Source organism: Vidua chalybeata, chromosome 1 (assembly GCF_026979565.1).
Source record: "Vidua chalybeata isolate OUT-0048 chromosome 1, bVidCha1 merged haplotype, whole genome shotgun sequence".
NCBI lineage: Eukaryota > Metazoa > Chordata > Aves > Passeriformes > Viduidae > Vidua > Vidua chalybeata.
In genome coordinates this window covers 121622466-121738240 of record NC_071530.1, presented here as the reverse complement: position 1 = coordinate 121738240, position 115775 = coordinate 121622466, and the positions used below count along the sequence as shown (strand labels likewise).

The 115775-nt window shown below is 38.4% G+C and overlaps 1 protein-coding gene across 3 annotated transcripts; it reads left to right on the top strand.

The window, feature by feature from the left end:
• Window positions 1–12285: 12285 nt before the first annotated feature.
• Window positions 12286–94904, top strand: JPH1 (junctophilin 1). 3 transcript variants are annotated; one of them, XM_053951776.1, is made up of 6 exons: window positions 12286–12731; window positions 19056–19812; window positions 66986–67104; window positions 83963–84624; window positions 92055–92150; window positions 94007–94904. In XM_053951776.1, exons 1-5 carry the CDS (start codon window positions 12353–12355, stop codon window positions 92133–92135), a joined length of 1998 nt encoding a protein of 665 aa, XP_053807751.1. In that variant the 5' UTR covers window positions 12286–12352; the 3' UTR covers window positions 92136–92150; window positions 94007–94904. The 3 variants fall into 3 exon arrangements, with proteins under 3 accessions (XP_053807751.1, XP_053807758.1, XP_053807742.1); XM_053951783.1 differs by having other exon boundaries at window positions 92705–94904; XM_053951767.1 differs by having other exon boundaries at window positions 92316–94904.
• The last annotated feature ends 20871 nt before the right edge of the window (window positions 94905–115775 follow it).

Here is a 115775-nt window from a genome sequence, read left to right as displayed (position 1 = left end):
GGAGGAAGACACAGTGCCTTAATTCTTCTAGCGTCCTGTCAAATCCATGAGGCAGAACATAAAGGCAGAAGTTGACCTGTGTGTTACAGTCCTCGGAGCAAAACACTAACATTATAAAAGCACAGAAGTTATATTAACTTGAGTCAGATATGAACAGAGCTTTGGGACAAGGCAGTAAGAATATTCATTTGGCTCAGCAGGATAATCTATCTTTTCAAGATGAAGAAATTGACAGGGTTTAATTCTTGGCCTTGAATAATTAAAATTTCCCCTCTAACATGCTAGATAGGCCACTGCCACAGACCTTCAGAACTATCTTACTTCATTTCAATATATTGTACAAAGTGAGAAATAACTGAAACTTGAAAAAAAATTTTAATTTCAGCTTCTCTCTGATTTCACTTTACAATATATTTTAATTCTAGTTTTGACATTGTGTGTGACCCAAGACAGTTGAACAAATTGCTATTTTTCAGTTCATGTTTCCTCCTCTACAAAAGCTTCATGCTTTAGCAGTTCTAAGTCACTGGAAAACATAAACTAACATGAAACAGCAGTCTTAAGAAGTACAGGATTCGTATATCGGAGCAGTGTTTTCATACTGTGATTAAATTTGTATTCCCCCTAAACTGCGTTTTGTTTGAACTCCATGCCTTGTGATCCCGTTTCCTCCCATTTTCTTGATGTCAGCTACTTCAGTGCTGGCAGAAGATCCCTCTGAACTGCAGCTGCATTTGTAAATGTTTCATCAAAGGCCTGAAGGTCTGGTAAGCAGCAGACCCGGTAGGTGCTACGAATGTGATCTGGGTCTATCTCGGGGAGGAACAGCATGACCGTATTTACTGCTGCTGCTATTCTGGGGGCTGGATGACGTGCTTCTCCCCTCTGCCTGAGCAACACTTGCCCATTCGTCTTTCAACACTCACTCCCAGCATGACAGGATGAAATAAAACAAAATTTACTGGTAGCAAGCATACTTGCATATTGAAGACTTCCATTCTAACAACTTCATGCATGCACACATAGTCTTATTTCAATAATCATGTTAAAGATTTTGTACTCTAGGTAGATATGATTTTAGGTTCCATTTAAAAAAAATAAAACCATAAGAAGATAAAGAAAAGTATTACCTCATAAAATAATTCAAATTATTATGGGGGCACAACCTTATTTGTCCCCATAAATGAACTCTTAACTCAGGATGGTGGTAACACAGTAGCTCCAGCTCTGCACAACACTTCCAAGTGTGGACAGCAGCTGTACAAAAACTGTGAAAGTAGGGGGGGAAATACTGTATTTTTTAAAGCAATTGTGCACGTAGGATCACCTTTTCCAAAATCAGGCAAGTAGTTTACAAACTGAAACTCATTCAATCGCCAGCTAAATGAGCCAGGCACTTCCAGTCATTGATTAAACCCAACCTATCTATGCTAGACTTTGTAAGAGAAAGGAGTAAAAGATTTAAAAAACCCAAACAAATGAAAAACCCAACAAAATTTCTGATTAAAATAACATGCACAATTTTCACACTTCAAAGGTTATCATTTTGCCAATATATTTTTTTTTTTTAATCTAGAAACATGCCACTGACACCAAATAGCACAGAAAAGATCACTTTTTTTTTTTTTTTTTTTTTGTCTCTTAAACCTATACAAATAATTTTCAGCACTAGAACTGGAGAATCACAAAGGTGCACAATGCCAGATTCGTTCCCTTTCTGGTTACGGAAATTTAAGGTAAGAACATCCTGACATCATAAATTTTCAAAATTGGCTGATATTTTTTTAATATTTAATTTGGCCCGATTTTGGAAATATGCAACTAGCTGGTAAAAATAAAATCTGATTTAAAGTTTCATTAGACAAAAACTGCAGTCTCAAACTTACATAAAACTATATCCCTTTACAGATGAAGACAAAACTGCAACCCCCAGCTTCTAACTTTAGCATGTTGTATCACAGAAATAGTTCTCCAGCTCTATTAATTTTTTCTTTTCATGGCAGAACTTCTTATAAGCAAAAACAGCAGCTAGATATCTGTGGGTGAATGAATAAATTTTTTGCAATGTTATCACATGAAATAAGGGAATTTCAATATCAATTTTACTGCTCAAATTGGCTGAAAAAAAAAATTTGTACCTTACATAATCAAATGCTTTGTACCTAACATAACCAAATACCATGCAGGTTATTGACAAATTTTTAAATAAGCAGTCTAAAACAGAAATTAAAGTGTTCTCCACAAAGGACTTAATAGCACAGGTGATTTTAGGCATACCTACAAGTGAACGATTTACTGATGAATACAGGCCTAACTAAACACAAATTATTGTTCTGTAATTCAATTACATTTATTATGCATTCAGACATAAGAGAACATCATATAATTGTTTTTCAAATACACTTATTAGGAAGACATACGTTCCATGATTAGCACAGACACTGTCAGAGAAGAGATATTTTCATATTCTGCAGAAATCTTAGATTAAATTCCACCATTACATACTTAATACAAAGTATAGGTGATTTACAAAAAGTAATGTTCAACTAATTATCAATGAATGGATAATTTTTCATAAAGGTCCTTTTGAACAAGATCATAAATTTCTACATAAAACGATGTTATTTACTATGACAACTGCAGTTTCAAAAGGATGATACTTTGATAAAAAGCACTACAAAACCTGGTTTAGACTATACATCTAGAGAAAAAAAAGAAAGAAAACATTACTTTTAAACAAAACTCAAGGCTTAACACTCTCCAAATCATACAGTTTGTTTTTAGGAAAAAAATACTGCAAATACTAATTTATCCAATGTCTAGCTTGTACTTGCTAGAAACACATAACACAGATATACCTAACTTATTCACATGCAGAGCTGCAAACACAAATTCATGTGAATTCACCATAACAAGAGCATAAAAATTGTTCTGCATCTGCACAACACAGGTTGTTGGTTGCATTGTTGGTTGTGTCTTCCAAAGTGCAGAATCTAATCTTTAAGTGAAATTTCAGTGGACAAGTACAAAACCATTTTGCAGCAATGTGGTACTACAGTAAGTGCATTTTGCTGAGAAAGCCAGTTTTCAAGATGCAGTGGGGGCTGATACTGTAATCCACACAGGGAACAGGTTTTTTTATCATATAAAAACATCATGACTTTACGTTACGAGAACAGAAATGGCCAACAGAAGAGAAGCAAATGAAGAATAAATGAAATCTCATACCAGCTGGGAGGTTTAATTCATTGGTTAGGCTGATTATGATGCACTAACCCTTGCTATATTCTTTTATATAAACTTAAATATCAAAATACATTAAGGTATTTGACTTGCATGTTAGCTGTGGTGAGAAAAATTTTCTCCCCTGGGACAAATATTCCTGAAGAAGCAGAAGAGACTTATCAACACGGTGCACTTCTCAACTCAGGCATAAAAACATCTGTTTGTCTTTTACTGTTTTATCAAAAATCAGTTAGAGTAATCCACATTATCCTCACCAAAGTTTAAGCAGATTGAGGGAGTGCCTTTCTATTAATGGTCTTTGCAGCACAGCCTGCTTAGCCCTATGGTAATGTCCTCCAAAGCTCAATTCCTCTATTGCAGACTTTGTTAATGGAAACATATCTCAAAAGTGACTATACTGTGCCCAAAATATTCATATTACATTCAGTATCAAACAGCAAAACCCTCAGCTTTTGCACCTCTGGTAGCACTTGTCTTGTCTTCTCCATCATAAACTAAAAAAAAAACCCAAACAAACAACAAACACCAACAAACCCGAAACACTGTCATATTTAGAATGACAATGACTTTCAATTAATTTCACAAATGGATTCACTCAGAAGAATGAATTATCTGAAGTATAAGAAGCAACAACACTAATTCATTGGTGAAATGCAACAGTTGTTTGTTCTGATCCAGTACAGCAAAACAGGAGTGTGACATTAGTCAAAGCCTTCAAAATGTCCTTTAAAATTAGAAATATCATATCTAATTGCTATTTTAACATTAATTTATCACCACTCATTAGAAAAAAATTAATTTTTATAAGAAAAACACCAAAAAAATTCACAAGACATCCCATGTTAAGACAAAATTAGGTATGAGTGCAGACAGACATATGGCCTCATCCCTATTTCTGATAAAATCTGCCTGATAAAATCAAGGCAGATCATAAGGAATTGCAAACTCTAGGGAGTAGCTGAAGAACTGTGGTTCCTACAGAAGCTGGGATGGGTGCCTTCTTTGAGGTTAACTCACCATTGCAAAGGTCCCATGGTGTGACCTGCAGAGCCCTGGTCTCCTTCACTGGAGTCACATGAGACGGAAACACTGCAGAGCTGTCTGTTTAATGAAGGAATTCTCTTTACCAGAGCTCTGTGAAGGTCTGTAATCACTGGTGATGAAAATGCTAACTAATAAAGGAGGATTTTCAATTAATAAGTGGCCTAAAACATGGCAAAAAGCCTAGATTTTTGGGAAGATATAAGTGGTATATAACTCTCAATAGAGGTATTCAAAAAAATAGCATGATGGTGAGCAGGAAGGCCACTGAACTTTTTTCCCCTAAGGTATTAAAGCAGTATGTATGAAAATTATTTAGTTCACAAGACAATTTACATGAAAATTACCAGGGAAATTAAGATCTCAAAAGAATGTTATTCCTACAACTTAAAAATAGCAAAGCCACGAAGTACACATCCAGGCAGAAGAGAGATGCTCTGCACATCTCTAACAAATAAATATTAAACAACCTCAATTCATAAATGATGTAAGAGTTAATACAAATCCTCCAAACAAATAGAAAAGCTTCAATCAGGTTTTGGTCCTCCTCAGGCACCTTGAAAATCTGTAGGACATGGCAGTGTAGGACTCAAGAGCTTTAGGTGCTGCTGCTAGATCGTCAAAGCACAGAACAGGGTGAACATGGGGGACTTCAACAACCAAGGGACCTGTTGGGAAGGTACTACAGGATCATTACAGTACAAAATCATAGAATGGTTTGGGTTGGAAGGGTCCTTAAAAGACCATCCACTTCCAACTTCTACCATGGGCAGGGGCACCTTCCCCTAGACCAGGTTGCTCAGAGCCACTTCCACCTGGCCTTGAACATTTCTCAGGATGGGGAGTCCACAGCTCTTCTGGGCAACCTGTTACAGTGCCTCACCAAGCTCACAGTAAAGAATTTCTTCCTATATCTGTCTTAAACCTATGGTCTTTTAGTTTGAAGCCATTCCCCCTTGTCCTGTCACTACATACTCTTTTAGATAGTCTCCATGTTTCTTGTAGCCTTCCCTCAGGTACTGGAAGGCCATTGCACAGGGAAAAGTTTTGTTATTGAGCAGATATGTGACTACATCAAATCTGGAATATCTCTTTTCTAATCAACAGCGGGCAAACTGACTGAAAGTGCAAGACTGAGGGCAACTTGGGTGAAAGATTATGGAGAAGATCTTATTTGTGATTCTTAGAAAAAGAGAATGGAATTACAAACAAACAAGGTGAACAGTAAAGCTGCCAGCTTTTCTGTATGCTTTCAATTGCATTAGGGCAATTGTTTGCATAGATGTTCTGCAAACAGAGCAACGGATTCAGCTTTAAGAGCAAAATAAAAATAAATCTTTTTGCTGGATTATTTTTAAGCTGGATTGGTTTCCTGATCCAAATCACAGCTCACTGAAGAAACAGTTGTGCTGGCAGCACAGAGGGTTGAGGCATGAGAATATTTCAAGCCAGTGTCTGCCAAGACTGCCCTGTGAAACACACAAACTTAAGATTTGGCTTCTACTAGGTTTTATTTTATTATAAAGTCCAAAGAGAGAAATCTGTGAATATAATGTGAAAATAATGTGAAGGGCATAAACAGAAACTACCTCGATGAAAAGAGAAAACAAGATGAGTATCATGAGATAAACTTAACTAAATTGAGAGCTCTTCAAGGATCCTAAAACACTAGAAGGAAGCATACACAAGTAAAAAGTAGGTCAGATTAGTAAAGGATGGGTTTTAGGGAAAAGTGCAAGTATGTAGAGGTAAAATCAGACAGGCCAAATCACAGAATGAGTCTTAGTTAGGAACAGAAAAGGAAACTGAGACAGCCCTGGAGGAGGAGGACAGAGAAGGGAAGGACTGTGCCCAGTGGGGAGAAAAAGCTTTCAGCCACACCAGTGAGATAAACCAAAGTGCTAAAAGCTTTTCTGTTTCAGCCTTCACTAAAAGAGATAGTATGTATTTTGACTTCAGCAAAGCTGCTGATATTTGTTAAACATGATTTAAGTAAAACTGTAAGAGTCTACACATGGTTTATAGTTACTAAGTAATGGTTATTAATTATTAAGTCCCAAGCCTGAAGGATGTATTTGTACCAAATGCTTTAATATTCACTACTTTCATTAATAACTTTGATAGTGGAAGAGTTCAGTTATTGCACATGGAAATGTGCAAACTGTTAAAAACCTGTGAGGAACTGCAATGTGGAATTAAAACTGAAAATTAACTTAACTTGGGAGCTCAAAGGGGAATCTCAAAGGGGAAAAAAAGAGTGTGCTAGTGAAAGCCTGCTAAGTGAAAATCAACTTCACTAATAGAAAGTGGGAAGCAACTAGTTAAACAGTATTCCATGGGAAAGGATTAGGACAACAGCAAATCACAAACTGAAGATGCATTTTTACACATCATCTTGTTGTGTGGAGGAGAACAGAATCATCATACTGCCAATTCCTGGCACCAGTGTAAAAAGAATAATGCCATTTGGGAGTCACAGAGAATTATGCTACTTTAACATGACACAATATTAGCCAAATAGTGTGGTTTGTATTTGAAATCAGACTTTAACAACTAATAACGTAACATAATTAGATAAAGTGCAGACAACAGCAACTGGGACAATCATGAGGTCTACAAGAAAATAATGCATGACAAAGCCTCCTTAGGCTAAAGATAAATGCTTAAGCAAGACTAGACAAGCCATCTTCGGAAGTGGGAATTTGCTCCAAAGAGGAAATCCATAAACCTTTCCCATCTTCCCCAAGGAAACAAGACTTGAACTACAGAAGTTGCACAATTCCTATCACCACTTAGGAAAAATTTACATGGGATAAATCTGATTTTCTAAGTCTCTTCCTATACTAATAACCTATATAATCTGAATGTTAATTTAGGGTAATCACTGGTATGACACTTTTCCTCATATCAAATGCTATAAAATAAAATACATAAGGAGTTAGGGATTTTTTTCTTTATAAATTGATTAAGGTATAGTGATTCACTCATTTTTGTTCTGTAGATATATATAAAAAAAACCCAAATCAACCAACAGCACAACTCAAAATGTTGACAAGATCCAGGAACAATATATAATATTTTTCCACTATAATAAAATATTGTAGTATCTTTATACTTAAAAAAATAATTTCAACACACTGTACCTTATTTGTATAGAGAATTCTGTTACTGTTAAAATCACTTCAAAGACAAAGGTGTTCAACATAAATGCTGCATTTGCTTAAAAAATAAACTGCACTTTTATTTCAAATCTAATTCAGTTGCTTGGAACAATGCTGAAAATAGAAGTCTGGGTACAGAACATACTCATCCTGTTTTCAAGTTAGAAGAGGATCTGTATTTTTGTTTTTTACAAGCTTTATCAGCACTTTTGCAAAGAAAATAATAACTGTATTCACTGAGTAAGCACAATATCTCTGGAATTAAATATACTGTCTTACTGGCTAAGTCCCAGCTTCAACTGCAGGTAGAACTGACATTGATACACCTAGGAGAGCAGATTCATAACACAGTGTTGCTCAAATATTATAGCAGATTTTTTGAAAAGAAAAATCCGCTAGAATTACTGGTTCAGTATTTACACTAACTCACATGAATTTACAGTGTATAAGAAAAAAGTGTTATGTTCCTGTTCTAGAAGTCACACAAAATTATTTGTGGTGAAGTCATACAGAACTATGTTTAAAAACTTTAACATAGACTACAGACACAAAACTTGGAATAAAAGTTGAGGCTGTTCCTACAGATCCAGAAAAGATCTACTTGCCTTTGAAATTTCTACACTATGAGTTTTGTACTACCATTACTTCTGTATTCTTGCCTCCCACACAGCCGTTCTGTGTGCGAACTCCTCCAATACAAAGTGTGAGGCGTGGAGCTCATCAGTGAAACATCCTGCCTCCATTCTGCAAAGCACTTGAGAACAGACTTCAGAGCTTTGCTTTATTTGAGCACAGATATCTTGCAGATGTTTAATTTAAAGCTCATGTGTAGTCCCACTGAAGTAAATGGGATTACTAAAGTACTTAAAGTAATTCCCTGCTGAATCAGGCTTTTAAGAGTAAGAATAAATGTGCCGAGTTTTTATTCATGCATCAGATATCTATAGACTAATAGTTTAAACTCAGCAGTTTTGTATCCAGTTAATATTAAATGTCTGGAGTTAGTGTATCTTCATCTGCTGCACCTACCATCCCTACAGCAAGGACCTTTTTAAATATAACCCTGCAGCACAGTTTTTGCATACATACTGTGTTATGAGGTACTCATGTTTTGCATGCATATAGAGTCATCAGACCTAGTGCTGTGATGACTTTTTTGTAAATAATTAATAAACTGCACCTAGCCCTTGTATTTTTTTGAGAGTTACATGCATGAAAGCTTTCAGAAAAGAACTCTTGTAATGTAGATTAAAAAATTAGTGGAATTAATTCCATTTACTTTGGACAAAAGATAAACTCATTCATATACCTGTAACTGCTTACTTCCTGCATCTATGGAGTTGTAGAATAATTTTAAATTTAATTCTGGGAAGAAGGAAAGGAAACAAAATCTGTGGATCTAAGGTATTTAACATATACATGCTAAAGGTTAAATATGAGCATTACTTACACTGTGGCCAGAAGCAAATATGATGTGGCTTGAACTGAAGTTGAGACCTGTCAATGCAAAATCTGTTAGCAAAAAAAGAAAACCCAACCAAAAAACCAAATAATAAATCTACAACTTCATCAGCAATGACACACCTGTTGCTTCTTATATATCGAGACCTGGCTAAGTGATGCTGGGAGTTCTCTGCAAAGCACTTCTATTCTCACATCTATTAAAATTTATCCCCGACTGAAAATATAATAAGGGAAGACTGGCAGTGATGAATTTATCTTGTCATCAAGCATCAAGTTCATTTAAATTGATTACCTCATTTAAATAAGTACACCTGGAAATATCAACCGCATGCAAAATGACCACTGATTTTAGCACAATGTGCAGGTCACTAAAAAAGGACCCACTGACATACATGTGATAACAAAGGAAAAATAATTTGATTCCTTCCTGACATTTTCACTGTTCATCTCTGGCCCACCTGATCTTGCTGGTTCAGCTAATCTAGTATTAAAAACTGGAAAATTTAAATCAAGGGGGCAAAACAAAGGACTAATAGGCAGATGCCTATTTAATTTTTGCAACATGGTACAACATCTTCTACTGTACAGACATAAGAACTTAAGGCAGCCCTGATTAGCTATAGGTTTGGGATACCTTAAGAGACAGAACATCAACAGCTTTAGGGATAAACAATTCATCAGTACAGTAACACATCAGGGGTGCAATTACCAAGTTTTTACAACAGCAAATCCAGTCATTCACCAATACCGAGGCAAAAGTGATACCCAGCTTGGCAAAGGGCTTGCACAACTGTGATTATTGTCTAGGCCATTGGGCAGAGGGACACAGCTGGTCCTTCAAAGAAACAGCTCAAATCCACAGAGGAGCTGGGCGAATCTCCCATTCCCTCACCAGAGCACCTCTTCCACTGCCGAGGCACAGCAGCACTGTCTGGATTTGCTAATCCGTTTCCACACCCCACCTCTGCTCCCCTCTGTGCTGGTTGTGTTCTGGCTGTGCACAGGGCACAGAATTGTTGTTCAAGGCAATTCTGACTTTACACCTCGTTTCTGCACACAGCACCCAGAAACACCGCGCAAAGCAACAGTAGCCCCATAACAGACATACCCAATGGTCAGCAGCTCCAGTTCAATTGTGACAACTTCAAAAAAGTCTGCTCATATAATAACATGCAGTTATGAATAGGCAACATAAATGCTTAGAAAATTTTACACCTGTATCACTTATTATGCATGCTGACTTCCAACAGGGGGTTCCCCAAATCATATAAAGTGTTTCAATCTTCCATAATTCTGTTCAAACATTACAGGACTTTATCTTCTGTCAGAAGAAAGAAAACAGAAAATAAATTGAGCGAAAATAGTAAACTCCTCAAAGCACATGTGTCGTCACCACTACTGTTTCCAATCTTTTTCTTGAGGAAGAAATGCAAGACATGTAGGGCATAAAACTCAGTAAGCTCAAGCAATACTCAGAGAATACTGCACTGTACCTTCTTCAGCAATCCCACCCACTGCAACATTTTCAGACTTCCCCTCCATTCCCAGTAACAGCTTTCCAAAAATACCATATTGCAGTGAAGGCCTCAGTCCTTAACTTCAGCACACTGTGTAGCCTTGTCCAATGATACATGGAAGACTGCATGTCTGTGTTACAGAAACAACCTTTTTGTCTAGTTTTCTACACTCCAAAACTATGGAACAAAATTTTCTGGGCTCAAAGGGGCATTGAAAACTTCCCCATCTTCTTGTGAAAAGGCACAAGTCTTTGACTGTGTCTTTTGCTCTTTGTATGTATGTGTCCAAATGTGAGCACTGCCTTCTATCTCCACATGTTCAAGCAGAACTAGAAATCCTCTTACAGCACAGAAAGAAAGCTTTGAAGCACACACTTCTTATGATGACAGGAGACAGCAGTATCAGTTATGGTGCCCAACTCTCCCCTAGAAAGAGCAGAAATATTTTGGCACTAAACTGTGTAAACCTGGCATAAAAATGTACACAGAAGAGTGTGTTGTGAAGCACAAAGTTTGAAAATTTATTCAAGTAATATGGGTATGTTTAGTATGTGCAATACTTTAATTTCATTTAGGTTTAAGTCAAAACTTCTTACATATGGGCTGAATTTGGTATATTTCTGAAGCTCGACTGTTTCAATTTTTAATGTCTTGAATTCAAATCTTCCACTTGCAATTATATTTCTAACTACTAACATAGCCATTGTTATTTCTCTGCTTTTCCAAATAATCTGTGACCAGATAGTACTATGACCCATGAGTAACAAATATGATTCATGCTTCTAACAAAATCCCCATTGAAAAAGGTTTTCTTTCATATTTTTTTTTCCAGTCCTGATCTGTAACTGTGAAAGAATAGAAAGCCAGGATACCGTGACAGCAGCTTTCAGTCCCTTCCCCGCTATTCTCTCTGCAGTTTCTATGCTTATGTGTTTCTCCTGTCATTTGCCCTTACAATTTTTTATCTGATTATCAAATATCTGGCAAAGAAGCACTTGGCAGGATTTAGAGCTCTTCAGTCGCCTGATGATCACGGAGCTGATGGCATAATGGGAGGCTCCTAATGAAGTTCTCAGCCGTGCTGTCCCTGAAAAGCTTCAATACCACTCACGTTCATTTTGTCCCGTATTTCTCCACCCGTGGAACTTGGTGGGCTTCACACATGATTTGGAAAAGGGACAAAACACAACTCGGTTGCGCTCTTCATGCACAATTTCAGCTTGAACCTCGTCTTCAAGCTCAGGGCAAGTAAGAAAAAAAAAAAAACAAAAAAAAAAAAAAACAAAACAAAGAATCACAAGTAGCACTCGGAAGCCCTCTCTTTTTGCCTACTTGTTGCAGGCGCTAGCAGGTGTAGCAGCAACCTGCCCGGGAACCCGAGGGGCGGGCAGCGCCGAGGCGGGGCAGGGCACGGAACCACCTCCGCCCCCCGGGCATCGCGGGGGCCCCGGCCCGGCCTGCGCGCTCCCGGTTCGCCCCGCCCCGGGCCGCGCTCGCCCCCGACCAGCGGGGGGCACCTTTTCCCGGGAGCAGAAAGCACACGGACACCGCCCCGGGAGCGAGCGGGCGAAGGCGGCTGTTCCCGGGGGACGAGTCCGCCCAGGCGCGGCGGCCGCGGGCGCCGCCCCAGGAGCGCGCACCTGCCCCGCGGCAGCGGCGCGGCCACACCGGGGGCGGACCCGGGCGGGAGCGGAGGGGCGGGCGGGGAGGAGCGGGGGGCGGGCGCCGCTCGCCGCCGAGGGGCTGCGGCTGGGCTGGGCGCGGGCGGCCGGCCGGCGGAGCGCTCGCAGTCGCGGGGAACGCCGGGGCTGTCGGTCGGGCGGCGGGCGGGAAGGGAAGGCGAGGCAAGGCAGGCGGAGCAGGGAAGGGAGCGGAAGGCGGGCGGGAGGCGGCGGCGGCGCCGCGCTCGCCCCGCTGCCCTGGATGACGGGCGGCCGGTTCGACTTCGACGATGGCGGCACCTACTGCGGCGGCTGGGAGGACGGGAAAGCCCACGGGCACGGCATTTGCACCGGCCCCAAGGGGCAGGGCGAGTATGCCGGCTCCTGGTCCCACGGCTTCGAGGTGGCGGGCGGCTACACCTGGCCCAGCGGCAACACATACCTGGGCTACTGGGCGCAGGGCAAGCGCCACGGGCTGGGCGTGGAGACGAAGGGCAGGTGGATGTACCGCGGCGAGTGGTCTCACGGTTTCAAGGGGCGCTACGGGGTGCGGCAGAGCCTCAGCACGCCGGCCCGCTACGAGGGCACCTGGAGCAACGGGCTGCAGGACGGATACGGCGTGGAGACCTACGGGGACGGAGGTGGGCGCCGGCGGGGGGCGCCCCGCGCGCGGCGGCGCCGGGGGGCGGGAGGGAATAGGGGTGGGGGGGGCGCGCGCCTGCGTGGGCGCGCCGTGGGAAGGGCCCCTCCGTCAGCCCCGCGCTCTCACCGCCGCCCTCGCACCGGCGTCGCTTCTCCGGCCCGTGCCCGCGGCCGTGCGCCTTTCCCGGCGCCGTTCGCTCGGCGCACCCGAGGCCCCGCTGGCGGCCGGGGAGCGCCACAGGTGCCTGGCGCCCGCCCCGCCCCACTCTGTGTGGAGCCGGCTGCGCTCCGAGCGCGCTGAGCTGTCCGGGCTCAGCGCTTTCTCCCGGCCAGCTGGTAGAAATCCGCATTACGGCCGCTGCAGACGGCTTTCCTTTCTCCCCGCCGAGGCGGCTCACGGGCTCCCTGCCCGAGGTAGCGATGGCCGGGTGGCCGTGCCTGGCTCGGGGAGCGCAGGCACCGCGAGCCCCGGCACCTCGTCCGCTGCGCACCGCGTTCGTGCGGGAACGGCGAGAACTTGTTATAATGGAGCCCTTGTGTCGCGCTGATGTGCGGGCTTTGTGCGCTCGATGCGCTCGGCTTGTAATCAGGAGGCTGGAGCTAATGGAGTGGGGACGCAGCTTGCGTAAAATCAATGAAACTTGGGTCCACCCTCATACAATAACTCCTGTTTTTACCAAAATACGGGGTAGTTTCAAGCATTCTGTTCAAAGCACGAGGTGTGCAGTGCAGTCGCACAGACGTTCATTTCACACCCTTCCCCACGACAAAGCCAGTGTCCCAGGGCTGAGCCCGCGGTGGGCGTGCGGGGCGGCCATCCGCCCTCTGCTGAAGTCGGCAGCGGTCAAGTCAGGGTTCAATGAGGTTAGCGAGCACTGGAGCTTACTTGAGTCCTCACTTACAGTTCTTGTAGCTCTGTCACTTCATGCTCTGCACGATAAATAAGCTTGATACTCTTTAATTCAGCCTTTGCTGGTGTATTGTCATTGGCCTCGCTGGAAGTGCCACCTGCAACTTCTGCAGAGTTGCTCCTCAGCTAGGGACAAGGGAGCAGGTTTGGTCTGCTGTAACAGGAAGAAAAACGGGTCTCAGTTTTAGGACTAGAGAGTTGCTGAGATTTTTTTTTTACAGAAATGCTGCTTGCTTCAGCGTTCAGAAACATGTTCAGTTAACAGGCAAGTAATAGAATTTACCGAAATCTGAGGTACTGTTCACGTGATGTGACTAAAGGACTAACCCATGTAGCAGCTCTCAACTGATGCTTTTGCTGGTTTCTTCAAGGAATTTTGTCACATCATCTCTGGTCAAACTTTCAGGTGAATGGGTATTTTTATATTAGGCAGAAAATTAGATGTTTGCAGTTGGGCTCCTATTTTTTCTTTTCCAAAATAGAAAATGTAGCAAGTTGGTAAGATTCAGTTCTTTCAGGCAAGGAAATGTGCAGTGGGTTTTGTACCTTTCTGTCCCCTTGTTTAGAGATATTTGTAGCTGTCCAAAAATTTTTTCCTGGTGTGGAAAGTTCTGATATTCAAAGGCAGCTATGTTTGTGGATCAATAAAAATAAAACAAAATTTTAAAAAGGACACCACCAAAATCAAAGTATGGAAGAGATCAGAATTTCAATGTCACTTTCATCACACAATGCACTTTTCAATTTTTATTATATTTATTTTGGCTAATTACAAGCAGTGGCTTTTTTTTCCTCTCCCTTCCCTTCTAGAAAAGTAAATTGCCATTTCAGTAAATCTTCTAGAAATCATTTTCTCAAAATGAAGTTGTTTTAATCCTTTTTTCTTTAGGCTTCTTATGGCTTTTTAAAAAAATCTTCATATAGTGCTGTTTATTGGAGGTAAATTCTCTCAGTATTTAGACTTACGAAGAACAACATATGTCCTTAGAACAACATATGAAGGATCCAGTTCACTCCCTTAGCTGAAATCTGTTGTCATTGCTCCAGTCTTTTGCATGTTGCAGCTCATACGAACAGAGGGTGTGAAGTCCCATTGATTTTAATGAAAGTACTCATGAATGAAGCAGAGCAGTACGTCATAGATGTTTGCAGATGTGCTTTTGTTTCCATGCTCTGGGAACAATAGATGTATTTGCACACCAGAACAACATTTGAAATGGGTTTATAAGGAAACCAGATTTACACATGTATCTTTAACATAATTTAAAACAGTTGCAAGAAAACTCTCTGTTCATGAATACCAAAGAATACCAATGTAGAGAAATAACTCATTAGACTATGCCAACTGCCAGTTTATTTTCAAACTCACTATAATGCTAGCTTTATAATGCTAGCTCTTTGCAGCTAGCTTTTTGTTTGGTTGCTTTTTTTTAGTATATCCCCATACATTGCTTTAAAGTGCACTGGTGGTATTATGAGATATCATTGAAGGAAAAGGAAAATAAGCATTGACAGTGTTCCTCTGTTTTGCACACAACATTTTTCATGACATGAGTAATATATGTCATGCTGTGTTTAGATGCTTAAAATTGTCACTCAGTCAAATCTCTGAGGAAAACACTGTGGCTTATAAACCATGATACTTCATTCATTGCATGTGATTACATTGGGCTTTCAAGTGGCCCATCTATCTGTCCCCTGCAGCAATCCTGATTTTTGTGCCTCCCTTAAACTTCCTAGGTTTTGTTAATCTGTGTGAAGATGCAAAGCCTACCAGAGGAGTGACTATGGCCTAATTTGAAACTTCAGTATGTCTAAATTGGTTATGTATGGTCCTTCCAACAACAGCAAAAACCAATTGCATGTTGTCATTCCACAGAGGGAGATCGGCAAAAAAGCACCCTGAAGCAAAGGTCACATATGTTCATTGATTTCTGAGATGTCTCCTTTCTCGGTCTACGCTTACTTAACATTTGAGTGAAAAAAAGTGTGCAAAAGTCTTAATGCAACAACAACTTTTTTAAACTATAGAATATCTAAGTAAAGGATATGAGCAAGTGGAGTAGTTAAGTGTGTCCTTGGCCTCTCAGTTTTTTTCACAGTGTAGTTTTAAATTTTAGCTGCAAGTGGGCAATGACATTTACAGCTGTAAGATGCACCAAGGGTGTTTTAGAAGGGATGGCACACTGTAACTAAGGAAACAGATTATGAAATTATATCTTAGAACAACTTGCCAACAAAAAGAAGAGGAAAAAAATTACGCTTTCTAATAGCTCTGAAGCTTAAAATATGAACACCTTTTCAAGAGAACCAATTAAACACCAGATGGATGGTCAGCAGTTGTGGCTGTATGTTTCTTCAGTTACAAAGGATAGCAAGCCTAGCTTTTGAAAAATTAGTCCTAAACAATGTTACTATTTTATGGTAAATATAATTTTAAATTATGTTGGTAATTACAGTGTTAATTAAAATTGTGATAATTGACCTTTAGAGGAACTGCTTTGAACAACTATCCTATAAGGTGAGACAGAATATGGTGTGTTTGTTGATGTATCATTCATATTTATCTCTATCTAGAAAGACAGGTAAATACTGCATGTTTTCATCTTCATATATGGGAAAAGCTTTTTCGTTGTGTCTTATACATTATTATATTTAATTATATTGCAATATACCTTGTCTTGCTTGTTTAAAGATTTCTAAAATTTATAGAAGAAGGTGATGCAGTTAAAGTCTGATATAGTCAGTCAAATTACTGTACAAGGTTCTTGTATCTACATTCTGGACACTGCTCTCCATATGTCATTGAAATACTTTTCCTTTAAAATGTGAGTTGAAAAACCAAGGAAAACTAGTTGGCTTTTTAGTATTAGTATCAGAAGCCTTTCCATTGACAGATCTGTAATAGAATGATAAGTGTTACCTGCTACACTGCATAAAACTCAGCCTAAATATCTCATACATTTTTAAGACAAAATGAGTATGAATCTTCCATTTTCCTTTTTACTATTTTCTCTTTAGAAGAATCTGGCATGGGTTTTATTTCCCCCCAAAAAAGGAAAATTCGACTAGTGGATAGCAGCATATTAATTGTTCCTGTTTTAATGCCCTTAAGGGCAGCAGCAAACACTTCCCTTCTTTCTAGAGTAGTGAAAAATACAAGTATTTAATTAATTAATTAATTTTTGAGCTTTCCATTAAACATATATTTATTAATTAAAATATTAGTAAGAAAAAGAGGCTGACCTTTTATACTTCTTTAAAATTCTGTACTGAAATAGTTGATTGTGCTTAAAGTCTGATGTTGTAAGCAGCATGGAGAGCAATAATTATGAGATGCTCCTCTAATGTAATATTGCAGTATAATTAAAATTAAACTTAGATTTATTATTTCAAAATTAACTAGTGCAGAACAATAAAGGGGTTATAATATGTAGCAATAAGTGTATGCAGCCAGATTCTTAGTTCCAGTAAGCCATTACAGATCCTAGAAATAATTAGGGACAAAATGAAGTAATTTGTGCTCATAAAATATTAATGTATTTCCAGGAATTTTCTGTTTATTAAAACAAAAAAAATTAGATTGTGGCTGTATATTTGCAGTATTTACAGAACATATCATACCAGTGCTTTGTGCTCATGTTTCTATTTGTTCTTCCCCATATGCTGAGTTTTTTTAAATAATCATGTTCCTAGATTCAGCACCCTTACAACCACTGCAGTAGTAGGTATCCAGGATACAGAGGATGAGAAAGAAACTAAGAAAGTTATTTGTTTGTTTCAGCAGCCATCTGTTAAAAACCTTCCACTTGGTAGAATTTTCAACCAACATGAAATAGTTACGTTTTGGAACCTTTCTAGTATTATATAATAGCAAAAACAGACTTAGGAAATTTAATTTTGTGTTAACACTGAAATACAAGTTAGCAGAAGAGGTAAAGAGTAAGTCAGTACTTGATAAATGTGGACACGTACACAACCAAACCAGTATGTATATATAGAAGAGATTGAACCTCAAAGCAAAGGAATCTTGGATCTACATCTTTAACTGCAGGTACTTCACAAATATTTTCACAAAAATGTTATCAATCACTGAATTTGACATTTGATATTTAGTTCTCTGAATAGTTAATAGGTGCTCCAATTGAAGTAGATCAAAATTTTTAAAAAAATTAGTTGCTTATTCATCCCTCTGTAAAAATATTCAAAGTAGCTTTAAAAAAAAAAAAAACAGCACTAGGTGGGTGAGCAACTTCATTTTAAGGTGCTTAAAGTAGTTTAGTGGGAATTAGAGTGAAATTACATCACAAAATAAGTTATCTTCTGCTTGCTAGTTACCGTATCCGTGCAACCTTCCTTTGGAGCCTCTGTTAGAAATGGCCTTCAGAGAGCAGACACTGGCAAGTGTCAAAATGAAAATGCCTTTCAAGAATACAAGAAGAAAAATTGCTGTAGTAATCTGATAAAGGTGGGGTTTGGCTCCAGTGCAACTTTGCATGGCCATCCATGACTTTTCATATTGCATACCATATTCCCTCCTTATATTGCTGTTTAAAACTTTTTACAAGAGTAGTTACAATTAACTGTTTGCTAGAATGTTGTGCAGTGTTTTGTTATGCCTTGCCTTTCTTACATACTGCAGAACAAATGAAAGGCAAAAAAAGGGCTAAAGAATTCATGCTTTTGATCCTTCTGTCAGAGAGCATAAGACAGAATGCAGTGCATGTTTATGTACTGGGGATACCAGAAAGTGTTGGTATGAAAGAGCTCATAAAGAAAAAGGGGTCCTAAGGTTTTGTTCATTCATTCAAATCCGCACAAAAATTTTAAAAGATTTAATTTTACAATGGAGGTTTATGACAGTGGATCCAAAAGGCCATCTGAAAACAATCTGTCAAATAGCTCCTGACAAGGCGAGGTCTGTAGTCACCTTAAACCCACAATAATAGAGTGGTTACTTCTCCTACTTGCTCTTGCTGTGGGCAGCTGGGCACAAGAGCTGTAAGTGTCCTGCTTTCTCCCTTCTCTCCAGCCCTCTCTCCCTCCTCAGCTGACTACATATAATGTGTGTCTGTTTCTGCTGGCCACCTCCTATCAGTCCACCTTAAAAAAATGTTGAGAGAGTCCTGCTTTAGAAATTTCTCCCAATTTTTTTTTCTCCTGGACAGATCCATTAAAAAAACACTTATGGTTATTGTTACTGTGTTACTTGCCGAAATAAATCAGCTGTGAAAGTGAAGGATTTGCTTTAAAATAATTTTAAGTAAAACAAGTAACAAAAGTAGGTTGTCTGTGTCCTGTGCATCTCTTCTTACCAAAATCAGAGCTGGCAATGTAGTGTTTCTTGTAGCATATTGGATGGAGAGAGCTAGTTAAACAGCTTCCTAAATTTAACTTCTTGTTACTTTAAAAGGTACCTACCAGGGGCAATGGACAGGAGGGATGAGACATGGATATGGTGTACGTCAGAGTGTACCCTATGGCATGGCCACTGTGATCCGTTCACCTCTCCGAACATCTCTGGCGTCACTTCGAAGTGAGCAGAGCAATGGCACTGTTCTGCATGATGTCACTTCTGACAGTCCAGCTGGAACAAGAGGAGGATTTGTGCTCAATTTTCACAGTGATCCAGAAGCCATGGGCATTAAGAAAAAAGGAGGCTTATTCAGAAGAGGATCCCTTCTTGGTAGTATAAAACTTAGAAAATCGGAGTCTAGGTCATCGATATCTAGCAAACGGAGCTCTGTAAGGAGCGATGCTGCTATGAGCAGGATTAGTTCTAGTGACGCCAACTCTACGATTAGTTTTGGAGATGGTGACTGTGATTATAGCCCTCTGGAAGACCATGTTGATGCTACCACTACAGAAGCCTATATGGGTGAATGGAAGAACGACAAGCGCAGCGGTTTTGGTATCAGTGAGCGTTCAAATGGTATGAAATACGAAGGAGAGTGGCTGAATAACAGGAGGCATGGATATGGATGTACCATGTTTCCAGATGGCACCAAAGAAGAGGGAAAGTACAAAAATAACATTTTGGTCCGTGGAATAAGAAAGCAACTTATACCAATACGAAACACAAAAACTAGAGAAAAGGTGGATAGAGCAATAGAGGGTGCACAGCGAGCAGCTGCCATGGCAAGAACCAAAGTGGAAATTGCAACCTCAAGGTAAGTTATCAAATGGAAGGTTGTAAACCTTTGTGTTAGTGAGCACTTGCTGACCTTTCAGTTTCATGTGTGTAGCTCTGTTGACTTTAGTGGCATTACGCATGTGAAACTTAGAAATTCAACTCATTTGAGTAAAGAGTTTGTGTTTGTTCCATAATATATTGTAAAAGCAAATTTCCATTCTTGTTATGTCTGCTTTCTCTCAAGAACTGCTGCATTATGCCTTAAAATCTGTTTGGAAAATAAAACTGGTGAGGAAAGTAGTGAATTATTTGGGGGAAATGAGGTAAAGTTTGAATATTTTCCCATAAGCATGCTCCAGTTATGTTTATTTTATTGCCAGGTTTTTTGGTAGCATCTGAAACTCACTGAAGTTGCCCATTTGACAGTAGGCATCTTAAGATGTGTCTCTTTTTCTGAGAAATTGTGGTAGGAGCAGCATAAGAATAATGGTTGAGGATGTTGTGCTTAGAGGCTGTTGATGTGGTTGCCAAGGCAGTATCTGCTGAAAGAGTTCTTTATGAGGACTCTTCCATTTTGGAGCATGCTTCTCCTCAACTCATCTGATCGTACAACCACCACATCAAATAGTGGAGGTCAGCTTCTCCCTGTGCCTCTGACAAATGTTTGAGATGGGAGAAGTGTATGGGTATTGGTAGTGGAGATAGTGGAGGAAAGTGTCGTTTTCACTTTGAACTGCTAACCAACAACCAAGCAAAGTTGCTTGAAATGGAATTATTGCAAATTAAATAAGTACAGACAATTTTAATTGGTTTTGTTGTTAAGTTTGAGAGCTCTTTAAAAAGCTGTTTCATTTTTATTGCCTTCCAGTAAGTTGCTGTGGCAGTTTCTCTATTGATGGCTTTAGTGTGTTTCCTCAGGCAGACTTTTCTTGAAATATGCTTTGAATAAAAAAAAAAAAGAATCTAGAATGTGCATGAAAGAAAATCTTCATGCTATTTTAGAAAGAGGATGTCACATTACTCTTCGAGCTGAACAACTGCTTCCTAATTTAGTGTGGTCACTAGTGTGTCCCCAGTGACTACCCTTTTCCTGACTGTCATAAGAAATACAGAAAATACAAAAAACTGCTTAAGTGGGAGAGCTTGAATATATGAAATGCTCACAGCAAGAAGTAGTCGAGACACTAAGATGAAGAATGTAAGATACTGTTAAAGGACCTTTCTGAGAACTGGTCATGTAAATAACTAAAGGGTTACTTGGTTACTTTTATAATTATATGTAAGGCATTATATGACAGCATACCATATTAGTAAAGCAGATCAGTAATACCTAATTTTAAGAAAGTACTGGATCCCATTCATGTTCTGTCAGTACATAGTAAGCCCTAGTTTTAAGAAAAACCTAGGTGGGATGTATGGAAAGGGGGAGTCACCCCTTTGAGTCTGTGTAAAGCTATTAAAAAGCTGTTGTCTGAGACCATTACATTCCAAGGCACGGTGTATGCACTTCCTCTTCAAGAAGTGTCTCTGAAGTGTTTTGTTTGCTTTTCCTTCCCTTTGATTTTTAGGTGGAGGACAGAGTTCAAATTGCTTCTTTTGGAGCAATTCATCAAAACAATGTTGATTTATTGAAAATATGTTTTTGAAAGTTGTAGTGCAGCTGTGACCAGGGACAATCTCTCCCTTTGGTTTCTCAGCTAAAAATCTCTCTGAAATACTCCCATGACTACCAGGATAGACAGCAAGATCACAGATTCAGGTGTTCTCTCTTTTTAGTAGCCACTGTACCAACTGTGCTGACACTGATTCAAAGGCCAAGAGACCTGACACCAAGCTGGGCAACATCAGGCATGAAGGTAATATTCACTTCTGAGGGCATGTTGGACTCCCCTAGCAAGAATGGCAAGACCTTTCCTATCTCGCAAATTTTCAGAGTTGTTTTGAGCATCTACCAGTAGGAGCAAGGCCACGGCCGCTGGTGAACTAAAGAACTGTCTTTCCCAAACTGTCTTTACCAAGTTTTTACCAAACTGATATATTAATAATACAGTCATTCTTTGGACCGTAGCATTCTTGCAATGTTTTCCTAGATGCACATGAGGATGGTGGTCTTGTCTGTCTCCCAGCAATTACCACTGCACAAAAAAAGTCTAGGAGAAGTGCCTTCTATAATTTCTCTAATGTGTAATACATACAAAGGTGGTTCCACCCATATGGCATAACCTCACTGCACAGTGGCCTTCTGTGTTTCAGACTGGACAGATGTCACCAGCACTGTGTGCTTGCTGTAGGTTCCCATACCCTTAGTTGAAGAGCTAACTAGAAAGACCTTTTCTCACCCCAAAAACCATCAAACCAAAAAGCTAGAAATCCTTACTCTCATCCAGATACCTTCCTTTTCAGTGCAGCTTGGAGTTGTATGCTATTCTTCTGCGTTTTTTATTCCCAAAATATTTGCTCAGCCAAATGGAAACAGACCATAGTCCTCTTCATAGCTCCCTGCTGGTCATGACAGGCTAGGCTAGTACTTTGACCTGTGACAGATGTCCACACAGGCTTCAACGACACCAACCACTGTTTTACTTTATATTCCCAATGTCTTTTTATGTCTAAAAGTCATCTTTAGTAATCTGTGTAATCTTCCTTTGTCTAAAGTGACAGTTTTGTACACAGACAAAAATATAAAAGTTGGCATAAGTAGTGCTTCTCTGAACCTGAATTTACATTGGCTCTCCTGACTTAACTTTTGGGTTTTTGAGGTATTTGTACTGAGGTGTTTTGAAAATTACAGCAGCATTTTTTCAAAAGATAGCAGATTACAACATTGTGCGATGTATATAAAAAACTGCTGTATCAGGGAAATAATTACTAGCTTCTGCTACACAGATGTGTATTCAAAACAGATTAGAAATCAGCAATGAATAATTTTTTTTTTAAATTACAGTGCAGCTTAATAGATTTGATTGTGTATTAGTTTTACCAGCTGTATTGAAGAAAAAATGTTTTGGCATAAATATAAAAATCACAGAATTTGAGAAACTTCAAAAGTATGCTCATTACTTTCCCTTTTCAAAACTTTCAAGGTGCCTTTTAAAAAATATCATTATTAGGGAGAGTAATTAATTCAAATCCATCTTTAATGCATTGTACTAAAAGCAGTCAGGTTTATATGCCTTATTTGCGGTCTTCCTGTCTAAGAGGAGAAGCTGCTTTCCAGAAATGTTTGATTATTCTCTATACATGTGAAGTGCTTTAAATGCTGGAAGATGTACTTTTGGAAGAGATTAAAAAGCTCCATGTGTTGACTCAACAAGAGTCAAGTGGAAACTCATTTTGAGGATATCATGTAATTCTCACTGTAGGGATTTTGAACTTCCTTTTCATCACTGTCATGTGTCTCATTCAAAGGAGATATCCCTCTGCAGTTCAATATAAACAGGAATTACATTAGGGCACTTCTTTCATAGTATGAAAATTACTTAAGTTCTCATTATACTGTATTATATTAACTTGGCCTTCATCAATACTTATGTACAGTATGAAACTGTATTGTTTCTGGAATTCGTTTTCAGAGTTTGAACATAAATTTACCTTATAATACTCAGTGTCATAGCGTGTTCTTAAAACACATCATCCTGTAAGTGAACATGAAGCATTGGAAGCAAAAGGAATGATGTTTGTTTACTAACAGCCCTTCATGTTCCATATTCTTTCAGAAAAGTGAATTGAGCATTCAGAGCCAGGCCTTTTTCTTTTCTTTCAAATGTTTTCTAGCTCATTCTCCCCTTAAATGTATTTTTCTTTAAGTGTGAACTCTCTGAGGAAAAGCAAACTTTGCAAGGACACAGAGGGACATGATAAAAATACAGTCAGGGTAAGAAATATGAACCAGAAGATAGTGCATGAAGGAAAAGGGAGAAAGAAATCAAAAGATAAAAATATTTCCTTGTTGATACTTTCCTTACATTTCATTGATCTTTCAGATCATAAAAGAAACAGATTCAAGAATTTAAACTTCTTGTTTATTCTCCTTTTTCACACAAGCTAAATACTTACAATTACTTCAAAGTTTTTAGTGAGTTTTAAGTGAAGTGTATGTATTGTCATAATATGCCATGAGAACTTGTGACCACCTTAAAAGCAATATTGTAATGGGTTCTCATTACATGAGCACCTGAGATTTGGTGAAGCATAATGGTTCCTTTGTGTTAGGCACTGCACAAACAAATTATGCTGTCTGGAGACCTTGCAGTCTGGGAAAATGGCAGTGCCCAACAGATGAAAAGAAGCTGGCAAAAGACTGGATTGCGAGAACAAGATAACAGTAAAATCAGTATCTTGCTACTAATAATATGGAGCAGTTCCTCCTTGTTAATTAGCTGTCTGTGTCAGACAGCAGTGACTAGCAAGCCTCTAGTCACTCTAGTGCTCCTTTTAAGTGGAGCACTGAAGGGGGATTAACTGCAGTGATTTCTTTTTCAGAGCAGCTTTTTTTGACAGCTCAATTTTATTTTTAACATGTTTGTGTCCAAGTCCACAGATGCTAGAGCTAAATTTCAGCTTTTATTTTTTTAATAGTAACTACTGAAACTGGGGTTGTGATCCTGTCTCACAAGCAGGCTGCTTTGTTCTGCGTAGCTCCCAAGGAGTCTTAAGTTGTTAGACGTGGGTGCAGGAGGAAGGTACAGCAGGATTGACTTGGTAGTGGAGACCCAGAATAACAATTTTGTTTAGGTGTGAACCCACCTTCACAACATGGACTTTCTTGGGTCCCTGCTTTCCTTTGTAGTCATCATGGCCTGGAACCAGCAGCTGACTTGGGTAATGTCCAGTGCTGAGGATGAGTCAGAGAACTCCAGGTTACTCTGAGTCCTGGCCTGGTGCTGCCTTAGCCTAGGCTTGGGCACTTGGCATTGGCTTCAAGTTGCTGGGCAGCACCTCTGGCTCAGCTGTCCACCCCAGAGCACCCCTGTCCACAGTACAGCAGTTACTTAAGAACCCACTGCTTTTATTTTTCATAACTTTGATTCAGAGTAAGCTTCAGTATGCTGTGCTGCATGGGGGGGTCATGTGGAGTGTGTTGAAGTCTCAGGAAACAGTACTAGGTGGTTTATTAGGCAGGTCCTTTGTTGTGTTCGTTGCCTTGTGTGACCAGTGTGCTCAGCTTGACCTGAACAAACTGTGATTTCTAGGGAGAGCTGAAATTACACGCGTGTGATAGTACAGTTTGTGTCCACACTAGAAGGCAGCTGCCCATCATTCCAAACAGCATTGAATTATTTGTGGCACACACAGCTTTCCATGATGGATTTAGCTGACTCTACCACTCTCACTTTACTCAAGAAACTAAACTGGACACTTGCAAGCCTGGTGCCTCACGCCTTGGAGATGCTTTACTTATTATAGCTGAAATATGAACATTGTGTTTAGGAATAGGATCCAGCAAATACCAAAGGTATTTATATAAGACTGCTTGCTTCAGTACAAAAAGCTGCCTAAGGTTCAAAATGAAATCACTTTTAATCAATTTGCTACATAGTTTGTTTGAAGATAACAAATGAAATGCTGTGGTAAAACTTAAAATAGGTCTTGAGCTACTATAGATAGTAATTTTAAAGTTAATTCTGTATTCTTTATAGAAAACCAAATGTTCTTTGATTCCTGTGGGAGTAACACCACTAACTTCATTGGGGCACATACTCCCTCAGATTTCACAAACAATTTATTGGTAAAAGAATATAATCTTGGACTACTCCTCAGTTATTTGCTGGGTAATTCATAATACACCTGTGTGAAACATACAAATCGTATAAACATCACTACAGAGATTTTGTTTTTTACTTTCTTAGTATTTAATGCACCAAGATTGCATGGCTGAAAATATGCAAAATTAGTCCTCTACCATCTCTCAGCTTGAAATTTTAAAAAGCCTCTAATATTTCGTTTTTTATCAAATTACCTATATCCAAATATACCTGCCTACAACATTAATAGGGATTTAAGGTTTTTTTTAAAGCAGTTCTGGTGTGTATCCAGTCTTATCTTGTGTCTGTATTAGACACAGAATTGTTACTTGAGAGTTGCTTTTCTAAATTGTTTAAAATCAGGAGATTGCTAGTACAAGATTGGAAATATTCAGTGTTTTCAGAACATAAATGAAACAATACTGCACCACTGTTTTTAAAATAACCTTCTAAGAAAGCCTTTTTTTTTTTCTGTACAAACATTCTTGAAATATTTCTTTATTCAGGTGATAAGGGTTTTTTCCCCCAGTTTCCAGAATTCTTAATTCAGAAGCAGAGAGGATTTTTGCAGTAGTAGCCCAGCAGATGCACATGATAACATTAAGGCTTTTTTTTTTTTTTTTAATGATACTGGGATACACAAAGAGACTAGTATTTTTTGTAGCCACAGAAGATGAGTTGTTAGGTAGTTTCTCCCCTTAGTTTTTATACAGCATGTCAGTTTTGATCTGTATTACAGCAGTTGTTCCAAAGCTAAGCTGCAAATAGCATGTGTCTCTACTGACTTGCTGGAGAGTTTCTGTGATGGGAATAAATACCCATTTAAAAACCAAAATCTGGATCGTTGGTACTGGTTAGTCATGTATGAACTGTAGAGTTAAGTCATTAGGTTTATGTTATTGATTGCTATAAAAATACTCTCAAAACCAAAAAGATATTTTGTATTTCTGCTATATCCAGTACAGTTGCATACATAGGTCTAGTGGTACTGGTTGGAGCTCGAGTAATTTACTTGATGTTTTGCTCAAAGACTAAATCAACTCATATAGAACATTCCCAGCTTATTTCTTCCAAGAGATAAGAAAACTTGCTATCATCTAACTGTAACATTGTCAAAAAGTATTCTGTAGAGTAGCATGTTTCGTACTGAACAGCTACAGCAGAAAAATACTCATTAAAATGATTAATTCATGCCCCCTACATTGATCTAATTCTGTATTTCCCAAATAACAATTGATTCATTTTCTCAAAACCGGTGTAGTTCAATGAGTAGTACTGTTTGTTTGAATACTAATGGATCAGTGATACATATTGTGACTTCTCTTCACATTTCTGGTGATTAATACATTTTTCGGCTTTATGTAACAGATTTCAGTACATACTCGCGTACACTGACCTGCATTCTTTTGCCTGTCTCACTGTGGTCTTCTTCTTTCAGTGCTCCTCTGTTTGCACTTTGTTTTTCTGCTTTTTTTGTTCTTCTTCAGTTCTTTGCTCTCGTTGTCTGTGGAGGTAGAGGCACAATCTCTTTGTGGCTAGGGTCCAGGAATAAATTTCTCCACTGAAGTTTGCCTCTCTCAAACCCATGTAAGCGTTTAACATCTGAAACAACTTATTGATTATTCCTGTTGTCCTCTCAAGATTTAGTATTCCCAGATCTGCTGAATAGAGGTAGTCTCCCAAGAGCTCATTCCCAAGGTCACCTTAAAGCTACTTATAAATAAAGTTAGGGTTGTTCTGCTTGACACATCACTCTTACACTTAAATTGAACTTCATTCACCATTAAGAGTGATCAGTGCGTTTTGTGCAGCCCTTCATTGTAGTTGTACCTCAGACTTCTCTGATGCTGCCATTTACAAATTCAGTCACTTTACTGTTCAAGCTTTTCCTTGGCATTTAAGAATGATGTGGGTTCTCAACCCTGAGCCCACAGTATCCAGCATTAAACCACAGCTGAGAGAACCAGTCATTTAGTCTGTCCTATTATGTTCTGTTTCTGAATTAAATTTTTATTCATTTAAGCACTTCTTCTTTCTCTTTTTTTTTATCTTTATTTCTAGACTTTTTTGGTGAGGAATGCTATACTTCGGTTCTACTACATTAAAAGTAGGGATTGATGAGAAATGATGGTATTACTGTTTTGCATTTAAAAGCCAGAAATTTCCTTCGAGTATCTGATTAAATGAAATCGGTTAAATGTGAATTTTCAGCTCTTTTGTTCTAGGGGGTTAAGAAGACAGGTTTCCACATCTCTTTTCTCTTACCACTCTGAATAAGGTGGGTAAGGCTTACCTTACTGCTATAATGCAGTATCTCCAATTCCTGCTTGCCTCAGATGTTACTGGCATATATAAGAAGAGGCAGAGGTCATTTTGCTACTGCTTTAGCTTTCCTTTCTGGCTTTGGAGTGAATAATTTCGAAGATATTTCTTCTCTGAATTTTTGGACTACTTAATAAATAAAGGTATTGGATCATGACACTCTTAGTTTTGCAAAAAACTTGAAGTCCAAACATGGAAACAAGCAAGACTCAAAAGATTGTCACTGTTGAGGTGGCCTGTGGGCAGATACTAGCATGCATCACAGCCCTAGTGTGTTCTTATCTGGGGGCAGGATTTCATACCTGTTGCTGATTAAAAACTTGATTTCCAAAGGGAAAAGAAAGAAGACCAAGAAATCTGGATGATCACTAAACTGAAGTGACTTCCTAGGATCTGGCTGTGTCTGTGTGCACACGTGTGCATGTGTTCTGCCCAAGTTCATGTTTTAAACTCCTTCATTTTCAGGAATTCGTGATGTCAGTTGTATAAGCATCTTAGGAATATCCTAAAAACAAAGGATATAATGCCAAGCACTAAGATACAAAACATATTTCACGAAAAATGAGGGAACCATCTCTAAAGGTACTTAAAAGACATGTAGATGTGGTACTTAGGGACTTGGTTTAGTGGTGGACTTGGCAGGTGGATTAACTTTGTACTTGATGGTCTTAAAGGTGTTTTGCCACCTAAACAATTCTGTGGTTCTGTGAGCAAAAGTTAAGACTGTAACCAGACAGGTGCCAGTTGTCAGAATGCTTTGTGAAGATGCAGTGGTGAACCACATTAAGCATATGGGTGTCTCTTTCCCATATGTCTGTGTTGGGAGTCCTGTCTCTACCTTAATGTGTCTTGATGAAGGACGTATTTTCAGTTTTACTGAAAATCCAATTATTTTTCATGTTTTAAATGTTTCTAAATTTGTTACCATTCACAAGATCATTTTCTGCTTCAGAGAAGAGTTCAGTTCTGGAAATCGCAGATTAGCAATAAAGGTGGGAATGGCATAATTTCCATAAAAATTAACAGAACAGCTAAGTTGGTGACTTATTGTGATACTCAGAAATGTTTCATTTGTACACATCTGTTGAAGTATTAGTCAGTGGTTTCTGGTGAAGAGGCTTTCTCTTTCTTCCAGGGGTGACTAGATTCCTTGTGCAAAACTTAATCCATCTAATGCTGCCCAGCATTCACATTTTCTTAAAGGGTATAGGTATAAATATTGTTTTATATTCTCAGTGGATAATGAAATACGAGAAAAATATCATAATGATATGTTACAATCCCGAGCACTGTTTGATAGTATATGCCATATCAGTGAGGAGTGTTGTTTTATTTCCTAATTCAGAGTTTATACCTGTTCCAGAAATTGATTTTAAGACAGAAATGGGACAGATAAAAATTAGTGTATATTTTGTATGCTTAAAGTTTAGACCATCTGCAAGAGATGTAGTTGTATTACTTGCTCATAATTGAGCTTTATACAACTACTTGTTATCAGGAAAAGGCACTAAACATTTTCACCTTGAAGTCTGTGTCTGTGACATGCACAGATATGATGCATTTCTGATGGAAAAATGGTTGATGGAGCTCTGAGAGTGAACCTTTTTTAGCAGAAGGATTAAAGTACATAGCATTTAGCTTTTAGCTCTGCTGGGTTGGTGAGCAAAAAATGCAGAAAGCAATTAGTCAAAATTAGAGTTCTGAATAAATTTACCAAGGAGTTTGGGCTAAATTTGATTTAATATTCTCTTCAAATTTAAGTTGATCAGGATATGCTTTAAATGGCTTTTAACAGTTCACTGGTTAGTTCCATCTTTGTAATGTAACAGATACTTGATTTGAATTCACTTGCTCCTTACACTTGTGATTAGATTATTATAAATGTGATCATGAAGTCTGTGTACAGTTGTGAGTTACCTGCTGAGAGATGACATGCTGCATAACATGATGAACTTTGGTTGCAGACCTCCATGGTGAGTGAGCAGCATGAAGGAGCTGGTGTCTCTTTGAGAAAGGTAGACCTCTTTCTCTTTGAGAAAGGTAGACCTACAGATAGACCATCAGAGGTCTCACGCACTTGTTTGAACACCTAGATTTTTGTTGTTTCCAGCAAGGATGAAGCCAGACTGGAATCTTTTCACTACAGAATACTGTTAAATTTTGGACCATTACTAAAAGTCCTCAGAAATGTTGAATTGTGTCCTGGTATTTGACTAGGGGTTGCACAAGGCTTGGGTCTGTGAAATGCGTGAGTTCATTTCCTCATAATGAAAGTTCTCCCATTTATTTGCTATTTCACAACATATTTAATCAGCTCTTTGTAATAATGAAGGCATTTTTGGCTGATGGTTCAAAGAACATACTGACTGGGTCTTCATAGGTCAATCTGAGAAAACTCAGCTTAAACTATTTTCAGAAGCCCTGCCTGCTTGTTCAAGGTCCCTGAAAATTTAAGAAACGCTGTTCTGCTTTTAGTGTATCTAATGTGATACTTAAAAAGATACTTTTCTTTGAAAAATATGACTAATTTCCCTGGAATTTGCTGGTACATGAAAATGTGGTTTTGGGCAGATGTATAACCTAACACTGCTTAATCCATTCAAGAAAATACTTCTGGTTTTGCAGAAGAAATTCATTTTGCAGAATTAGGGTGACAGTCTCCTCTTGGATTTTCTGCTTTTATATGCTCACCATTAAACTTAAAACCATTTCCTATCTCTCTGACTCTGAAACCATTTATTGTATTTTCATTAGTGAAACTAATTCACACCTTTGCATCTTTTTTTCTGTTATTTGACACTGAGTTGTCTCATTTTGCAAGTAGAAGTTTCAAGGGAGGCAGAAATTCAGCCTGCTGAGGTGCAAGTCAGCTGAGGAAACATTTTGTGCACAACTTTGATGCGTTCATCTATTAATAAATGAAACTTTAAAGTAGATTGAGAACTTTTAGCATTACGTCCACTGTAGTTTGTTTCAGATTTCACTAAGGAGTGGTTTAACTCATCTTTTTTCAAGAATATTTGCTGTTTATAAAAATACTTCTGTTATCCTTTGGTGGTCCTATTCCCATACTTTCAGATTAAATATGCTTTGTTCCTCTCAAAATTAATATGAAATAGAATGTAAGGGGAAATAGTTTCTTTACTGTTGTTTCTGAAAAAAATACTCTTTCAGAAAAAGTAGAACTTGCTTCAGGTTTCCCAGATAGCATAAACTATCACTGTGCAACTCAGAAATTGCCTACACACTTAATTCTCTATTTATTTGATTCTCTTGAGGTGTCACCAGCTTGTTTTGCATTATGAGATTCCTATTTGAAGTGTTTCTGTGAAAGTTTTCCTTCTTTGTTTTGGTTCTTCTCTTCAATTACTTGTGTGTAAGTGTCACCCATTCCCAATCCCTGATTAACCTTCCTTAGGAATGGATGCTGTTAAAAATAATTTGAGATAATTTTTTATTTTCTAGAAGATGTAAATTCTTTGTCAATATCCTCATGTTTTGACCCTGTTATTGCTATCAGTGTAATGCATTTTCTTCTCTTGGAAAGAAATGCATTAGATGGATTAGCAAAGCACTAAAAATATCTTTGCTTAACCACCAAATTATATAACCATCCGATTTCTGTTGTCTGCTGGTCTCATACTGTGGTACATTTTAGAAATCTACATTTTATAATCTACATCAAGTGAAAAAAGTTTTTGATTAACATCAGATCTTTCATAGTATCAAATAGAACCGTTTTTTTTTAAGACATCATTCTTTATTCAAAAAGGAGGCTTTACTGAAAGCTTTTGATAACTCTGCTCACTTCAAAATTTGACAATGATGCTACTTTTATACCATATATTTCTTCTATTTTTTGATCACTCTGGGGTGGTATGTCTGATATTTACTTTGGGTCTGTTGCTTGTTTTGGCAGAGAGGTATTTTTAAATGAATAGTATTTAGATCAGATATCCTGCTGAGGGCCATGGTAGTCTGAAATAGTATGAGTAGCTTTTCTGGAAATTTCTTCATGTATGCAAGAGAAGATTTGATCACCATGACCTGGTTTAAAACTAATGTCACATTTTTCTGCACTTGCTGTATCATGTGTAATAAAGGGTTGTCCACAGCTGATCTATCTCAGAGACCCCTGTAAGGAGAGAACAAAACTGAAATTATTAATCTTCCCTTACATTAATTAAATTTTTGTAATATTTACAGTATTTTCCTCTAAATTTACTGTGGAGATCTAAAATTATTTATCTTTTAGTTTGCTATTGCAATATTTGATTGTACAAGTAGGACTAGTAGTAAGGTGATGCTGTAACTCAGTTTGCAGCAGTGAGTGAAGAAAAAAGAGGCTCAATTTAAACATGGAGATAACTGACTGAAATGCTCATCATAAATGTTTGTGATGAGATAACTTTGTTTGATGGCAGTATTTTATTTTCCTGTGTCCAGAAGATCACGTTGTAGTACTCCCTGCAAAAGGGCTGAAAGGTTTTGTTCCTTGTGAATGTGACGAGTCTGTCTTGACCTTCTCTTGTCAAGACCTTCTCCTAAGGTCAACCAAGTGTCACCTTAGTCTGCAGTTACATCCTTTCCTGCTGTTTGTTTTTCTATTGTGTAGCTTTAATTGAAAAGAAAAAAACTTGAATTCATGAAAAAAGGAAATGATGCCATCAGAGCAATCACTTTGCATCTAAGGGAAAAGACCTGACATATAATCAGCTGGCTAAAGGGCATGAGAATATCCTGAAAGGTAATTGGGCACCTTTTGTTGAAATATTCTGATATATCCCATTAACTTGTTCAGTGTTGCTCAGAAACAATTTCTATAGACAGAGTACATTGCAGGGCCTTTGCTCAGTTCCAAAAGCTGCAGTTATCAGTGTACAGCCTCATCTTAAAGCTGGTACTGTTCATGTACTGCTTCTGAAAGAGTATGTACACAACGGGTTTAAACTTCTCATGACCTGTTTTTTGTGCTCTCACCCATGATGTTCTTTACAAGTGAGTGGGAGAAATGTATGGCTTTTTCAGATCCTTATCTGAATGGCTTCATACCTGCAGTAATTTTTTCTTGTAGAGTATGAGTAGAGACCTGAAGATGGTACCAGTTGTTTCTGATGGGACAACTTAATATTGCACTTCTATTTGGTTTTAGTCCATTCGGTCTGGATTATTTGTCTCCGCATGTTCCATTTCATCTTTTAAGTTTCATAGACTCTAGGGCCTTTTCTTCATCCGTGTTTTAAATCACTGAAATGGTGGAACTTAGTCTTCTTGTGATCATGCAATTATTAGCAAAATATATTCACTAATAATAAGAGGAGTGGTGAAAAGATGATTTCCTATAGAGGTTTTTTGGAAGGCTGTTGTTCTGTTTTAGTTCAGTAATACCATCTTTATAAGTGTTCTGCTGGTAAGAATAAACAAGTCTGTTGGGGATTTTTTTCTCCTGCTTTTCCCCACGACTTACCAGGAAATAAATTACAGATTTCTAGTCATCAAGTCTCTAGTTTCTTCTCAAAAGGAGATAATTAACCATGGCCCATGGATGTTGTGATGTATGCAATTGCTTCTAGCCTCTAGAGAGAATGGTATGGAGGCTTTGTTTTTGTCTCTTCTGTCTTTCTGCTGCTGAAATATGCCAAATATTTATGCCAAAGAAAATGGGCACACATTTCATAACAAAAACCCCCAACATAGAGAAAAGCATTATGTTGAATCTAGTGAATAAAGCAGGGGCTTCAAGAGTGAGCATATTACAGTTACAGCCCTACATTCTTCAGTAGCAAGAACAAGGAAAGATTGGCATGATTCACATTATGGTATTTCAGAGTGAAAGCAGGAGGGTTTTAATAGGGGGGATCCTTGCATGCATAAGAGTGTATTTGTAACATTAATATGAGAAAATTATTTTCTTATTAAATTGATTTGAAATAGACAACAAGAAGGGCAATAATATTGTGGGATTTTAATATGAAAAAGGCAAATACTTTCATATTATAATTTGAAATAGCCTAGCCTTTCATAACCCTGAAGGGTATTTTAAAGTGTACTGTATTAATCCTAGAGGCTAGTTATGAAATAAAGTTCTAGTGAGACTATAGTAGTAATGTAAGGTGTTTGGTTTTTATTGCACCTGTCATTCTGAAGGAATGAGGTGATGTTTCATGCTCTGAGCAGCAACCCCTCATAGCTGTTACTTGGCAAATTCTGAAATGAAAAGAAGCTGGGAGTATGTGTGTTGCTGCTCAGTAGATAAAGGGAGAAAATTGGTCAAGACTTGAAAACATTCATCTTACTACTAAAATAGTTCTGTGATGTTACTTTCTTTAGGAGCAGAGACAACATCCCTTTCTAATCAAAGAGCAGACAAATGGCTTATAGTCCATTTGCTTTGGACTGTACTTACTCCTGTTGCTTTGGAGGATAAAAGGGTGAGTTGATCATGACATAGGCCTCTGGTGAAATACGAAACGTTGACCATGCTGACATAACAGCAGAACTCCCACTGCTTCCAGTGATAGCAGGATATCACTGATGGAACAGTGCTCTTTGTGAGCTGCATGTTTTGTGGGAGTCTCAGGCAGTTGAAAGGCCAAAGTCAAGATACTAGAAGTTCCCAGCTGGATCAGGAAGGGATAATCAAATACAGAGACAGTTCAGTTACCACTGAAGAAAACTTTTAGGTTCTCAGTATGCTGTCCACTTCTCCTAATTTCCAGAAGAACTAAAATTCAATTATTTTATGAATTCCAGAGGAACTAATGGTACCTTCTGAAATTGAGTCTTTCCCTTTGCAAATAATGAAGTTTCTGTAATGAATCCATATGTCACAGACATTCTGTCTGCTGTTACTCATGCTGAATGCTACACTGTTCTGCATACTTCCTCAAAACCTGAGATTTGAGTATGGTACAGCTCAATATGAATAGGGGTGACAGAATTTATTCTACAAAGACATGTCAACTCACTTGCTGAGGAAATCCATATTTCTGGAATTTAGGTGAGGGTTTGCTCTGAAAAGTAACTGGGTATATAGCTTTGTGCTTTGTTGCTCTACTAGTGAATCTGATTTCTGCATTTACATACATGTAAATTAGATTGTAAACATACATGTAAACCAGATTACATAGTTTGCAGTGGAAATAGCTGATTATAGAAGTTACTGCTTCTCTATTCTTTTTGCAGTACAACTTCTTCTGTGTTGCAAAGATGTGTACTAGCTAACCAGGTAAAAGCCTCTTATGTGAGTGAGTTTTAACAGAGTTTTAATCATGATTTGTTTTCCTCAGCTTTACTTGTTCAGCCCCTTTTCTGGAGGGTCATCTAGGAAATAGTGCCAAACTTTCCCTGGCTAGATGCATGTGTCATTTACCTAGTGGCAGGGAAAGCTAGGTGGGTTATTGCATGTGCAGTGCATCAGAGGCTTCCAAGGAGAAGAGGGTGTTGAAGCCATTCAGACAGCTGGCTCCCGGCTGTGCTTTTCCCCAGAGGATCTTTAGAAGCGGGTGTGGAATGTGCTGTGAAATTCTGGTAGAGTCAGCCAGACAGCCCTGTGGTAGAGGCAGCAGCTCTGGGAAGGATAATGATCAGGAATGGGCTGCTATTACTTCCAGAGTAATTTAGTTGGAAATCCACCTGTGCTGCTCCTCCCCGGTTATTTGTCCAGTCAAAAGCCAGTCCTGGGTTTGGTGAAGTGGCTTAGTGAGGTGCATATGCTCCCAGGCCACAGGCAGGGCATTCATCCAATGGGTCTGAACAACAGGACTTGGTTATGCGGGTTTGCTTTCCAAGCATGACATAAACTTCAGTGTGACCTTTTAGCAAGAGTTAGTTACAGTGGGGTGCCATGTTAGAAATACCTGACCTGGGAACAAGTACTCCTTTAGGTTTGTATGAAAGAGAGCCAGAGGGATGTGGTGAGTATAAGCACAGGTTTTTGTGCACCAATTCTCTGTGCATACCAGGAAAAGTGCAGCCTAGATGACCTGCTCTTAAGGATAAAATCTGATGAAAACTGTTCATCTGCAGCATTGAAAGCCATATTGCCTTCTCTTAAAAAAGCAGGATATTAACTGAGTGTTTTCACTAACTCAGTTAATGGCACTGTACAATGCAGAGTGAGTTTTAATAGAAAATGTATTTTAATAGTATATATATTTAGTAGAATTTATCTTTAAAAGAATATATTAATAGAGTGATTGTTCCAAAGGAAGTTAAATATGTGACATTGAGTGGGTCTTCTGTATTCAAGAGTTGACCTTTTGGCAGTAGTAGTGAAATAATATACAGGAGAATCTTGTTAATTCATGCTAATGACTTAAAAGACCCATCACAGATGACTTGATTTTACAACTTAGCAAGTAAGTGAAACATGATGACAAAACTTCAGGGATGCACACTTTAACAGTATGTGCTCTGCTAATTTACCTTATAGTAGCAGTTATGCTGTAAATATATTTGTAATAGATGAGTTAATGGACAGTAGTACTATTAATTAAAGCAGTGATAATTTCCTGAAATGACACTGTAGTACAGCAGCCTATTATTAACTAGTTTCAGTGAAACAGGACTAATCTACTAGTTCTGCGAGTGTGAGGCCACTGAAATGGTTCTGAAATTAACAGATGTTGGCTTTTAACATTAATAAAAATGTTCTCTCCTCATATGTGTCATGTCATTTAGAATAAATGTAGGCTAGAGCTACTTGAGAAAAGAGTTATCCTATCACAGTAATAGTATACAGGTATATATGTAAATAAAAAGTTCGTAAACATTTTTATCGATAGGTTGAATTACTTCTAGAGCCCTAAGCCTATGCTAGCCTATGATCATTCTTAAAATAGTAATTCCCAGGCTCGTGGAATATGACATAGGTTCCAGTAAATTTCTTAGTCTTCAAAATAAATGTCTCCATTATAAAAAAGTCTGCAATTTTTTCTGACCATTCTATTTCAGTCTATATCATGTTCCGTGTTATGTACTATTAAGAATGCAGTTCTGTTACTGGCAGTGTATTCTTAAATAAGAAAATAAGACTTTTTCAGTATGCCTTAGAAAATGACACAAAGCCATTTAATAGTTGTTATGCTCTGAGTAAAAGAAGGAGCTGAAGTCTGTACTGGAATCATCATATGCACTTGTTACAGTGCACTTGTGTGTCAGCAGAGAAGTCTGACTAAATAAGGCAATGCATGAGTAGAGCTTATCAGCGTTTGACAGGAATACAGTCCACTAACAGCTGATACAGTAGCCCATCTTTTCTGTGCTATCATCGTCTCTCTACATGGCACACAGAAGTACATTTATCATCTGCTCGGTTGTTGATAGTGCTCAAAACAGCCCTCCACCTTTTCTTTTTAGTTAGTGTATGCTCAAAGTAATACAAGTGAGCTGAAACCCTTAGGAAGCCAAATATTCTTTTTATTTATATAAAAACATATGTGAAGTTGTCAGCTTTCAAACTTTAGAGAAGTACACTGTGCCTTCTGCTTCTTCTCCCACCAGATAGTGTATAGTGAATATTGTTTGATAATGTAAATAAAAATCAGGAAGCTTGATGCATTTTTGTGCCCCTGTGCACTAAGCAATGCTTATATAAATTATCCATTACTTCACGGAAGCAAGTCCTGACTGATAGTGCCTTCTTCACACTTGTTCACTCAAATGAATATCTAAGCTCCCAATGATCTTTCTGGGAATAGTGTTGCACCTTGAATGTTTGTAGGTGCTTTTAAAAAATATCCAGAGTAAAATACCCTTAACACTGTTTCAGTATTGCTTTTTCTGTTATGCTGAGCTTGGTTGTCAGACTTTGTCCCTGTGTTGTGCAAGAGTTTGGGATCTGACAATTTTATCCATAAAGTTACTAGGCCAATAAATATATTAAAAGATTTGTTAGCACCTGGCCTGCTACAGAATGTCCCAAAACAATTAAACTGGTGACCTGCAAATGTGTTTTTATACTGGGAGGGGATGTAAATGTGTTTGCATGTGTGGCCTTTTTCTAAGGGATTTCTGAAAAATATCAGACATTAAATTCTTATTCTGTACTATGAAGACAGGTCAGTGATTTGAGAATTCCTCCTTTTCTTGCAAATTCAAGTCATTAAACTGCAAGGCCAAGGCTGTTGAATTTCTGGCAAAAGTTTCTGTTAAAAAGGTGATCAATATCTTTTTTATCAAGCATGAATTTAAGACAGTAGTGAAAAACCCTCTTCATTTCTCCACAGCACACTTTTAATTTTGTGTTCCTACTGTCTTTCTGTGCTGTCTTCTCAAGTCAAGCAAAAAAGCAGAAAGGGAGGGATGGATGTCATCTTTATTTGTGGCACTAATTGTAGTCTTTCCACATTAATCCTTTTACACCTGCCTAAATGTGTGCCCAAATTGCTTTTAGCACATTCAACTAAAAGTAGTCTTGATAAATTACAGTTATTCTGATTTTACTGTAAACGTAAAACAGGATTTATAAACTTCTCCATATAAAATCAGATCCAGTGTACTTCGGCCTTTTTACCATATATTTGTATGACATATATTTGTATGTACTTTCTGCCACCTAGTACTCTTCTTTGGCAACTTAATATCTTGCTTATTTGTTCTTCCTAATTCCTCCATTACTGTTTTCCTGTTTTCACAACAGCATCATCAGTATTCACCCTCCTCCCTTGTCCTCCTCTGTACAGGAAGCTTGCTGAGGAATGGAGTGCTTGGCATCATTCTGAGAGCATTCTAAAGGTTCCGGGTTTGTTTTGTGGGAACCTCACATTCTGTTTAAGTGTTCAACATACTGTATGCAAAATTATCAGAGAAAGACTAAAATTCCCATAACAGTTTAGGGAAGAATTTTCTGGTAACAGCCCTGGGAAAGTGTAACAGATAAATCTGAGAAGACAGTGAGGCTTTTTGTTTTGGTTTGTTCTTCCTGCTGTCTCTTCCCTAAGCTTGGAACGAAGAATCAGGTTTCTTTCCTTCAATATTTACTTTCCAGTCAGGACAAAGAAGGGACTTGAAATTCTGCCATGGGGAGAATGCTTACCTCTTGTACTGTCTAGGAGGGTATGTGCTTGAAGTGTTAGTTTCTTGCACACCACTTAGTGTCACAAAAATACAATGTGCCATTTCCTAATCAGGAACTTATAAATCTATTGGCACAGCAAGCACTCTTCCAAAGTTGGTTGTTTTCAAAGTGTCTTTTCTTACCCAGTGCAATGTTTTAAAAACCCAAACCCTGCAATTTCAGCTGAGATCCATCTTTTTCAGTTCAGTAAGCTGGCTTAAATACCCTAATGTGAGTTCACACATCAGTAGCACTGCTGTATGCAATATGTGTAACAGAGATGTCATTCTGTGCTCTGAGTCCATCTCTGATAATGGTCCTGAGAGCATAAGCAGTTCATTGGGATGTTTGCCAGTAGAGCACGTTGGGAGGGTTCACAGGAGATGCACAGTGTAATGGTCTGTTTGCCATGTGTGTAATAGCTCCCCTCCAAAATAAGAGACTTCTACAGTGCAAGTAAGGACACTTTCAGGCTGCCTTTTTGGCACTTTCCTGCTGTGCCCAAAATACTCCATTAGTTTTCTGGAGTGTGTCTATCATACACCTGTGTGATCTGCATGGAAAGAAATATGATGTGTCCAGAGAAATAGAAAACCTGTATAGCCCTGAATTGAAGTGCCGTGACTCTGCAGACAAGCATAATAAAGCTATTAAAATTCTTTAGTCATTCAGGGGTACTTTATTTTGAGGAATTTTATTAATTACTTTCATCTTTTTAATTTTAGAAAATGCATTTTGAAAATACTTTAATTGTTGTAATCATACTAATTATGCAGACTTAGAATTTCATGTTTTCTGGTTCTTTTAAACATACTCTACTCTTTATAAATATTTTATTATGTTTTCATAGCACACAAATTTAATGAAGTATGTATCAGTTAAAAAAAGCTTGAAGCAGTCCAGGGCTCTATAAAACAGGCCTTGTAGCACCTGAATATGCGTCTATATCACAGTAAGTGTTTGGCAAGCTATACTACTATATTATGTGTTATTAATTATACATTATTGTGGAAACTAAATGTTGATAGATAATGAACTTCTAAGGAATAACTCATTCAATAGCAGTCTTTTAAATTGTTAAATGAGACAATATGATCAGCCTTTACAGAAGTTTAGTTAATGTCTACATTGCACTTAAGAAATGCATCAGCTTGGGCTATGGGCTCATAACAAATTTTTAGCCTGTGCCAAATTTGCACTTTGTTTCATGGTAGGTGTGTTTGGGATATATCAAGAACTCATAAAGAGCATAAATTTAGTGTATTTTAGAGATGTAGTCTCTCTAGTTTTATGCTGAACAGTAACTCAAAAAATAAGTGCCCCTGAGAAGGGAGTTTAGTCATCAGAGATGGTCAACCAGACCCCACCCACACTATCATATTTTCTTTGTGATAATTACTTCAGGCTTAAATTTAAATATTTTCACTAAAAAGCCAAATGCATATATTGGAAAATATCCATGAATTATTTAATCTTAGAAAAAAAAACATCAACTTTCAGGCCTTCTGCTAGGAAGTTTAGAATTTGCAAGTTAGCAACAGAGGATGCCCATAAAATTACAGTTTTTAACTGTGGAAAGATATTTTTATATTGAGATGAAACACGTAACTTTGCTGTGATGAGACTATATTTTCAACATGTTATTGAAGTTTATTCTGTACTTTTATATTGTTACTGTGTAACTTCCAGTAAGCTATAAATTTCAGCTTTTCTTAGGAGATTCTAACTTTATTGCTCATTAACTATGATTTAGCTTTTGGATCACATTATACATTAACGAAATGAAGTCCCACATGTGTAATACATAATTCATTCAGAATTTCCTTCATTACATGGCAGTGTTTGCTGCTCATCTTGCAACTCCAGAAGCAGAGTCTGTGATATACAGATGTGACTACATCTTCTTAAAATGAGTGTTTTGAAGGCTTTCATTCTGAAATTTATTTTAAGAAATTGATTTATACTTTTGAAACATTAGTTCACATTCCTTTATAGTTTTGGTTAGAACAAATAAAGAAGTTTTATGAGAAATAAGTCTCTTTCAATACATTTTACCAGCTGCTCATGGACAATATTAGAATCATAGAATGGTTTGGGTTGGAATGAACCTTAAAGATCATGTAGTTCCAACCCACCTGCCAGGGAGAGGGAGATCTTCCACTAGACTAGGTTGCTCAGAGCTCCCTTCAGCCTGGCCTTGAATGCTTTCAGGGATGGGACATCCACAGACCTTCCCTGTTCCACTGCTTCACCACCCTCTGAGTAGAGAATTTTTTTCCTGATAGTTAATCTAAATCTACCCTCTTTCAGTTCAAAGCCATTCCCCCTTATCCTGTCACTATCTGCCAGTATGCAAAGTCCCTCTTCCTCCTTTTTATAAGCCTCCTTGAAGGTACTGGGAGGCCACAAGAGGGTTTCCCCAAACCTTCTCTTCTCCAGGCTGAGCAGCCACAGCTCTCTCAGCCTGTCTTTGTAGGAGCCCTCTGATGGTTTTTGTGATTCATTATTGTCTCTAATGAAATTCTAAGCTTTTGATGGATGCAGTTTTCAGGTTGTAAGCGCAAGCTCTGGTTTGGGGCACCAAAGTATTTCTCATAGGTGCCCAAGTGCTGCTTTGTCTAACTTAGACCAAGGACCTGACATGTCCTGCTGAGTATTAAAAGCTATAGTAAAGGAGAGGGACAGGTCCTGAGTGTATAGTCTGTGTAATAAAGAGGCTGAGATCTGTTTTACATTGTAAATGTATACTTTTCTAAAAATGATATTACTGCAAATGTATGGTGACTTGTTATTATTTTCTCCTACAGACTATGTTAATTTGAAATATTTTGTCTGTTTCTGCTAAAGCTGAAATTACCAGAAGAAATCCCATTGCTTTTGTGATAAAAATCTCAAACTTCTGTAATTATTTGTCTTCCTTTGCTGTAGTTGATACCGAGGAGTGAATATTGCAGTATTTTCTGTAAGGACTTTAAAGGAAGATCATTAAGAAACTTGGGTAGTTCTTTGAAATGTATGTGTGAGAGGTAATCTCTGTGAATTACCTATTCCTAAGAGAAAGAGCAGTCTTTTCCTTCACTATGAAAAGTATGTGAGGTTTGTAAGGGTTGTCTGTAGTGTGCTAATATGAAGGGGTACTTTTTCTCTCCTATGCTCAAGTTACAGTATGCTAAGCAAATATTTATTAACAGACCTTTAGGAGGCTGTGCAATGTCAGCAACTGCACTCGACACATCCTGGGTAGCTAGGAAGCTTACTTGCTTCCTGCCTCTCTCACAAATACCACCTTAGTTGCCTCATTGTATCCTAACACCATACATTAGCTCTTTGCTTACACTCTCAAAAAATAAACTGCAATTATAGGTACTGATACTCATAATCTGCTCCTTGTCTCTAATTCTTTTTCTGTGTCTCTGGGAATTTTTTTTTAGCACTTTAACAACCACAGCACCATCTCGTAGTTAGGCTTCCCAGAAGCACAGAACACACTGGGTTGGGAGGGACCCAGAAGGATCATTGAGTCCAACGCCTGGCCCTGCACAGAACAGCCCCAAGAGTTCTGACAGCATTGTCCAAACACGAACTTTTGTTGAGCTTAGTGCTTGACCACTTCCGTGGGGAGCCTGTTCCAGTGCCCAGCCTTTTTCTGACATCCAACATAAACCTCCCCTGACACAAGTGCAGGCCATTCCCTTGGGTCCTGTCCCTGGTCACCACAGAGAAGAGATTAGTACCTTCCCCTCCTCTTCCCCTCGTGAGGAAGCTGTAACCACAATGAGGTCTCCCCTCAGCCTCCTCTTCACCAGGCTCAACAGACCAAGTTACTTGTGACTGTGGTAGTTGCTGCTGGGTGTTTGCTAATCATGTAACAAATTATTGTAGGGGTTTTTGCTTTTCTGCCCTGGCATTTCACACAAATGCAACAGTTTATTTATAATTATTTCTTTACCATGGTTTAATCCAGTGTTTTTTCTATAGTATAGCATGTTTGAGAATGATCTTTCCTTTATGGAGCCTTACTGTCTTACCTGTCTTTTGTAGTCCCTTTCAGTCTTGGTGTGTGGTGGCTGTCTCAGTTGTTGAGGTTTTAAATAACCAGAGTAACCGGGGAGATGCTTACTTGTGTTTTCCTGAATTTTTTAATTTTCAGGGATTCATTACATTGTCATTCTATGTTTCTGTCACTATTTCTGTTGGCTTATTTGTAGACCCTGGTAAGATGGGTACTGCAATGTGCACCTGTTCCTCTAAATCTTTCTCCTCTTTTGCATCTTGTCCTTTCTTGAAAATGCAGGGTGAGAAGGGGTGAGGGAAAGAAGATCTGCCAAAGGAATTTCTCTTTCAGTGTTGTATTTCACTTTCAAGTTTTTACCTTTGTCACTGTAAGATCATGTGCCAAAGTCTTGGCGATGCAAAAGCTAGAAGTTGTTAAGAATATACTTGAGAGTGGGGGTGACCATTCAGCCTGTCTGCAGCTGCCTTCTCAGTGTCCTTGAACAACAGGGCTTAGGAGTAGGCTGAAGGGATTGTCTTGCTGATAGCAGCCCACCCCTGACTCCCAAGGGTTCTCAAACACAGCTGGGAGTGGGTAGGGATTTACTGGGTGGAAATAATGCGGATGGGAAACATCAGACTGGATGATACATACATTTTGCAGTGACAGTCTCTATCTAGCAGTGCAGTGGAGCGAGGAGCCACTACTGCCAGGTGCCTTGGTGACATGGTCCCTGCCCTGCCATGGTGGGGCATTTAGATGCCATTACACCATGGCAGACACAGTTATTTAGCAGCAATAGGAGAGCAGGGAAAGCATTTTTCTCCGCTTTTTCATTCTCTGATTTGTTGAGTATCAAGTGGTGGGCAGCAGGTTGTTGCCAAGCAGGAAGGAGCTTGCATCTGCACACAGAGAGGAGGCCCTGCTGTGTCCTTAGGCCAAGTGCCATGCCATGTGCCTCTGCTGATCTGCCCAAAACCAGGAATGAGCTTCAGGCAGAAGTAATGTGGTGTGTTTATTCTGGAAGATCTCAGCCATTATGCTGCGGCCATATCTATATCTAGGTTTCAGGATATTTGAGTGCTGTGGCAGATAGTGCCTTATTTGCATGTGTTTTTTGTGTGACAGCGTGAGCACCGTTGATCCCATTTCCCTGGAGGTGCTTTTATGCAGCCCTGCTACTGACACTCATGAGTGCTTTATGTTGGCTCTTTTATGTAGTGTCTTTTGTAGTGTTTTCTTTAGCTTTTGGAAGTGATTAGACCCTTTGTACATTAATATCTCCTTTATGTTTCTGACATAGTACTGCTAGCTAGCTTTTTTTTTTTTCTGCTTTCTCTTAAGGCACTTTGATCATCAGGACTAGTCTGGCACCTGCTTCTTGTAGGGAGAGTGTTTTAAGAAATCCCTCACCATTTGCTGTTTTTGGCTGCATCATTCCCAGCTCTTCTGAGCTGTCTTCAGAGTAATTAACCAACTCTGCACAGATTTGCATTCACCTGTAACTGAATTTAGACTTTTACGTCCTGTGTGTTGTAAAAAGACATTTTTTAAAGATATATTTTAAATTTTAAGACATTTTAAAGATACATTTTAAAAGACATATTTTAAGGACCATTTTCCACTTTTGGATCATTTTTAGGTAAAACTTTTTCTGTCAAAAGCTTTACTGTTCTTCACACACCCTCTGGTCTGTAGGTAGTATAGATTCAAACTGGAAGCAGGCACCCACAATTCGTGTTTCACACTTCCTGAGTTGGTGTCCTAATTATCAGCAGAGACAAAAGGATGTGCGGGACTACAAACTCTGCCTTTGGCAGTGTTTTCTGAATACTGACCATAAGCCACTCATCTGTATTTAAATGCATGAATTTAGAGCTTAAATTCTTGAAAATTTTTATGGCCTGAAACTCATTATCACAGAGCTGCATAAGTACAGATGAGAGAACGTATTTTGAAAATGTCTCTGAGAATTTCCTTTAGGCAAGTTGAATTTTCCAGTGTTTAAAGTGCTGCCCAGTACCTAAGCTGTACCATTAGATTCTCCACCATTCATGGTGAGAGGATATAAGTATTATTTCTAAGTATTAGGATTTTTACTCCTCATATCTAAACACAGCAGTGTTGAGCTTCATAATGCTTTGCTTCTGATCCCTGTGCAGTGTAAAATGAGAGCAATTTAAATATCTGTTTTACCATGGCACTTTGAGGATGAAGTGTGCATGCTGCAGAGATGGGGTAAAAGTATGAAGTATAATAATGGGTGGGTGAATGAACTTAGTGCCTGTCTCAAAGGCTGAGTACCCAACACAGCTAATGAACACTCCAGTGTCATTCATTTTGTCTTCAGTGGCTGCTGAACAGTTCATTGCTCGCTGTGCCGTTTTCATCTTAATATATATGAACAGTGTGGACAATACTGAAGATGACTGACGTAAACTTCAAGGTGATGCAAGTTACAGGTGCTGAGGGAGAGGAATGGTGGAGCAGACACAGGAAAACCAGTTAAAGTGTATTTCATTATACACACTCTTTCTGTATCACATGAAAAATAACTCCAAAGAAGGGTAGGAAAGCTCATTTAAATAATATTTTTTAAATTATCCAGAGCAGTAATAGATAACGTATGTTAGTACATATGCAGTCTATATTTCTTTTAACCAAAATATTTATTTTAAAATAAGTTGATAATATAATTCAGGTTTTCTTTTAATACATGAATTACATTGCTAAAATCAAGCAATTTATATTTTTGATTTGCTACTTCACTGGAATGTTTTATTTCTCAGTGAGACAAGCTTTTCCATGACAGAGAATGTTACTACAGAGAATTTTTAATTAAAACCATCATTATATTTCTTCTGGTACTGTATTTCTTGTCTTTGCCAGTAGGACTGACATACAATGCTGAATATAATGTTGTAGTACTATATAATTCAATTTTCACTGCATTTTTTACTGAAATAACAGAATAAGTCACTGAACTTGAGAGTTTTGAACCAATCCTGTTTACATGTGCAAGGAGGAAGAAATGATGCACCCTTCCCCCTTCATTGTTAAGTGGTAAATTGTTGCTATGGTGATCATTCTTTCCATCTCATCAGCTATAACCTGGTTTTCCACATCAACTGAATTGCTTCAAGCAACGCATGATCTTTATTTATATATATATATATATATCAGTTAATATTGTTTTGCTACATAGTTATTGTCTTGGGACTTAATGTCAGCAAGATTCAGTGAATGTAAGCAAGATAGTTTTAATTTTGTTGTGTATAAATCTGTGTACTCATTAAAACAATCTTTGTGTAGCTGCCAAGAACTTTTTAAGTAGATTTATTAAAGGAAGCTTATTTTTGGTGTGTACAGCTGATTATTTTCCTTTCATTATTTCAGAGTCTATAGACTTCTGTAGTAAATATGTGGGAAATCTGGTAAATCTCTGAATAATGTCTCAGTTAAGCCATATGATTTTTATTACCTAAGGTGATGGAAACAGGATAGTTGTAGTAAAATTTCTATAGCAGTTTTATTTCCTTGCAGTGAGAATTGGTACGTATGAATTAAATGCAGAGAGATTCCTGTATTGTAGTGAGAGTAAGCCAGGTGACCTATTGCAGAGTCACCAGAGGTAAAAAATGGATGAATATGGTCTGTATGGGGTCCTATGCATATACACAACAGAATTGTGTCAAGAGAAAGGGCAGAATGAGCATGTGGCCCATCACAATATTGCCTTGAAGCCAAATGTGCATTCCCTTATCACCAGCACCAGGTTTTTCAGGAAATGGATAAACTTTATATTATGGCAAGTTTTGGAGCCATAATTAGGACACTGGTGTATAGAATGATAAATATGTAATTTAGAATAACGTCTTTGAACTTAAGTTAATGCTTTTAAAAGACTGTTTGTCTAAACTTACTAATGTATTGTTCATTACAGTCAGTCTTTCCTTTTCTTCTAAGATGGTAAGCTCTTAAAAACGTAACTATATTGTGTCCTGCATTGCTGGACAGCATATGAACAAGTCTTGTGTTTCTGATTTTACTCATGTTCCAGTTTTTGGTGTAGTTTTCTTGGTTTTAGGGTTTTTTTTTTTTGTTGCAAACTTTTCCCTCTGCTTTTCATCTGCATCACTTGTGCCTGTTTTAAGTTGTGTGTCAATAAAGCAGCAAGATCATATCTTATCTTAAATGAAATTTTACATTTATTACTGGGTTTAAGATCCACAAAATGACCTGAACAACAGAGAAGTATTTGAGTATGTAATATCATGTAAAATGATTCTTAATTATCTTAGATGAAAATGCAAGTAGAATCTTGGTTTCTCTCCTAGTGGTCTTTTTAGGTTCTTTATAGGAAAGAAGAGACGTGTTTCTCGTATCTCAAAATATTGTGCTGCCATAGGCAAATTTCTAATAGATGTTCCTGACCTATATTTGCAGTAAGGGATATTATGCTAAAGAGTGTCAAAGATCATCTCTCAGTAGATCAGTCTCTTAAAAGATAGGGTGAAAGTTGTAGTATAAACATAAATGCACTACCTGTGGAGCCAAATGAGGAACTGGATTGATATTTCAAGTAAGCAGGGTATCTGTGCACACTGTAAGTCTTGAGGACAGCGTCTTGAATTACTGAATTGCTTAGATCTTTTGGAAGCATTTACTGCATGACTCCCAAAGTATTAATCCTTTTGGCCAAAACACAGTTCACTAAGTAGCCTGAGAGAAAGTGGGACATGGAAGTGAAGAATGTCATATTTCCTTCCAGCTGCAGAGGATGAGAAGTTACTGAGAAAGCATACTGTCCAGTTGCCTGAGCCAAAACAGCCATTACAGGCTTCTTGCAGTTACTGTTTTGCTTTGCTTGATTTATTATGTTTTAGTTCATGAATCTGCTTATCTTCGTTTCATGAGCTACCTCATTCTTTAATTTCCCCTCACCAAACCTGTATAATAGTGCAAACCTATAAAAGAGTATACCCTGTGAGATACAAAGTCCTTTCACATATTTCACAATCACACAGACAGACCAGAAAAAGACATGGTTGTCACGTACCAATCCTTTTTTTTTTTTTCGTTGACAGAGAGATACAAACAAATCCAGCATTTGGAGCAAAAACTGGGGAAAGAGAAGCAGCTACTTCATGTTTTGTTGTTGCATTTTCTGAGGTAGTGTTTCCTACAAAACCAGAAATAATTCTTCTCTGAACAGGAGCTGAATGACCCAAGACTCAGTAGACCCCAGAGCCAGAAAAATAGCTGAGTTTTCTTTATACCCAGCCCTTTTATTTGCTTAAGCTTCTCACTTCCTTTTTTCTTTCTTAAAGTGGTTTCAAGTATGTTTTAGCCTGCAGTACCAGGAACCAGTACCAGGGATCAGCTGCAAACATGAGGCACAGACTGATCGGAGTTCAGGAATGGCTGAGAATGGGGGAAGAGAAGATGGCTCCTTTCAGCTGTGCTTTTCCTTAGATTGAAACATACATGCAACTATAGCCTTGTTTAACCTGATTTTTGTTTTTTCCTACACAGTCCCTTAAAGGGATCTAGTGTGTTCCTTTGTTGTATGAATGTAATCTGGAATTTGATGACCTGGAAAAAATGTATTCAGGCAAAATGCCAGCCAGAGAAGAGAATCCTCTGAACCAGTAGCACTGTGCACATGGGTCTAGTATTTCTTTCTATAATATTTCCCTTTAAAACAATAGCAGGGGGTGTTTTAATACTTCAGTTGCTATTGTTTCTGAAACCATGTACGTGTTTTTATTGTATATGATTAGTTCAATAAAAGACAAATATAATTTAAAATCAAAACAAACTCATATTTGCCACATCAAAGGCCATAAGATAGCTGTACGTCATTCCACTCAAATTGTGAAAGTGAGCACAGGTTGCCCTGTTTATTCTTGGTAAATTCTGTTTGTTTTCTGTAGGCAATATGCTGTTTATTTTGCCATTCATTAATTCAAATTCTCATGGATATAGTGGTAAATAGACTTTGGGGCTATGATGTGTATAGATTATTTCTAACCTATTTCTTGACAGTATTGAAATAGATTAGAGGATACAGCTACTGTATTAAACAAGTTCCATATAGTAATTTATTATCCATATATTTATATAATATATATAATCCATATGTTAAATTAATATCTGTGTAAAAATGTACAAATTTTTTAAATTACCAATTTGATAATTTTAAGGATAAACGTGCTCACAAGGGAGACAGTGTTCTCGCATTGCCACTCAAGTAAGTAAAGATAGACAGAGAAGCTATGGATGCTTGACAGAGAAGTATGTTTCTGTAGATTGAAATGTATAGCTTCAAACAGTTTAAGCTAGAAATTTTGGTGTTAAAAAAAGTGAACACAATACAAAAAAACACTACCATCACCACCCCAAAAAAAACCCCAAATGTATGCAAAACCATCTTTCCCTCTGAGACCTTGTCAAGAACTGAATTCTTTCCTCTACCCAAAGTGCCAAGGATGCAGTGTTCTGTTTGAGTGGATGTAGGACAACTCCAGAATTCAGAGACTGCCCTTAATGCTTTTCTTGCCTCTATAATTCACAAGGATAAAGACAAAAATGGCCTATATCAAAGATCATATGGTTACCAAGGACTTTTCTAAGGTCTATTATTTACTTTTTAGATTTATTGGTAAAATTTACCTAAAGGCTACATTTTTCTGATTTGCAGTTTTTATTTGCTTCCTATTCACTCAGTTTCTCTCTCAGATCCTTTCATTTCTGCTGTTGTCCCCATGTGTAGCAGTTAGCTGCTTTCACCGTTTAATTGTTGCTGAGCATGTTTTGTTTCCTTACTAACCTGTTTGTCTTCTTGCCTTTTAACATTTCTGATCTCTGGCACAAGCCTGACACTGTTAAGAGGCAATACCATTGTTCAGGGAACTTGCTTAAACAACATATGCTTTGTTCCTTTTAAGAGCTCTAAATCGACATCCTCTGAAGGAAAACAGAAAGAAAAATTGTCAGATCTTTCATAAATATTTTTATCTGAAATAAGTGGTACTCCTTCTGTGTTCCACAGCCTTTCATCACAACAAATTATGAGAGAAAAATATGACTTTTTTCCCATACAAAAAACATTAGGAATAAGGGAAACAATAAGGGAAAGAAAAAAGGTGGTTTAATTAAAAAAAAAAAGTGATTTGGGGTAGGTAAATCAACAGACAACACCAATGCAGAAATTGTTTTCCTTAGCTAAATTATTTTTTAACTGTGTAAAATTTCCTATATATAAAATATTCTGGATTAGCTATGTATAGTTCATTCATGCACTTCAGAATAACAGTGCCTTTTCCTAGTGTGTTTTAAAAGGTCTTGATGCAGAGAAGGCAGTTGGCTTTATTATTTACTCAAACTAATTGTTACATTTTACAATGAAAACAAACCTTATTCTGAAATAATTTGCAGATGTAGGAAAGAAGACAACTGAAGAGAATAGAAGGATAGCATTAGTACTGATTATTAGGCATTATGCCATGTTAATTGATCCAAATAACATTATTTTTTACTTCAGTTTAATTCAAGGATAGATGGATACCAGATATCTCTTTTTAAAAAAATCAAAAAATAAGGGTATTTCAGTTTCTGGATTCCAAAGTTCACTTTGTCAAAGTTTCTAAAGCTTGTGTTAGATGTAATTCATACTCTTTAATTCAGACATATTGTAGGAGGAAAAGTAATTAGCTGGAGGTGGACTCTGCTTAATTATCCCATCTCCAACAGGGCTAAATTCAGCTCTAACATACGCTAGCAAAAAATCTCATTCACACAGGAGCAACGCTGCAGTACATCATGCTCCAGTCTCACCAGATGGCACTTCTTCTTCAGGTGTGTGTCACTGTAGGCACATACACACCTCAGCCAGGTTAGACAACGGAAGCTGGTCAGTTTGCTTTCAATAGCAGCATATTTTCTGGACCTACATCCAGCTTAGCCCTTTTATACTTCCATGTAGAATAGCAAAGTACAAGATGTGTAAAGCTTCCAAGTAGAAGGATAGCATAGAAGGGGCCTTATTTCCCCCTCACTGTGAGCGAATGTGATGGATATTGAAAATGTTTGTTATCAACCCAAACGTTCCCAAAGCCTTCCAGAACATACAGAATCATGATTCTACCCTGATCTGTTATTCTCTGATTCAGATGCCCCCAGCTCGATGATAATAAACTTTAAATTTAGTTCACCTTTCAATTAACATACACTTCCTGCACAAGATAAAAAAGTCAACAATTCTTCCACTAGGGAAACTGCATGTTCAGATTTTCTGTATGTCTGCCCTTATCTGCTCTTATTCACAGAATATGAGGTTGATGACTGAAACTGTCTTCTGCAGCAGCTCATAGCCTCATCAAACCTTAAGCAAGCTCCAGCATTTTGACTGCAAGCAATTAATTACTGTCCATTAAGTACACCACTGAGAGGACTAATACCAACTGCCAGAGCAAAATGTCACAGAATAATATAGAGTTAGCAACATACTGATGCCCTTACACCCTGCTGAGGTATAAAAATTTCAGAATGACAGCACCTCTGATGCTCCCAACGTGGACATCAGTAGCCATAGTTACTGCAGCATGGGTAACTCATCATTGATCCCAGTTGCAGGGAGATAGATCCACTTAATGTGGTCCATCACTGAATTTGAGATAGCAGCTAGCCCAATAAAAATTGTAGTACCAAATGCACTTTATGCAATGTTCCTGGAAGAGGTTTAGTTCTCTGGTCTTTGCCCTCCCCACTGAACAGGGAGCTCTTCCCCTGTGCTGTGGGGTTTTCTACCCAACCTCAGCTTATTTGGCATCTTACCAGAGTGTCTTGTGAGTGTTTCTCAGGATTGATTGAAAGAGGGCAATTCAGCTGTCAACTGCTGTTTCACTTTTTCCACTGTCTTTTGAGAATTGGTTTGCACCAATTAGAGACAATAGTCTTACCCTGGCATCCTCTGAGGGCTTTACCATTGAGGAATGTATATGTAGAAGAATTTGGTCTCATGACACATCATTAATGAGTGTGGAGATTCAGAAGACTGAGGCATACATGGATGGTTAACATCAGGGAAGTCATGGCAACTTCTTATTCATACAGGGTTATCTTCCATATCAATGGGTGACTGCTAGATTCAGTGAAAACAGTGTAGTAAGCACAAGCCAAAGAGATGAGATTTGTAGAGCAAGGCAGTAAAAAGGAGCTTGAATATTTTTAGAGTGACTCCAGTTGAGCCTCCTAAGTGGTGTTAGAGGCATTCTGACAAGCAGAAGCATCTAAGGACAAGGACCCCAAATAACTTGACCTTTCTGTGTGGAAACTGTACTTCAGTTTTGCTACAGTTCTTTGGCTGACTGCTAAGTCTTGCAGGCAAGAAATCATCATTTCTTGTAGGGTGGGAAGACACCTTGTTCACGTGACAGCAAAAAGCTCACTTTTGGTGAAACAAAAGGGTCCAGCATTAGCCAAGTAGCTTTGCAGGAATAAATGGACACGTTGGATTTCCTGACCATTTATCATACAACTGTGTAGCTTCAGGTGCTCTGGAGGAAGTGTGACCTTTTTAGAGCATGGAGATTTGGTACCATAGACTCACTAAAAGAACTGGGATCTCTTACCCTGAGCAGTGGGGGAGCAACACACATGTTCCCTAACCTAGACTGTATAGTTACCAAAACAATTGTCCAGGCATTGCAAACATTATTACAAATGTTTCTGCATTGCTGCTGTGGGAGTCAGCCTTCCTTGTTCTTTGGCACTATTCTTGTTTCTGGGGTAACCTGATAGATTTAATAAAAAAGCAGGTAACTGTTTTTAACCAACACTAGAAAATAGAGTCTCTCACACCACATCTTGCCCTATTCCCTCAAGACTAATTGTTAGTATCTCAGATGACTGGGTCTTTAAGTGCCGTTTTTCCTGACTAGTCCACTAAGTTTCAATTTTCCATGCCAAAAACATTTTTTTTTCCTTTCCTTCACCAATGACTTTTTTTTTTCTCTGTGAAGTCTTTCTCAAACAAAATTGACCCTCTTGTTTCATGTAAGATCTTTAGATGAGGGTCCCGCTTTCTTGGCACTGGAATCTGTATTTTCTCGAGGTAGATAAGAAATACAGTTTCTTTCCTTTCAAAAAAAAAAAATCCAAAGTTCTCCCTATGCTGTCTCACTTGTAGGCTGGTAATACTTAATTTTATCATACCATGTTTAAAGTGTAAGACCTGAAATTATCAATAAAGGATGCTGCATCTATAACTTTCCCATGATGCCCACGCTCTCTGTAAAATATATGATGTGTTTAAAATAGGGAACTCACTTCTGGTTTTGGCTAGTCAGCTAGGTGATAAGAAAGAAATACAGTGCAGTGATAGATGATACAGTGTGACCTGTATGCTTTCTGTCCAGATATTACAGAGTTGAACAGCACTGCCATTTGAATTGTTATTCAAATCTATTAAAAGTGGATAAAAGATACTGGTTTTTTCTGCAGTGAGGGCTTTCCTCACAAACCTAGAGAAAGGTTGAGTTTCTGCATGTATAAACTCTGATCCAAGTACATGAAGATCCTACACCTAAGAACTCCTAAAAGCTTTCTTTGTATGTCTGCCCATTCTGTGGAATGCCAGGCTTGGTTGTCGGGTAGAACTCTATCTCCCGTACTGACCCTTCAAAAAGAGGTCATTTGTATCTTACTTTCTCAGTATTTGAATACTGAAAACAGGGCTCTGCTTCTAGAAATGTCAATCATTAAAGCAGAAGTAGTTTGCAAGATTTTGTAGCTGGACTCACTTGAATAAGAGGTAGAAAAAAAAACTGTCAGAAGCAAATTTCAGCCTCTGCTGAAGCATCTCTTCATAACTGCTGGCAAACTAACTCATTGCAGTAGTTCAGCAAGTGTTTTAAGCACTGGAGTTTGTAGCAAAAGTTTGGTTTATTTCGGGAGGACTTCCACTACACATCTATCTCACAGAGAGTGGAAATGTTAGTTATGTATTTAATAAGATTGCAGAGTAAGTCTCTACTTGTTAAAAAATGATTTCACCTTTCCAATGAGAAATCATATTCCATGTGCATCCACTTGCTACTGGAACATGCTTGTGCCAGAGCAGCAAGACTGCTACATGGAGCACACCCTCACATTTTGTTCAAGAGTATCAGCTAAGCATTATATGAGGTCATATTCCATTTTCAGTAGACATGCACTGCATCAGTAGATCTAGCTGGAATTCTGACATTTGTTGAGGGAGAGATTTTTATTAATGTTATTATTTTGTTAATTACATAAAATGGGTTAGTCTTTGAATTACCTTGCACTTATCATATTGAATTATCAAATTCTCCAAGAAAGCATGTGTTCATTTTCCCTGCCCTTCCAGTGGCTCTTAAAGTATGTCCTTCATTAAGCCCCCAGCAATGCAAGCTTCAGCAGAAGAACTGAGGCATGACTGAAGCCTTCCCAGTTGATGATTTTCATATTTCCCCGTGGGATTCGTAAAATAAGATACATATTCACATGAAGGTGGTTCAGTACAGACTCTAGGAAGGACCATCTTGGTGTACAACCTGACAAAGTAAGTTGTTGTTTCAGTGATTTAGCCCAGGGAAAACAAGGGTCCAGGAAAATCTTAAAGCAGCTTTCCAGTACCCAAAAGGGGCCTGCAGGCAAGGTGGAGAGGAACTCTTTTATCAGTGAGTATAGTGATAAGATGGGTTCAAATGGTAGATTTATGTAGAGTATTATATTATATTAAAAAGAAATTCTTTACTGTGAGGGTGGTCAGATGATGAAACAGGTGGCTCAAAGAAGTTATGGATGCCCCATCCCTGGAAGTGTCCAAGGCAAGGCTGGATGGAACTTTGAGCAACCTAGTCTGGTGGAAGGTGACCCTGGCCATGACAGGGGGTTGAAGCTGGATGATTTTTAAGGTCTCTTCCAACCTAAACCACTCTACGATTTTGTGATCCTAGGATAAGTCATCCAGCCCACAGGGTTATTCCAGGACACTGCTTTCCCAGAATTTATCAGGCCTTTCCCTGCCAAGATACATGCCCTTGACATGGTGAGTCTGCTTTAATGTCCTCAAGAAAAGTAGCAGGTGCAAATATTTTCCTGTCACTCCCGGGTGTTCAGACCTTTGCAGTTACCACTGGCTGTCAGCAACATGAATTGCTCTAGTAGCAACACTTACTCCTGTAGTGTTATTTATTGAAGACATAACAAGTGCAGGACTTAGATGGGTGTGTGTTTAGTCATGGCCAGCACTTCTGGAAAGCACTGCCATGTGCGTGCAGCCCCGTTATTCAGTGCAGATTGAGCAGGTCCAGTGCTTCTGGCAAGCCTTGGTAGCCCTGCTATGCAAAAGGGAGCAACATGTGGCCCTTCTCTGATGCTCTTAAAAGCTCAATTACCTGCAGTTTAGAAAGGTGACTTTGCTAGGAGACTCATTTTTGAAGCTCAGGAAGCGCTTGCCAATCCTGATCTCAAGCACCAGCTCTCAATATTGGGCCGGCTTTTTGGTGGGAGAGGAAGCGCTTGGTATTGCCTAAGAAATATCCTTGTCTTACCAGCTGTTGCAGTGTCACAGCTGTGTCAGTAAAACCCATCAAACTTTAGATAGTCTTGGAAAGTCTGATAAATCTGTGTTGGTGTGAAGAGAGGGCAAAGAGACATTACAACTGATTGTTTTGGGATTTCCTTTCTTATTCATGGCATGCAGTAGTGTTTACACTAAAATTCTGCTATTAGTGACTCAGAAAAGAAAGTGCTTGCTTTTCAGAGTTGACTGGGAGAGAATGTCAGGGCTCCAGGCAAGGCCTGTGGTAAGAAGAAAAAAAAAAAAAGGAACAAATAGACCATGACCAGCTCTTTTCAGAGGGTTTAAAACAGTAGACTTTCATAAGTCTGGAGTACGTTGTTGCTCTCACGAATGGTTATTGCTAAATATGTAATACAGCAACAAATACTCAGCTTTACTGTGCAGATCTGCATGACTTCAGCTGAACAAAGCAGTCAAGGACTGCTCTAACCAGGAACAAATAAGCTGCTGTGAACTCTCAGCAGTCTCTGGATGCCACAAAAGCGTTCTAGACATCTAGGCAAGATCATCAACCCTGTGTGAACCAGAACAGAGCAATATTCCTGGGTTTTCAATTTTTCTGGTAGCTGATAGGACATGGTGGTTGTTTATTCAAAGCTATATTGGCAGCATTATAGATAACTACAGAGCGTAAACATATGCATAGTTGTTTATTGGAGGGGGTATGTATATGAGAGAAGATTATTTTAAAGCTGTTAACTGCATTTGTCATAAAGTCAGGTTTTGCATTTCCTTCATGCTGGAGATAGCAAAACCTGTGAAGTAGCTGTCAGCTGCCCTGTGTCTGAAATGATCTGATGTTATTTTCAATCTGCAGTGCTCTTTAGTTAAGAGGAATTATTATATGTTTACAGATGGAAGGATCATCAAAGTCTTTCCTCTGCTTGTTTAACCTGTTTGGTTTCTTGATGTTTAATATATAATATGAACAGCCTGATTCGTATCTGTCAGCCTGGAGAAAAGGCAAATTACTTACAACCATCCCTACAGTTGAGTACTTGTCTTTCATGGAGAGCTTAGGCCTTTCTAATTAAGCTGCTCAATTGTAATATATGTGTGTTATCTGTTACTCACATATTCCTGTGGATTTTGTAACAGTTATCTTTAAATAACCGAAAAGGGAAGAACTTATTCCAGAGTGGTTTGCTAGACATTTTTCTATCAATGCTTTTTTTTCTGGACATCTGGCACCTAATCAGGGAACAGAAACGAACCATGCGAAGAAAGATAAGCCCAATTTAGTTTTGGCTCTTAGATTGTTAAGGGCACAGAAAGTAAATTTAAACATAGTTAATGCCTTTAAAAGGCTGAGAGTATTGCACTAGATTTTAATGCCCAAAGATTTTAAAAAGCTGTTAAAAAAACTCCATAACATTGCCACAGATTATTTGAATTCATGGCAATATGTTTATCATTTAAATAGTTTCATTACACCACATTTTTTTTTAGTTACAAGTGCATAAATGCCACTGTTATATCTCATAAAAATTTATTTTGTTCGTAACTATGTTCTAGGCAGTATTTTCATTTTGTATCATTTTCTAGACAATTTTGCACAATGCACGAAGCTCTTCAATGTCTATTCTATGGTTGGTGTATCTTTTCTGTTCTCATTTGTTATGAAGATTTTAGTTTCATAATATTACTTTATTTTGAGAAAATGTAAGCAAATGTGTGTGCTGAAGCTTTGGTAATGGAGAAAACCAAATAAGCACCAAGACATTAAGCATGTACTAAAACAGCAATATAGTAAATACAGACTGTCGAAGTCAGTTAGAAAAAGCATGAAGCATGCTCCTAGAAATACTCATGATTGGGGAGTTTATCTTGCACTTTTTGAAGCCAGTAAACCCCACAGAATTTTAACTAATTTTTCACATTTTCCCTCGCGTTTCTGGGAATGTAGTTCACATGCAACAAGTGTGTTGCAAGTTACATATATTTTGGTGTTCAGAGAGATCAGATGTTGGTCTTATATTACACATGTTACTTTCCAAAAGCTTTGGTATTCTTTGTTAAAATATCTCTAACACTGTGGACTTCATTTTCATTGAAATTTAAAAAAAATAAAACAAAACACATTAACTCTGTATAAGGGAGAGATTAAGGAATACATTGTCATGGATGACATTTGACATAGTTTTTCTGAGTATGTTTACTGATTAGTAGAGTTTCCAAAAGTTTTCTAACTATAACTATTCTATCAAAAAACAAATTCTAAATAATGACATTTGATGTCATATTTTGGGACTTTTTTAAAGTAATTTAAAGTGGTAAAAATCAGTAGAACACTGAAAAAGATAATGTTTTGAATGGATAAAACAGTCCATTTGTATACAAAAAAAATTTCCTAATCTCTTCTTGTAAGCTTTTCTTACTTTTCATCTAGCTGTATCCCTGGAACAATGTTATTGCTGTCTTATACGTAAGAGTGTAGAACAGCTTCCAGATATTGGTGCTGATGATAGCAGTCATCATACCTACCATTTTATTTTATTTTTCCCAGATGGAGAACAGTTTTTTTAAAAAAAAATCTGTGGTGCGGGGAAGTGCAATGCACTAAATATACCTTGCAAATTATCTAAGCAAATGATCACAGTGGTCCATGCATTCCTATTTCCTTAAGTAGGATTGCCTTCACTCTGCAAAATCATTATTACCTTAAGTTCTTCTTTTCATGAAGCTTGTAAACTATGATGAAGGGAGGAGAAACGTATTTATCTCTCTTGTGTTTTTCTTCACTTAACTATGTCATCAGGAGCAGCTGAAGCTCAAGGGGTTATTTCTTTTCATGCTTCCAGCTAGATTCAGAAGCTCTCTTCAGCCAAGCAATATAATTTGCTTTAGTGATTGGAAACAACAAATTGTTTGCAGCTATTCCCTTATCCCTTTCAAAACATAGTCCCTTCCTGTCTGCAGGAATTAATATTATGGGGTCAGGGAACTGGAAGAAAATACTGCTCACTAAGGAGGCTTATTGTAAAATAGAATAGAATACAATCTGTCCTATAAAGTAAGATAGATAAATATACATCAAAATCTATGTGACAATAAAAATACCGTCAATGACTCACCATTGGCAAAAATGGGAGAAAACCCCCAATGAGCATAGTATACAAAAGTGTATTTTGTCCAAAGTGTAAATTTTCCCACAGGAAAACTTGCATTCTGCTTGAAGGGCTGGTGCTGATCTTGACAAAATTGAAGACTGTGCCATCTTTAACATATAGGGAGGTGGGTGTCAATATTTTTCTCACAGGTAACAAGCAGGAAGACAAGAGGAAACAATCTCAGGCTGCAACAGGGGAGGTTTAGAGTGGATATTAGGAAAAATACCTTCACCTAAAAGTTGCCAACCATTGGAACAGGCTGCTCAGGGATGTGGTTGAGTCACTATACCTGGTGGTATTTAAAAGTCTTCTGGATATGGGGCACTCAGAGATGTGGTTTTGTGGCAGACTTGGAAGTCTTTGGTTAATGGTTGGAATTGATGGTCTTAAATTACTTTTCCAGCCTAAATGATTCTGTGATTTCTGTGCCAGTGCTATAGTCAAGTAAATCAATATGAAAGCAAAACTCATTCATTCAAACTACTGACAGAGTAGTTTGAGCACCGTCACATGAAGAGCCAGCTCCTTTTTACAGCAGCAGAGTATCTGGTGTGCTTATAAATAATGCTAGGCTAGTGGGACACCTAAAGTTAAGGAGAGTGCCATGTAAAACAACCTCTCTAGTGATGCAAATTCAAACAGCAATTAAAAAAAAACTTTGTAAATTCAGACCTCTCCATGTGAGTCTTTTTCCAAACAGGTGAGCAAGAGCGAGGGCCTGAAAGACAGACTAGGGAGATTGAACTAATTTATATCAATTGTTGAAAGTGGATTTTCAGAAATACATTCTTTTTAGGATACTGTTCTTTGTTCACCTAAAAAATCTTTCGAACCACTGTGTATATGTGACTGGTATTACAGAAATTAGTACCTTGGCACTCCTGAGTTGCTGAGCTGTTCTGGGTTTATTGCTATGGACCCTAGAGGTCTGAAGGAGAATACAAATATGTTATAAATCTTGGCATAAGAAGGCAGCTGATTCCTCAACAAGCACATAGATTGATGTTTGCCATATTTTTAGGCACAGCAGGGCATGTTTATGCTCAGCACTGCAGGAGTCTGACATTTGTACAGTTCAGAGATTCAAACTGAAAAAGTTTCTTATTTTAGTGGAGTAAGATGGGTGTCTCCAGTGAGATGATTAGACCCCTTATGTCAGCTGTCTGAAATACCTAATGTAAACAGTCCCAAAATCAACTAATCTCACTTCCTGTAAACAAAAGACTATGTCATTCTTTTCTCAGAAAATGGATTAAAGAGCACTTTTATTACAGTGCTTAATATCATTGCAAAGGCTTGGAAATATCCATCATTTTCTCTCTAAAATACACCCATAAGGTTTCAAGGTTGACTGTGCCCAAATTCAGCTTCTAATCATGGGAGCAGTTACGTCTTTGTTCCTATATTTCTAGTCATGTTTCTATGTCTGAAACACTTCTCTTCCCCATTATGTCTTCCCCATATTCCGCTGTCAGATACCTGTGTGTACACCTTGGTAAGTGGCCTCTCAGTGTTTTTTTTCAAGAGCGAGTAGATAGAAGGCTCAAGAAGTGTAAGTCTTTTTAGATCCACAGTTATTCTGTGGTCCCGACATTACTTTTTCCTTCTTGGGATGTGGATGAGCTGGGCATTGTTCCCTTTGTGGTTTTATGGGTGCTGGATTATGTAGTAAAGCAAAAACAAACTCCTTAGCTTACTTGATTTTTGTCTCTAAATGTATCAAGTGCACATTAACACTTTCTTTTGTGGCAGTGTGTGGGATCAGCCAGCAGGGTGTCATCTGCCTTTGTGCTGCTTTCCATGGCCTCTCCAATACTGGCTAGATTTTTGTTTCCCATTGTTTTGTTTTGGTACACTTAAACACAGTGGGGTTTGGAGTTGCTCTGATTGAACTTCATGTTGCAGTAAACTGTAGATTACAGTAACTTTAGATTACAGTAAATTGTCCTTGGGGTTTTTCAGAATTCAGAAGTTGTGTAACTTGCCAGCTCTACCACAGTATGTTTTAGCTTGTATTGAGACATTCTAAAAGTGAAATATTAAACAATTCTGGAACAAGAAACTAGCTCCTAAGGTAAAAAGAGCATGGTCAGCCATTTTCTTTGATGTCTTCTGCATTAAGCTTTGAAATGTGTCACAGTTCGTTTTTAATCCATTTTGATGTACGTCATTAATTGCATGTAATTTATGCTATTGTTTAAATACATTGCCATAGGGTACAAAATCAGAAACCTTAAAAAAAATAGTCCAAGTATGTTAAATCAAGGTAAACAAGATAAGGTACAAGACCCATAATCTTTACATGTGTATGAAGTGTTTGGCAAAATACTTTGTTGAAGTATGATGTCTGGCACAGTACACTGTTAGCCTGTAAATCTCTGTGGACATAGACCTAATTTATTTATGCTGTTATTTATGTCTAAAACTGACATCTGGTTTACCAGTCATTAGCCCCAGGTTATGTTTTCAAGTACTGAAACCAGGTTGGCTGTTTGCCAAATGTAAGGAATTTCCTCCTTTTTTCAGGTATTACTAACTAAAGATTAGTGTTTTTTAAATTCTTCTGAGTAAGGACTGAAAAATTAATTTAGGCTGGGAAGGAGGAGTTTTCAGAGGCAAATTCCATTAGGTAAGGTGATACAGATTGATGTGCCAGCAGTGTTTGTATAATAGACCTGCTCATGCTTTACTACATCAGACTTCACTGGTAGGACCAAGCTAGTCCAGTTACTGAGTGAAGTCAGTTCATAAAGAAGGAGTGGCTGGTTGAGATTAAAAATCAGTAAAGCACAAAGGAGGTAGGTAAAGTAAAGTTAGCTGAGGGCATATGTCTCATTTTGTTAATTCAATCTGAAGTTTAGGATCACTTTAGATTACTTACTGCTTGAAGCTCTTGTATTACATTATCTATTAGTCAGTCTTTTTCGTCTTTCAGTTTCTCTCAGACACCCCCATTTCTTGCTGGTATTCAGCAAGTGACCTACTCTCACTTCTAAGCTATTACAGCAAAGAGTTGCTGAGAGTTATGAAGCCAAGAGTTCTTAGGTAGCTCTACAGAGTCATGCAAGTATGTATTTTTAATTCTACCATAGCAGAATATTGGTTTTCACCCAGTATTATCACTAAAAGAAGCTGAGAAGAATGACTGCCACCCTTGATAAATGCCAGTCTCTCACTTGCAATGTTAAAAAATGCATAAATGTTCTATATATATTAAGCATTCATTACTAATATATAATATCAAGAGAATATAGAAACAATATGGGGCAAGGAAGAAATTTGTCTACCAAAGAACTTCCCTTACAGTCTTTCCTCCAGCTCATTTTACCTGGAAATGCTACAGATCTCTGTAGTAATCTTGCCAGAACTTGGTTTTGCAGATTGTAATTTTTTTCTTTGACAGATAGAAACAAATGTGAAAATGTTGGAAAGCTTTATACTTGGGAAAAAAACTCAGCATAATACTCTCTGCTTCCTGGAACAATCACTGCCTTTTAGAATTTAGGAAGGCAGAATTGTTTTTAGAGAAAGCCAGTTTCAAGAAGGATAGTAATTGGTAACATTATATATATGCAGTATATAATGTTTCACAGATAAACCTGAAAGCTGTCATCAGTAAAAAATATCTCTTGAGAACTTCATGCAGGTTTGGTAATTACTGATATTTTTATTCTTACAATATGGAAATCTGTTAATTTAACATTGTAAATATTACTAGTTTAGGATAATGTAATAGGAGCATAATTCTGTGTCATATATTTGGCAAATGGAAAGCAAAATTATTTTTAGAATTTTAAGAATTAGAAAGCAAAGCCCTGGAAAGCTTTATGCTGGATTCACTGTGTTTAATAAAATTTGAAGAATGAAACAAAGTAAACATATGCTGCTTACATTTTTAGTTGACTCTGAATGAAGCAGCATTATAAGTGCTTTGAAGGATACCATGGAAATACAAAATAATCTGGAGGGTAATGGACAGCTCTAAATGGGTTTTAAATTTAGATAAACATTACATCATGCATTCCAGGCACATGGCATTCTGTATAAGCATTGTTGCTGCAGAAAGGGAGATAATATTGTTTAAGCTCTTCAAACCTCAGCACTCCTCCTTCAAGTTATTTTTCATACATAAATAGAAATCTGACCATAGTATTGCTGAAAGAAGGAGCTGCTTGTAAGAAGCCTCTGGCTCTGTGCTTATAATTTTTGAGTGTAGTTGATATGATGTGTTCCTGTCTACCTACCCAGTGAAACAGAGAAAAGTTATCACTGGTGATACCAGTTGTCCCACAAACTAGAAAACTTAGGCTGCTCTAAAAATCACACCCTGGTATGAAGTTTCTCAGGTTTTCAGTCAGGCATTGGTTCCCCAGCCCTCACTCACTGATCGCAGAGATTGGTGCTATCTGGTGCCTACCAGCTATCAGATACACTGGTATCTACCAGTATCTATAGGTACTCCACATGCTGCCATGTGGTACCAGCACTCCCCATGAGCTATAGTTACAAATTCCTTTTAAATGTAAGTACAGTTTGATTTCTGCCACAGATACAACTTAATTTGAAGCCTCTGTCTTTGTTAAATTTACCATCGCTGTGCATTCATTAGGGAAGTGGTGGATTGTCCCTCTAAATATGAATTGATTTTGGTAGATACTTTAATTTTTGTATTCATTTGAAAGCTTTCAAGTGTGTGTTTGCCACATCATGTGCAATATTAATGATAGTCCTGATATTTTCTGGGACAAATACACATATAACCACACAGTAATTCAAAAGTTACTTGTGTGTATTAGGTATTACAGTTGCTGAGAAATAATTTTTTACAAAGAGCCACCTATTCACTTAAAATCATTAAAGGTCATTTGCTATGGATTAGAATGCAGCATTGCAAAGCAGGTACTTATCTTTCTTTTGCAAGATAAGTAGTAGTCTTTTGCAATCTGTGGATTGCTGCCTTCTTTCCTGCATAATTTCTATTATGCTGCTGAAACATGAGATCAATCCTTCCTGGAAAAAATCTACCACAGTCTTTTTCTTGGCTGGGGAGAGAAAAAGGAGACTTTTTTGTGTGTGTGTGTTTTGCTTTCAAGAGTTCTCATAAAGATCTCTTGTCATAGCAAAGGACATAGAGTTCCCTGGAGGAAAAAAAACAGTTCTCCAGTAGATGGTGGTCATTCAGTTGTGGGTCATTTTGACATGATATATCATAGACTTAAATTTCTATAAATAATTGCTGATAGCAAACAAAACTTGGAGACCTTACAGTGACAAATTTACCCCCAAAATTAAAGGTAAAGAAAGCTTTCCAAAACTGTGGGAAGCATAAATGGAGCAAATAGATTGTATTTCTGCTTGGATAGTTCTCCTTTACAAACACTGTCATTCAAAACTAATATATTTCTCCATAGTTTCTGGTAATACTAGTCTGATAGTGTGTGGGTCAGTTCAAGGCAGAATAAAACAAGTACAGACAAAATGTAGTATCAAGCAGCAGTAATTGTAAGCAATTCATCTGGAAAACATACAGGCAGATGAAATGTGGAAGTCAGAATAAAAAAACCCAGGGAAATAAATAACAACAGAAAAATTATTTGAGTCTGATACTTAGAATTAAGTGTGCAAGAAGTTAAAAAATTATCTAAGTATGCAGTTGCAAATGGAGATGATAAAATACATTTTGCTGAAGTTGTCCAGTGAAGCAGCCAAATGCCAAGGTGATAAATAGCAAACAATTGCACGAAGCGAAGAGCCTGCGTTCCCGGGCAGGGCACAGAGCTGCTGTTCTGTGCAGGAGGATCAGCTCTGCCGCTTTCTCCCGTTCCTGTCGCTTTTGTCGCCGCTTGTCAGCAGTGAAGAGGCTGTCAGGAAAGTGTCTCAGCACAGACATGTGCACACTCTTCAGTCTGGCTGTCGAAGGCCTGCTCAGGAGCGTAAACATGTTCTTGTGCCTTGCCCTCCAGTGCTGGTCTCTCAGCACTGAGCTCTGCTCCTGTGTGTCACTGTAGGACATGCCTTGGCAGTGCTCGCTCCTGTTCTGCTCTGCTGGAGCTCCTCGCTGAGAGTACAAAAGGGGCAGAATAGCAGGAAGTGTGAGTTGAAAAAAGAGGTGTGAGATAAGGCAGCCAAGGAAAGCTGTGCTCATTTACCTTCTGTTCCTTTGGCTTCTTCCTGTTGTGACCTGCTCTGCCCAGCCTCATGTGACAAAATTACACTGGCTTCTTACTCATATCACCACTTAATTCCTTAACTAATTGATACTGTACTTTTCATCAGAATGTCTGTTTTGCTTTTTGTATATAATAATAGAGAAAATTCATAGGCATCAATAAATAAATGTATTATCCTGGCAGTATGCTTTCCTGATGCTGGTTGTTTAGTATATTAGCTTTTAAAATGTCTGTCTTAGCAGTAGCAATAGTATTAGACTATTTTTATATGGGAGTAGTCTGGTTCTTTCATCACAAAAAGATGACCAGTGTCTGGTTTATCTATGAGCAGACTACATTGTTGTCTCACAAAACAATGTCCCAGTGCTAGGACTGCTTCATTAGGTTTATGCTACATAGACATAATTATGCAGGAGCTAAGAATAGCTCATCTAATTGAAAATAATGATTGTACAGAAAGAACAGGTTTGATTACTGGTACTAAGCAGGGACATTCCATACACCCATTCATGAACTGCACAGAACACATATGGGATTATGCAGTGTATTTGTTTTTATTAACAGTTTCTTTCCCCCATCCTGAGTACAAAGCAAAGGTGTTACAATTCATTTGCTCATTATCTTTTTTCTCATAGGCCTAGGGGGACCTTCAAGAAGGCAGCATAAGCTAATATTTATCCAGTAAATTATGACAAGCTAAGCTTTGAAAGAATATTCAACATTTATCCCCACACACATTTTAGGGAGGATGTAACTTAAATAAATCTTCTCCAGGCACCACAGATGAAACTGTCTATGTGTTTTTTTTATGTCTGTGTTTATACTAGTACCCTACGGGATTAAACATCCTTTTAGAAATGCAAAGTCTGGCATACTGTTAATCTCTCGATGCTCATTCTGGTTAATGCTAACATTTAATTCTTCTTTTATCTAAAACACATAGAACCCTTCTTTATGTCTTGAAAATGAAGCTGAATGTTCACAGTGATGTTGTTAGAAATTTTCATTTATTTAATTACTATTCATTGCTGTTACCAGGCACATGGGATAAAATTTGGTGTTGTTGTTGTCCTGTTAACTCTTTCCTTACTTCTGTGTCAGTTTTCTGCTAGAATGTTATGAGAAAAGTGATGAGATCATGAAATTTAATGTATTTTGTTCAGAAATGTTAGTAATATCTTTAGAATCTCAAAATATTCTGCTGGTTTGCCATGTTTAGCTTCCCCTCTGTTCTAAACAGCAATTTCATAGCTCTAGGCTATGTGCTAATGCTGTAGAAGCACAGAGAGATCACTACCATCAGGAATTTTTAAACAGATGACTGTTTGGAAAATGGGGAGGCAAGATGGGCTATGTAGTGATGCAAACCTGCAGTAACACAACTGTCAGTTTGCAGTCTGGAATCAGAGGCCTTTACAGAAGCTGTTCTTCGGAGTTTTTGAGAAATAGCAAGAAGAAAAACGTGGAAGCAGAGTGCAGATTACTTTACCAATGTATTCCATACTGTTGTCTCGACTTCAGAAAAGTTGCCTTTTCAGATTGTTTTTGGATTTGAAATACAGTGAGTTACAGGAATTTAGGACAGTTAAGTTCCCTTTTCTACAAAAGCCTATTGAAGTGTTAAACACATTTTCCAGGCTATTCCTTGCCAATATGATCTGATTATGGAAGACATTTCCTATTTTTTGGGCCAATATACTTGAATTTTGCCCTTCAAAAATTTTCACATGGTACCCTGCACTGACCCAGCATTAACTTTGAAATGTGGTAAATGTAGTAGCATTCCTGAGTCCCTTTGAACACCAGGTGTCCTGAACTCCCAGAACCCTGTTTAGGAGTCAGTGTGGTGGCCCAGTCTGACCTTCTGTACACTCCTGTACACATTCTGGTAGCATGTAAATAAATCCTAATCCTGTGTTTCTGTTAGATACTATTATTTCCTTCTATTTAGAAATTTTAATTACAAGCTTGGGCTGTAAATTGTGTTCCTCCAAGTAAATATGATCCAAGGATGAACAGGACTGAAGAGCTGAGAGGAATAGTGATTTAATCCTGAAACACTTCAGTAACTTACAGTTCCTCACAACAATTTGTCTAAGAGTGCACTGTACAGGATAGCTGAGGTCCTTTGCTGTCACATGCTTGATGCACCTGCTAAAAGACTCCTCTGCATATAAACTGTTTTCTGCTTTGTACAGAACCGCACATGCAAGAGCTAAAGCTGATGCTGCGGATCAGGCTGCTCAGGCTGCTCGCCAGGAATGTGATATTGCAAGAGCAGTTGCCAGAGAACTTTCACCAAATTTCTACCAACCAGGTAATTTAGATTGGGGTTTTATGTGGCTATTTGTTTTATTGCAGTGAAAAGATTTTGTGTTAAGTTAAAGTTGATTCCATCTTGAATGTTGTGTTTTAATACAGAAGTCATGTGTATGTCATAAAGAGTGTACATTGCTCAAGGAGATTTTATTTTCCATTTTTAATAATTTGGTGATTATTTCTTTATATGAAAAGAGTTGAGTGTTGAAAAGTCAGTATCAAGCATATAATTTTGCCTCAGATTAATAGTTTATTCAGGACAGTATCAAAGACAGACTTCAGCAATCATAAATTGACAGAAATTTGGATTAATTCTGTAATGTGTTTATTAGTGGGAAGAGCTATAGGTTTTTTACTGTCCAGTGGAATTCCTGACAGTCTTGGTTGGCTGAGGTCTGAATTTTGGAGAATGCTTTACCGTTAGACATGCATAACCTGTAAGGGAATCTTCCTCTGTTCTGCCTGGGGTGTTCTGTAGAACATTAGTCCCATATTCACAATGGCATAGAATTAAGTCTGTCCCACTTACATCAGCGTTGCAGCCCATTTTCATCTGTCACAGGGCTTGGAAAGTTGCTATAGGAAGAATCAAAGTTGGTTTTGCTTTGTTTTTCTGCTGTCTTTCCCTGAGGTTCATATTTCTGTGTACTGCTCCTTAGCTTAAAATTGGATAGATAAAATGGAACTCCATTTGCCAGTTTAATGTCTTCTCATGTCTGCCCTTTCTTTCACCTGTCAAATTGGGTTGAGTCATATCTTGTTATTACTTTTCAAGGATCTGCCTGTACTCGCATGCTAATGCAGATTATAACTCTGAGATTCATTTTCACTTACTGTCATTTTCTGCTCATCCTTGTTTCAGACACAAACTTATTTATCTTAAATGCACCCATATAGTGAATGCAGGCCATAATGACCTACAAAAGCAAAGACCCACGTTCTGCAACATTTTCTAATAACACACCTATTTACTTCAATTTTTATTTCAAATGGTCACTATATATAACTTGCTACTAAATCTTTCCTGTCAGTTACCTAATAGAATACTTGTTTTCTTCTTTATTCCTAAGTATTTGGTTGTAGAGAGAGAATGTGTTTTGGGGTTGGGGGGATTGAGGACCTCTTTTTGTATTCATTTAGTGCCTAAGTCAAGGATTGTTCACCTGATTGGAATTTTCATTCCCTTTACCAGTCTTGCAGACTTTCTTTATACACATCCTAATATAAATTCATCTTTTTTGAACATGGCCGTCCAGAACTGTTGGCAAAACTCAACAGAACTTTTTCCAGTAGTAAGACTTTACTAGCTTTAAAACAGCATAAATATGTACTTTTCACTGTTGGAATTACCTCACTACTACCTCTCCTGTGGATTTGTTTTATTGGCCCTTACTTATTGCTATCACAGTCAAGTTTTTTTAATTTTTCATTATTTCATTCTCCACCATGATGATAATGATAAGAGCTGAAGAAGTCCTAGTTTACAGCAGCAGGCCATCTTACCATCTTATGAGTATGTTAAGAAGTGATAACCTTAGCCATGCAAAGAATAGAAGCATTTGGAAAGAAACTATTGGAAAGCTGCCAAACCCTTCAAATAAAGAAATTACTAGAGTACTTGAGTGAAAATGCCAACATCTGACAGTATGAAATTTGACACAAAGAAATCACCTAGATCAAGAATTCCCAGGTGTCTTTTTACTCCCTGCCACAGGAATTGAAATAGCATTGCTGACAGATCAGCTGAGATATGGGAGAGAAGGTGTGGGGTTTATTTTCCTCTCATTTGAAACTTTTATTCTATTTGCAGAAGAGGAGAGTTTGTATCCCTTCCCCAAGTGCAGCTGGATATGTGTGGAATGACACAGCAAAGCATTTCTCAAAGTTTACTTACTCTTTTCTCTGTGTGGAAACATGTCTCAGTTAGATAGCTCATAGCAAAAGATAAATACCTTTCATGGACTCCAAATTTTGAATTCTCTAATTGTTTTCAAGATAGTCAAGTGCAGCATATTTGTATACATTGGGAAAAAAATCTATTCCCATTACATAAACAACTTTTAAATGCCAAGGTGTTAACTAAATCCCAGTTATCCCAAATAAACTCCTGCAAACCACCAGGTTCACAAGTCATTGGGATGGTTTCAAGTACTGTCATGTCTGAGGCGCTTTCCAGGCTAGGTGTACGTGATACCTTTTTCAGATACACTTTTTCTGTGTGGCACTATTAACCCACTCACTTGTACACATACTTGTTTGTTTAAGCATTTCCCAAGAGTCATACCTAGAGTAACTGGACAGTGTTACTGTTAGCTTTTGTCATTTATGATAAAAAAATAGATAAATATTTCTAAGTATTTACATTCACTCACACAAACAGAAGTAAATATCTGCTTTTCAAATAGCATTTTTCATGTGTTTGAATGAAAAGAAGGTAACTGTTATTGCTTCCTAATAGCAACTTCTTGGTTTTCTTTTGTTGCTTGAGGTTTTTATTTTTACAATATCTGTAAGTGCTGCTAAGAGGTATCAGTAAGAGTCCTGTCTCATTCTCTGAAGCTATAGTTAAGTGAAAGCTTTCCATTGTACTAAATTGTCTGGAAAATAGGTTATGATGAGAAAGCGTGATTTTGCTCTTGTTTCTTTAACTGCTTAGTATGGTGGGCAAGTATGATGTCAGCAGTATATTATGTAGCGTATCAACAAGCCTCTTGAAACAGAGACAAAAAGAAGTGAAATACAAATACATCTCTAAATAACAAAAGCATTCTTTTCTGTGTTAATGAGTGATCTCTGAATTACTTGTAGCCTAGAACCATTTCAATATTTGAAAACCTTTTGATAAAGCTCTTAAACTTCAGGTTCTTAAAAAGCAGTTTTCTGGGCCATATAGCCTAGTATTACACACAAATTATAATTACAGTGAATATTCATCATTCATTGTACCATGGCAGTTCATACTTCCCAAATACTTTCTCTCATGTTTCACCTTTATGTTCATTAAGACATTCCTCAGAAGCTGCCAAGTGCCTCTCTCTACCTTTGTAATGTAGTTTAAAAGGAGACTAAAAGGAGAACAAAGCAGTAGGAAGTAAGTAGCATCCAGCAGGTAAGAATAATAATGAGGTACTGTAGAATTCTTGAGATTCAGGTCTCCCAGTGATTGATTGCCTTAGTATTTGCATATAAGGAAAGCCAAGTATGATTGAAAAGGTCAGAGCCATAGTGTAAGGACTTAAACAAGGTTGCACAGAGCTGTTTTCCCTGAGTTTGTTCATCCTATTCTCAGGCAAGACCCTGCTTCTACTGCTGTAGCAGATATTTGTCTAGCGATTAATAATTAGGGGGATGTGTGTCTTTGCAGAGCCCTACCCACCATGCTCTACATTTTGAAGGTTCAACAAACATTGTACTCTTTATAGAGACCATATTTTACTGGCCTTTTTATCAACAAACAAAACAAATTTTGAGAAATTTCAGCTCTGACCTGTTTGTTTCCTCCAGGCATCACTAAACTTGTGGATGTGTCAAAAGAGAGCACACCAGGACAGGAAACAAATGAAACCTGAGTCATAGCCTCATTCAAGGGAGTCATCCAGGGACAGTTTGAGATCTGTCTTTGCTTAAACAAAAAAATAAGTGCTTTTTTCTGTCTCTTGTTAAAACCTAAAGAACAAATGACTGATGGAAATACTGTATCAAAGGTGTAACAGAAAAGAAAGGGTTTTGACACTCAGTGAAAAGGGGCAATATTGTTCCAGTCTTGTGCAAGGTTAGTGGATGCTTTGACTGACACATTCATTCTAAATTCACAGACTGTCTTTAGGATGTGGTCTTGTAAACACACTATCAGATGGTAAACTGAAGTATGGACTTGCACAGACTGGACAGCTAAGCCATAATTGTCTGTGTGCATATATATCCTGTAGCAAATGGATACCGCTCTTTCATTCAGTTTGAATGAATAACATTTGATTAAATGAAAGAAGGGTACAACTACTTTGCTGCAGGGTAAGAGCAGTCTGGGCACTTTACCACAGATTAGTTAAGGTCTGGAAATTCAGATCTGAATTGTTTTCTGGCAGATTATTTGTCAGGCCAACCAGCTGCCAGATAAACATACGTGGATCACCAGAGCAATTCATCCAGCCTTTGGCCTCCTAAACAAGGCATGAGAGAAATCAAGGAGCAGTTTATAAATTAAATCTGCCCAAGTTTAGAGATGGACAGAATTTCTTGAGGTGAAATATATGAGCAAAGGCATCCTGATGATGAGAGTAAGAATTTGGCAAGATTTACTAGTATTTTTTGCTATAAGATTTGGTTACTGTTAAAGTGTCAGTATTAACATGCTGAACATTACTAGTTTCAGAAATAAGCATTTTAAGTTCATTACAAGGCAATTTGTAATGGCCACTAATGCCTTAAAGAGGAATTGTGGTTTACATTCTCTTTTGACCAGTGGTAGATGTCTGTAGCTTAAGAAAAAAAAACATCCTTCCCATCTTCCTCTTCTCTGCCATTACCACCTCCTCGAGTTTTCAAAATGCAAACTCCATATGGACAGGAAAGAGAGATTTCTGGCTGATGCTAATTAACTGGAATGTCCTGGCTAAATGCATGTGTGCCAGACCAGATAGTTTTATTTAAAAAGCCAATTACAATGAGCATTTTGCCTGATTAAAGTTACCAGCCATACCAGTTTGTGCCTTAAAGCATATGGAAGCTCACTCATTATTCTTAGTCATACAAGAGCCTGTTCATTTTCTGAATTTATTCTACATATGACTTCATTATCCTCACAGATCTGTTAACTAGGTTTCTTGCTATGCCATTTTTTCTCTACAATTTATTGCTTCTGTCCTCTTTCTGCGGAACTCTGGAGAAGCCAGAGCCTGTAGACATATCCTAATGCATTTCTGTTTCCAGTAATCAAAGAAAGAAGGTGCATTAAAAGAAAAGGTGCCAATTTCAAGCTTTATTCTTGTTCTCCCCTTTCTTTTTATAAGTCATGTCATACCAGTCTTCACAACATGACTTCCAGATTTATCACCTGTCTCACCAAGCCCTAGGTACAGATGCCCCCACCTTTCCTTCCACATTTTTCCTCTTGCCCAGGGTGAGGGCCATCCAGCTTGCTGGGAGTCTGCATCCATCCTGATGCACTGCCTAACACACCTGCTGGCTCAACCCACTCCTCAGTGTTCCTGCAATGCATCTGGGACAGGAGAGCATGCCTGGGAGAAGGCAAAGCAAAGTGAGTTTGCAGAGGCATAGCCTTAATTCTTCAGGATGCTTTCTCAGTCTCTCCAAGATACTTTTGAGTCACATAATCAAATTATTTGCTCTGGAAAAAATACGCCTTATTAGTTTTGAGCAAATTAACTTTTAAAACTAATAATAAAGAACCAGTTTCCTGTAGAGATAAAGCTGTTACAATCACTGTAATTTTCACAGACTTGCATAAGTAGTGAGCTAGTTAATTTGCATCCAGATGAAATTCGTGGTTGCTTAATAAAGGCTGCAGGATCTGACTATGGAACTAGTTAGAATCCTGGACTAACTTCAGTGCTGTCTCAGCTGTGTTGCTATCTTGAAGTAACTTTTCATATTCTAGCCTAGGTGTATGTATCTAATCTGGCACTATGGGAGCCTTAATTACAGGTATAGTCTGAGAGGGAGAGGTCAGTGCTTCCTTTCTCCTGTTAAAAATCGTTCATTTGCTCTGAAAAAGAACCATGCTTTCCAGGACACGGTTGGCCTGCTCCAGTGAATTTCTATATTGGTCTGTCATGGTGTCCAGCCAAGGACAAGATGAAGTAGGGTCTATCACATGGGAGTATTATCACAGTGTCAAAATTTCCATTATAAATCCTATTTATAACCGTGTCATAAATATTTCTTCCATGTTGAAATTCAGCTAACAAAGAACTGAGATCTTTCCTTACAGTGCTAATTTTCAGTTGAATATTGTGATCTGTTTTGAATGGATTTTATTATACTAGTGGAGATTTAAATTATGTTTAAAAGGTTAGGTTTCTCCTGTTACACTTTTAACATGTGATGTGGACCATTAGAGAAAAATAATCTTTGCAGCTGCATTCTGTGTTTGTCAAGGCCTCAGAAATAGATGGCTAATATACATGCCTTTTATTCCAAGAAAGTTTAAGACTTACTTAAAATTAGAGAGACCCTAGGGAGATACCGAAAAAAGAAAAGTCTTAATTCATATTATAGACCTGAATAATGTAGAGTAATGTTCAGTGTGATGTGGAAGACTATGTTGAGCATTTGGAGGAGATGAATATTTCTGCCTGTTAGTTCAGTAATAGTTTTTCATTCAGATCATTGTCTGAGCAGGAGTAAAACCTGGAGCTGAAACACAGCCAGCATGGAATTGGTGGTGAAATTAAACAGGATGAAAATTATAAAAGAAAAGTAGAGAGTCCAAGAACAGAATAATCAGAGGTTATTTTCCTTGAAAGTGTGGTTTAAAAATGAAAGAAAGATGCGGTTGAATTAAAAGGATAAATCATAGATGGTAACAGATGAGACTTGTTCCAGAAGAGGAGAATGGTCACCTGTGTCAGGCATAAGCAGGGTAAGAGTGGAGTACTGATACTGAAATATGACTAAGAAAATCCCAGAGGCTCCTCAAAAAGAATCAGATGAAGAGCAGGAAGTATTTTGGTAGTGGCAGTTGCCAAACTGAAGAGTACAGGATAGATTTGGAGGAGAGGAGCAATAAATGGATATTGCAAACTTAGAATTGAGAAGTGAAAACTTAGAGCACTAACGGGAAAGAGAAGAAATGACACTGTGTGAGGTCAGAATGGTAAGTGGCATGATGAGTGGGGTTTCTCTTAAAATGCAAAAGAGCAACAACATATTGGAAAGAAGCTAGATTTGGATGCAGAACTAAGCAGCTCACATTCCCTAGTTTTACCAGAATTAAATTGATTGTTGTATTTCTCCAGTTCTGCATTTGCAGTGCAGCAGTCACGCCAGGCTCTTATACTTTATAATTAATTTCAATGCTAGATACAAAAAATTAATTTTGCTGGAAATGTGGTACAGCTTAATGAGTACTGGTTTTGAAAAATACTGGATTAGCCCTCAACCCTCCAAGAAAATTCATAAAGCCATATATTTCAAAAGCAGTACATTTCAAGTCTCTTTATTTTACTCCTGTTCATAATTTCCAATGTATTTTCTAGAAACACAAGGCGATAAAGGAGACTTCTAAAAAAAATAGGTCTGACATCATATCATATAATCATGAATCCCTTAGAAATATCTGGAGTTTTAATTAAAGGTAGTAATGCATTTTTAGATCTGTAGAATCCGTGGAGACTAGATTGAAACTGTCTAGTTTTTTCCATGTTATTTTGCCTATCTATGTCTATGCCTATATATTCAAGAGTAATGTTGGTTGTTTGCTAAATGCATGTATTTACTGTCTTCCTGGTTTTGAGCCTTTTTGGAAGATATTCCACAGGCATAAGAAATGCTGACATCTACAACCCAAGCCCTGAGTGCATATCCAAAGCTCTGCCTTTTTCTGGAGTGGAAGAACAGAAGGCTGTTCTCAGAAAAAAACAGGCACTGTCTCTTTATGAAATAAGGATTTAAAAAGAGGCAAAGGTTAGAAGGGCTTTGGCAAAAAAATCACTTGTTTATTGAATTTACTGAAAAACAGTTCTTAAGACAGGCTGACAGCCTTGGCCAGTTGGACAGCAGACATGAACCTGCTCCTGTTGAGGTCAGTTGCCAAACTCCCATGGAGCAGAATGATAGCCATGCACTTGAAATGTGATAAGAGAAGTAAGAGAAGTAGCCAATACCCTTCCAGGCTGTATATACAGAAGCACGTCATGGAGAATGGTCCCTTCTCTGCATGATCCCAGTGACACTGAGTCTGAAATACTGTGGAGAACTTTGGGGATCATCATGTCAGAAAGATCTGGACACGCTGGGAGAAATGTAAAGAAGTGTGAATTCTACTGAGTAAAGACAGTTATTATGCCACATTAACAGTCACTCACTACATTTAAAATTCATCTTCTCAGAGAATATGAGATATATAATATGCAATGAGAATTGGATTGCAGCCTTTCACTTCTGCCCATCCTTTAGAAGCTAAAAAAAACCTTACTTTTGCAGTTAACAGCTGCCCTAGTGCAGTTCAGAAGAAGTAAAGTAGTCTCTAGGTTTTCTGTGAAAAAGCTAAAAATTTACCTTCTCAGTTATCGTCTGTTAAGCAGCCTGAAGGCTTAGAAGCATTCAAGTAGATTATAGTGTGTGTGTTATTTGGCTAGAATCATTCACATTAAATACAATGTCTGTATATTATCTACCCTGGAAAAATGAAGCCTGTCCTAGATACAGGAGTCATATGCATCACCATGTAATCTTGACAGATATTTTTTGAAGTTCTGTCAGTATTCATCAACAGAAAGGCAGGGTAAATAAAGCAAGCCATGATTAAGATTGCTGGTCATGAGCAATTTCTATGTCCATAAGCTGATGTGCCGGTGAGGTGTTAGAGATAGTTGTGCAGCACTCATAAGTGCTCTCTACCAGGTAAGATAAATTTGTTACATTTTTCTGATGATACTGAATCCAAAAGTATAAAGGCTTACACACTACTATGCAGATACAGTTAGGAAATGTTGCCCTGTTTTGGAAATACCACAGCTACTTCAGTCACCTGCTAAAGCAACTGCTTTAGCAACAGGAATGGAGCAGAGATTGGGTACATAGAATAAATTCATTGTTCTTGGTGCTGACTCCAGGCAGTTTTTGAAATTCATTAGTGTGTCTGCACTTTAATGATGCATTTATAAACCTTTAGAAGAAGAAAATCTTAATTTTAGGGATTCTTTTATGAATCCCTTCTTATGATTCTTTAGTTACTGGATAGTACAAAAATGCAAATTACAAAAACACTGTTTAGGTTCTGTATGCAGGTGTGTTAATGGTAGGGTAACTCAAATTAATTTCAGATTTGGATGAACTGACATGGAGAGAAGAGGCAGTCTGGTTTTTGTTCCAGTAGAAATTGCATTAATATCTGTTTCATCATCCTACTGCTAGACTCAAAAGTTTGTGATGTTACCTATGATGTGAATTGTTTGGCTGAAGTCCATTTCCTTTTCTGTTGTCATTGCTGTTGCTGGCAGCTCGGGTGTGCTTGAGTAGACATTTTGGTATTTTCCAAAAGCATTGTGAGATAACATGGTGTCATATGCTTTTCAACAAATACCTGTGTGAAATGCAGAGCCACTAGCACTAAAGTAGTCGGGTCACACCAAGAACTGTATTGTGCTGTGTAAATATCACAGCAGAGTAAACAGAGAGGCATAAAAACTAGCCTTGGGTTTGGCCAAAGTGTGTGTGTGTGTGTGTCTCTGTATGTGGGGCTAGTAAATATGTAACTCAAGGCTTTTGATCTCAGTCTAGTCTGTGTCAGGAAGCATTTGGTAAGGGTTTTGAGAAGGTTGTGTCACCTTCATTGACGTCAAAGTCAGGAAAATAAAACATTGGCAGATATTTTAAATATGGTAGATACATATTCCAGCAAAACTATGCAGAAGTTCAGGGTACTGCACAGAACTGTTTTCTGAGCAGGTATAAAGTAGCAACCTTGATACGCAAGAATTTATGTGTTTGGGGTTCTTCTGAACAAGACACTTAATAAACAATTTCTACCAGTGAATACTTTCTGTCGGTCCTTACCTTTACTTAGCAAGAAGGGAAGGTTGCATTTCCATTTGCTTTGAAGCCTGCTTGTATTCAGTGATGCTACCTTTTAAAGTTAGTCCTAGGTGGACTAGGACTCCTCAGGGAGACGTGTATTCTGACTTTTACATCGCTGAATAATGATGTGGCTTTGTCAGGTTGTGGCAGTAGTAAAATATCACCTTACATTCTATCTCTTTGTCATATGTTTCGGTCATGTTGGTAGTACATGGTTTCAAAGACAGCGGGTTGCCAGATCAAATCAGAACAATTCTAAACTAAACACATATAGGCATCAACCTCCATGACGCTCATGGATTTAGTAAGTAGCTGTTGGCACATGCTGGCTGCAGTCCTGCCTTCAGTCCAGCATGAGAAGGAGGACCACCAGCAATACTGCTTAAGGAAGCAGCAGTGCTAACAATAGATTGAGAAGCTCTGAAAGTGTAAGCTGGAGAAAACTTTGGCAAAGGGAAGATATCTTCAAAGAGGGAGGAGTAGGAAATGAAGATTTGCAATTAAGAGTGAATGTAGAAAGATTCTAAATAATAAACATTATATTGTGGAGTATTTTTTTGATTGTGCAAAAAAAGAAATTGACTCCTCTCCTTGTTTGCATTGTAGCTTGCTTTCCTAGGCCGCCACGATACTTCCATGCTGTTATATTAAGTCCAGGATAAAAAAAAAAAAAAAGGGGGGGGGGATTTTGAGGCAGCCAAATGGAATTTTAAAATTGATCCAGGAAAGATTTTTTTTATTCGCCCTTAGCTAAGGAAGCTGCTTAATAGCATTTAAAATGCTGATCATACCTCACCAAAATGCAGTTGCCATCAGAGGCTAAAAGTTAAATCAGCCATCCAGACTTGGATTTCTTCTACATCTCACAAGACAGTGTCAACAATGCTTCCATTTCAATTTTTTTTTCTCTTTTGTGACATGCTTTATTTTTAAGCCTTAGCTAAATGTGTTTTTTTTTATTCTCTAAACTATGTTAAAGAAAGCCCTTATTCCAGGTGGCATAACCAACTTCAGATGCAGCTGAAACAGGGCAGCCAGGCCTACATATGTGTTTTTGAATTAAGGAATTCTTAAATAACTTATCTGTGCATCATTAGGAGTCAGACATTTCTTATGTTGCTGCACATTGACCCAACCATGATGGAGCTGCACTATTCCATGCCCTATTGCTGCATCACTGCATCCACCAGAAGGGTACTGCAGACACCTGGAGTGATAACCTCTTAAAATACCATTAGGAAGACTTTTCTCTACCAGGAGGATGGTCAAACACTGAAACAGGCTTTTCTAGAGGGGTGACTGATGCCTCAGGCTTGTCAGTGTTCTAGAGGTATTTAGACAATGCCCTTAGTAACAGGCTTTAACTTTTGCTCAGCTCTGAATTAGTCAGTGACTTGGACAAGATGATTGTTCTAAGTCCCTTTTGACTGAAATGTCCTGTTCTATCCTACTCATACCTAAGTCAAGCAGAAGTGTTCTCTCAGAGCCCTATTGCTCTTTTAAGTACCTTGCCTTATATCCTTTAATTTCTCTGGCAATAATTTTTAATTTCCAGACCTATTCAGTCCCAGTTCCATCTACCAAACATTACTAAAACAATAACCATATCTCTGCTCCACTGAGTTCATCAACACATTTTGCACATGGCATTGCACAGCCCTCCATTCAGCTGGGCTGAATTCAAGCCAGCAGCCTAGCACTTAAGAGGTTTTTTTTGTTCCCTGTTACCAGTATAACAGTCAGGAAATTAAGAACAAAACAGAGGAAGTACTAATGATATTAATTATAGTTCTTTCCCCCTCCTTTCATATCTCACCAATGAAGAAATAATAATAAACCCTATCTTTCCAAAATTTACTGAATATAGTTATTTGCACTTCCATAATGACTCACTGAATCATTTCTTTTAAGAGATTGATAATTGATTTTATATTTCTTCACCTACAGTTACCATCCTGAGGATTTCTTTTATACTGGATATCCTATCCTGAAAAAGCCTAACATAAGGAAGAAAGATCTTATATTAATTGATCCTCTGATTGATCACTTGGCTTTTCAAAGTTTTATTAAGTTCATCAGAATAGCAAAGAAATCTTATTGTGAGAGCATACATATTGTTGCCGACAGTGACACATAAGAAAACCACCAAAAGATCAGAAGATAAACCAAATGGTTTTCACTGGCTTATTTGATGAACAGTATATATCAACCTGCAGTACCAACACTAAAGTATACATTTTCCTCTTTTAGTACAGTTCCTTTAAATACAAAAGTCTTAAGCTTTTGCCTCAACCGTATCATGCTCTGGATTTGTATTAGGGCATAATCTGCAGTAAGAAACTTATTTATCATTTATTATTTCCTTCTCTCTTTGAATTCAGATTTGGCTTTTTCAGCAAGAATGCATTTCTTGTAGGCAACAAACTTATGGCCAAAGTGCTGTGTAGAGTTTTGATTACTCGGGAGACTTACACTCCATTCCTAGTTTTGACAAAGGCTTTTTCAGCATCTTTAGTTTTGTCAAAGATTTAGCAGAGCTTTTAGCCTGTGTAGTACTTTACTCACAGCTGAGCACTAAATTCAGAAAGGTTATTCAGATGAAACATGTGCTTTGAATCATTATTTCCTTTTGGGTTAGCTCCCCCATCACTAAAATGGGCTAGTGGTATAAGCTTTAGTTTTGCGCTCATAGATTGGGAACTTTTCATATCAGGAATTCTCTCCTTTTTTTGTAGAAATGTTGAGTAGTTCAGTAAAAAGAGGCCTCTAATCTTGGAAGGTTTGCATATAGACTGCAGTGTCCTGGTTGAGCAAGTATCTTTGATTGTGTCACCATTAGCCCACAGACAGTTGTTAAACATTACAGTGAAAATGGAGCATCCTTCCACTAACAGTTCATACATGTAAACAAAATTAGAAAGTGAAGTAGGTGATTCACATTTGGAATTTATCAATAAGCACAACATGAATTTTCTCATAAGGATGAAATTACAATATTGTTTCTTATTTGGATTGCTCTTTATATCCCTGTCTATTTGTTAACTCTCTATGTAGAACTAAAGATAGGTTACATCACATAACGTGTACTTTAGTTTAAAAAGCAGAAATAAGCATCTGTTTATCTAATAAGAACTTCTGACATACTTTGAAATTGAATCACATCACTCAGCATCAATAGTACTTTAAATAGTATGTTCTTAAAATATTATGTTTTGGAGCCTGCATTAGTAGCATTACAGTCTTTTTTTGCTTTCAGTAGACAAAAAACAATTGTAATATGAAATGCTTATTTTTCCTGAATTGTAAGAACAGTAAGATGTTTATAAAACCACTGATGCAATTGCATGTATGCCTTTTCCCTCACTATCCTAGATGTATTCTGCCATCCCTCTCAAGCTTCGGATTTCATTCTGATCTCATGAGGCACGAGGTCTCTTCTTAGCCTTCTTGGGAAACAGTGGCTGCATTTACAGTGTCCTGCAAGATGACATTTTCAGATGCTCCTTGAGCCACAATCCTGCAATAGCCCTATGCTGCCAATACGTGTGCCTCACTAGGCCACGGGGGAAAGCATGTGGCTGTCACCTGTTTAAAAATGCTGTGGCAGAACCAGGGCATCCTTCTCTTCTCATTTAAAGGGCTGGCTGTGTTGTCACATCACTTACTGGAGCCCTTCCAGGAGGAAGGACATATTACATAAGAAATTCACAAGAAATTCTAGATTTAGAGCAAGCATGAGTGCATCTTCAACCACAGCAAAGCTTCCTTCACCCCACAGCCATCACTGAAATGCTGTTCAAGCTGACCATCAGGCTGTGTGAGACTCTGTTCATACTTTGCACACGTCCACACAGTCCTTTGGCTTTCAGAGGCTATTCTCCCCAAATGCTGGCTAACTCACACTTCAATGGTGCCATCCAGTTGCTGGCATCACAACAGGTGTGTGAGCCAAAACCACCCTGTGGGTGACCTTGATCGAGTAAAGGTGGGTGCATCAATTTTGGTCCAGTGGTAGCACAGCCAGCGTGTGACCATAAGAAAACACACAGGTTCATCTTACCTTTACTTGGTTAGATAACATTTCTTGGTTCTGCTTTCCAGACCAGGTTCTCTTCAGGCACTAGATCTACTGCTTGCTTGAACTACAAACTGAAGAACCAGAGTGCCGTGTTTATTTCCTGTCAGATAATCCCACTTTACCCTCAAATTCTATTCTGTTGCTCATTAAGATCAGCCAGCTAAGAAATGTTACAGGAAAGGATGTTAGTGACTCTCCTTGCAAATTCCCTTGGCCCTTGTTTCTTTAAACTTGTGCTGTAGATTGCTCTTATGATGAGTAACTCCCTTACCCATGTCTGTAGAGTCATGTCTTTGCAAAGGGGACAAGGTAAATCCTGACAGCTCTTAGTCTTTAGAAGGGAGTGGGAGCTGAGTTCTTGCTGCTTGGTTTGGACAGGTGCACAATCCAATTGTATTGGATACAGTGAACAGACATTTAAAAAGGATTTGGACAATCTCCAAAGCGAACTTCAGCAAAGGGCCAAGAATTTCAGTGTTGGCAAGACTTGCCTGACAAGACTGGAGGCAAGGGATATATCTCTAATATCCATATGTGATGTTCTGGGGGTGGGAGGGAGGGCTGCTGTGCTGTGTTAAGGCAATGGCTGAACATCTGGTCAGACACCCTCAGATGTTACATGGATGCAGCATTCTCTGGTGAGAGCTCAGTGTCACGTAGCACCAAATATTGCCAATTAGCCAGTGAAAGTGTGGCATTGTTAGCCTGTTGAAACTTAACTTCTTTGGGAAACTCCAGATTATATTTTTGTTTTGCTTTTTAAGTTTTTTACTTTTTACTCCACAAGTCTCTTGGGGAGACATGGGCAGCTGAGACCATGGGTTTCCTTCTATTTTCACAAATTCCAGCAGCTTGGAGGTCTCTTGATGAGGGGGATTTTCTCTGGCCACCTTTGGGAGGCTTTTAGTTGATTGCAGGAAAGGATGGAGAGGGATGGCATTTCTGAGGTCATTTCTGATGTCATTTTCTGATATTTTCCTTATGGAAGTGTCTTCAGTTTGTCAAATGCTGTCAGATATTAGTAAAAGTCAGATCTTTACATACATGAGGCAGTGCAGAGTATGTCACAGTGAATTTTCAGAACTTAGGCAGTGTTGTAAGACTGAAGATATAGTGTTCTAATTGGATGTTTTAACCAGAGCAGTCATAAAGAGCAAGCTAATGTGAATATGGATCTGTCCATAATAACTAATCATTGCAATTTGACAGCTCCGTGGCTTGGGCTTAAAGATTAGTCAGAACTCTTTTAGCTATCTTTTTCTCTTTACACCCCTAATTATATCTAATGTGAAAAGAAAGTTTATGCATGTTAAACCCCTCAGCATTTCCTTATGTACCTCAGCAAAGATGGAAGGAAATCCCCAACACGATGGAGAATTTTTTGAATGGTGATCATACCTGTAACTTTATATATGGAAACTCTTAATTTGCGTTGTGCTGCCTTTCCCTTTCACCGGGAAGATTATAAAAAGCTGTGAATCAAGCCTCTAGTTCTCTCCCTCTGTGCAGGCTTAACTCCTCAAAACTTCCTCCTCAAATGTCATTTGAGAACAAATCCTGGCTTGTCTATGTCTAGCCTTCTTTCTTAACAGCTCCCTATTTCCACCCCTGGTTTTCAGAGATGCCAAAAATGTTTCCTGCTCAAAGGACCTTGCATGCCGAGTAATTCTTCTTCTCAGCAATGCTTACTTACCAGATGACTCAGTAACTTCCAAAAGCTTCATGCTGCTCTTCCTTCCTCTCATCTTCGCACTGCGTCGATATGCATATGCTTCTGGCGTCTGTAAAAACACTGTATCTGCCTGGCACACTTAGGGCCTCCTCTAAACTCAAAAGCAGAAAAATATGTGCAGACATTCTTCCCTGGGTGCAGAACTTCTCTGTGACTTAAAGCACAGATAAGCCTCACTTAGAGAAGGGTAAAGAAATCAAAGGAAAGTTGTGGTGCTAGCAAGGATAGAAGTGAAGAAACAGTTGAAATGTGTTTTTCAGAAGCTATTTTTGAAAATACAGGAAGATTGTTGGCAGTTCTTTGTTCACAAAGCTCCCCAACTTCTGACTTAGGGAAACTGATCCTGAAATCTGAAATGTGACCTCTAGGGAGTAAAGCAGAAAACATTGCCTACAATGCATACAGATTTACAGCAAATTTGTTTCTTCAGCAGTGTTTGCTCAAGTCTTACCATTAAACAATTAAATCTGAGAACCAAAACTTGGAGCAGAGCATGTCAAGCAGTTTCTGTTTATGTTAGCAGCTGTACAGACATGCACTTTTGAAGAGTCCTAGTAGTGAATGTACATATGGGTGTTTAGCTAGAATCTGGGGAGAGGATGTTCTTCACACTTGCTGCTCTGTAAGTATTTTCCTGATGTATGTAAAAGAATTTGTATTCCTGCCTTCTAAGCAGGAATTGTATTAGTGACTAGAGTGGTTAACCTGGCTGTTCATATGGGAGTGATTGGTTCTGGAAGACAAAGCCAGCATGTGAGAGTTCAAGGCACTTATATGTTTATATAAGACAAACTGACCTTCACCCAAAGGGGAAGTTTTTCTTGTAGCTTATAAGAACAGAAGAGACATTTCATTCTCATGGTTAACTATCTACATATCAAAGAGGTACTCTGATCATGAGAAGTTAAATCAGTGAGGATAATGAAACAAAACATCCCTCAAAACTTGCCTCTCAGAAAAGGAATGGTAGGTGGTGTAAGCTTAGTCAATCTTCAGCCACTCAGACTTCACTCAGGAGCGATTTACATACCGTGACCCTTTGAAAAGGTGAAGATGTAGAGTGACTGAGCCAAGTTAGTAAGTAGTTCCAAGAATTACCAAAAAAACTATAGTAACTCCTGTGCCTGAGCAATTTGGAGTAAATCACTGTGGATGTCAATGAACTGTTGGTAACATATACCCCTGCCTGCATTTTAGCAAGGCAGTGCAGTCTGACATTCCAGTCCAATAGTTTTACTGTGAACTTTGTTTTGATCTTATTTGTATTTCTGTTACACTATTTTTCAGGCCCTGATTATATCAAACAAAAATTACAAGAAGGAATGGATGCAAAAGAAAAATCTGAAGAAAAAGGTCAGGAGAAACCACCCACTCCAACAGAGTCACCTCACTTTTATCGGAAAGGTACTACACCCCCTCGAACCCCAGAAGCAAGCCCAAGAAATAGTCCTCCTCTTTCTTCTGAGACTTCTCCTTCAAAACAACTGAAAAGGCAAAGCTCTGCTTCTGGGGCAAGACTCAGTCAAGAAAAAAAGCTTTTAGCCACTGAGAATATAACACCCACAACAAACAAGCCTTTATATTCAAAAGCACCAGTGAAGGAGGAAGCAGCTGGGAAACACCAGCCGAAGTTCTCAGCCCAGCACAATGCCAGCAGCACAGAGAATGGGGAGCTGCATGGTCACTACCATGGCTATTATGTAAAAATGAATCCAACAGCACTTCCACAGGAGCTCAGGGAAGAAGATGAATATGCCAACCCTTCACCATCAACACTTGCACGGATACCACCCTCTCAGAAGCCAAGTCCTGCTAGATCTGGGGGTAAGCCAGATGCCAAAGAAAACAAGCCTGACATAAAAATAAAGAAACCAGAATTTGCTGCACCAAAGAACCCAGCTAATAATGAGTCACATTCAGCAATGGAGAAAGAAGTAGGAAACAGCTCGGTAAGTACTACAAGAAACACTTTCAATTTCACTGCCACTGTGCCTCCGAATGCTGAGCTTTGCAATCTAAGAACTGTCAAATCTTCATCTGAATACAGTCTGCTATCTAAAACCCACTTTACCTGGAGTGAGGAAGAAATATTCCAGTCTGGAATGAGCAAAGGAGTTCTAAAACTGCCCTTTCAGATCAGTGTGAATCTTAATTTCATTATTATTTAAAAATAATAAAATTATCAATAGCTATGCAGAAAAGGAGTGATGAGTAGTAGCATTTCTATTTCCTATTAGAAGAAGATGCCAGGGTATGAAATTCAGAATCTCTGATGATGTTTCTGTGATTTTTGGGCCAAGAGAAACTCAGGAAAGCATTAGTTTTGCATACTAAAGTTAACCTTTAGTGAATGAAGAGTTCTAGATAATAGTCATAATGTTTCTCTTTTATAAATATTGTTTCTTTGAGTCATTTTTGGTGGTACTCTACAAAACAGTGTGTCATTATTGATGGGATAAACAGAATGACCCATTTAAAGAGATCCAGATAGCCTAGTACTGATTGCATGCAAAACACTTGAATAATTGGCATCAGACTTCATTAATAATAAATTTAGAAATAAAGAGGGGGAGTAATTCCCGACCAGCATGAATTGTAAGTGGTCTTGTCAAACAAGTTTGACATCTTCAGGTGTGGCAGAAGAATCATCATCTCAATCAAGAAGGTAACTTGATTTGCTTTTACATGGTCATGTATTCTGACAAGGAAACCAGAGTAACTTTTAGCAAAGGCTAAAAGTCACATTGAAAGAATTTTTTTTAACTGACTGATGGTTCTCAAAAAGTAATTAGAAAACCATCTCTTATTTGATATTATTCTGGTGAGGTCATTCTTACATTAATTCTGTTACTCTAATCACATTTTTGTTAATGACATACAAGAGGGCATGAGAATATTGTCCATGAAGTTTATAGAAGACACAGAGACCAAGAGAGTGGTCTATAATGAAGGCAAATACAAGCTCATGCAAATCAACTGCTAAGAAGGCTGAAAGTATAATTATCCATGGCAGCACAGCAAAATATAATATTGTATATGAAAGACAATTTATAGAGCCTGGCAATGCAGGATCAGAACTGGAAAAGGTTGGTGGATCAGGAGCAAGAGGGGCAACTGAACGTGAGCTCCCAGTCTGCTGCTGTTGTTCAGAGATGTTAATATAATCCTTAGATTTATCAACAGAAAAGATTAAGCAAGAGTACATGGGAGTCTGTTCTATCTGCTTTTGGCACAGGTGCAACCACTTCTGGGATAAAATAGTGTCTGTAAATCGGGGATTTAAAATGAGAAAAGAACCTTGAGGGGAAGTCACACAAAGAGCTGCAAGAATGATTAAAACATATCTTACAAAGAAAGATTCAAGGTACAAAAACCCCTGACATACTAAATCACTTTCTGTAAGTGTGTTTTATAAAACAGTTTCCCAGGTTAATGAGCAAATGTGTCAGAAGATCCAACAGCTAGAAGGATTAAGATAAAAGTCTTTATTTTAAGTTGATTTTAATGATCTTGATTAAATGTGCCATCAGTTTTCAGATGCCAGGGTTTTGGAGCCATCACTGAGCAGTTTGATAATGAGCATTTTGCCAAGATGATATTCTCTGGGTCTGCTGAAAGCTTTTGTTCTGTTTTGTGCGGATCAAAGTAGATGTTCACAGAAGTTTTGTAATCTGCAAATCTGTATTACAGCTGATATCAGCCCTTTAACCTTTCAAATCTCACAGATATTACTCCTATGTAGGGTAACACAAAGCTGACAGGCTTGTAAATGTTGAGTGAGCATGTACAAAGTTTAGGCTGAATTAGAATTGGTTTTTAGCTCTGGTGAAAATAAGTCACTAGAAATAGTCCTTATTTTTCCTTCATTCCAAATAATATTTTGGAGCTGAGGGAGTCTTCATCTTCACAAGTAAGCTACCTGAACAGCAGTTTATTGACCTCCTAGAATAATCAGGATAAGTACCATGAATCTACGGCCTGTTATCACAAAAGGTGTAAAAATGATGAGATATTTTGCATTAGCTACTGTTTGTTCACTGATTTCTTTCCAGTGATATATGAGAACTCTAAGTCACTCTACTTCATTTGGAGCATCCTAATTGCATTATTCTTACTACCAGCATTCCAATATGGAAGGAAGGTAGATTTTAGGAATTCATTTTTATTGTAACAGTATCTTAAGATGTATGTAGATGTATGTGGGTGTTTTTCTATATGTGTTTGTAAATTTGCCCTTATACACTAAATTTCCTACATGCTTATTTCTTCAGATTGCTGGCAGTAAAAATTCTGAACTGATTAAAGCAAAAAAGAGTAGCCTATTGGCCTAGCAGTCTGAGGGAGAAACAGGACAGAAGGACTATTAACTTTGCTGGAGACTTTTAATTTTCAGTATCACCTTTCAGCTTCAGAAAAACAGCAGCTTGTTCTGCAGTGCTCCTGGACTGAGCTTAACAGTGTGTTGGAAGTAAGCAGTGACTAAGTTAAGAGAGCACAGTTACTGAGGAGAACATGGAGTCATAGAATAGTTTGGGTTGGAAGGGACCTTAAAAGATCATCTAGTTTCAACTCTCCTGCCATGGGCAGGGACACCGTCCACTAGACCAGGGTGCTCAGAGCCCCATCCAGCCTAGTCTTGAACATTTTCAGGGATAAGGCATCCACAGCTCCTCTGGGCAACCTGTGCCAGTGCCACACCACTTCTGTCACAGTAAAGAATTTCTTCATAATATTTAATCTAATTTAATATTTTCTAGTTTAAATCCATTCTGCCTTTTCCTAGTTAATGTACTTCTCCTTATCCCAGATGCTTCTGAATGTTGAGAGGCATCAGAATTCTGGAGTTGCATTGGGGAATGATTTTATTTCAGTAAGAAGCTGCAATTGCTTTTTAGTCATTCCGACAAATGATTTTTGTATGCTTTGAAAGTAAGTCTGCCTTAGAACCTCCATAGAATTTCTAAAATGTATTTATTAAGAAATATAAAGAGAAAAGAACTCTCATGAAAAGAGAATGATAAAACATGGTTTTGGAATGCAAAAAAGTGAATCTATTAACATTTATTGAGCACTTTTGTTAGATTATCTGAAAGTGCTGTATAAAATTGTGCTGTGCTTTTTTCAGGTTTCCAGTGATAACTTAGAGCACAGATACAGAAGGGAAGGTTTTCAATTCTTCCTTCTACATGTCTAAATCAGAGCCATTTCTCATACCTGAATGAAACATCAGCTTTAATTTTGATTAAGAACTTCAAACAACTTCATCTGCAGCAAAGCTTGTAGCAGCTTGTTTTAGTTATCAAATTAATGTTTCATATTTTCTGTGAATGTTACATCCTTAATAATGTCTTTGTGTATCATCTGTGCAATAAGTTAGTTATAGAAAAGTCTTGATTCTTAGATATCCCCATTTCTGGAATTATACTTGAAAAATACCAGCACTTACTTCTTATGCCACACATATAAGTGTGTTTCTCTGTGTACTTACTCCCTAATGTTCAAAAATCAAAGTTTGAAATTATTCCAGAACTCACAAGAGTCACAGTTTTATCAAGGTAAAATGCTGCATAAAGCACAGTGACAAAGTCACCTGTCATTTCTGAGAGATAAATCACGCCTCTTTCAGTGAGAATGAGGCTCCTTCACATTGCCTTACATTTACCACAGTGTGAAGTGTTCACAGAGACCCTTGACCACAAACCAGTACTGTTGTTTCTAACCAGTCATTAGCAGCCTCCAGCCTCAGTTTCAGCTTACATGCTGCTGTCCTACCTTGAATATCAGCTGATAGGAGATTCTCTTGGATTTGAGTGAAAAATAGGAATTTCACAAAACACTATTGTAGTGTACATTCATGAATACACTTTTTATTTTGCCTGATACGTGTCCGTGTGCTATCCTAAGACAAATAACAAGCCTGAGCTCAAGTGTTTTACTAAAGTGTATTTTTTTTCATTTGACAGGTAAAGTTTTTTAAACACGCAGTGTTTAGCCTGCTTTTTACCTGAATATTAACCAATGATTCTACTCCCATCTTTTTGTTCAATTCTCATCTTTTTGTTCACCTAACATCCATTTAGTAAGGGCTGTAAATACAATGATGTTTGAAAAATAGATCAGTATTTGTCTAATCCTAAAAAAAAAACCTCTGAGCAAGAATTTTAGGCTAAATTTAATGGACATTCCTAATGCAATGGTATTACAAGCCTAGTCTTATTTCCTGGCATTACATTTTAGGAAAAAAACTTTCTTTCTTCCCCAAATGGAAACTAATCATATGGTTGTATTTTGAACTACAGAAATGTCTAACTTACAAGAAGCTGAAATTCAAGCAGGACTGAAGGTTTTCTACTACAGCTTCTGTAGTGCACCTGTTCTAGTCACTCTAGGACTGTTCAAACTAATTTTGGCTTTTGCTATTTTAAGTCCTTGCAGAACACTAAAGTCTTACTTGTGGTATTTGTCTTAAAGCATTAAATGCTTATTTCATAGGTGTCTACGAAACAGGTGGTAGTTCATTGCATAATAACTGTGTGCTTCATAAATGTTGTTTGATTATTTTTTAGTGTATCAGGAAATCCTACTTTGGGCTGAAAGGTATAGTTATCAGAAGGTAAAACACAATGCACATAGCAGGCTAAAGAATATGAGCTTTACTTCTTTGTATAAAGAGATGTCTTTATGATATTTCATTATCATAAAGAGATAACACATTTTTCTATCATCTTTCATGTGAACTCAACAACCCAGTTCTTAAGGTGTTGCTTGCTTCTGTTTTGTAGATGAGACTTGTTGATTCAGAGCATAGCCCCTGAGGTTTTTAGCCTAATTTATCTAATTTTATTGTGGTGAGATTATTATACCTAACCTGACTGACAGATGCATCAAAAGAGAAATCACCTTCCCCTCCAACAAGCTTAATTGGAGCCTGAGACTGTGCACTAATAATACCAAGAGACTGCCATTAGAGCTGCAGTCCCAATTTGGCAATCAGCAAAAATCTGTCTTGCAGCTACCAGGATGCTGTTCCACGATGTATTTCAGGTAATTAACAAGTTCTTGGCTCCTGTGAAGACAATGTAGGTTCCAATTTTTTTAAGTTGCAATAAATAAATGTTATTTTCATAGATGTTATTTTCAAATATTCAAAGTCCTAGATGGCCAAATCCCAAAAAATATTAATGGTACTTGGCAATGATCTTCACAGTTCCTTGCAATTCCTGGTGCAGTATAACTAAAATCTTCAGGTGGGATTCCAGCCTCTAAAGGAACCATTGACCTGATTTGAATCACATGGTCAATCCCTATTAGAATCATAGAATTATGGAACCATAGAGTGTTTGGGTTGGAAGGGACATTTAAAGACCATCTGCTTCCAACCCCTGTGCCATGGGCAGAGACATCTTCCACTAGACCAGGTTGCTCAAAACCCCATCCAACACTTCCAGTCATGGGGCAACCACAGCTTTTTGGGCAACCTGTTCCAGTGCCTAACACCAGAAAGAAATATGATGAACCCACATCTTAGTGGAAGTGAATAGTGAAATCAAATCACACTTCTGTAGAGAGCAAGGCTGCTCACAGTGCTGTGGTAACCATGTCTGGAGCTGTGCTTTCTTTTTATGCCTGTTCTCTGCCCCCGAGTGTCTCGTATGCTTTGGCACAGGGTGAGTCACTTCCACTAAGGAGGAAGGAACATGGTTCCACTTCTGTTCTGTGACCTGATGGTTGAAACATACCACTGGTAAGTGGGAGCTTGTTATTCAACATCACTTTGACTAAGGTGTCATTAAACCTGGTCTTCAGTTTCCTAGTGAATATTTTAGACATTCCACCATTAAGCAAAATGTGGGTGCTACTGCCAATACTGTTACCCCTATGGCATAATTTTATTGGCATTCTGATAATCTCAATCACTGTTTGAACTTGAACACGTACTTCTCAGCATGTGAACAGAAGATGCCTCTGAGTTGGTGCAAAGGGAGCTTGATGGCTGTTATGGGTAGAGTTGCTGATGAGGTTTAGAGCTTTAAGCAGTACCTGACATAACATATTTTGTGGCTTACTCTACATCTGGCCTGCCATCTGAACTACTGTGTAAAGGTGTGTTCTGACAGAAGGTGTTCAGTGAGACTGTTTCAGGAGTCCATGTGATATAATAATGACACAAGTACTTTTCCACAGCTTCCCAGTTACACTGTTGCAGCAAATTACTAATAGCAAGTTCTTACACCTTAGCTTTCCAGAAATTTGATAGCTGATGTTAGCATTATGTTGTCATGAAGGATAATTAACTTCTCCAAGGCATGCCTCATGTGATAAGTGAAAATACTGTATCATTTCTCATTCAATGTATACCTTCTTATGCAAGCTAGTGGTTCTTGTGTAGCTCACAAGATAATTTTCTGCACAGGTTTTCTAGTGGGCTTCATGATTTGTGATTTAGGAAAGTATTGTCTAAATGAAGTTTCTCTATTTCTGCTTACAGTGCAACTGTAAAATAAAAAGAGTATTAAAATCTTTGTAAAATGATGTTGTAATAAACCAGATATGTTAAAGGCGGAAGAGAATTGAGAATTTTCATCTGTTGGGACATACTTTCAAATTGATCATTAAAAAGCATCCATTTAAAAAATATTAAAATATCCAAAATTGCTAAAAATAATTAAAAACTGTTCTCTGGCTTCATAGAAATACTAAAATTTTGTAATTATTTACATTTTCTAACCAATTTTAGCTCTAGCTAGGAATGGAAGGAATGGAATTTTTTTACTTTTCACTTCTTGAGTACATAGGTCTTTAAAATAAGTGTCTGAGTAAATCAAAAGTTTAATTTTGCAGCTGTAAAATGCATTTTAATCTGTAATTGAAACAGGTTTGTTAGTGCAATGGTAAGTAATTTTTTTTTTCTATTTGGGTTATCAAAAAAGTGTATTCTTTTCATAAAGCATCTTTATTATGTCTGTTTTGAAATGGGTTGGAACTGGAAAAGGAGCCATGTGTAAGGATGAAGAGCAGCACCCTGGCTTCCCTAAAGTAGTTCACATTCTTTCTTTTGCTTTATTTTAAGCTGACATTATTTTTGTGTTGATGGCTTTGTTTTCATTTGTTGATGCAGTTGTGTTTGTCAGGTGGCTTCATCTCAGTGTGATTAGGAACACAGAAGTAATGTACTCTTACCTGTGTTTATCCAGCTCATTTTCACACAGATGATATTTATCTCACCTGAATGTCAAGGGAAGTGACTGTGTTTCAGCAGCAGGGTCTGTTTCCTTCAGAGCAAGGTCAAAGCCTGTAGAAATTGTGAAGTTGGGTCTTGTTCATTGCTGTGCCTATGTGGAAGGTTGCATTAATTCTAATATCTTTATTTTATTTTCAGGGCCCTAACTCAGTCATGATCGCCCTGGTAATGCTGTTGAATATTGGTTTAGCCATTCTTTTTGTCCATTTTCTAACTTGATTGGAATTAGGAAAGGTAAGAAAAGTCTCGCTTTCATATAAAATCGCCATATCCACCCCACCTTAAATAATAAAGATTTAATTTCTTCACATACTTTTAATGTTCCCCACTTTAATTTTAGCTATGCCTGAATGTGATTCAACATAGTTATTTAATATTGTAACTGTTTTGACCCTTCAGTGAAGTCATGACAACTAGTGGTGTTAGCCCACAGTTCTCTGCAGTTGTGTCATCAGCCTTTTAAATGGCACCTGTCATACTCAGACACAGGGAAGGAGGCTTGGAATTAGGATGGGACGCAAGAGAGATGAAACTTGGAAAATTCAGCCAGGGGCCCAGATCAGTTTCTCTGCTGGTGGCTCGTGGCTTTGGGGTCCTCTGAAAGCTGAAGCAAGCAGCCATGTTGGAAAACAAACAAAATAATCTGCTGAAGCAGCCCTGCCAGTGAAGCGCGTTGGCTTGTCCATCTGTTCCAGCAGAGTGTGACTAAACTGGAAATGTACGGAGCTGCACTTTTTGTTGATGGAAGTTAACAGCTGCCTTACTATTTTACCGTCTGATGTTTTTAGTGGGGAGATGGGAAAACGACTGCCAGAGGAATGTGGTCAGAGGATTCTGTTGCTGTGGAAGTGATTCCAGCGTTCACTCCTATCTCATTAGAAGAAATAGTTAGCAACATCAGTCACCAGTCTTATTCCATTACCTGCTGCTTTTAACATCTCCTGCAGTGTTCTGGGAGATCGAATTTCATTTGCCTGTGCATGATTCTGTTCATTTGTTGTTTATGAAATTTGATGTATAGCCATAAGTAGTGTTTAGTCCAGCCTGGAGAAAGCTACCAGTTCTGCCTAGCAGCGGAAGCTGAAAATAAAATATATTTACCTAGTCCAGGGATAAAATTCTTAAATTCATTTTCGTAAACCTGAAGAGTCATTTTGCATGAAGGTTCAGTAAATAATACACCATTACTTCAAAACTTAAAGATACTGCTGTGTTCCTTAAAATGCTCAAATATTTATGCCGATACCAAGCAAAATCTTTCATAATGAAAAAAAAAAAAGAGAATCTTACATTGGTACAAGCACATTCTAAACAGGAAATAGAATATCAAAGTAACCCAAGAGACGTGAGATACAGGGTTTGCATGTTGACTTTTTCTTTCTTTTTTTCCTAATTTTGGTGCTTGGTAATTAGTGATTTGAATTATTATGTTGCAACACTGAGGTATTTTGACAACAGTTAAAATAAAGTCTTGTCTGGGTGCACATTAATGCCAATGACAGTTAGCTAATGCTCATAATAAATCATAACTTTAAAATGCTATATTTGTGTTGAATACATTCAGGTAGAGCATTTTAAAATGTTGAGTGATTGTTTAGCAATTTGATGCCTTCACTGTCTTTAAAGTCCATTTATAATTTTACCTCAGCATTAAAAAAGCCTCAAATTTTTCATTTGGAAAGTTTGTCTTAAGTAGTTTCATAGCCCTTTGTTCAAACAACGTGATCACGTTTCTTTTTATGTGCCATTATACTGTAATTATTGTACCCTATATTAATGAAACGCATGCTTATTTATTGAAGATATGTGGTGTGATCATTTGGCAAGCAAACATTTTAATTTAAAGCTGCAAAAAGCAAAGGGCTTGTATTACAGTTTATTTTATCTCTATTAGAGAATCTTTCATACAGTATAGTTTTTGAACCTGTTTGTAAACTTTTTAAGTTTTTGCATGGTTTAATGGGCAACATTCTTACAAAATACATTAGCTATTTTTTGATGCAGCGTAGTAAAGTACCGTTGGTATGGACTGAATGTTGTGCAGCGAAGCAGCTCCGAGCAGGGCAGTAACACCATGGTGTTTTTTACAGAAGTATGTTGAGAATCCTGTGTTTTGGCCAGTGTGGATAAAGAAGAAAGCAGAAAGAGAGCAAATGAAAATAAAACTTGTATATTTATTTTTAAAGAAAATAAAACAACAAAGTTTAAATTGTGTTTTAAATTTAGGAAAGTAATTTTTAAATAAGAACAAAATTTTAAAAGTTACTGTGTAAGCCTTGAATTAATGGATGAAATGTTCCATCCCACTGTTAAATCACCCCCTGTCTCCTTATGTGGAGAGGTAATTTTGTAACTGACATATTTAATTCCTATTAAATGTTTATTTAAAATACTTTATGCTCTGGAAATAATGGGTAACAAAGCTTATGAAAAATGTTTATAAATTTAAGTAAGCATGTTAGTACCATTTATAAATATGTATGATTTATAAGCTTTTTTAAAACAAAGCTCAAACAAATTGTTGGTATTTTTCTAAAACGTGCACAGTTGTATTTTACATGAAAGGCTATTTATAATTGGTTGTTATACTGTACACTACATTTTGGACAGTATAATGAAGCTTGCCAATGTACTTAAAAATGTCATTTTGTCTATTTAAAGTTTCTTGCTGTCAAAGAATGAACTCTTTATCTATGAGTTTCTCTATTTATAATTCTTGACCCAAAATGTACAATGCACAGTTTTCACAACTGTATTTGCTCTAATAAAAATAAGTTGGTTATTAATAGAGTTTCAGACTACTTTTTCCTGTTTAGAAATTACTTTGTTCACTCTTTGGAAGCAATTTTTTCTAACTAATCAAATAAACAGGAGTGAAGCAGGAAAATGGGTGAAATTCTAGTCCCTTTGATATAATTGTGAGTTACTGTTTTCAGCAAAAGTGATTCTGAGAAACAATTAAAAATAAATAAAAAAAGGTCAAGCTTCCCTTTGTGTTTTCTTTTATCTTCCAATACAGGATTTTGTGTCGTTATAAGTGTATTATCTTAAATACACTCCCACTGCAAGGTGGTTTGATCAATTTTGTTTAAATTTGTGAGTGACTGGTCCATTAACAGCTGCTGTTGTAGGAGAATTATTTTTTTGGGGGCCTCACTGCTCCTCGGGATCTTCATAGGTTCAAAATTAACATGAAGTTTGTGAGCCAAAATTTGTCCTTTGTTTTAAAACCACAATATTTGCTGAACTGCTTAATCAGCTGCAAATTTTATTTTCCATGATTCCACTTCATACTAGTAGCCAACTGTACTGAAATCCTGATCTTTAGTTGAAGAGGAGATCAATTGTTATTAGTAGTTCGTATTTAATGGAAATATACTTTTAGGAAGTAGTCATTACTGTCGTGTTCCTTAAAGTAATTCTACAAGCATGAAGCTTACCTTTAAGTTTTTATTTTCTGCACAATACCTGCTCCATAAAGAAAATCTTTGGCACTTTAAGGAGAGAAAAATGCATTCTCAAGAAAAATTAACAGAAATAGCTTTAATGCAAAGAAATTTTAAAGTCAACTTCAGTGAAATTATTATTTTCTGACATTTTTGATCCACAGTGTACATGTTCAGAAATGAAAGTAAAGTGTCCATGAAATATTTCTTAAGGTCTATGAATGTGATACTCAGGCATATAAAAATCTGAAAAGCAACAAGCTTTCCATGTGCATGGAAATAGAAGAAGAATGTTCTCATAATTTTCAAGTCATTTCCCATCTGAGATAATTTTACCAGTCGTTTATATTACAAATGGTGTTACGTGGCCATGCGTCCGTGTGCCTAAAGAAAGCAAACCCGTGGAAACACAAGACAACTACATACTTCAACATTAGCTCCAGCATGAAAAATTTCACCCCACTTCAGCAAGGAAAGCTTTTCTCAGGCAAAATAGCTCCTCCTGGCACAGTTGTGTGTTTGCCCACAGATGCCAGTAAGCACTGAGCTCTGTCACCCTCGAATCTGAGGCCTGGCTTCTTGGACAGCTCCATTTATCCGGTTAAACCGTATGTACAGGGCACTCAGACAGCAAGTGAGCAAAGGTGAGGTGCTGTAGGCTGAAGAAAGAAGGGGAATCTGTCATAGCTTTTAAGGCCTTTCTTTACTTAGTGTATATATGTGTGTGTGTGTGTGTGTCTGTGTGTGTGTGTGTGTGTGTGTATATATATATATAAAATCAGTTTGCCTTTCCATCAGAAAAGCAATGAGGAACATGAAGAGTTCCAGAGGAATTGCTGGCATTTGCTTTCCGAAAGGAGGGGTTCACTTTAAAAGTAGAAATTTTGAGACATGGCTACAACTTGCCTTTAGCTACGAATGTACGCTTAAAAAAATCACAAATACAGCCTAGTGCTGACTTTAAAAAAAGCAAACACCTCTTTATGAGAGTTAAATTAAAAACCTTGAAATACTTATGTAAATAACTTTTAATGATGTTCTGTGATTACATATTTATTAAATACTGTCTTAAGATACACAATATGAAAAGATTCTGACAATAACACAGATGCAATTCAGCACATGCTGAGCCTCATTAACAGTCTTAGTTGTTATTAATAAAACATGGTTGTGAATTGTATCTGAATGGTTTTACTCATAGCTCATTTGAACTGTTTAGTCAGGAGAGACAATTCTACAGGCCATTCTATGGAAATGTAATTCAGTAAACAAAGCAAATTAAGAGAAGGGAGATTAAATAAGCCTTTCAAATTAAGTAGTCTTCTCATTCTCTCATTTAATATTCACAGAAACAGCCAAAAATAGAAATTATGTTAAGTCTGAGCAAGAAGCTGTGTATACCAGCATGCTATAGCTAAGCCATCTACAGTATCTGTCTCTGTTTTTTCCCTACTCCACATAGAAACTGCAAACTAAGAAACATTACACCTCCCACCATTGTAGGAGGTAAATACAATTTCCATACTAAACATTTTTAAGAAAAACAGTCTATAATGTCTGTGACTATAAACTAGAAGGAAAAAAGCCACTTCCTCTATCTGAACAGTTTATGTTGTGACCGTGACTGTAAGAGCAGAACAAATTCCTGACCCCCCTAAAACCAATAGCAAAAATAAAGCTGGTAGCAGAATTTGATAACAATCTCTCACGTTTCTTCCTTTTATTTGCTACAAAGAGGGGATGGGGGAGAACAGGGAACAGACAGCTTTTTTTAACCCAATAATCTAAATTTTATCATGCCAGTATGTGCTTGCTTCAGCTAATGCTTTTTACAATCTGTTGGGACTGGTTATCTAGGAGATTTTAGGTACAAACTGACAGTATATTGAATGTCATTTCTTCAAGAGGGTTTTGAGTTTTTCTCAGTAATGAAAAAAAACAGGATTTCCCTTACCACCAGCGAAAATGGGTTCGGTAGTACTTTCACTGTGCCATCACTGTTTTTCTAATTATCTTCTGTCCTTCACTGCCAGTGTCCACCCACCTCCCAGTTCTGACAAATTCAACTTAATCAGTTTTGCCCTGCATGTGGACTTTGCCTCAAGACTTCAGCTGCTCGCTCCAGAAACTTGTGTTTTCTGTGGGCCACTTGTTCAGTGTTTTCAGCTCTCCTTGGCTGTGCAGCCCATCTCTCCTGCAGTTTGCCCCACTGCACGTGTCATATCGCAGTTTCCATTGGGTCCATTCTCTGCATACTGTCAATGCTGGTTTATGCAACTGTATTATAATTTCAAATCTACTCTCATTGTCTCCAGTGTCAGGACAGCGATTTAAATACAGTGTGTGGGAGCTGAAAAGAAAAATACTGAAAGTGATGCCATACACAGAGATTTCTGATGGCTCTTCGGAATTTGTAGAAACCAAGGTAATGCTGGCATTATTAGGAAAAAATCTGGTATCAGCTGGGTTGGGAACTCCTCTACAAATTCCCACACTAAGATTGGGAAAAAGATTGGCCATGCAGCTGAAGCTGATTCTTAAATCAGAAGAGCAAGGAATCTAAGGGTTGTGATTTCCTGGGACGATGCAGTAGGATGATTTCTGGACCTGATATAGATATATGTGGATTGTTGGACAGAATAAAATACTTCCTGTGTTGGAAATCTGGGGTTGCTCTCCTGCCTGAGCTTACATATGTCTTCCTCCATGTCTTACACTGATTAATCAGGCAGCTCTGTGGAAGTTGGGTCACATACATTTACACAAGGACTAGATTTTATGTTCATAAGTGCGTTCATTACTAATTAAGAGCAATAAATGATAAGTGAATCATAGGTTTTAAGCCATGGGCTTTGAGCTCTCCTTTTTTTATGTTGATTTCTCAACATAAAAAGACTGGGAAAAAATACAGGATAGAGTCAAAAGAGTAGAATTTCAGATGTTGTCTTTCACAGTGATAGGTATGTTAATCCATGACATACTTGAATTCCTTTGAGATCATACATTAATTGGAGAAAGAGATGTGTCTTTCTCAACTTTGCAGTCTGGTCCACTGAATAGCAGCTTGACAGAGACACTGTATTAGACCACAAAACTCAGATACTGACCAAGAGTTTTGAGAATGGCTGCCTATATTTGATGCCTTACATTTTAACTTTGATATTTCTCAGATTCTGTGCTGCCTAGGTGTGTAGGTCTGAGCTTCACATGAAGTATCAGTAAGCTCTCTTCACAGAGTAGTTAAGACAAAACAGTCCTTTTCCAGCTTGAAACCAAGGACAACCCTTATGAGCTTCAGGTCCAAAAGTATAAACAACAAAGAACTGAGGGGAGCAAACAAGAAGGATGGGACTTCATAACCCAAAGCTGTAATTGGACAAGTAACTCCAACATGCAAATGGACCAAAACTTAAAAGAGTGTGAAACCTCCTGACTGGTCATCCATTTTGTGACCATTTTGGGTCCATCTTGGATGTAGCCCTGGCTGGGCTCTAGTACCATTGTATCCATTGAGGCCTTTTAATAAATACCTACTTTATTCTTTAAGTCCATCTAGCCTCTGTTCTAGGTCAGCCTTCTCAAGGCATCATATTTATGTTTCTTCATCTACAGCTAATGAACTAAATTTAAACATTTCCCAACTTCTGAACCCCCCATGGTTAGTATTCAGAGACATCTTGGGAAAGGAAGAAGTCAGGTATTACACTGAAAACTGCAATCCATGAAAATGTTAAATCTGGCCTACAGAATGTGCCAAAAGTTGAAAGCGTTTAGGTCTGGGTTTTGAATCAGTCATTGGAGCTACAAGCTCTGATTTTGAGATTTCAGTTAGAACCCAAATCTGGATCTGATTCCTAAGGCGTATAAGTGAAATACTTGAACCAGGAGTGCTGTTAAGGAAGCAGCTGGAGAGAGAGGGAGTTACTTAAAATCAGGCTGCTGTAACTCTGGGTTAATTAAACCATTACATTCTGTACTTTTGGAACAGTGTCATTAGCTTTATTTAACATAGCAATTTGACTATATTCAGGACATGTTCCACAGAATACCTCAGTAAGCATCATCATTCAATGTAATGGTGCTTAATTACTTACCCAGTTTTAGCTGCAAAGTACTTTTATCATATAATACCACCAAGTCTTCAAAAATATCGTAAAGCTGCCTTCCATTTAATTATGACAGCTCAGTTCTAGATTTTGTTTAGGCCACTGATGGGAAAGTAACTAAAGGATGGGATCGGCTACCATGGAAACAGTGAAGACAAGAGTACCAGCAGCATTTCACAGGGGCTAGGACTAAAAAAAACATTCTGCAAAGAGAAGGTAATTGAAAGACATTTACATCACAGTGGATGGCTTCCATGCATTCCTGCCATTCCAAGACAAAACATTCCTGGCATAGGCTGCAACAAGCCTCCACATGCACCAATGATATACAGCAGAACAGGCTGTATGTCAGAAAGATTGGAAATTAATCTTTAGGAACAAGGATGTACAGACATGTTGAAATCTAAAGCAGAAGAAAGAGGAAAGCATGGGGAAAAGGAAGAAAGGGTAAAGGAGAAGCTATGAGGAACCTATATGTGTTAAAAAGGAGGGGAAGAGATTGTTTATAGGGAAAAAATGCTAAGGAAATGGAAAATGTTGGACCTAGAAGACATTTGTTAGATGGGAATATGAATGGGATAGAAGACAGAGAAGTCACCATCCACAGCTGCTCTAGAAAGCTGCTTTCCAAACCCACGGGGATTAAGAAAAAAACAGATGCATTTAAATTGCATGAAAATTGCGATCCAAGTTAAGCATAAAGAAAAATTCTCCAGTTGTAAGAATAATATCTTTGAATTTTATTACCACAGTAATGAGAATATCTATTTAATGTTTACTCTGAACAAGATTACAGATTGAAAGATTGCTGAATGTCTGTTAATGGCCTGTTTTCTGTGATTCTATGATGATTATTATGGAATGTGAAAATTAGACAGAGGTGTGGTGGGAAGGAACTGGGGGACAAGAGAATGAGTTGTTCTTTACTTACAGAAGAAACTTAAATGAGAGTGTACTGCAGGAATAAAGTAGAAAGATGTTTGCACAAGGCAGATTGGAGGAACAAGAAAACGTGAGCCATGGAGAGTGAAGAAGAGTGTCAGGGTTGACAGAAGGCACACAAGAGCAAAGGGAATAAATGGGCAAAGCCCACAAATGCAGGGTTGCAATGCAGGTAGGAATACAGATAGGAAGTGATCTGGGAAGCCTTAGACAGTCCTGCAAGAACAGCACACTGAAGCACGGCAAAAATGGCTTAGGACACAAAGACATAAAGCAACAGCAAGGAAGCATCAGGTGTTCAGCAGCACCACAGGTGTCCATCTTTGTCATTTTCTCAGCTGAAGATACTCAGTGGACTTTGATACAATTTTTAAATTGTGAGAATAATTGAAGTTATCAGGAAGCCTCCTTTTAATAATTAAACGTTTAGGGAAACATGTGTGTCCGAAATCTGCAAAAAGCAACAGCTTGCTGTTACAGCAGGCTGGCTTGAGTTCCACTGAAAAGAGTCAGTTATGCAGACATGGTAGCAGTGCATTTTATTAACTCCTTGTGTAAAATTTCTCCAAGAAGAGTACTTTTTACAATGGGAGTTTCTTGCTTTTCATACAGATGTGATAAAACAAACAAACAAAAAATTTAACCATTGCATAATCATACTAGCTATTTGAAAAGAACCTTAATGTGAATCTGCAGGTTTATGTCTCTGAGCATCTCAAACTTCAGTGATCTCAGACTACAGAAATGTTGTTGGTATTTACAGTGATTCGCTGCTGTACCAAATGTTGCATATGCTCTATAGACTGTGGTGTTGTGAGTCACACAAATTACGTAACATTTGGAAATACATTCAGTCATCTGCTTGCTACAGAAATATTGCTAACAGATTCTTCACTCCCTTTTATCTCTACAGTCTTTACCACCCTTGTTAAATGTTATTTTCATGCAACTTCCTCAAGGGGAGATGACTCAGTGAGAGAGTAAACTATAATGCTCCATTGACACCAATGGCCATATGTGCTGGTAATCAGGTGCTGCCATTCCCTCCTCCTTGACACAGCTAGCGGTTGCATTGGGGTTTAATTGTATCCAGAGTGCTATTCCTTACTACCTACTAGTGCAAATGTCACCGAGAACAGGGCGAGAACATAACCAGTGAAAGGCACAATCAGTAATGTAGCCCTCCTTGCAAACAAATAACAGTTCTCCAAAGTATCGGCATTGTCTCCTGACCACAAACCTTTTGGCCTATCTCCTGCCTGACCATGCTGAGAGGAAATATGGGCTTTTCCCTAAAGGTGAACAAATGAGGGGTCAAGGACAACTTGTAGCCACAGACTCCTTCTAGTAAACCAGACTTCAGTCAATCTCTTCTGATTACCTGAGTACTAATTAGTTTATGCCAGGTCCTCAAAAGGCTGTGTGGGCACCTGCACACCTCTGAGGATTTAGGGCCTCATCCAAGCTCCACTGCTTTCATGGAAGGTGGGGTTGGATGGCAGGGGGTTGGAGTTTGTTGGGGTTTTTGCATACACGCACGTGCATGCACTTGTTGTCTGGTGTCCATCCTTCTCAGGCAACAAGAAACAACAGTTCTACTGTTTGCTGCCAGTAATTGGTCATTTCTCCCCAGCAAGCAGCCTGAAGGCAGCAGAGACATTTCAGCGACTCAGCGTAGACATGTGAACTTCATCTTTTACCCTGGAGACTGAGCACTTCTGTCCATTGCTGCCAGACAGGTAAAAAAATACAGGATGCATAGAGCATATAGACAGCTGTAAAGTCTACCATTAATGCTTCTGGCCACTTGTACAAACGTCTTTTTTAATTATTTTAAGCATCAAGGCAGGTTCTTTGATGGCATAAATTGCAGGTCTTCAGGGACTGGCATAAAAAATGTCAGTCACGGGCTTTGGCTGCCAGAAATAGGGACTGCTAAATGTTCAGATAGGTGAGATGTCATCTTGTGAAGAAAAAAAAGCAGAAAGAAAAATATTTTCAATTCACCTTATGACTAGTAGCTAATTGGCTGACATTTCAAAACCCTGTGTTCACACATCTCACATTCTTCACACTAAATGAGAGAGACTGAAAACACTGAAGAAAATGTATTTTCAGGCATAGAAAGAAGCATCACTTGAATTTATTTTGGATGGAAAAGAAAAGTGCTTTTTGGTCATGTTTATGAGTCCAAGAACCTCAAAGCCCATTTGTGTACAGCGGTATTATGTACACAGGGGCCGAGCCTGCGTCTCTAGGCCGGCGAGACAGGCTGCACACAAACACCCTACTGAGGACACCCTCTGTGTGGCCACAAAGCTTCTTTCAGTTCACTCTTTGGACGGCATTCCAGCTGCCAGACAGCTGTAGGTGCAAGCTTTAGGGCAGAGGACTGGTGATGTGACCTACGGCTGGGAAACTGGAGCACCCTGGGCTGGGGCAGAGGCCTCCTGACACCTCCACTTGCCCCAGCAGCCCTGGGTCTGGAGCATTCCCTGTGTCCTGGAGAGGGCAGTGGTGAATGATTGTGCTGACATGAGACTTGCACATGTGCCTGGCTCCTACAGCCCCCCAGAGCTCAGTGCTTGCAGCGTGCCATTAATGGTTTGAATGTCACAGCAGGAACCAGTTGTTGCATCTAGGCACCTACGGGGTATTTTCAGTATTCCAGATATGCCTCTGTTGAAGCCCTCTTGAACTACTGTGAAAATACTGCTGGCAGAGTGAAATAAATTGGAAGGAGAGCATAAAAAGTTGCCTCTTGGAAGACAAAAACAGAAACAAGAGGCGCTTCCGTCCTTACAGTTCATGCACGTGACTCAGGAATAAGGCTGGCAGCCAAAACTGCCCGATTGTGCCTATCAAGTGTCCCTGTGTTGGGAGGGAATGTCCTGAGGAGCTGGCTGGCCACTGACATTTGGAAAATGAATGAATTGTGCTTGCCAGGTGCTTGAGAACAACATTTGGCATGAAATAGCTGGCATGACATGAGTTTGCAGGCAGTGTTTTATTTCCTATTCTTCTAGAACTTCCCATTGTATCAAGAGACTAAACAGGAACCAATTTCAGAAGGCATCAAATATGCCAAGGGGATGGTTACAGATGTATTTGCAATATATTAATTTTATTAAGATATTTAACTAGAGTAGGATTGCATTTGGAATGTTATCCCAAATAATAACAGCAGTGGAGACCTGAAATGGATCTGGGATGCATGCTGTGGAGACACTGGGAAAATCTGGGAAAAGTCAAGGTAAGAAAATGTGAAAATAACTCTGTTATTTCCAGAATTTATGAAAAAGGTGAACAAATTTTGCAGACCTGAGATACCACTGTTGTTTATAGACCTGCTTTAACTGGGAACAGGGTCTGCTCCCTGTTCTCTGCCATCCTTGCCTTTTCCCTTTTGTGTTCGGTTTTTTTTTTTTTTTTTTAATGCCACTCCGACAAACTTTAATACTTACCACAGGAGAGGTAATCAACATCAAGCATAGATCAGACTCCAGAACAACCTTTGAATCCTTAGTGGTCTGTGTGTCTTGTAGAAGACACTTTGTTCCTGGAAGCCACAGGTGCTGCTCGTGGCACTTCTACAGTAGACAGACCATTTTAGCCTACCCTTGTTGCATTACTGAAGTCACATAAGGTAGAAAGTTAATATACTAAGTCAGTGGTAATGGTGATTAATCTATATCTTTTATAAACTGTAGGAAATTCAATGGCAATTGACAAAGTTGCTGTATAGCTGGAGAGGAGTGCTTATAAGCTGATTTGCTTCCTTAGAAGTAAAATTACTGGGTTTGAAAGAATCTTGACTGGCAACTTTAGATGAATGATGCAGGTAGAAAAGCCAGGCCAGAAACATGAGCTACCTATTTCCTCCTGACATGCTAAGGTCTGCCTGTCTCACCTGAGTTTTTCCATATTCTTCAGAAATAGAAGAATAATTTGGCCCTTTGGTCTTTAAAACAAATGGGAATCAGCAATCCAAACCGTAGCATTTTATTAAAGAATATGTAAGAGTTTACACTCATTTTCCTTTTTAACGCTGAGAAGCAAATTTCAGTCAGGACATGGGTACAAAATGTGCTGCACTGTCACAGCTCCAAAGAGAGGCAGCAGAAGGGCTCAATAGTGAACATTCACACCATTCAGCTCAGAAGACTTCAAAGATCTGAATTGTCATCCTGGTTTCAAATTAGTGATTTAAAATTTACAAATGGTAGTCTTTACCTTAGCCTTTCCTTCTTCCCCCTCTGGCTTATCAGTAAATCTCTGATATTTACTAAAATGTCTGTTTACTGTTTGTTTAAGGACAGAGAGATGCTGCATGTTGTTTTTCTTTGGCTTCACATACACGATTCTTGTCAGGATTGTATGACTTCAAAATGAGTACCACCCACCGGAAAAGTTCAGGCACACCAACACATTAGGTGATTTACCTTCTCCCACTGACACCTTTAGTGTTTTCACCAGGAAGAATAGGAAATTTAGGAAGCTTTTATACCATGTAAACAAAATCAGAATATCACAAACACATAAATAATTACTTGGAATCTAATAAAAGGATAGGTGATGATTTATTACTTAATTTAATTGCATTAAGGATGTAATTAACATCTGCTTAATTATAGAGTTACTGTTACTGTTACAAGAGAATAACTAAACATTCATCCAAATGCAGGAATGCTGTCTTTTCAGGAGGAAGGGACATTTGCAGGACAATCTTCAGCTTCTTCTCAATCAAGATGAAACAATGAAATACAATTAATCTATCCTTTTTTTTTTTTTTTTTTACCACCTTTGTAAAATAAATCCTTATAAATCTACTTCTAAACATTCAGCAAAATTCAAGTAAAGCTTTGCAGAACCCGAGACTCTGGGCATATCACAGAATTTTTAGGGTTGGAAGGGATCTCTAGAGGTCATCTAGTCTAACCCTTCTGCCAAGGCAGGGTTACCTAAAACAAGTGACACAGAAACGTGTCCAGGTCGATTTTGAATGTGTCCAGACAGGGATACTCCACAACCTCCCTGAGCAGCCTGTTCCAGTGCTCTGCCACCCTCAGTGTAAAGAGGTTCTCCCTCATGGAGGTGGAATTTCTTGTGTTTTCGTTTATGGCCATTGCTCCTCATCCTGTCACTGGGCATCACTGACAAGAATCTGACACCATCCTCTTCTCACCCACCTTTGAGGTATTTATTTGTATTGATGAGATCCCCTCTCAGTCTTCTCTTCTCCAGACTAAGCAGGCTCAGCTCCTGCAGTCTCTTCTCATAAGAGAGATGTTCCAGTCTCCTTTTGGCCTCTGCTGGACCCCTTCCAGTAGCTCCCTGTCTTTCTTGTACTGAGGAACCTATACACTGTCGTAAATGTTGCGATGTTCATACTTAACCTAGAAACAGAAGCCTTTCTGCTAACAAATTTGAGACAGCAGTTGCAAAGGGACCTGCACTTCACTGAAAGGAGAGAGATGTGAGCTTTTATGTCACTGTGCCAGACCTGCAGTAATTGGTAGTCAAGGTGCAATACTGCACCAGCACCTCAAAGCGCCAGAGTTTGCGCAGCATATCCCACACTCAGGAGCACTCTGTGCTTGCAGCTTCCATCCTTGGCACTTTAAATCACTCTGTGAGCCGTGCCTCCTGCCCTGAAGCTGAGCCAAGAGGCTCCTGCTTCCAGCACTCAGAGGACAGTAAGAACAAGCCCATCCAAGCAATGAACCAAAGGGTTCCGTAACCTCCATGGAGGGAAGGGGCACAATGGGCAGCTTTGTTAGCAGCTAAGATCAGCAGCTGTGACAGCAACCAAAACTGTATTAAATCCTTGCCCAAAAGGTCTCACACAAGAACTACTCTGCCTCAGTGCTACGAGGGGTTGTCCCTGCTACCCATGGCAGTCGAAGGGGAGATCCCATCACACACACAACTGTGGTTCAGCCTTTAAATGGAGGCTTCATGCTGAGACTCCCTCCAGCTGAGACAAAAAAGCTAAAAGCTATCAAAACCAAACTTCAGATCCTTCACTTTAGTCACTCATAGGACCTCCTGACCAGAGCTCCATGCCAGCATGGCCAGAGGGCACTGGGCATGTCTGCTTTGTGGTTATATTCACTGATAGTTGTGTGCTTCCATGGTCATGTTGCTGAGACTTTCGAGTTTATTTCATCTAGCCAGTGCTCATCTATTTTCCACAGTATTTTGAAACTGCCTGGCATCAGAATTCTTGCTATTTATAGTTTTACATGCAACTTAATATTTACTTCAACCTCCAATAGGGGTGCTTATCGTAAATGTCAGCGGATTGTGTACTATGGCAAATTAATTAGTTATGTAATTATTCTCTTTTTAGGGAGGAGAGACTGTTAATACTTGTTGGATTACTTGAGCATTATGAATCCTTTGAAGTTCTTCAGCATTTTTGAATCTTTATTTCAGGACATGCAACTTTAAAGCAACAGTGTAAATAATATCCCAGATCTTAGGCATAAAGAGAATTATTTTGTTTAACTCAGGTATTAACAGTACTTTGTCTCAAATGAACATTTCAGTTGTGCTAAATTACAATGAAATTCCAGTTGTAGCATATAAGATGGGAACATTTAATTTATTGATGAATTTTATTATGGTGACTATCTGCTATGTTAACAATGATAAGACTGAAATAAAGTATCACCAGCTGTTACCAACCAGCTAAACAACAGCAATTTTTCCACTTGTGCCCTAAAATAAATTATAAAAAGAGAAGAATGAATACTGAAATAAAGAAATCCCTCTGATGTTTTTGGAGTATAGTTACTTTTATTTATTTTAACAGCACAAATATGTATGCAAACTAATGACTGCAAGAAAATGCATAACTTGTAAAAGGATGCCGTTCCATTGAAATGTGACAGACTACATTCACACAACCAACACCACAATTTAAAAAATTATCAAAAATTAGCAACAAAACCTGGGTGCTCGCAAAATTGGCACACACACAATGGATTTTCAGGTACAGGGTGCTGAAGGGGTTTTATATTTGACAACGGAGAGACCTCGCAGACAATTTTGTCACTCTTGGAGGCCCTACGAAGCAGCCAGATGTCCAGAGCTGTAGTAGAGGCAAGTTCCCTAGGATGGGAAAGATGGGACTAACTCAATGCTCTTATTTTGTACAGTGTATACTTCACTTATAGAGCTCACAAGTAAATAATGTGTGTTTCTTTGTTGTCAACACTTAGCATCTATTTGGAGATGCAGATTTTTTTCTGTCCAGTGCAATTTTACTTTAGCCCTTTCCAGCTGAGAAACAGAGGATTCGTGGTTTTGTTACCAGACTGCCAGCCCACCCTATTTGTAAAAATGCCTCAAGATCAAGAAGGATGGGAAGCTGTCAGGAAACAGCCCAAAACTGCAAAGCGAGCCTGAGCTGGAGAAAACACATCTGAAGGAGCTGTCCCCAGTGGGGATTGCTGGGGCAGGCCTAAGGCCCAGCCCAGAAGAGCACACAAGCAGGAAATCAGGGAAACAGATGCAGCTGTGAGACAGGGAGAGGGCAGGGTGTAAATCTGGTGAGCTAAGCAAACGGGCACCATTGTTCCCAAATCCAAAAAGTTCTGCTACCGGAAAGATTACAGATTGAAATTAACATCCAAGCTCTTTGGTGTCCAGAAATCACTGCACTCAGGGGTCTCATTGAGGGATGTGGAAGCACAGCTTCCCTTCTTAGAAATAATGGAGTCAGGAGGGTATTTTTGCCATTAGATTTATCTGTCAAAAAAAAAAAAATATACTTAGCATACACAGAACAACCTACAGGAGCTCCTGGCCGGGACCAGACATGTTTCCCTGGTGGATCCCCTGCCTGCAGCTTCCCGAGTTCCCTGTGAGGGTGCTGTACAACGAACATCCAGCTCAGAAACAGACTCTGCTCCCATCTGAGGACTTGTTTGATTTTAATTCAGTTCTTCTGCAGATATAGAAGAAACATGAAGATTATCTTCTAGTTGAGGCCCTGCGAGATGACACAGTTTCAATAGCAGAGCTGTAAGTTCACTGCTTGTTGGTTCTGCTTGTTCAGTCATCATTGCACAATTACATCAGCATCAAGAGAGCTATAGTAGGAAGGGAAAAAATAATTTGCACTGTCTGGTTGCATTGTGGTTTGCATATATTCAGCAAAATAGCTGTCTAGTACTGGGAATAATTAGTGAATTTAAATCACTATTTCACTTATCATTACTTCATTGGTACTCTGTTAACTTCAAGGCATCCTGAATGTCAGGCAGAGTGTAGCACTGTTCAGGAAAATGAACAAACCACAGGCAGCTCTGTTAAGCCAGTTTTTCATCTCAAGGCTATTAAAGACTTCAGAGAAGCAGCGTCCCCATTACTGAGATGAGAAATTGGATCATCAGCTGATCTGAATTATGTGATTGGACATGGTCTCTTCTTCTCATAGCAAGTCGGCATTTAGCTATAAAAAGCAAATCCTGAGAGATCTTCGAATTAACAATAAAAGCTTCAGAGTCTATAATAGCACTGTAAGTTCTTGGACTGAGTTTATCATGCAAAAAAAAAAAAGGGGCCAAGTTTATAATTTTAAGACCAAATTATATGTTCTACATTCTGGATTTTTAAATATACCTGAATAGGTTTGAGTAGTCCTGCCAATGACTATACAAGTGTTAAAGTACAGGCTCTTTTCTGGTGTCTCTGAGTTATATGGTTCTGACACAATTTAAAATGAGATATGCAAAAACCATATCACATATGTATTCAGCAGGAAGGAAGCACATAGCTCGTGTGCTATGTGCTGCTATGCTTTCTCCAAAGAGAGAAAGGATATCAGCCCATTTGAAATATAATATTTAGCAAATTGTTTGCCTTGAAAGCAAGAATTGCATAGAACTTGTTTCCAACATCTATATACATTTTCAGTCACTTCAAGACTTAGGAAATCATTCCTCTTGATTGTATGGACAGTAATTGACATCCTAAGACCAGAGGAATGTAAAAACTCATATATTTTTGACCACTTCATCAAGCATATATTTACATTTCAGTTACCATCTATTTGATCTCCTCCTAAATTACTGTCAGCTAATGAATCTGAATATAATTTAGAAAGTTCTTCAGTATAATCTCAAAAACAACAATCCCTCTGCGCATTTAATTATTTTAGAAGCCACGTGTATTGGTCTGAAGTAAATAAAAGAACTGCTATATGAATAAAATAGAAAATTTTAATTCTAGCCATAGAAATAACTGGGTCCTAAGTGAACTCTCCCTGATTATATAGTTCACCCATGGCAGATGGTATTGTCACAAAGAATTATGAGTTTTGTAGTTTGAACTCTCCTGCAAATCACTCTAGGATGGAACATAATTAGACTTCCAGCCAGCACAAGTGCCTTTACACTCAGCTCCCTCTTACAAACATGGAGATTATTGCTGGGGCCCAAGATAGGTTCAGCTGAAAGCTACTATCTCTAAGCTCATCAAAGTGATGCCATCAAGGTGCCTCACAGAAAACCAGTTTGCAAAGCATCTCTTGGAGTAAGCTCAGGAGGTTCATGCCCATTTCTTGCAGCTACAACCACATTGCACCAGCAGCACCTACACTGCTTCTAGGGTGTCTGTTCAGCCTGGTCCCAAACCTCCCCAGGGACACAAATTCCCCTACTTCATTTGGCAGGCTGTGCAGGAAGTCCACATGGAAAAAAAAAATGTTTGCAATGTCTAAACTCATTAATGTTCACACATTTCAGATGAGATTGCTTTAATTTCACTGGAATGAGCACTCAAGCAGAGTAAGTTTCAGAAAACTCATGACCAGTCTAAGATGTAAGATTGTTTAAATACATACTCTTAAGCAGGCCTGTGCTAAAGATGGATTAAAAAGCTCTGTCTTATGATGATGCTGTTCAGCAGGTCCAGTGAGCAGGAGGTTCTTGTTGAAAGATTACTTGTCCTACCTCTTCTCTACCTTGTGACAGAGCCTCTGATAGAGACATCTTGCAAACTATTGATCAAGATTTATTCTGGGCTTGTGATTTGAGAATTTTACTTTCCTCTAAGGTGTTCAACTTCTGAACATTTCCTTTCTATATTCTCCTATATAATGCAAAAAACAAGCTACTTAATAAAATATTTCAGATCTGCATGTCTTACTTTGAATGAAAGTACTGCTTAGGGAGAAAGAGGAACAGATGCTGAAGATAAAAAATCTCAATCACTCTGAGCTGAAGTCTGGCAGTTGTCATCAATATGGATCTTATGACGCTGCTTCCAAAAATGGAGAATACACATGTTAGCCAATTTTTTTCTGTACGTAACAGTAGTGTTATTCTTGCAGTAGTTTTGACTTAATATGATATTTGGTACTTTCTGACAAAGATTGTTACATAGGATGCTGTGAGCTTTCAATCTGTTGATGCATTACTTTCTGGAAGTGGGTGTATTTTAGTGGTAAGTGTAAGGGATAGACAAACAGAGGCAGAAATCTGAAAAAATCCATCTCATAATTGGGCACTACTGCATACCCAGTGGGGAGTCTTTTTGTACCCCTGAATCACAGGCATGCTCTTCCCACAAAATGTGGCACATTCTATAAATGTGCTTAAAGGTTGTTAAAATGTGCCACTGTTGTTTAACCTCAACCAGCAACTAAGCATCACACTGCCACTTATTCACACCCCAACGAGCAGCATCAGGGAGAGGATCAGTAGAGTAAAAGTAGAAAACATCTTGTGGGTTGAGATGAAGACAGTTTAATAGGTAAAGCAAAAGCCTCGCACACAAGCACAGAAAAACAAGGAATTAATTTATATCTTCCCACATGCAGGCAGGTGTTCAACCACCTCCAGGATAGCAGAGCTCCATCACATATAATGGTGACTTGGGAAGACAAATGCCATCACTCCCAATATCTCTCTTCCCTTCCTTCTTCCCCCATCTCTATATGCTGAGCATGGTGCCATATGGTTTGGAATATCCCTGTGGTCCATTAGGATCCGTTGTTCTGGCTGTGCCCACTCTCAGCTCCTTGTGCACCCCCAGTCTCCTTGCTGGTGGGATGGGGTGAGGAGCAGAAAAGGCCTTGGCTCTGTGTAAGCCCTGCTCAGCAATAACAAAAGCATCCTTGTGTTATCAGTACTGTTTCCAGCACAAATCTAAAACAGCCCCCTACCAGCTACTGTGAAGAAAATTAACTCTATCTCGGCCAAAACCAGCTGAATCTCTTTATAACTGTCCTGGAATAAAATGTATAGTCCTTGTTCAACAACACACTTGGGGACACAAGTAGTTAATCACCAAACATCCACAAGGAATCAAAATCCTGGTATTGCCAGGCTTTGAAGGTTATGTTGCTGAGCCAAATTAACAATCTGAGTTGTGCAGCACATAAACGTGCTCTTGCTTTAGAGCGCTGTGACCAGAGCTGCAGGTCACTTCAGTGCTCAGGGACATTGGCTTGTGTGGGGGCTTGCAGGATCACATAATGGGATTTTCATAGCCCTCTTAACCCGAAGGTAATACCCACCAAACAAAAAGGAATAGAGAATGAATGGTTTTTGGGAAAGCAAATCAGTGTCAGATTGATTTCCCTGTGCACCCTGCCAGCTTCCTACAGAAGTCTACATTACATTTCTGGCTTTCTGGAAGCTAACAGGAACAATTCAACAGGAATGGGAGATTGTTCTCAAACTAATTCCACAAGGCACAATCTCCCAGAGACAGCACAATGTACTTATCTTTGAAACTCAAAAACTAGAGAAGGGAACAGTTTTATTTTATGTCTGGGGGGAAATATGAGGAATTAGGGGGAAATCCAGTAGTACCTACCTTCTCAAGGTCTGGTCAGCTGTCCACAACACCATACCCCAAGCAGCTGAGACCAAGTGAGGTGTCAGTTCTCCTTCCACAGACACAAAGGAGAAGACAGAGTTAGGGTTAGGGTTAGGGTTAGGGTTAGGGTTAGGGTTAGGGTTTAGGGTTAGGGTTAGGTTTAGGGTTAGGGTTAGGGTTTAGGACTTAGGGTTAGAGTTAGGGTTAGGGTAGGGGTTAGGGGAGAGGGTTAGGGTTAGGGTTAGGTTTAGGGTTTAGGGTTCGGGTTAGGGCTAAGGTTAGCATTAGGGTTAGGGTTAGGGTTAGTGTTAGGGCTAGGGTTAGGTTTAGGGTTAGGGGTTAGGGTTAGGGTTAGGGTTAGGGTTAGGGTTAGGGTTAGGGTTAGGGTTAGGGTTAGGGTTAGGGCTAGGGTTAGGTTTAGGGTTAGGACTAGGACATATTCTCTGGATGCATATTTGTACTTAAATATATCTATAATCTCTCTAAATTGTCCATCCACAATGAAATATTAGCCATGGCTTTCTCCTGACTGCAGAGGTTGAAAAAACTACAGCATTTATAATCCTAGAATCATAAAATCACAAAACATGCTGAGTTCGAAGGATCCATTCAGGATCATTGAGTCCAGTTCCTGGCCACACTCAGGACACCTCAAGAGTCACACCATGTGCCTGAGAGCATTGTCCAAACACTTCTTGAACTCTGTCAGGTTTAGCGCTTGTCCACTTTCCTGAGGAGCCTGTTCCAGGGCCCAAACACTCCCTGGTGAAGAACCTTTTCCTGATACCTAATCCAATCCTCCCCAGCTCAGCTTCATGCCCTTTCCTTAAGCCCTGTCACTGGTAACAATAGAGAAGAGATTGGTACTTGAGGATACAAATCCTCATCTTTAATTACTATTGTAGACACATTTTTCTGGAGTTAAATATTAACTTCTAGGAGAAGTTTGTAGCAGAACAGCTTGTTGTTGGGAGCTACCTGGCGATGGCTGGAGAAGTCCAGCTGTCAAACCCCACATCAGTCTTTCAGGTTCTGGTCTCCTGCTTTCTTTTTACACTACTATATGTCAACCATCCAGCTGTCAGATCTCATTTTCCTATTACAAGTCATGGGGTATTTCATATTCACAGCAATTTCATTCATATCTGCTAGAACCAGACAGTGAGACTTAACTCCTGAAGCCTCTCAACTGCATTTTATTTAAAAGAAAAGAAGAAAAAAAAAAGTGTTGCTCTCCTCTGGTTACAATGATACTATGGTATTTTTAAGCTGAAAATCCAGAAAGAAAAAGAAATGCAGGACTGTAGTCTGTTCCAAAATATCATCATTTAAATGTTCTGATTCATGCATTTTGAATGTCTAGGGCTGGCAACTCTATAATGTAACTACAGACTTTTAGCTCACAAGCTCTACATCTAAAAGGAAATTAATTTAATCAGCTTAAGGAACACTTAATATGTTTCTTTAAAAATGTGGAATGTCTCGGTTCTTATTTTGCTGTTAGACCAACTCTGACATAAAAAACAAGGAGGATACCCTGAGTTCAGCTTTTGCTTCTTTCTGCATTATGCTCATGTCTCATAACTTCTTACCAATAATTAAAATGCCAAATACTGTATTTATTTCTTTATCCCATTGGTTTATTGATTTTGATGCTGAAGTAGAACTTCTATGGATGTCAGTAAGACCAGCAAAAAAAACAAAATGGTTTTACAGCTGAGCTCAAGTGTTTAAATTCTCCCTTTTCCTTTTTTTTTTCTTTTAAAGAGGGATGCAATCTGCCTTTAGAAAGATTATGATCCAGTTCAGACACTAAAACCACTACTTCTTTATCCCAAAAAGAGACATTTTTTTCCTGTAACACAATTTCCCCAAGCATTGAAGTAAATTTGTATTTAATCTGGAGATTTCAGAGTCAATATGCTTACAAAATCAGATTTCTAATAACATTTCAAAGGACTTTATTTTGGTTTTCTCTCTTCAGAGCTTGTGAGCTTCAGAATGCACAAATGTCCTGCACTTTATTTGCACCCCCAGGACTATAAAACAGAGTTCTGCAGCTTAGCAATAATAGTAATGAAAACAAGCCTGTCTCTCAATAGTGCTTCCAAGACCCTTAACAATCTGTGTATCTCTTGCATCACCACTGAGTCCTGAGCTGACACTCTGCAAGATCCCAGCAGCTTCCTGAAAATCTCTTTCTAGTAGAGTATGCAAGTTTGATGCATGGATATAATCGAACTTCCTTTTCCCCATGTGCATGTTTTGTCCTTGTCAGCACTGAATATCATCTGCCTTTCTTGACATGTACTGTGAGGTCTGGAGATCTCACTGTGGCTCTGCATAATCAATTCTTCTAGAATATTCTGGATAGTTTTTTTATCTTTTGCAAAAATTTTCTGCTATTCTCTCCATTTTCCTGTAAATGTAAGAGTATATTAAGATCCTAGTGATGTTCCACTGGTTAGTAGCCTTCACTGTTTTAACTGGTTGTGTACATAATCTCTGCCTCCCAATTCTCACAAATTCCTTAAAAATAAACTGCTAAAACTGTGGTGCTCTCTTTGGTCTGCCTGTCAATTTCCCAAATCCATGGTAACTGGTATATTGGGTTTCCATGGCAAGGTTTTGGTGGGGGGTTGGGGGGAACCACAGGGATGGCTGCTGTGAAAAGCTGCCAGAAGCCTTCCCAATATCTGACGGAGCCAAGGCCAGCTGGTTCCAGGACAGATCTGCTGCCAGCCAAGCCTGAGCCCACCAGCAACTGTGTTAGCACCACTGGGGTACAGATGGAAGGTGAGGAAAAAGCTCTTGCACAGAAGCAGTTGCAGCAAGAGAAGAGAGGAGTGAGAACATGTGAGAGGAGCAGTAGGTCTGCAGACACCAAGGTCAGTGCAGAAGGAGGGGCAGGAGGCGCTCCAGGCAGCACAGCTGAGATTCCTCTGCAGCCCGTGGTACAGCCCATGGTGAAGCAGCTCTGCATCTGCAGCCCATAGAGAACCACAGAGATCCTCCTGCAGCTCATGAAAGATTCATCAGTGGAGCAGGTGCATGCCTGAGAGGAGGCTGTGACCCTATGGGAAGCCCACTCTGGAGCAGGCTCCTGGCAGGACCTGTGGCCCCGAGAAGAGAGCAGCCCACTCTGAAATAGTTTTGCTAGTGGGACTTGTCACCACATGGGAAGGACTCATGCTGCAGGAACTGGTGGAAGACTGTCTCTTTTGGGAGGAACCCCACATTGTGGCAGAGGGAGAGTATGAGGAGTCCTTAAGGAGAGGCAGAGACAACGTGGGATGAGTTATGTCTGTAACCTCCATTCCCCATTCCCCTGCAACACTGGGGGAGAGACTGTAGAGGTTTTGTAAGAAAAGTGAAACCTGTGAAGAAGGGTCAAGGTGTTTTAAGATTTGGTTTTATTTCTCAGTTTCCTACTCTGATTTCATTGGTAATAAATTAAATTAATTTCCACATGTTGAGTGTTTTGCCCATTTCAGTGTTTGGTGAGTGATCTCTCCCTGTCCTGTTCATTT

Bases quoted from the DNA above. Each gene is read 5' to 3' on its own strand.
- JPH1 (XM_053951776.1), top strand. From the start codon at position 12,353: ATGACGGGCGGCCGGTTCGACTTCGACGATGGCGGCACCTACTGCGGC. The intron at 19,813-66,985 runs GTAAGTTATCAA...TGCTTTGTACAG, and splicing joins GTGGAAATTGCAACCTCAAG to AACCGCACATGCAAGAGCTA. The intron at 67,105-83,962 runs GTAATTTAGATT...ACTATTTTTCAG, and splicing joins ACCAAATTTCTACCAACCAG to GCCCTGATTATATCAAACAA.